Source organism: Vidua macroura, chromosome Z (assembly GCF_024509145.1).
Source record: "Vidua macroura isolate BioBank_ID:100142 chromosome Z, ASM2450914v1, whole genome shotgun sequence".
In the NCBI taxonomy this organism is placed as follows: Eukaryota; Metazoa; Chordata; class Aves; order Passeriformes; family Viduidae; genus Vidua; species Vidua macroura.
Window position 1 is genome coordinate 216,017 of NC_071611.1, and position 141,563 is coordinate 357,579.

Consider the following 141,563-nt stretch of genomic DNA (forward strand, 5'->3'; position numbering starts at 1 on the left):
ATTTCTTTTTCTTCTACGTTTCTTTTCTTCCGTATTTCTTTTATTCTATACCTCTCTTTTCTACCCTCCCTTCCTCCTCTCCCCGGAGGAGGGGCGCCGGAGAATAAAGCCCAGAGGGCCGGAGCCCGGCGCCCCCCGCCCTCGCTGGGGTCCCCACACGGGGCCGGGCCCGCTCTGCGGGTCCCCCCATTCCGGTCCAACACACCGCCCGACACTGCCGGGGCTCCGGCTTTCCCAACATCACACTGGGGGGGTCGGGGGCTGGGGCTGGGGGTCGGGGAGGGCCCCCTCCTCCGGAGGGGGAGGTCCTTGAGAGGGGGTCGGTGTGGGACTTTCGTCCTACCCACGCTCGGCTATTATGGGCTCCTCGGCTAAACTCTGCTACGGTCGGCTGCACTCGGCTATTGTCGGCTCCTCGGCTAAACTCGGCTATAATAGGCCATTATAATTAATGTAGTAATTTTCAATTATTTAGTACTTAATAATTAATTTTATAATTGAGGAATAATTAGTTATTCATTAGATAATGAAATATAATTACTCATTGATTATAAAATAATTGTATAGTAGTAAATAATTAAGAATTAATGTTGACCTCATGAAAAAAGAATTATATTATTATTCGTGAAGTAGTAAATCAATAATAATAATGGCCTCAATAATAATTAATTATAAAAATAATTTTTGCGTAGTAAATAACTGAGCGAGCCGAACCGAGCTGCGCCGAACGCAGCGAGCGGCACCGAGTTCGGCCGAACTGAGGCGCGCCGCGCCTAAGTCCCGAATTCAGACGACTGTAGCCGAGTTTAGCCGAGGAGCCGATTGTAGCCGAGTGTGGCCGACAGTAGCCGAGTTTAGCCGAAGGACCGATTATAGCCAAGTGTAGCCGACAGTAGCCGAGCTTAGCCGAGCAGCCGATAATAGACGAGTGTAACCGATAATAGCTGAGTGCCGCCGATAATAACCGAATGTAGCCGATAGTAGCCGAGTTTAGCCGAGCAGCCGATTATAGCCGAGTGCAGCCGATAGTAGCCGAGTTTAGCCGATTATAGCCGAGTGCAGCCGATAGTAGCCGAGTTTAGCCGATTATAGCCGAGTGCAGCCGATAGTAGCCGAGTGCAGCCGAACCAAGCCGAGTTTAGCCGAAAAGCCGAAACCCTATGAGGCGGGGCCTGGAGGCGGCCGGGGGCGGGGACGGGCGGTACCGGGGGCGCGGCTTCAGGGGCGGGTCCCGGGGCCAGCCCAGGTGTGCGGGGCGGGTCCCGGGGCCAGCCCAGGTGTGCGGGGCGGGTCCCGGGGCCAGCCCAGGTGCGCAGAGCCCCAGGGCGGCTGCGCGGGGCGGGGCCGAGGTTATTTAACTCCCGGAAATCGGCTCGCCCGCCATTTGCGCACTCTGAGCGCGTGGCGGACGGGGGTCTCCTGTCCGGGCTCCGCAGCCCGAGACGGGAGGTCCTTCGGCCTCCCCTCACCCCCTCTCTACTCTTCCTTCTTCCTCCTCGTATTCCCCTTCTTTCTTTGCCTTTCCCCCCTTTTCCTCTCCTCCCCAAAGTCCGCTCCTTTCTCTCCGCTTTCGGCCTCCCCCCCCCCCCCCCACCTTTTCTTCGTACTCCCCATATTCTCTTTCTTTCTCTTCCCGCCCTTTCCCTCTCCTCCCCTGTCGGCCTCCTGTCCCCCCCTCCCTTTACCCTTCCTTCCTCCTCCCCTTATTCCCGTTCTTTTTCTACTAAACACCCCTCCCCCCCCCACTCCTTCCTGCCCTGTCCCTATCCCGCTCCTCCGTTCTATTCCTCTTCTCTCCCTCCTCTGTGCACCGTCCCTCTTCCCCGCTCCCGGCCTTTCCCTTGCCCTCCCGCTTTCCTCCACAGCCCGACCTCCCTCCCTCCATACGCTGTCTCACGCCCTGCTAGCCCTCCTCTCTTGCCGTCGCCCCGTTCCTTCTTTGCCCGCAGCCGCGGGGCCGGGGGCGCCGGAGAATAAAGCCCAGAGGGCCGGAGCCCGGCGCCCCCGGGCCCTTGCGGGAGTCCCTTGGCGGTGTCCCCGCGCTGTTCACGAGCGGGTGGCCACACGGGACAGCGCCGGGGCTCCGGCTTTCGCCGCACCTCCCTTAGGAGGGGGTCTCGGGTTAGCCGGGGGGGATCCCCTCCTTAGGAGGGGGTCCCGGGGTGGGTGCGAGTTTGGTAGAATGCGGATTGAGGGGGGGGTCCCCTCCTTAGGAGGGGGTCTCGGGATGGGGGGCTGGGGGTTAGAGGGGGGCTTGCGGTTTAAGGGGGGGGGGTCTCCTCGTTAGGAGGGGTCCCGGGGTGGGGTGTTGGGGGGGGGGTAGGGAGGGCCCCCTCCGAAGGGGGGGGGTCCGGGGAGGGGGGCGGGGCGGAGGGGGCGATCCCCCTCCAGGCTCCGCCCCTTCCCCGGACCCCCTCCTCCGGGGTGGGGTGTTGGGGGGGGGGGTTAGGGAGGGCCCCCTCCGAAGGGGGGGGTCGGGGGGGCGGGGCGGAGGGGGCCATCCCCCTCCAGGCTCCGCCCCTCCCCCGGACCCCCTCCTTCGGGGGGGGGGGGGGGGGGGTAGCAGGGGACTACACGTCACTCTGCGGCGTGAACAGACGTAAAATCACCAAACACACGAACGGCCGGCCCCCGGCTGTCGTTCCCCCCCCCCCCCGGAGGCGGGGGTCCGGGGGAGGGGCGGAGCCTGGAGGGGGATGGCCCCCTCCGCCCCGCCCCCCTCCCCGGACCCCCCCCACCGGAGGGGGCCCACCCCGACCCCCCCCCCGGGACCCCCTCCTCCGGAGGGGGTCCGCCCTAACCTACCCACACCCCCGACCCCCAGCTCCCGACCCCCCCAGTGTGATGTTGGGAAAGCCGGAGCCCCGGCAGTGTCGGGCGGTGTGTTGGACCGGAATGGGGGGACCCGCAGAGCGGGCCCGGCCCCGTGTGGGGACCCCAGCGAGGGCGGGGGGCGCCGGGCTCCGGCCCTCTGGGCTTTATTCTCCGGCGCCCCCAGCCCCGCGGCTGCGGGGAAAAGAAGGAGAGCGGAGGATGGAGAACGGGAATAGGGGAGCAGAGGGCGTGGTGGGGCGGAGGGTGACAAGGACAGGGGGCAGGTGGGGAGAGGTCGGGCTGTGCAGGGCGGTCGGGGAGGGGGCTGGGGGGAAGGCAGGGTGGAGCAAGGAAAGGAAAGTTGAAGGCAGGTTTGGGGAAGGAGGTGGAAGGTGTGGGGGGAAGGTATCATGGAAAGGGGGCAGGAGGAGCCGGGGTGTGGAGGGGGAAAGGAAGAGTGGAGGAAGGAGAAGGAGGATTCAAGGCAGGTGGGGAAGGACTGGGGGGGGAAAGGGGAGCAGGGAGAAGGGGCAGGAGGGAGCACGGCTGGGGAGGGACAGAAGGGTGGAAGCACGAGGGAGCGGATGGAGGGGCAGGGTAGGGTTGGGGGGAGTGGGGGCAATAGAGGGGGGGGCGGGTAGGGGGGGGCGCCCGGGGGGGAGGGAGGGGAGGGCTAGAGGGGAGAGGGAGGGAGCGGGAGTGGGGGAGAGGAGGAAGGGAGGGTAGAAAAGAGAGGTATAGAATAAAAGAAATACGGAAGAAAAGAAACGTAGAAGAAAAAGAAATAGAGATATAGCGCCCGGGCCGGCCGCAGCCTCCCGCACCGAGCGCCGAGGAGCAAATGGCTCCGCCGGGCCCTCCCCGCGGCTTAAATCCCCCACGGCCCCGCCCCGCGCAGCCGCTCTGGGGCCCCGCGCACCTGCGCACACACCTGTGCCGGCCCCGCCCGCCACACCTGTACCGGCCCCGCCCCCGCGGCCCCGCCCCGCCCCGCCCCGCCCGCGAGTGCCGGCGGATCCGCGCCCGCTCCGCTTTCTGCGGGGGATGCTCCTCTCGGGATGTGGCGGGACCGTCGCTCGCCGCTGTGCGGAAACTGGGATCGGGGGCTGCTCCCGGCGCTGCGCGGAGCCCGAGGCACTCGGGTGGGGCCGGGACCGGGATCTGGGCCCGGGGATTCGGGTCCCCGGTCCTGCCGGCATTTGCTGCTGACGCTGGGCAGAGCCGCTTCTTCCTCGGAGGGCGGTGTGCGAGTCCCGGGGCCGAAGGATCGGGACCGGCATCGCCGCGGGCGGGAGGAGCCGCTCCGGGACGGGCGCTGGACCCGAGCCCGGCGCTGCCCCTCCTGCTCCGGCCGCCGCGGGGCTGGGGGGCCCGCCGGGGCTCCGGGCACGCTCCCGCTGCGGCCGCGGGGAGCCGGGGCCGTGCCGCTGCCGGGCCCGCCAGGAGGACGGCGCTTTCCCCGAGCAGACGCTGGATCGCGGCTGGAAGCGGGCGGGGCACGGGGACCGCCCGTGCCGGCCCCGGGACCCCGCCGGCAGCGCCGCGCCCTCAGCGCCGCCGCCCGCCCCGCGGGGCGCCGCCTGGCGGACACGGAGCCGCCCCGCAGCCCCCGGGGATGCCGAGCCCTCCGCGGCCCCCGAGGCCACCGCGCATCCGACACCTGCCGCGTGAGACCTGATGCTCTCCTTCCTCTCCCCCGCTTTCTATGTGGCTCGCTCTCCCCAGGTTTCGGGGGAGGAAGGGGTAGAAAGAGGAGGAATATGGGGAGAAGGACGGAGGGTAGACGGGAAGAGAGGAGGGGTGGTTTTTGAGGGGGCGGGGGGGGGGAAATGGGGAGGTGGAAGGAGGGCTAGGTGGGAGGGGGGGGCAAAGGCGGGGAGGTTTTCGGGGGCAGATGGAAGGGGGAGAAAGAAGAGGAATTCAGGGAGAAGAAAGGAGACGGAGCGGTGGGGAAGCCGAAGCCCCACGACTCACCTGGGAAGCCCGGAGCAGGAGCTCCTACTCTCACCGCGCTCATAGTGAGCAAATGATCGAGGGGCGGTTTCCGGGGATTAAATCACCTCGGCCCCGCCCCGCGCACCTGAGCCGGGCCCGGGCCCCCCCTTGAAGCCGTCTGGCCCTGCCCCCGATGTCACCCGGACCCTGCCTCCTGGGACTTTCCGGGGTTCCCCGTTAGAATCAGCTGTGCTTAATGTACAGGTCAGTGGGAATACCTAGATTTGTCTCTTCTATCCCCAGAGCCAAGCAATCGGTCCAGCATTCCTGTCTACTCTGATGCCAACCACTGTCTTGTGTTCCAACCGCTCCTCCGATGGAAAAGGTCAGGCGGGAATGTCAGGAAGCATATTTAATGGAGAAGGAATCTTGAACTGCATTCAAGTACTGCCCTAATCTTCCTCAGGACTGGGACCATAACTGCTGAATGCTACTGGCAGTGAGGCTTCCTCCCAGCTGGGTGACCCTGTATCCAAGGCTCCGCAGGGTGGCTGGATGCAGGCTGGACACACAGGTAAGGCCAGGGCTCAAAAACTGTTGGCGATGAGGTGGAAGTTTGTTTTGGCAAGTGATGTCATCTTTCTTGGATGCTGGGGAACAGGTGGGGCAGAGCTGCAGGTCAGTGGAACCAGCTCCAGCAGTGCTGTCACCATGTCACTGCACTGGGGCAAACACAAATCTGTCACCTTTAATCTGCCAGAAAACAGATGCAACTCAGACATTATAGATTAAGCATGCAACATGTCATAGGTAACAAAATGGATTAGATAGCAGTGTATATTAAATAAATCTTTGTAAGTAAAAAAGAAATCACAGAAACAATTACTGAGGAACATGTCTGCAGGCTCAGGTCTAGAGCTGGTGGGGTTTTCTCTTATACAGCAGCAGCCAAATTCACCACAGAAGGACATGTGCAGTAGGAAGGAGTAAAATCCCATTAGTGTTTATGCTCATACCAGGTCTGCCTTCCCGGTGGTACAGAAAGTGCCTTCAGAGTCTGTGCCGTTAGAAATTAACAACCCCAGTGTTAATTAGGTTCATTAGCAAGTGCACACAAACAGGAGCCAGAACAGAGCTGTGTTCCAGAGTGCCAGATTTCATTTGGAATGCCTCCATTGCAAACAGGAATGCGGAAAGGATGGAAAACCAATCACTGTACAGAGAGAATGACGGGGTTCAGCACGTTCTCCTAGAAGGCTAAATGCCAGCCCCAGCCCAGATGCTTTGTTGCACATGTACAGCTTGGCAGTAATGAGGCAGCTTCAGTAGAGCAGAGATCTGGACATGCTGTGTCAGGGCTCTGCTGTGCCTTGACACTCTTCTAGTACTTACACAAAAATGCAACATCCAGCCCATACTTCTGGATACAGACAACAGTGATGTGCTTAATGAAGAGAGTTGCTTTCAAGAGACAGCCTGTGGAGAGAAAGCTTCCAACAGAGCTTTCTCCTACTCTCCTAATAGTTCAGGAACACAAGGCTCAATGTGCTTTGAAAAAAAAGTCTGGTATGAAATTAAGAAAAATGCTCATTTTTCCAAGTATATGATATTTAATTGTAATGAAATAAAATCTGAAAATGTCTAAATCAATTAAGAAGTAAACATGAGTTGTAATACTATACCTGTAAAATGATTAATTCCATTCATTGTCATTAGAAATTGTGTAAAATATTTATTAAGGGCTTTGCCTACAGAGGCACAACATAAATAGAGTAAGTCCTGCTGAAATGTGATCAGTTCGCAACTGGTGCGGGAACATCAGCAAGGCCACCCCAGGTGACAGTCCCAGCCTCGGGGCTCGGCCCCCGCTCTGCCGGGCTTTGCTCCAGAGCCCAGCGCCGGGCGGCTGCTATGCCACAAGCCCTCGGAGTCCCTCGGGCAGGTGCCAAAGCCAGCAGAACGTGCTTGGAGAGGGAACGGGTGCTGCAAAGTTAATCCACCCCTTCAAACCCTTGGGCATTCTCCACAGCCATGAGGAGCTTCTCCCGCAGGTCCTCGAAAGATTCATACAGAGGTAAGTCTAGGCGGTTAAAGCTGGAAGGGACAAGGAAAGAGTCACTCAAATAATCCATGGAAAAACAGAGTTTTTAAGAACTAGAAAAGATTAAATAATTAGGGATCTTGATTAAGAATGCAGCTTGTGGTCCACAGTGTTCCCTGCACACCTCACACCTGCCTGAATGAGCTCTCCAGTAACTGTGTGCTGCCTTCCTTTGGGAAGCTGGAAGCAGGAATTTGGTAAGAATCACTTCGGAGAGGAAAAAAGCCAACAGAAAGCCCTTCACTGCATTTAGAGGATGGAAAACAATCTTTGTTAAAGGACCAATTTCTTGAAGCTCAGCAAAGATATTCTGGATTTAGAGGACAGATCCTTTCCTCTCTGGAAGGAAAAAAGATTAAACATCCAAGAGAAAATCTTCCGAAGGTAAAAGCTAGCAGAAAATTGGAACCCACAGAGGATGGGTTGATTTTGGAGCATGTTCAGGGTAGTATTGTTTGTGTTTGATAGATTTTGTGCTTTTGTTTTCAGGTTTGTTTCTTTTTTTTTTTTTTTAATAAAAACTCATTATTCTATAGAATTATTTGTTTCACAGAAAGATCCCTAGTCTGTACTGATACTCTATAAAATAGTTTTCCAATTCAGCACCATTTTTCTTTAAAAAGACACATTCCTGAAATGTAACAGAGCAAGAGAAATTTGTACTGGATGCTTTCAATGTTTGCAAAATCTATAAACCAGGGTTAAATTATCTTATAATCTTACTTTTGTTTTGAATTCACCAATGATTTATGGGCTTTTTATGGTTGTTTGGTGATGTCTGACTTGCTGTAGTTCATTACATCCACTTACTAGGATGTGGGAAATAAAATAATATGCTTCAGTTTCTCAGTTTGCAAAGGCACTGGGGACCCACAGGATCAAATGCTGTTTGATGCAGAGCTGAGTATGGTCAGCAGCGTGGCCCTTCTGGCAGGAGCAGCTCTGGAATTTATGCTTTGGTGACTTACCAGGTGTGAGCTCGGGGCAGCTTGTCAGGACTTCCCCACTGCTCTATTGTAAACAGCTGAGGACCATTTGAACCTGGGTGAAAATGAAAACCGTATGAAACAGAAATTGCTGGACACTACCGAGACTGCCTCAATATTATTTTTAACGTGAAATGTTGGCATCAGTTGTGGGCTGGATTCTTCACCTGAAACAGGTACATTAAAGCAACATGACTGTGGTTCTTTCTTTCCAAGCCCAGTGAGTTGGTTTCAGAACTTGCATAACGCCAAGGAAGTCAGCTCAGAGATCAGCATTTACAACTCAGTGCTACGTGGGGGTCAGAGGCTGGCTGGATTCCCATCGCGCCGCGAGCAGCTCACCATAAAGTTCAGCAAATCCGTTCATAGGCACGCGTGACGTCCCGGTCACAAACTGCAGCAGCCGGATCCGTTTCTCAGCATCCATCAGCAGAACAGCCTGTTGGCAAATGGATACCATCAGCCTCAGCCTCCTACCCTGGCCTGGATGGGCCCTGAGAGCAGCCCGAAGCCAGCGTGAATCACCTTTTGTATGAGCCAACTCTCAGAACACAATGGACTGTCTCGGCTCCAGGTCCCATCTGTGGGCTGCTCTGGCAAGAGCGACCCCTGTCCTCACCCGAGTGAGGTGGGAGCAGGTCCTGCCCCCAGCACAAGACTGCCCTATTCTTAGCAGTTTTCATGAAGAAAAAAGATGGCAAAAAAGGGCAGTAACTTTCGCTTACAGGACCAGTCAGAGGTGGTGCCAGTCTTACCTTCCAGAACCACTGGATAACTGGATGATTTGGGCAGTAACCATTTTTGTAGATGGTGTGTTGTCTCCAGTCATTGACATCGACGTCACCAAGGCCACACATCAGTAACTGCAGGGAAACAGAGCGGTGGGATGTGAGTGAGTGTGTGTTTCCCTGCACTCATGGGGTAACAAGGTGTCACTGCCCCTCAGGGCTCTGACCTTCAGTCATTTATGCACACACAGGGGAGAGTCAGAGCTTCTTCCCAGAGTATTCCAGTTACTGGAGAATAGCTGCACACTGCCATACTGTAACAGCAACTTCCACGTGTTTGGCTCAAATGTGACTGGCAGAGGCATGATGGCACTTACCCACTAAGCTACTTCCAGGCTTTCAGATGCACACCCCCAACCACCTCCCTGAGTGCAGTTCTTTGCATGTCATAAATAGATTTATTAATTAGGAAGAAACAAAAAATTTCCAACTCTGAGCAAGGCAGCTGTGTCTGCACATTCCCTTAGGGAGAGGGATGGATGACTGAAGAGCCCAGAACATGGTGCATCTGTCAGAACTGTCAGCTTGGGGCACCAAATTGACTCACCTCCAGTTCATTTTCATCAAAAATTTTAATCAGATCAATAGGAAGCAGTTCTGTGAATCCCTAAAAAGAAAAAACAGCGAAGTTAAAACTCTCATCCCACATAAATCCTAATTTAAAACATCAGTGACCAAATTACTTCAAGCTCAAATAATTAAACTTGAAAGAGAATGACCTGATTCTCATAAGGGAAAGATGATATAGTCTTACACAAGATAAAACTGAAAAATCATAAACATAAGTATTCTATTTGCATTCCCTGCCAAGCTCCCCACTCCCTTTACACAGACACCAGTGGGTAAGAAATGTGTATGCCTACTTTTGTGAAAGAAAGGAGCTGTTAAAGAGCCTCACCTCCAGAAAGGCATTCATTTGTTTCTGCACTCTGTTGACAAACCGCCACTGGATGACCAGGCTGCAGAAAGAAACAAAACCCCATCAGAAAAACAAACTCATTAGCAGGTCTCAGCCAAGTGTTCAGAGGTTTCAGCAACCCCAAGTGCTTTCAGTCTGTCATTTACAACTTCAGGTAACTAAGCAGCTTTCACCAGTTGTTCCAATTTATTGGCTGGTGACTGATGGAATTTTGAAGAAACAATCAAAAAATCTCAGTGACTATGACCAAATCACAGTGGGAATATTTTTGCTCCTGTAGGTACCTATGTGAGCCGACATTTTATTCTTCCAGAGCACTGAGTAATTAAAAATTCCCAGCAAAGTCTGCAAGCTCTGAGGAGAGCTGTCAGGACAGCATCTCACCTATAAAGAAATAAACTGCAGCATCAAAGGGACACCTTGCTTTCAGTACCAGTCACCCACAGCACAAACACCTCACAGGTGCAGGCATAAAAAATCAGTTCCAGGCATGGAATTGGTCTAGGTCCAGGCACTGGAAATCAATTCCAATTTGCATGAATGTATCAATTTTAATGTCTTTCACCTTGGAAAAGGCCCTAATTTAAAATGCCAGCAGGTATAAGTGAATTTAGCATTTTACATCCTGGTAGGTGAAAGAACTGAGAAAGCTGAAAATAAAACCTAATTTCAGATTTGGCTGATTTTTGGTAGGAACGCTGGCACTGGAATCCTGGCTCTGGTCTGTGACTGGCAGAGGAGGACAGTGGGATGAGGGTCAGGCTGGAGAGCACCTTCTGGCTCATCTGAACTTGAGCCAGATGTTCGAGGTGCACGTTTCCATGGTGAGGGGGGGAATTTCAGGAGAACAAAGCACGTAATTTATTTTACTCTTTGTTCTTATGTCTGACTGGATATAACCAATGTTAACTGTAAGATTCTTTTTCCCAATGCTTTTGTGCAGTACAAACAACAGGAATTGCAGCAGGGTCAATTGTTAAGTACAACTGCTCTTTCTTACCACCAGGCATATTCCATAATGATACTTACTCAATGTATTCCCGCTTGTTTTCATTTGTTACCATGATTTCAGACCCATTGGGCTTCAGGTCCACTTGATATGTCTATATTTCAGAAGACCAAAAAACCCCCCATTATTTGAGGACATCTTTCTCCCAGAACCCACTCTCCCTGAGCAGCGTTTTACAAGCAGTATCAGGAAATCATTAGTAAATTGATTTACACTTTTGAACAATCTTGCGTTGCCAGCAGAGAGGCTGGCTATTTACTAATAATTTTATTATCATTATTATTTATAATAATGAAATTATACATTTATATAAAATATAACCACAAAGGATGTACTTTATATATACAAAATTATAAAAAGTTATTATTTATAAGAGAAGAAGCTAAATCACATATTGAAACTGCCGAAAGCCAACCACTGTATTACAAAACCTCTCTATTCTGTGGCTTCAATACTCTCCCTAGTTCTCCACGTAATCCAGAACCGTATGTTGCTTCAGGAAAAAGGCAGTACCCACTGGAAAGTGGATCAGAATGTTTTTGACAGGACAATGAGTGCATAGTTTGAAATGTTGAAGTAAGTTTTTATAAAAGACCCTATAGTCCCCAGGTCCAGTTGTACCTGGAGCCAGGATCTAGGTCTCAGAAGTAAACAAAGGGAAGACACTAAAAAAGGTCATAAAAACCTCTAAGCAGATTAATTTAATTTATTGTCTACAACATTTTCATTTGTAATGGCAAAAGTTACCCATTGACTGTGACCCTTTTAAACCTGGCAGCATGCCCCCGTTGTACCAGCTGCCGCTGTGACAGGCACAACAGAGAGGACCTCCCTGGCGTCATTCTACCGCCCTCCTCTGAGAACACCTTTGACCTCAGAAACCCAAGCAGTCCCCTGGGCTTGGACCATGTCCCAGCTGGACTGTGGGCCACCTTTATTCCTTCTCATTGCGAGTATTTTACTCAGCTGCATACCCGGCTTGTCCCAGAGATGTTGTGGCTCCCTGACAGGAATGTGGCACCCCCAGTCCCCGTTGGGAACGTAGCGAGGTGAAGGCTGATCAGTGCCTTCACCACCATGAGACTCTGCTCAGTAGTGAGGTACTTGCTGGCAATAACCAATTCTAAGATGTAAATAACCTTTACATACCTGTCCAAAGTTTTCCTCGTCTATGCAAAACATGAGATCCAGCTCCGTAGGGTCATTTTCCAGGATCCACTTCAGAGAGTTGTAGTATTCACTATCCTAGGGCAGATCACAATTCGGCAGTTTGAAAATGGGCAATTAGTGCAGAGTTGTAGAAACCCATGGGCCTGTGAGCCCTGGCACGGTTTAAATGGGGTCTTACCACTGATTCCATGTCCTTCAGCGTTATGGGCTTCCCCAGCATCATCTTGTAGAAAGGTCTGATGAAGAAGCCTGCAAGAGAGAGGAGAGCATTCCGTGCCCTGCTCTGCACCTGCACATTCCATAAAGGTACGACTGCTTGAGGGCACCACCCCTGGCATTTCCTGTTACCTCCTGACTGTAACAGTCCTGCAATTGCAACAGCATCATGGCAGCTCAGGTTTATTGAGGCACAGAAAGTCCAATTTTTCAGTTTCTACAATTATCCACTAACTACCATACTGCACTGACCATGCTAACATTAATGGCAGAGAGATCTAAAAGCTGGGGAATTGAGCTCAGGGCACACGCACAGTATCCCAATTAAAATCACTGCTCCTCTCTCCAAGGAGTTGCCTGAAAACCAGGCTGCTGAGCTTCCTCTGCTGCACCAGGGCTCAGGAAAATCTGGCCAGTAATGTCTGCCTGGTGTGAGATTTCAAAATGCAGCAGAAATTGTAATTAATTATCAGCAATAATTTTACATATCAAAATATGCTGCAGTTGGCCCCCCTAGTTTGGCTGCAGGTTTGCATGGAAATGACTGATACAAATTCCATGCTTCTCCTCTAGGGACAGTGCTCATGCTGGTTCTGGAGTTTTAACGTGAGTGGAGAAAGGAGGAAAACTTTGTATGAAACCCACTTGTTAAGTAAGACACTGTAATTTTGTGAATCACCATTCAAGTCTCTAGAGTGCCAGTCCCAGACTGTCCCCAGAACCTGGGGCTCTCAGGCAGGTGCATTTCCTTCCCCAAAGCCCAGTGGCAGCAGCAGAGCAGGAGCAGGACTCACCGTCCAGCAGCTTCCCATGGTACACAGCCAGGCCGGCCACCCGGCCAATGAAGGTGAAGTATGATAGATGGTCTTCGTTACAGAGACCTGAATTAGGATTAATCTGAAGTGTATAGTTGTCCCTTTTTTGGGGAAAGAAAAAAAACAGCTGAAGAACCAAGTCTTTAAATAAGCACATACTCAGAAATGTTAATAAATAACTTGTGCTTAGGGGCATGTCCCTTCAACAGCGCTGTGGGGCTGTGCCCAAGTCCTTTCCAGTCTGTCCCACCACGGAGCCACTGAGGGCTGAAGGGCTGACACAGCAGCAAACCAAACCCACTGTGAGCAGGAGCCCTCTCTCCTGTGCACTAGTGGATTGCTCCAAGATTTTAAAGCTGGGTAGCCCCCACTTTACATTCTGGGAGGCCAGTGCTGGGGAACTCCTGCCGTGTGAATGAGCAGCTGTGTTCCCAGCTTGCTCTACAGCAGCGCTGGAACTCTGGGCAGCAGAAGAAAGAGGCTTTTCTGTGACATTGGTCCCTTCATCATTACTGGCCTCAAAAACTGCAGTTTTGCTGCCCTGGATATTGTCTGAGCAATGGAAATGTTTTCTGGGTTCTCAAGGAGAATTCCAGAGGCTGCCCAGGGCACCCTGGGAAGGAGGAGCTACTTCTGCCCAAAGCAACTTTGCCTCTTATGCAAAATGTAATGTATATCCCTTGAGAATACAAATATTTAACGGACACTTACGTTGCTGAGTATTCAAAGAGACCATAGTAAGGGTTAAACATCTCCTTGGACAAGAGAAAAAACCATTCTCTGGCCACACCTCCATAGTCAAGTCCTTTTTCTGACTCAAATTCAATCCAGAGCCTGGCTTTTAGTACATCAGGTCTCTTCACAGACATGATTCTTCTGTAGGACTCCTCAAAGATGTTATTTCTGTGTAATTTCATCTCAAATCTGTTGGGTATGTCAGCCTGTATGAAAGAAGATTAGATTATCCTTGTTAGTCTCAAGAAATAAGTCTTTGGGCAAATTACTGGCTGAGAACAGCTCAGTGACAGACCAGACACCTGGTGTTCCAGTTCCCCATGTTTTTATTTCCCAGTGCTCTCTCAGTCCACAGGCTGACAGCATGGGGGGAACTGGGCTAGTTCCAGAACAGTGCTGCAGACTTCTATGGTAAATATTTGATGAAAATGTCAAGAAAAGTATCAAACAAACAAAACAAAAAAGGAGAAAGATCGACTGTGCTCTATTTTAAGGGCATTTGCATTTATCTAGAAAAATGTGAGTCTTAAAGACTTAGAAAAGCTTTTTGTTGAGAAACCCATCAAATTCAAACTTTGCTTCATGTTTTTGGTTCCTACTTGAGCCCTTCATGAGCAGCACAATGGAGTAACCTGGCAGGTGTGTCCTGCAGCCCCCGAGCTGGTTCTACTCACAGGTTTCTTTAACTTCTTGCGGAAGTAGTCGTATTTCTGCTTGAACTCCCTGGAGTACGGCACTGCCTGTTGGGAGCAGCGGGAGGACACGTCATTCCTGCTACTCAGCAGTTTGATACCCCACAGCACTTAAAAGGGATGGACAGCCCTGCTACCCACACATTGTGCTATGGGCTCCCCTGAACCCACCCATGAGGGACAGCAGCCAGGAGAGATTTTAAAATCCCACAAAATGACATCACTTTACTCTGATCATTTTACTGATGATAGTATGACTTTTCTACAGCCATTAAGGAATCTTTCTACATGTTTCCTTTATTTAAACACTACCTGAAATGCAATTTAAGTAATTCTGTTTGTCACGGCACCAGAAATATTATTGAAAGCATTCAGATGAATCCTTAGTGCTTCTGTGAAATGGATTAGCTCCAGCTTCCCTTAAAACCAACAAACAAACCACTGTCAGTTGCTCAAGGAGACCATGGTAATTTCATTTCCTTCAAACAAACTTTCTCAAATAGTCTCTCTCATTTATGCTCACCATTTCTGGGGGAAGGCCTATTAGTAATTTGCACAGTACTGTGTGTGAGGATCTCCAGTGTTAAATGCCTGATAAATGAGTAAATCCCTCCAAAAGCAACTATGGTCAAAAAGTGACTATTATTGATATCATTACTAAGCAGTTGGAATTTAACCGTGCAGCAGGCTCATCTGCTGTGTCCTGAAACTCCTAAAGGTCCCAAGGACTTATGCAGAATAAAAAGGTACTCTTGGCACCAGGAAACATCTTGGGAATGGAAGTCTGATTACTCAGAATGCCATAAAATAGCATAAACTGGCATAACCCAGCAGAAAAACTCAGAATCACTCTGATGTTTTTAAAATTTGATACTGAAGTAAAATGCTGTGTTTATTTTTTTTCTAAGGTTGATATTCTGAAACCTCTGTTTATCTGCTGGAAGCTTTATATCTCTTAAACTGACAGACCCATTTTTTTGTCTTTCTTTTTCACACTTTGAATCTACATAGGCCCACCTCTCTCCTCCCAAGTGTAAAGAGCTTTTCATTGTCTAGAGATCCCAAAATAAACAGAACGGTGTGTCAGCTCAGTAAAATCCTACTGTCAGTGATGACCCAGGTAATGGGTAAATAGGAGCACTTCTCCAATAACCATCCCCAAACCCTGGGAGACTGCCCAGAACTTGCTGTGACATACCCAGTTTTTTCTGACTTAGGATGTAGACCAGCAGAGCTCCTGCTTCCCTGGCTGCCCACCCCTGATCTGGGGAGCAGGCAGGGCCTGCTGCTGTTCCAGCTGTACCCGAGTCAGGGCATTTCATGGAAGATCCCGCAGCAGTACTTACTGGGCCCGTGATGGCAGGGTTCTGCAGCCTGGGGTCTTCCCACTGGGTAATTTTATTATCTGCAAATAACAAAAGAGATGATCCCATGACTTCTCTGGTACCACACTGTGAACTTCTGTTGTATTTTTTCTCCCTAGCACTGCTCAGGTCCGTCAGGGTTAGTAAAGGCTTGTGTCTCCCTACCCTCCCCAGCTCCAACACACTGTTTAGTTGAAAACATTCACTCAAAAACACAGAACTACCCCAGAACCCAGGGAATTTGCACTGCTTTGATGGCAACATCTGCAGGAGTGAGTGAACATGTTCATTTGAACATGGGCTGGGAGTGGAGATACATGGCCCGACAGGTAAAGGAACCCAGAACTTTTGGCAATGACACCCTAGGTTACTGTTTGGAAATTTTGCATAGATGGCTGAAGTATCATACTTCTAAATTTGGAGGGAATAACATTTTTCCTAGACCTTAATGAGAAGGTAAAGGAAGGCAGAACTGTCCTGTTTTGGTGCAAGAAAATCACCCAGTTACGACCAATGGAGATGCTGGCAGTGGCACAACACAGCCCAGTTCTTTCCATCTACAGCTTTGAAGAGCACCGGGAGGATGACAGCAAAGGTTCTACAGGACCATGGTGGGACTCCCCTTCCCTGCCTCCAGACAGCTGCTCCTCCCAAGATTCTGAACACAACAGAATCACAACAAAACAATGGTGTTGCAACAATAAGACAATGCTCCAAACCCCGTCCCAGTTGCCACCTGCAATGGCAAGGTGTTGTTCACCCTTGGCCTGCCATCCCTCTGTTTTGTTACAGACACTGCTCTGGGTTAGGAACTGGGTATCAGGAATCAAGATTGCATTTTCCATGTTTCTAGAACTGGAAAAGCCCTATAAGTTTGCATCCCAAGCTGGTTTAAGAAGGACTGGGATCTGAAAGGTGTCATTCAGCAAATGTTAACTGGAGAAAATTCTAAATGATTGCAAGCACATTTCAAGACATTTGATCTATTAGTTAATTTAATAGAAAAAGACTATTGTTTTCCCTTCACAAAATACTATTGTCTTCCCTTCAAGCTATTTATCACTTACAGGAATGCTGGAGGGCTGCCAGCCTGAGCTCCAGAGACCCCAGAGATGCATGGAGCAGAGCTGCTGCCAAGGTGGAAACCCAGCCCAACCCTTTCAGTTTTCAACCCCTACACTGGAGTTCCCTTCTACAGAGCTCTCTGGTCACCTTCTTGACACCAGCGGCCACAAATCACAGTGCCAGTTTTCTGTGGAATCAGAGGTAACATAAATGACTGATAGTGTGTCAGCTCTTTGCTCTCTGTACTTCAGAGTGTGCGATGACACCAATGAATCTCAGTCTAACCTTCTTTTCAGAGTCTTACAGGGACTACATATTATAAATGGTGTTCCAGGGCTACAGGGGTCTGGCATGAGCCACTTCACCTAGAACCGTAGCTCAGGATTTTCTGTCTTATCCCAAGTGGACATGGATAACAAACTCATTTCTTTTGAAGAACATTTTCAAAAGTCTCAACATTTTCAAAAATGTCAAAAATTTGAGTCTTCCCACCAATACAATTCTGTCATAAACCAGGCTCTCAGGCCTTTGAGGATTCCCTCTTCCCCCTGCCTTTCCAAGGGGGCCACTATTTCCCTGAAGTTTGGGACCCCCTGCCAGATACAGAACTCTCTCAGCCAGACATTCCCAGTGCTGATGGCATCGGAAGGGTTACTCCAGGTTGGATTTAGGCACTCCTGTCAATACATTACAGGGTGAGATAGCTCATGACCAGGTGATAGTATTTTTCATGCCCTTTTCAACCCAAATTCTGCTAATTGCTCCCATTCTGAGTAACACTGCAATTCTCTTTACACAGTCTCTTCCTGCACACTGCAGTGGCCTTTTGCCAGACTCACTCTGACTTCCCATCCCATTCCAGTGAGCCTCTCTCCCCTCTCCTGCCCTGCTGCTTCCTGCTGAACTAAGGAGTGCTTCCTCCAAATTCCTTGTGTAAATCACTGATGCATGTTGTGAATATCACCACGTGCAGGTGGAGGGGAACCCATTCAATGTATCCTTCCCCCCGGTCCGTGAATCACTGGTTCAGAAAATGGTTGCAGAATGGTTGTTTTTCCCTTCTGATCCCTTCCAACAGGTAGATAGAGCACATGCCTGGGAGGCTCTCAGGAATGGCAGCAGTGTGCAGGGAACAGGGAACACCAGTGTGTCCATGGAAGGTAAGGTGCCTGGGGCAGCTGAGGGCCCAGAGAGCCAGGCAAATGGGTTCCCTGTCACACACAGCCTCTGGTACCAGTAACACTGCTGTGTGCATCAGTACTCAGTGCTCCTGGTCCCTGTGTACAGCACAGGGGCTGTGCCGGCTGCAGGGGACTTTGGCAGTTTCTCCCAGGGATGAGAAAAACATTTCAAAAATAGGACAAACAGCGCTGGAGAACTATGCAGCAGAGTTACAAAACGTGGCAGGGAAGCAGGACACGACCAGCAGCTGACTCTGTCAGACTTGTCCTGCTGGTTTTGTGTCCTGGCAGTGGCACAGCCCCTGGCCCTCCAGGCCCCCCAGCCCAGCCACGGGAGCAGTGCTCAGGCACCAGGCTGGGACCAAAGGGACATCTGCTGGAAACAGGCAGCATTACCAAAAGCTTCCCTAAACTTTTGTGAAAAATGCTATGTAAGAAGCTAAATCCACTCAGATCAAAAGAGACTAGAGGGAGAATTCAGATGCACATAAATTTTGCTTCCCAACAGTTACAAATTCTTTGAGGAAATCTAATTAATGTATGACTTTTAACATTCCATTTTAGAGACTAACACATGCTCAAATAGCTTTAGGAGACTGAAAAATTAAAGAGTTTTAAGAGAGATTGGGAGGCTCAGCAGATACACAGGTGTTTTAAATGGGACAGCTTTATCCTGTGACTCCTTAGTGGCAGCAGTTTAGAATCATTTGCCATAGTTATATTTCCAGATCTCTGTTGGGAAAAATAAGTACAGAAGGGATAAAGGATAATAACTCTGTACCAAAGTTTGGAAGAGGTTCATCAGGTGCTTGACGAGTGTATTATTTCTAATGTTTAGTTAAAAGGATTTATACCATTTCAGAATTGGTATTACTTTAAAGGCAGTATTTTAATAATGACGTAATATTGTCATCTCTATGGATGAGCGTGGGAGTCAGTGATACTGAGGGACAAACCTAATTCTGTCAAACATGGGTAAATTTAGGTTTTAACTCTCTGTGCACCCTCCTCTGATGGTTATGAGAGTTAGCTATGGCTGTGAAGAAATGTCTTATTATAAGAAGACCCAGCCCAGCCTTTGTGGGCTGCTTTGTTTCCAAACACCAACAAAACTCACACAGCAGTTCTGAGATGCTCTAGGAAGACAAATCTACAATGAAACATCACTTACACTAAAACTCCACTAACAGAACTGGAGAATATTAATGGGCTGGTGCAGTTTCACATGCTCTAAATAGGAAATAAGATCAGAATCAGCACTGCCACAGACCTGAAAGCAGAGGAAAGTACTTCTCAGTGCTAATTGCTCCACTGCCTATATGTGGAGCTGTGGCTACAGGATCTTTTCTCATCTTATTTTCTATTCCTAGTGTATATTTTAATTTATTAAGTGCAAATAAGCCATGGGATCATCAACAACAACAACAACAACTCCAAAATATCAACAAGAACAAAATAAACCACAGAGAGGAAATGTTAATGCTTCACAAGTCAGAGAGGGACAAAGCTTGATGAGCCAATTAAAGCAAGCTTCCAGTGAATGTACAGTACCGTAGGAGGGCACTAAGTCTCTGGTATCAATGTCTCCACATATCAACACCTGGCTTCCTAAATGAAGAGTAAAATCACAAAGCTTTCACTTCAATACTTAGTACCTCCCTTCGTCTATTTGCTCTAGTACCTGAGTGCTTACTTACTATGGTCTATATAAAATGTTCTTCCATCCAGGTGTATTCTTTCCTCCCAGCCAGGCTGGAAATAGGAAATAAAAACAAAGAAAAGAGAGAGTAAGTGAAATATTACCAGTCTCACACAGCCTGAAGCAGTGCATTGCTCATACCTACTGGACTTGTCTCAAAGGTGCTTATGAGGTAGGAAACCCCAAGTGACTGGAGATGCATAATGGCAAGGCCACAAATCCAGGCAGACTCAGACCTAAAACTTATATAGGTGACTGCATGCTGTGCAGGGAATATTTTTTATAGTGGAAACCTCTTGCCTCAGGATTCCCACCCATTTCCTGCTGTGAGCAAACAATCACAGAGAACAGATAATCCATCGTGCTTAGTTTGAAAGTTTCTGCTCCTACTTCTGAAAGCCATGTGGGTTATTTACTGGAAATGTGTAACCCAGGCTCCCTGTACAGTGGGACAAGAATGTCCTAACCTAGTCCTCAGTGCTTCCCTTTTCATCCGTTCCCTTTTCTCATGTCCCAGGCGCCTGCAGTGCAGAAAGGAGAGCGGACGGCAGGATGCAGGGACAGGCAATGCTGGCCAGCCTGGGCTGCCAGAAATTACAGAGGAGAAATTATTTCACTTCAGTCCAGTTGGAGAAACTCCTGTTAAATTCTGTAGTCATCCCAACCTCGCTCCAAACCAGGAGGTTTAACTGAGGTGAAATCCTGTTACTAACAATCTGTTGCTAGTGACAGGTCAGGCTGCCCTGGTTTCACTGCATGTTTTGCCCCTTGCAGTTAACAGAACAAACTGTAATTGGGCCTTCAGTGCCTCCACGGTTAACACACGCCCCATGTACCTGGACAACTGTTTCCTAAAGCCAAAGAGCATTCCTGCTGCTGTGACCAGGAACCTGTCAGCTTCCACACATTACTCTCCATCTTTAAGGGCTGGGAGTATTTTAAAAACAAAGCAAAACTCTGCATTTGACATGTCTGTAAATCCCCATTGTACTTTGACTACAAGTATGACAAAACTTCTGACATTAAATTGATGATTTGCTCTGCAAAATATGGAGGTTTCATTGAAAAATCAAAATTTATTCCAATTTCTAAATGCTAGAATATGCTGGTGCACTGATAGAGCTTGCTTGGCACAACCTGCTCTGTTTTTCCTAAGCAGTGATTATGATTATCTAAAAGCACAGTCAGACACAGCCCAGGTAAGTGTGTGCAAAACACAACAGTTCAGTAGCAAAGGAAAAGGCCAAGAGTTAGAGACTCCTGGGCTGGCTCTGGAGGGCCTGAGCAAGCCCCAGGGCACAGCAGGGCTCCAGAGCCTCCAAGAAGGGCTGCAGCAGCCTGTGCCCAGAACAGAGCAGAGCCCTGGGGCAGGAGGTGTAGGTTAGAACACAGGCACAGCATCACTTACAGGAAGAGGGCCCAAGTCATTGGGGTTCAGAGATGCTTTGGATCTCAAATGCACTGGAAACTTCAGCCGTGGATCCTCCTGGAACACAGATATGCAACTGTAAATCCAACAGATCAAGGTAGATCTACAACGTCAAGCACAGACTTATCTGGAAGTCTGTTACAGACTTCAGTTACAGACTTCTGTTAGTTTACAGTTTTTTATTCTTTTATTTTTTGAGAATAAACAAAACATGCCTTATTAGGATTTCTACAGTGCAGTGAATTTTCCAGTGCTGAGTGAGTTAGGGTGATGTAAGACCTGACTCCATTAAATGTGTGCTATGTCCAGGGATATGCTTCAAAAACCACAGGCCTGTTCTTAGGATGCCTGCACTCCACAAGGGTTTTTACATCCACACGGACATTTTTGGCTCTTAAAAACACAAAGACAAGTGCCATGCTGACACGGGGGCATGCAGGCAGGAAGACAGAGGTGGGAGCGTGGCCCCCGGCGCCTCGGCTGGAGCGCCCTTACCCAGGTGGTGGTCTTGGTGTTGTGGTCGATGAAGAAGGGGCGGCCGTTCGGGGCGATGCGCATCTCCCAGCCCGGGGGCAGGAAGCTCTGGGCCCCCTTGTGCTGGGGCTTGGGGGAGTTGTAGGGGGATGGCTGTGGGGACTGAGGGTTGGACAGGGTGTCCTTCACCGCCCTGCGCACCGGAGAGTCCTTCATGCCCTGCGGAGCAGGAAACAGCACCGTTGCGCACACGGCACTCGGGGCTGCAAAACCAACCCAACCTGGCTTCACAGCAAATAGCTTTTCATTCCCGATCTAATTAATGCTAGAATTAAACGCTAGGACTGATTTACTAGAATTTAATTAGCTCTACCTGTGCCTTCTAACATGCCCAGTCTTTTGCTGTAAAGGACACGGTGTTCTGTGCCTTCCTCTGCACAATGACAATGTCCCCAGTATTTACACTTGATTGTACCTTCCCCTGCACCTGCCCTGGATGTGTCCATATTTCATTTTACCAAGGAAAGACAAAAGCAGTGTTTTGTGCTTCAGGGGCAATATATCTCATTTACAAGAAAGCCTTTAAGTGCAAGGCTGTGTGAGCCACAGCTCTTCAAACTCTTAAGCACGAAGAGGAAATCTGAAGAACTGGCTCTCTTCAGCACAGCCATGAGTAGAGTTTGAACCACACTGTCAGAAGTCAAACACGCGCAGGCTTTGATTGCGTAGGGAGCCGCTTCAGCTACTCTTTAGCCACGTCACAGTGAACATCAGTCCACAGCGTTTGGAATCACTTGGAAAGAGACTTAAAAGAAATGCAGCCCATCTGAAGGACAAGGAGTGAGGAGCAGTGGGAGGGGCTCACCTCGAGCGGCGCTGACAGGGTGACAGTGGGGGAGCTGAGGCTGCGGGGCCGCCGGATCTGCGGCTCGCTCAGGTGGTTGCTGCTGCTCGTGCCCGGCCCCACCATCCCGTCCTCGGCGAGCTGTGCCAGAGCAAAGCCAGGTCACAAATGTCACAAACACTGCCCACGCTTAGGACATGATAAAACCAATGACATTGTTATCATCATTACTGCTCTTCTTAACCAGACTTCCTTAAAGGCCATAAAGGGGATTTAATGTAATTCCACTGGAAGGGCCAAGAACCTACGGTTCTATTAATGGCTTGAGCCAACTTTCACATTTAATCCAAAGAACACATTTGCCTCCTTTTAAGAGCTCTTCTGCATCTCTGCATCTTCTGCATCCTCCTTCCCTTGCAGCGATCACCCTTAACCTGTGCCTTAATATAATTAAAAGAAGTAACCAAAACCATCCCAAATTATTGCAGCTTTTTATGATTCATCTGTATTGTCATGACAATGATTAGGGTATTTCCTTTAAATTTCAGATTTCTGGAGGCTGGAATGACCCTGAGCCAAGCCAAGTGCTGGCTGCCAGGATGCAGCACAGTACCTGCATGATGGGCCGTGTCCACGTTGTGGTCCGGTTGTTGTGGTTGACGTAGTAGGTGCGGCCCTTGGCGTCCTTGCGCTCCTCCCAGCCCGAAGGTAAGCCCGGCGTGGTGTGCACGTAAGCCACAGAAGGCTGCTCAGGCAAGAAATCATTGAATTCTTATTTTATAATAGCTTAAAAAACATTTTAAACTCTGTTGTTTGTAAAAAAAAGTCAACTTGTTAACTTAGACTCTTCTTAATTCTTAGTCACAACAACCACATGGGAAAACCCGGGTTCTGATTTGATTTAATTTAATTCAAGCTCTTTATCATGTGCCTTTGAATCAAATAATTTTTTTCTCCCAAGAGATCTTTTGGGTCAGTTTGACACTGATTCAGCAAACAGACAAGTTTATATGCCCTCAAACATTCTATTTTGTTACACATAATGAGAAAAATGAACTCTGTGTTTTAGTGAGTTTTCCTTAAAAGGCTGAGGTTTCTTCCTTTTATCAGCATGGATAAGTAAGAGTTAAATAACCATGCAGTCAAGATCTCTCAAGGCCTGCTCTCTTCTTTACCCCAGGGTATCTTGAATCAGTTGCCAGAAACTACTATGGGTTTATAAAGTTAATTTTAACCATTTTGCTCTGTCACAAATGCTGCACTCAGGGCTCCTGTGTCCCAACGACACCAGATAACCTCAAACTGGAGCCTCAACTTCAGCATGACAAAAACTTTTAGTAAAAGCTCCACAAGTCAGACCCTGTTCTAAGAGAAGGATACAGGTAAGGGAAGAGTCACATCCTGTTGCCCACAGGCACTGTGTCCCTGTGTGTGGCTGATGTTCTCTCTTGTCTTTCCTGTCCCCAAAATACCCAAGCACAAGTTCATACACATGAGCTACGAACTGGAACCAAGTGGGATGAAGGACCTGCCTAATTCAGAGGCTGATGCACTGCAAGCTCTGGGGTTTTGCCATGAAACAGTAAAGGCCTCTGAAGGCTCTTGCTGAAATCCAGGACACATTCTCTTCCCTCCTCTCTATATTCCTTACTTCAGCAAGATAATGAACTTAATTCTTGTTCTTGCCTTATCTCTGCCAGATCTTTCCCAGAGCAACTGCCATAGGCAGTGCAGGCACTGTTTAAGAGCAGAGCACAGTTGACACAAGGAACTGCAGAACTGCAGGGATAATCAAGAAAGGAAAGGAGAAAAGCTACCAGATGGGTCAGGAAGCTGACATACTCCAATAGGGAACAGAAAATAGAGGGAAACAGATGAGAATCCAAGTGCAAACTCTCAGACTCATTTCTTTCTCTCCTGAAGAGCCAAGGGCTATTTTCCCTATGTCGGTTCACAGAGCTGGCAGGCAGTGAGGAGAACACCTTGCCCAGGCTGTGCCAGTGGCTGTCAATCCATCAGTCTGGGGTCAGGGAGGCCACAGGAAGGGCTGCAAACACTCCACAGTGTTTCAGTTACAACTCAGAGATGGGGAGAAGGACACTGCTTCTGGGCCTGAGCCCGTGGGTCCTGCTCCAAGGAGGGGGCTTGTAGGGATTCTGAAGGCAAAACCAAGGTGACTAGAGACTTTTACTGCTGAAAGGTTGTTCGTCTGCAAGCCTCAGGTGCCCAAAGACCCAAGAGAATGCAGCCTTTGAAGACAAAGGATTTAGACCATGAATCTTGTGTAAGTCCCAATTCCTCCATAGTCCCAGTTCTTCTACAGATCTGGGACTCTGGGTGTAAATGCTGAACAAAGACAAGGGGGGATTAGCTACTGCAGCATGGTGAGGTAAAACATCTTGGTATGGCTACACTGAGTGTATATATACACCCATCATTACACAAAATACTCATTTTTTGCTCTAAAAAGTCTAATCAAGACGAGATGCTCTACCAAGGGAGTACCACTGCTGTGCAAGTTCACCTAGCACAATTAAGTAACTACTAATGAGTCAGGCATTTTATTTAGACTTTGCTATTTACAAATGTGCTCCTCTGGTTCTAAAATTAAAAACTAGTGAATACTGATAGTATTACAGAACGATGCATCAACACCAGAAGTAAGATTTATTTATTTCCCAGATGCAAGTAACAATTTATAGCAAGTATAAATTCAATTTCTTTCTCTGAAACAAATTCTCTAGGAGGGCATAAATTCATAAAAGCCATTTATGATAGTTACTGTAAATTATTTCTGTCAAATGATTCAGACTGGCAGTTAATTAGGTTAAAGGTTCAACATATATATTCAACATAATCTAACATAATTAGATTAAAGTTCAATATAGATTAAACCCACTTTCCTTGTATTACACTTTCAGCAAAGTATATCAAGAATTTTATGGGATGATCAAACTATAGTCTTGGACTGCTGAGGAACTGCTGGAAAATGAAACTGGCATTCAGTAAGACCATTAAGAGCTCTGTGCTATATCACTGTAGCCCCAAGGCTCTCAAATTAAGACCAACTTTAAGAATTAAAATTAATTAGTCTAATGGAGAGTAAGGGAAGACAAGAAGATACAAGATGCAAACACAGCTACATGTACAATGATTTGATGTCTCTAATCACTGCTGCTTCCTTTTAAAAGAATTAGCTGTTGTAGCTTTCATTTTTCAGGAGCCCGTGGCATTTCCTTAGTGCACAGCTTTGTCATAATTCAACGTAACATCCATGTCCCTAAACCATGCCAGTATTTGAGTACAATTACAGTGTTTTGAGAAATGTTGAGAAAATTTGGGACAAAAATATCTAAGTTTTCATTCAATAGCTGTATTTCATTCAACACATGGCTGCTTTTTTTTAAAAAAAAGTTGCTCATTGTACGAGACCTAAGTGTCCCCCCGTTTTATTTAGAGATAGTGCTTGATAAAGAGTTTTATTACCGTTGGCTCCTCTCCCCCTGTGACAGTTGAAGAACGAGCTCTCCTAGAGGGACCATTCTGCTGTTAAATGACAATTAATGTTACACATATTTACTGAAGAAGATCACAGGTTACTGTCACATCTTTAGGAGCAAGGCATCAGACACTTTCACCAAGAGAGAGCAGTTAGATGGGTAATAGCAAATCTGAAAGCCATCAGCCGCTGGTAACCAAGCCAGAATCCCAGAGGAGCGCTGGATTTAGAAGAACGTGTACTCAGTTGCCAGAAGAGAAATGACCATTAGCTCAGGAAGGATGAAATGTGGTTAAGATCAGGTGTGATGATGTTTAGAGCAATGCTCTCAGTGCTGCTGATTTGAACGTGTGCTCAGGAAATGAGTGTCCCTCAAGGAGCAGGAGAAAGGCCTCTCTCTTCCCAGCCCCAGCTGCCAGCCCACACCCGGCCCCTGGCTCCAGCAGTGCTAAACACAGCACGAAAGCAGCAGAGCAGCAGAGCCTTGTTCCCCCTGCAGTCAGGCACAGAGGCTGCACTGGGACCCACCCCCAGAGCCAGAAACATGCCTCAGCTACACTAAATAACTGCTACAGCACGGGGAAAATCCAGCCAAGAGAAAAGCTCTGTGGTTTCTGGAAATGTTCACCCAAGAGCAGCAGAGAGAACAAGCAACACAGAGACAGCAACTTTGGTAACAAACTTCTTGGTATGCACACGTTTTCTATTTGCAGATTCACATGGGACATATTTATAACTTTTAAAAAATTAAAAAAAATCTTGGAAGAAAAGTATAATCTATTGAAATATTCTTTTGCAATCTGACCAGTTTTATTCAAAAGCACACCTTACACACTCCTATTTTAAGTGGTCTCTGTACCTACTGCTGAGAGGTGACAGAGAGCACAAACCTGCCACTTCTGCAACCCTTGCACATGGGCTGTGGGAATGGCACCACTTTCTGTCAGCTGGAGCACAGTGTGCATGGTTCTGACAGGAGAAGCTTTGTTTACAAAACATCTTTGTATCTTTTCCTGTTTGAACAATTTCCTTATATAAACCTGCAGAAGTTGCCTCCTTTTCACTACAACCAGGCAAAACATCAGTCCTTTGGGATTTTAGACAGATTTGTATGTTGCAAGTAAAATCAACTTATGGGCCACAGAAATACATCTGCTATCAGAGTCCTGTGGCTACTCCAGTTCCAGGTAAAGCTGGCTCTCCTGCCCTCTCCTCCCCTAGCTGGGAACACCCCTTGGAGGAGTTTCTCCACTGACTGCACATAGGAGTGCAGTAACCTAAATTTCCATGGTAAATGACTGAGGAGAGGTTGCCTTGCTCTGTCTCCAAACATTTTCCTGTCTCAGGAATGTCCTCCGTTTTTAGCTCCCATGAATTTGGTTTGGGACAATCAGACGCCCACCTTGGGCAGTGATCCGTGCCTGACTAGAGCTGACCCAAGGCAAGGTGTTATTCAGAATGAGAGAATGTCCACCCAAAAAGGAAGGAGCTCTGGCTTACCAGGGATAACTGGGACTGTTCAGCGACTGTGTCTGTCACACTGCAGGACCTCAGTCGTGAAGAAGGTTCTCTTTGCTGCAAGGAAAAAAACCAGAAAGATGTCTCCAAGTTAGGGTGTCTTAAAACATTATGCTTATTCAGAAAATTCAGTAATTACAGGTAGCAAACAATTATCTACTTCTGTTTTACCACAGAGTGGTATATCCCATTTCTCTACTTCCTGTATACTAAAAAAAAGGGCCCATCCATTTTCCCAAAGGAGAAATGTCAACATGAAGAAACTTATGAATTATTGAAAAAAATAAGGCATTAAGAAATATATCCAAAATCAAATACTATGGATGAGAGCTCAAAGTCTTAAAAATTCATTTACTTAAAATTTTATGGTATTTCTGAAAAAAAAAAAAAAAATCTGTTTCAATCTTCCTCTCTGCTGCTAACGTTTGAATTAGTTGTGTCTTTTCCCGAGACACATCCTTCATGATTGTGAACTAGAAACAAAATCTCCTTAAAAAAGCAGACACACATCATGTCTGACACTACAATGTAATTCCTCCCCACCAGTCCAGCTGGGCACTCGAGGGCTGAGCAGTGTTTAGGAAAACACAGCACTGACACATCTGCAGTAAAGCCGGTGGGGGGCTACTAAAACTGCAGTTCTCAACACAAGCCCAGGTGCCTCTGCGTGCAGATCCACGAGAGCATCAGAGCTGTCACTGGCTGACCAACCTCCAGGTGACGTTCCCATCAGTCAGAGACCAACTGCACTGGCTCTTTGGGAAAAATGCACCTAATGGAGATTCTTTTTGATGAGAACAAGAGTATTTCTTATCTCTTGAACTGCAGAGGTACCTTGATAGCACCATACTAAGAATAAAAAATAAATAAGATCACGATGCTCTGTTTAATATTTACAATTATTTTTGTAATCAGAGACCTAAAACATTCCCCCACTTGTACATGCATTATCTTGATTTTTTAATGGTATCTGACTAATGGATAACATAAATACAGAAACCATTTTCTTTGTTTTTCCCTTTCCTTTGGAAATTCCTAGCTTGATACCCTCTGCTCTTATCTATTTTGTTTCAGTAAAGGTCTAACAAATAGCAGAGTCTGCAGTTAAACTCACACGGAACTCTTGAAATCTGAACAGAGGAATTCTGTTGTATTAGGCAGTTTGCTTGCTGGTGAAGCTGATACATTTTTTGGAAGGGAATTTTAACTGCATGCTCAGGTTTTCCTGAGCCCAGCAGTCGCTCCCCATGCATGAAGTGATTCAGGTAATGCCAAAGAATAGCACATTTCTGCACTAGAGCTTAGCAGATTACACATTACATACAATCAAAGAGCTGAGTTGTTCCCCATTGGAATCAGGAGTGACCTGGAGTCTTCTGCTCAGCTCCTCAGACAGCTCCTGAGGACTGGTCCGGGACACTGGAGATGCAGGAGGAGGTGGCAGTGACAAGCTTAAGGAATCCCCACTGGCACTTGCCTCCTCTGAAATGGTTTCCCAAGGCTAATGAAAGAGAAGAAACTAAGTTCAGGTTTTATACAGACTGAGTCTTTTTTCCCTTTGCCTTCTGTGTGATCATCTCACTGTGTCCAACACACAAAAAACACTAAAACAAGGCACTACAGAAACCTGAAGCACAGGGCAGTTACAGCCAGTCCACTTCCCTTTTATTTATCATTTATTCCACTGTTGTTTAGAGCAGAATATGAAAGAAAGTGTTTCTATCAACGTATATAAGACAAGCAATTTGGAATGATAAATGTTTCTCCCAGCATTTTCATGGGACTCAGTGCTGTCCACAGGCCACCAGGCAGCTGCAGCTGCACAGGACCCTGGCAGTGTGCTTCTGGCTGCACTGTCATTGTGCTCCTGGCATCTTCCCAAGGTAATTTCCACAAACGCCGTGTAAAACCACGACTCTCTGTGCTGTGTGGTAATTGGTTCACATGTGAGAAGCATGGCAGCTCGAAGTTTAGTCAGTTCCTTAAGCCCAAGGCTTGGGCATACCTCAGGAATGTCTCCACTCTCCACAGGCTCTGGCTCCAAATCCTCACTGATGTGGCGCCGAGAGCGGAACCGCCTGTGAGCTGCCTCTTGGTTTATCTGTCTGATATTGTTATCTGACTCGGATCCCACGTCGCTGCAGGGGGGGAACCCAGCATGGGAAGGAGAAAAGAACAAGAAAATAACCCAAGTTAAACTAAGCCCCCCATTTTGACCATTGTCTTCAAAATCTTGGTAATGCTTTCGATTATAAAAATCATTATTCATGCATGTATCAAGCTTCATAATTAGGAGACTGTTTAATCCCTCATTTGAAAGAAAATAAAACTGGAAGCACTTCACAAATATCACAGAACACCAGGTTGGGAAGGACCTCAGGGGTCATCTGGTTCAACTTCTGCTGGCAGGAAAACCATGGCCTAGACAAGATGGCCCAGCGCTCTGTGGAGCCCAGCCTCGAACACGTCCAGTGCAGGGGATCCAGCACTTCCTTGGACATGGTTTAGCAGTGGCCTTGGCAGTGCAGGGTTAAACACATGATCTCACTGTAACTCAACACTGCCAGTTATTCACACACTGTAAAACGTAAGCTCGCCACAGCTTTCTAAATCTAATCTTGAGACGATATCGCTACAGACCTCTCTGACAGCACATCCTGGGAATGAAGTGTATTCACAGAATAATAACCAGGATCTCCTCAAAGCTAATCTGTTCAACTTCATTAGAACTTAGTAGAGTTGACTTTTTTCCTTACCTCTTCAACAGTCTCTATAAACAAAGTAATTTATTCCTGTTAAATTACTTACTGAAAAATTCCTAATATTCTAAGGTGTGTTGTTAATGCACTGCCTTCCCTGCCATCCCAGGGTTCCTGGAATTTCCCAGAGCACTCTGTGTCTCTGTGATCTGCTGGGGGCAAGCAAGTCTCTTCCGGGCACAAACAAAGTGCATCTTCTTTTCTGCCTCGAGCCTCAGCCTGGCTCTCCATCCCACACAGCCCCCAGCCCACGGCTGCTTACACGAGGCTGGGCCGGTGCCACTGGGTGCTCCTGTTGTTGTGGTTCACGTAGTAAGTCCGCCCCAGGTTGTCCACCTTCTCTTCCCACCCAGGAGGCAGCGGAGGAGGCGGCAGCTCCTCCTGACGCTGAGATGCGGCATCGCTGGAATCCACCACGTCCCAGCCATGCTTAGGAATGAAGGAAAAAGACCTCTGTGGTTACAGTGTGCACCTCATTTCAATGAGGAAAGAGCTAAACCCCCATCAGTCTATTAAAGAGGGATTTCCAAAGGTGGCTGGGTGGTGGCTTGGTGCCAAAAAGAACCAACTGCCAACTCTGTTTCCAGGGCCTCATCCTTCAAGTGCAGCTGACTCTACAATTTTTCTTGAATCCTTCCTTGAGATTTCAGCCTTACCTCAGAGTCATCCCTCTGATCACTATTTTCTTCCTCTTGGCCACCATTTTTGGGCATATACGCCATCTTCAGTCTCAAGAAACCCTTCACACGAGATTTGTGGCTACAAGACAAGGAGGTACATTGCATTTAAGAACTCTTAAATAATTGCAAATAGAAAAATCATGAAGTAAAGAAATGCTTTAAAGTCCTCAAATGTTTTAAAGGTCCTTCCTCTCACCTTCTTGGTCTGAGGAGGAAATCCTTAAATGTGTATGGCCTCTCCATGGTTGGGTCTTCAGTCTGAAAGCAGTGGAGAAAATGGCAAATTAAAGGGCTTGCCCACAAGTCCAGCCACATAAAGAACACTCACATATCAGGCTGACAGATTACATCTCTGACTTCCACTGAATCCTAAGTTACCTAAAGCCTGTAATCTTGAAAACTTTCTATTCCTTGAGAATTTCAGCTTTCTTACCAAGTAAGTCACATCCTTCGCGTGTGCAAACACACAGCTGCTCTGGGCACAGAACTAGGAATTTCAGATGCCAAGGGAAAAGGATGATGAATCCATACACACACTTCTGATGCTGAATGTCTGGGGAACTTTATTCTAACCTTGAAGCATGAACCGTGTTATGCTTAGCAGCCAAATCCCACGCAGCCTCTCCTTTCACTGCCTGACCCAGAGTCCACTTTCTGTGGGAGAGACACGTTGCCCCTTTTGCTCAGAGATGGCAGATTTGAACAAGCTCACCAGGACACCAAGGCATGCACGATTCACACTGCTGTTTAGTGCTCAGCTGGAAGGGACGTGCTCCCAGTGAGGAGCTGTATTATTTACCCAAATTCTGTCCATAGTAATTAGCTGGTATTGGAGAAACAAGGACTTTGACAAACAAATCAGCTGGATGAGAAAGCTGATTATTAATTTGTTAATAAATACATCCCAACGGCTCCTACCAAGGTAGTGGAAGGATGACTGTAGATGTACAGTGTGCACCCACACCTTCTCAACAGGTAACTCACTCCCTGGAACGGGGCAGGAGCAGGCAGGGAGATCCCGCAAGGTCACAGTTACTGAAGGAAGGGCTGCCCTGAGACACGGAAGCTTTGCCATGGAAAATGTCTGAGGGGGAAAGGACTCTTCCCACTGTCCCACCAGGGCTGTTTAGATCATGTCTGTGCATAAGGATATTCACACAAGCCCAGACCAAGCAATCCTGCACAGCACAGCTGGGATGACAAGAGCTCCCATGAAAAGGGAACCACACATTTGTCACCACAAGGTGTTCCTGACCCTTCCCTTGTAGCTTTCCAGTGTTACAGTTTATAACCTAACACACTGTGTGCAGACTCCTGATCAACCATAAAAGATACATCTAAACAAGCATCACAGTGCAAGTCATTACAAAGCATTTTTCTCCTACAATAACATCCATCAATAGCAAGAAGTCAAAATCAGACACAAAAAGCCAGTTATGCTCAACTGATACCTCATTTTGATGTAAACACTGTAACAACTTCACCCATAAAAAGCCCTGAGAGGTCACAGATATTAAGATTAACATGCACAACATTTAAAAAATATTAACGACATTCAGCCAATGTCAGCCATCCAAAACAATACATAATATCAGAAATGTTCGTACCAAGGCTAATGCAATCATTGTATATACATACACATATATTTGTTCCTATTTTAAAAAATCTATAAATAGAAATTGCACTTAATTTAGCGTCTAATTTTGCAGCCCATGCAGAATCCTGGCTGCTGGGGGGAAACCAGACCACTGGAGCTTTACAGCATTACAGAACCAGCTTTACACTGAATTCCTCCATTAATTAAGAAACAGAAACAAACATTACCACCTTCAAACCAAACACCTCAAGTGTCTATTGACAATAAAATGATTCAAACCCTGTGTCAATTGCTTTCAATTGATTGCTATTGAACTCTTACTGTTGGCAAAGAATTCAATTTCAGCTAAAATAATGAACAGATGACATAGTTCTGGCAGCCTTTTGGTTTTTCATGCATTTGCTGAAGCAAACCTGCTCTCATGAAGCTTTTTTTGCACAGAAAGTGCATCCCTTCCCTGCACAGCCGATGCATCTGCCTGTTCCTGTGCAGGTGAGGCTTGGTTGTTCTTTTAAGCTCTGCTGGCTGCACTTGCTTTGAGAGAATGTGCAATCAACTGTACAGAGCCCCAGGGGTTCCAGGGGTCGGGTGCTTACCGGGAGGTGACTGAGCGGCACATCCACCTGGCCCAGGAAGTCGTCTCTGGTCTGTCACACAGAAAGTAAATTAACATCAGAAAAGCAAAAAATCGTCAATATCAATCTAGTCACAATGAGACACAAATAAAGATGATTGAATACCATTACTTTAGGAATCACTGGTTTCTACCCCCTTATTGTTGCCCATTATTTGTTGTTCTAATTCATTTACCTTAGCACAGTATTTCTCGTGACACTCCAAACAGGTTTCTGAGCCCACAGCACATGTGGTGCTGCTGACACATTCTGCCTGGGGGAAACCACCAAAACCAACCCAGAGCCCCCCCAAACACTGAGAAGGCCCAGGTGGTTTCCTGTTGAAGGGGTACAGGTCCAAGCCTTCCTTCATGGACTGACATTTTCCCATCGTGGGAGCAGCTCACCCAGCAGGGTGAATTCCAGCATTGGGTCTAGACTGGGAATGTTCCCCACAACAGGCAAAGCATGGAAATGTTGGCAGCAGCTGAGGCCAAAGGACACCAGTGGCAGACGGGTGTTTGCTGTGGGACCCGGGCCCTGTGCTCCAGGGACACCTGGGATTCACTTGGACAGGAATTTTCACCATCAAACAGTTGTGTTCTTCCAAACCCAACTGTCTACCAGGGAAGGCAGTTTCTGTTCAGATACTGTTTGTGACACCAGATATCAGCCCCAGTGATTCCCAAATAACCTGCTGCCTATTTATAACCACGCTATGCACGGAATTCCAGGAAGTGCATGCTGCTGCTGCACAGCCAAGTTTACATATTTCTCATAGCAGAGCATTAAGTTTAATATTAAAATTCATATTTTATATGATAACCTCATAAGAATTCTGTTTCTACTACAAAGATAGGATGATGTTTCACGATCCCCACAGAATGGACACATCCTGCTGTGCTGGATGCTATGGAACAACACAGAAAGCACTGAGGAGACCATGGGTTTTCCAATTTTAAGTAAAAAACAGGGAGTAGATTTTTCATTACAGAATTTTGACTATTAATCTTCTTCCTAGCAAATACTAGAAAAACCTGGTAGCATGCCCTGTTTTTAGGGAATTAACATGCTTTCCCCGTAATACTGGCAAATTCCAAGTACTCGCCACCTCCTGCTTCAGTACAGTCACTCCAATAACAACTGCTCTGAAGAAAATATACACCTATTGCTACATCGCTTCTTGCAGCTTTTAGCTCAAGAAAAATACAACTCATGGATACAGAAAATGTTCACGTAGATTAGAAACAGCCTTAAAGAACCTGAACCAACAAAATGTTTGTAGCTTACAGTGGGACTGGAAACCCCTCAGTCCCAGCCAGCTCTGTAAGTGGAATTACTTCCTCATCTAATTCTGCATGCCTATGGTCACCTTTGCCAGAACTAGGGCTCTTGTAAAACTCAGTCTTTATGTAATACTTGACTGTACACATACATCTGTAAGAAAAGGGGGGGAGGCTGGTATATTAATATCACTATTTAGTATTTTTTTCTGTGAAAATAATTTTCTCTTGCAAGCCTCCACAGCTCTAAAATTTAGGCATTCTCACTTTGGGGCTTCCTGCTTCCAGCAAAGGCACCTCATAAGCCACAGGAACCTTTTCCACTGCCTTCTTTTTCCCTTTTCTCATTATAATGATGCTGTTTGGGGTTTGCCCCTTTTTTTCCTATGTTCTCTGTATTCTTCACACATATATTTTTAACTCTGTCACCTATCGTATTAGTAGCTAGATTTCCCAGTGCTTTTCCATGGCGTTTCCCTAAGCAGAAAGACAAAATAAATTCCAAAGCTCCAAGCCCTAGGAGGTACAAGGCTCCAGTACTATCTTGGTTCTTCCTGGGAATCAAGGCTGAGAACAACCCTGCAAGATACATTTATTTTCATGGACAAGTGTTACGACTAGTGCTGAAGGGGGGGCTCCAGAGGAGGGGCTTGACTGGGGGAGAATTGCATCACCACTTGTCCTCCTAATTGGTGCTTTTTATCAATTATGCTAATTTCCTAAAACCTATAAAAATGTACTCACCCCTGAGGGATGGTAGGCCTTTGTGGACATCTTTCCATAACTGCTCCTGGAGGCCTTCAAATAAAGATCCCCTTTTATATTACCTCCTTACTAAAATTATCTCGAGTTTCATTTCCAGGTTGGGAAAAAGGCAACAATAACAATGTCTGTTTCGAGAAACTCTCTGTCACTAAAATCCACAGAGCCACCCAAGGCACCAGCCTGTTCAGCTGTGTATCACAGTATCACACTGCTAACTCCTGCTCCAGTCTGATCCCCCCAGACAGTGAGTAATCCCTTCTCCACAACAAAGGCACAGGATGCAGATGCTCACCAAGCCAGAGCTTGAGTAGGACTTTCCCCACCAGAAGGAGCAACCCCTCAAATGCCACTGCTCCCGTCCCACGTGGAACGTGGGCGGCCTCTGTGTGGGCAGCAGGACAAGCACATGCAGGCAGGGGTGGGGCAGGGCTCAAATGCTTTGTTAGAGTTTTACTGCAAAACCCAAGTATAACAAAAGCTATCCCAAAATTTCCTAATTAGCCTTTAACACTCCAGAGCAATTTTACCAAGTTTCAGCACCCCCTGGTCCACCTGTTGGGTTGGTTTAGCACATTAATTGTGGAAGAGGAGAAAGTCAGACACTATCCTATTTTCCAAGGAGCTCTCTTGAAATGAAAGGTAATCACTTCAGTGTTTTGGCAGACATAAATACCCCATCTGTTCAGGAAACCCAACCAACCACCTCGCTCATTCATGCACTGATCCTGTGGGAAAGCAGCACAAGGCTCACAAACACCAGGCATGGCAGGTGTTCTGTGCACTGAATTTTCCTGAGTGTGTGAGGGACCCCTCACACCTGCACAGACACTGCAACGAAACCTGGTCATCACTGCATCCCAAGAACATCCAAGACCTCAGCTGTCCAGTGAAATACAATGGAAAAAAACAAGGAAACACTTCATTAAGTGTAATCAGTAGTCAGTGACTGAAAAAGCTTCAAAAACCAACAGAACTACTTGGAAATTCTAACTTGTGCCAAACACCTCAGAATATGAAACAACTCACTCTTCATCGTAGGAGATTGCAGTGACAAGGTGACGCTCCCAAGCCAAATGTATGTAAAGATTAGGCTGCAATTTGGTGCCTATCCAAGCTGCAAGCCAGGAAGAAAAGCCTGGGATAAAGTCGCAGTGCCCTAAACACCCTTAGTCTCCAAAGCAGCAGAGAAAGGAAAAGCATCCATTGACACTTCGGTGCAAATCAGAACGTTTAGCTGAGGCTCAGGATTGTATACATCAACTTTACTCGGAACCACACAAAAGTATGAATAAACTGTTGCATTGATGCTCATTTCAATCACTGAAGCTTGTTGTTTTACAGAAGGGAAAGTGTCGATAGTTAACAGTTCAGCTGTTAGAGACTTGCTTATTTCAGCTCTGGAATAAAAGGTAAGTATTACCTCAGACATGCACCCGTAAGGTAGAACAGACATTACAGCTGGGCAATAGCTGAGCACATGAGCAACTACAACAGGCAACTCAACTCCACTTAGCTTTATTCCAGTCTGAACAGAAATCAGAAGTTAGAAAACAGCAGAGGTACAACAGGCTAGTCAGGACTTTGACTAAAAGATCACACAAACAACATGAAGGATCTGCAGGAGGGGGCAGGTCTCACAGAGACTAAGACATTTAGCCATATGCAAAATACTATTAAGCCCCCACAAACGTGTACACAAGCTGACACCCCCAACACATGCAGTTCTCCCAAGGAAAGGCTCTACTGCTGCCATGCAGTACCAGGCCAAGCTGCAATCCTTTGCTTATCTGTTGCTTCCTTAGACCAACATCATCAGGACAGCTCTCCCAGCAGCCCTGCTCCTGGACTTTTCCTGCCTGTTTCCTAACCTGAACCAACACACCACGCTCTTAAAAATGATCACCAGTAATGCAGAACAAATGCCTGAAAGTGCCTGAAAATTTCCTAAGGTTGGGAATGATCCCAAAGGGGTTCCTATGGAATGCCCCTGTATGAAAACATGATCACCATGGACTGGGAACCAGCAAGACCCACAAAGCACAGAGCCACGGCTCATCCAAACTGAAGGACTGGACAGAGACAGTGACAAGCTGTGAAAAGAAGAACAGGCCCCCAGAAGCCGTACTGCTGCCAGCTGCCAGCTGGGGCTGAGGCCGGAGCACTGTGGGTACAGAGCTCTCGGAGGTGCTTTGGTTCCCTGGCCAGACACCAGGCTGGGAAATAACACTCCACCCACCTACAGTTCCCTTGGCATTTTGAGATGATCAGGATGTTCCCAGCTTTCTGACCTGAAAACTGTTGTGTACTATTTCTGGGCACTGTTTAAAGAGATGCTGCATTCCAATCCAGATATTGCTTCGTTTCAGAGCAGGCAGACATGATACCTATGGTAAATTTAACTGGTTTTTAGTGGCCTTAAAGTAAACCAGAGTTCACACCTTTCTCAGACCACAACCATGCTGTGCCGTGCTTCAGCACACAGCTATTGGCCTAAATTATTATCCAGGTGGAAACCCTGCTGAAGTTCAGAGCCCATCTTCTCTTGACATTTATTCTAAATATATTACAGCCATGTTATTTCCAAACTTTTCAAATCACTGCAGCCCTGGTGGGTAACACGGAATGTGATGAGAGTGGCTGTGAAGGGTGCTCCTGGCAACACCATGTGGAATATGTGCCTGCAGTGGTTTGGTGGGAAAGAGGAGAGAGGGACAGGGAACCCAGCCCTTGGGGACATGGCAGCTGGCTTAAACCTGCTGATCCTGACAGCTAAAGGCCAAAGGCATCGTGCAAGATGGGATAAACCCACTTGGCAAAGCCAAATCCCAGGCTCTCAAGAGGGCATTCTCACCTCCACTGAGCACTCAGCAGCCACTCTAGTAGAAAAAACGTGAAAAATTAAGCACCAATTAAGCCACTACATTTCCTGATGTAGTACTTAAACCCAGCACTTGAGATGTGATGTGCCATTGCTGCCAAGTCCTGGAAAACTGCTCCAGGAGTGGTCCAGACTGTCCAGCTCACACAGCACCACATTTCCCAGCACAAATACAAAAGCTGCACACACCAACAGGAAAAATACAAGAGCAGAAAACACTGCTGCCTTCCCAGAGAGCTACAGGAAATCACCTGGAGAGAAAACTATTCTGAACTGCACTTTTACCAAAGGCTTTAAAAATGAAAAGGACCCCAAAAAACAAAGAGGATTTGTGTTCATGAAAGTATTGTTAATTATTAAAAAACCACCAAAAACCTAGCAGCAAACCACAGTTTTATTAATTGAAACAAAGCACATTTAACTGCTCTTGACTAAAACCTTACAGTATTAATTAGCCATCACAGATGTCTCTCTACACCTAAGGCTTATCAACTCCCTGATCTCATTCTCATGAATAAAGCCACAATGATACTTTTAAGATATTCCTTTATCATTTGATGATATGATTATTAAATTTCTTAGCTGGCAAGTTTCAGCAATCTTTCTTTCTTTCTGAACTGCAATAGAACTCTCTTCATTTATATAAACTTTCAGAAATTTTGCCACTTGCCACTGTCACCACTTCTTTCTTAAGCAAAATATTTTCAGCAGCACTTCCCAAGCATAACTAAAATTCCATTTTTCATTTGTTCATAATGGCAACTGACTATATTTTTGCAGTGGGTCTCTGCAATCTGGCTCTGATATTTTCACTGATATTTTCTTAATCAAGAATACTGCAGTGTAACCACAGAAAAAAAGCCCTAAGTGATGTGTGTGGGGGGGGGTAGTTTTCCTATTCCAAATCTGTAAGTACAGGTAGAACAAGCTACACAGGTGGGTTATTTCCTTAAAAATGATCTCCTGTTATTCCTTCCCACCAGAGTAAACAAACGCTGACTTTTCCTCCAGGCAGCTCAATACAACAGTGTCAGATTACACTTTCCCTGGTGCCTTCCCTCTCAACTTTCATTTTATGACCCAATTACTGCCCGCTGGGGTGTCAGTGCCACGCACTGAGCACAGGGAAGGACAAGGCGCTACACGAGGCTCCCAGTGTCACACACATCCCTCGCTCTCCAGCCTGGGACACCACAGAACCAGGGAGCATGCAGGCTGGTCCTGGAAGCCAAACCAGAACTGAGATGAAGGAATTATGTTCTGAGCTGCAGTTTCCCAGATGAGGCAGTGGTGCTCCAGAATCAGCACAGCTGAGACAGGAATGTCTCCTTCCTGGCACACATGGTCAACCACAACTGGATCAGTTCTTAAACGGATTAAGCAAATCGCAAGACACAAGCACCAATTATTTAAATCCTGAATTATTTGTCTTGCACTGCCACTGCTTACTTAAACATAACAAAAACCACCGGGCACCTCTGCCAAGATCTGCTATACTCCTGAAACCCAGTAACAGCCAAGAAAACTCTGGATAATGTCAGGGAAAAAACAGAACCAGTTAAGCCTTATTCTGTTCATGACAGGAAAATGGCTTTCTACTGAGCTGCCCATTGTAACGAAAGGCATGGCACACAGGAGGCTGCAGACAGGAGGCTGCTCCTCGCTCTCACTTACCTGTGATGGACAGAGCGAATGCCTGCTGGTATTACCACTGCTACGTTACCAAGAGCCTCTGGAAAGATGGGAGTCCATTCCTCCTTAGACACTGAACAAATCAAATGTGGACAAAGTATAGGAGTAGCAGTGGCAGGAAGAAGGAGCTGATGCCCAAGACACTTAAAACAGGCCTGAGCTGTGAGGGGATGTGGAAAACAGGAACAGAATCGATGTACAGAAGTGAAAGAACAGGTAGAAAGTGTAGAACTAAATACAATGTGTTAGGACAGCTTCTGTCCTATGTTCTGTAAGAAATGAAGGAGTTATTGAAAAAAAACCTCTCAGAACAAAAATTAAACAATCTTCTTATGAAGCTTCATCTTAACTCCCCAGAAAGAACAGTGAGGCACAATGGAATGGGCTCAAATTCCCAGTGCAATAGTCAGTAAGCACCACTAAGTTCTAAACATTCTCACAATAATCTGCTCTGCACAGTAACAGCAAAACCTGCCCTCTGCAATCCATGTAACTGCAGCCTGTGATACCCAAACAGCACTCCCACAGCACTCCCCTGGAGACGCAGCATGGGCAGGAGCACAGAGCCTGGGACCCTGCTGACGTGGCCAGAGCCGTTCGTGTCTCTGAAGCCACAAGTGAGCAGGTGCCACCTCAGCAGTTGATGCACAGAGCTCTGCCCAGTGGAAGCCAACCTTCCCCTGCCCACTCCTTCCACATTCTGCCATAGCAGGAGAAGGGCACTGCGCCAAGAACAGCTTTCCAAAGAACTCTGGCTGAAACTCTTTGCTCAGAGCCCTCAAGCCACGTTCCTTACCAGAGTTACAGAGCCAGAAAATCATGGAAGAGAGTAATTCTCATACCAAGTTTCGGAAAAGCTGCTCTTCAAAAGAGCAAAGAAATGTGTTTTATGAAGCAGCAGCAAAGTACATCAAGTACGTGCAGAGCTGTGGCACACCGTGTGTAACACGAACACCTGCATACCTTTGATAGCTGAGGATTCAAAAGGTACAGAATTTCAAAAACAATGGCATTTGAGAAACTGTAGATGTGAGGCCAGCCTGGTAAAGCCAGCAAGTGAAACAAAGGCAAGTTTACAGCAGAAGGATTGTTCCAAGGACGGAGGGCTGTGGCTCTCCAAAGCACGAACAGCTGCCTTTTACTACTTGGAACTTGCACAGAGGCCCCCCAGATTCTCTAGTTGCTCATCCTTGGCACTGCTGCTGCCCGGGGAGGGTGCCCAGAGCATGCTGCAGCACCCCCTGCTTCAGCAGCACGAAGGTGGCTGCCCCATATGCCCCTGACACCCAGGGACTCCCAGCAGGAGCATTCCCAGAGGAAGGGGCACCTGGAGCTGGGACTTGCTCCTGCAGATCCTGGCAAGCAGGCGAGGGAGGTTGGGGAAGCTCTGCTATGCTGTACAGTGCTGAGCAGAACAAAAAGAGTATAATTAGCTGGCAAACAGTTCATTAATGCTGTCTTGCTGCAGACACCAGGAACCATGCAAACAAAAAGACCTCTCACCGTCTCCACTACCATTTCTTCTCTTCTCCTCTGCATTAATCTACTTATCCACTCATCCTACCTTTTCCTTCTGCTCAGAGAAATGTCCTACTTTCTCTGTTTCTTTTTCTCATCAACAGCAGTTCAGATTTTTGGATATATTCAGACTTTTGGATTCCACTATATATCTGTCATGACCAATTTTTCTGTGTAAGTGCTTTCTTGGCAGAAAGCAGTTAAGAAATACAACGCTCAGAAAAGCCAAGTACTGTTAGAGTAGAAATGCTCTCCTTGTGCTAGGGGGATTTATATTCCCCCTAAAGCTATTCCAGTGCTTCTAATATGTCCTGGAGAACTTCAGCAACTGAGCTCTGAAGGGCTTGAGATGCAGAATGTATCCAGCTCCTGCAAGCACGCTGGAAGATGAGCAGCAGGATAGCTGGTTTTAACAGGAAGGTTAAAATGGTCATTACCTTTTAAAACACTTTCACCTCCTCCTGCAACTTGAAGAAGGCAGCTGAGAAAGAAAAAAAATGGTCAGGCTGTGACTTCTGTGGGAATTGAACAGAGACAAAACTGAAGAAATCCACAGATTCTCTCTCAAAATCTGTCAAAAAATGGAACTGCTGTTTTAATAAACAGCTTGAAAAATAGAGGGATTAGGGGTGCGTCACTTCCAGAGGCATAACAAGACCTGCTGAGTAAGCAAAACCGTGCACTTTGGAAATTTTCTAACTAATGATTCTTCTCCCTGCAGCTCTTCCAAGATTCTGGTCAAATTTACTGGCATTCTTCATGCAAATTAGAATAATTCTCAACTCAAGAACTCTGCAGCAAAGAACTGGTCTTGAAGAACAATGAAATTTTAGTCATCCATCACACCCATCACACTGACGTAACATCCTTCATTACTGAGCACTATTCCCGAATTTGCTCTCCTTCACATGCACACTGCCCATTAGAAAGCAGCACTAAAATAATATAAAATGACTCATGGCGAAGCAGAAGTCCCCAGCACAGACACTCATTTCTACCATTCCACCCTCTCCTTATCCAAACCATGCACTGGGACATCAGCCACTCCCAACAGCTCAGAGCAGCCTCAAATGCCTGCAGCAATCCCCACTGTAACCTGAGCATGACAACCCAAGCTCACGGGACCAGGGACAGTTTGGAACCAAATCAGATACTGTAGGTTTATCTGAGCCCTCCAGAACCCCCAGTAAACCCTTGTGGGCACACCAGCTCACATTTAAACAAGCTGGGATTCCCATGCCAGCTCACCAAGTTACAGCTCCCTGTGTGCCGAGCTGAACTCCCTCTCTCTGGGGAAGCTGAGGTGCACATCTTTATTAGCAACAGTCCAGAAAACTGCAGTTTAAGTTCACCTCAGTAATAATGTAGGATCAGGCCTCTGTTTAAAGGTGACATCCTAAGACTGCAGCAGTGCTGTGAAAACTCTGCTCCCCCCAACACCTTTGTGCAGCTCTGTTACATCAGGAGCATCACCAGGCTTTTCTGGATCATGATGCAGTGCTTTAGCTATGTGGGCTGAGGTTAAACAACAGAGATGCGGTGGCAGGGAAATCAAAGTCGTGGAAAGGCTCTGCAGGCAGGGAAACGAGATTGCTGGAATGGAATCAGGGAAGGCACGCTGACATTTATTCAGCCTGAATTTTCCAAAGGTACTAAGTACATTCTTTCAACTGGCTGATCCCAGCAGCACTTACACTCAAGAAGGCTTTAGGCCTGGCAATACGTGACATCATATTTTTGCTTCAATGATTTTCCTAATGTTATGGAAAAAAGTAAGATCCGCTGTAAGAGTTCTAAAAGCCACTTTTCTGTGACACGAGACTTTGTTCTACTGGGTAATGATCTGAATCCTGAGGGGAAACATGGCTGTGCACTGACCAGAGGGAACAGTAAGGTGCTTCATGCTTAGGCCACTGACATGCTAATTAGTGGACATTAACTACTCCTAACTTCTGTAAATTAATCATCATTTACACCTACACATGTCCAAGCACTTTTCCCTTGCTGAGACCAAGAACCTTCACACCTGCTCAATTTTCAAGCAACACATTTGTTTGTAACAGAAAGGAGAGCCAAGATTATATTGACTAGTTCATGGGGATCAGTCACTAATATTTACTGCCAGATTTTTTAATGTGGGTAATTTAAACTGCAGTCAGTTGAAAATCCAGTGGGTAGTTGGTAGTATGAACTCTCTGGGTGAAATTTCAAGAACACAGAAAAAAGCTTGAAAAGTTTGTTACACGCTTTGTTTTTTTAATTTATTTTGTTTGTATTCTGGAATTCTGCACAATGATTTGATTAGAGCAAAAACCAGAAAAGCCAGAACTCCAGCACTATTGGCTGCAAATGTCTGGTCAGAACTGCCAATCCCCATTAAATTTAGGAGCAGGACAAAAGGTAAGGAAGCCTTCTGGCCAGCTCCAAGCTCCCAGGAACCCTCTGCAGGAGCCTGCCTGTGCTGGGAAGGGAACACACGGTGCCAACTCCCACATCAGCTCCGTGGAGAATGGAGCTGGCGCTGCCAACCGGCGGCTCCGCATTCTTCCCTCCCTCCTCTTCCCGCATCTGTTTTGGCTGCACCTGGCACAGGGAGCCCAAGTGATGTCACCTGCCCAATCAGGCCCTCTGGAACTCACTGCTGGCACACAAACACTGCCCAGCACAGCCAGCTCGGCACCTGGGGGCATGAGGAACTGTCCCACCTGCTCTGGCTGCTGTCCCCTCCCGAGCCTTCCCAAGCAGTGCCAGGCAACACGACTGAGACACTTCAGAGAGATCAGGTCCTACAGTGGGATAAAGATGCAGCTATTCAATGGGAAAGGAAAGAATTTCACATTCTTACCTACACACTGGCCAAAGATGGGCAGCTGGTTAATTATACTGAATTCACAGGATTTACAAGCTTAGACAGGGACAGCAACCAAAGCTCCTATAGAAACCCTTTCTCCCCTCCTCTTTTTAACTGAGCCTTTGTGAAGGGACAACAGAAGACCCAAACCCCAGCACAATGCAATGTTAATTCCTTAAGGAAAAAACACTGTGAGGCTTACTGGGGGGATGGCAAGAGCAAGAGTAGATTGATTTCAGTTCCCTCACTAAATATAAAGCAGGTAAGGTTTGCTTTCCTCTAAGACATTTGCAGTGGGGTGCTGCTGCAAGGCCAAAAATATATTAAAAAATGGTGACATCAGACCAAAACAAATCTGTTAAGACCAGTTCCCACAGTGAAATGTTTCCTGGAAGGTTTTCCCTACTCAGCCAGTGTGCCATTCCCCACATTTGCAAACAACAAAACAAAATAGTATTTCACTTGCTCAGTTAAGATCAGGTACTTTTATACAGTAAATTAAAAACATGAAATAGACCTCAAATAATGTCACCACAAATTAACTGATAACTGAAAACCTCTTTTTCATACTTCATGTGTTACTAAACCCTTTCAGAAATTGCTGGTATCCAGCCTCACATCAGAGACAAGGCAACTGCTCAAAATTGGAAACAGAATTTATTTCATTATGCAATTTTTATGCACAGAGCTGACTCACAAAAGTATACTTAGGCCCTGGATAACATCCAAGTTAATAATTAATTATGTTTTAAACTACTTTCAGTGTAATCCCTAATATTTCTCATTCTACCTGTTCTTTTTTAATGCTGTAGGTGTGACTGCACATGAATGACTGGTGAGCAAAAAGGGCAGAAACAAGGAGAGACTGACTATTCGACGCACGCATGCTAAGAGATAGACGCAATCACAGAGTCAGCAGCAGATTTATTTTCTAAAATTAATGATCAAAAGATTAGTCTTAAAATAAAGCATCTTTGAGGTGCTTGCTGAACAATAATCCTACAGTACTGTTCATCCTGGAATCAGGAGAAAATCCTCAGCATACTTCCAAATGCAATTCAATAGAGCAAGCAGATACTCAGTACCTAAGCATCTCACTGCCCCAGAACCAGCAAAGCCTGCCTTTGCAAAGGGGTACCAGCCCCAGGAACAGCAGGAAAACGCAGATGATCTGCAGGTCTTCCTTCCCTAATGGCTGCCATGCACGTAGAGGCAACCTTTGGGGAGCACAGAGTGTCCTTCCAGGCGCACAGCTGTGCTGAGCACGGCCCCTGCCTTCGGCAGCACAGCTCTTTCCCACACAGGCATGGTCAGACAAAGCTCCGTTTGCAGCTCAGAGCCCTTTGGGTCTTCCTTTCCCCTTTTTCCACAGGATGAGTGACAGCACTTGAGACAAAGCTGACAATCCTGGCAGGTCATGGAGCTCAATCTCTCTCTCACTGAAGATAAAACTCCCACCTTACAACAAAGCTGTAAAAATTATTTTCTATAATCCATAAAATACATCCTGGAAGTTTTTATTTCCAACCCAGGTTGAAAGGGAAGCTGCAGCTTTCCACCAAAGCACTGACAGCTCTGGACTCACACCACAGCACAAAGTGCAATTTCCATTTTATTTGAACAACTCATATCATTCCTTTGCCTTCAGCTCTGGAAGCTTCTCCCACACACCCTTTTAATTTTTTCATTCCTTTCAGAGACAAAAACTTGGCTGGTCATAATGCCAGGTTAATTAATGCTTAATTAATTTATTTTTCTGTACTAACTGCTAACTCTTGGAAGATCCCAATGCCATCCTGGTATTCATCCTGGACTTCAGATGAAGAGATACAGTAATGTATTTTACAGTGAGATTTAATCTGGAAAGTAACTAAACAGGATAGATTTGGCTTTGGAATAGCTGCTGAACTAAAAACTTCAGTTCATGTGCAGAACTTCTGTTTATGTGTACAAAACATGCACATTCTGAAACTCATCATTACTTGACAGCTTTTCTCAAATAGAAAACCAGCTGAACAGCACAAAAAGCAATCAACACTCTCTGCTTTCTTATCTGTAATTTTCTGTGGCTAGATCTGCACCAAGGCAGCTCTGGCTGGCACCTGCAGCGTTAAACCCGTGTCAGCATTTCCATTATAAATGCTCCACTTTAGAGATTGCTGTGTACCCAAACTCACATACAGATTTTCCATGCAGGAGCAAAGAGTTTATTAGTGCTATTTTAAAAAGTGAAACTATTTCCATCTCTGCTGCTCCAAGTTTTATTCTGGTTTCTTCACAGAAAAGTAGCAACTGTCCAGATACAGTTTTCAAGGAGAAAAAGAAAAATGCCTGACACAAAATTCAGAATCCCAGGGAGCTCTGGGAATGTGGAGGGATGAGGTAAAAAGACAGCACTGCTGATTCTTGACTCTGAAAACCTGACTAATAGTTACAGGTGGGTTTCTTAATTCTGCAAGCTAATTTACAGTACTTACCATGAATTATTTGTCCCCCACCCACAGGGGGAGAAGAAAAAAATCAAAATTTATTCAGGTCCTCGGTACTTCCTGCCTTGAAAACCAGCTCCCGCTCTGCTCAGGTTTGAGTGTGCCCACCTGCCCCCTCCCCAACAGCCAGAGAGCTTCAGAGCAGGCATGCAAGCTGATGGACACCAGAGTTAAGAAGGGGGGCAAGTGATTTATTGTTGAGAAGAGCTGATTTTGTCCTTAACAGAAAAGCTAGAGACCCAAGGAATGGAATTCATCATCTCTACCTGCAGCTGTCAACAAAGTCCTTATCTGCAGAGAGCTGAGGCTTTCCAGATGGCCATCTGCACTCCTTGCAGAGCAAGTGGAGAGCCAGGAAATTCACAGCACTATTCATTTGAACCATTTAAACCTCCAGCTAAGGCCACATGACTTACTTCCTAGAAATGCCTGTTAGGAGTCCAGGTAGCAATCCCTGAAGTAGGAGCAATATTTATTCTAAAACGATTTCTAAGAAAGGAGAGGAAGAGCTGAGCTGTGGGAAATGCAGGCTTGCCGAACCCAGAGGTGCTGCTTCTGTTTGTTTACTAAATGCAATTCAGTCCTACTCCTGCAACACTTTGTCAGGGCACGCTGTTTTTTGCGCACAAAGATGCCTTTGTCAGCTCTGTCCAGCAGTTGTCCAATACATTTTTGAAGTGTTTCCCACAAATCCAGCTCTGCAGTCACAGCCCTCAATGATAAACAACAGCAGTATGTGGAATATGCACAGTGCACAGACATTCTATTGCACGGCATATAAAATATCAGAGCAGGCGAAAGAATTTGCAACAAGGCTTCCAAACAAAATTTTTCACAGCTTGACATGAGCTCAGCCTTTACTTAATATTTTACTCTGTCTGGTAATGAAAGACATCCTGCCTGCCCCAAAGCACTTGTCTGAAAGAGCAGATATTTGAAAGGTCACAACCACTCAGAGCAGCAGGACTGCAGACGCCCGCTCGGATGTTTGCTCTGAGATAAATCAGGCTGCAGCAGCTGCTGCTCCCAGCCCCGGCCCAGGCCCTATATCAATCACATACACATAAACTTCTTGCACTGGGACACACCACAATTATTTTTCTTTCACACTATCAGCTATAAACCATGGCAACCTCTCCCCTCAGCTCTAGAGATCAGATATTTCAGGCACTGCCTTACTCACATCACAGATCTTCCAAACAAACTTCTGTGGGACAGATTAAAAATGGCACCTTAACAAGTAATGTTCTGTGGTCAAAAAATGCAACAAAACTCGCACCAAGACGCTTCCATCCCCCACACTTCCCATGGCATCCTGCCCAGTCCATCACCCCTACCCACAGTATGTCGGGATTTACTACAAAGATGAGAAACACCACAAAAAAGGCTTAAGTTAGTTCTTTTCCTTTGAGAGTTTCTGCCCTGCAGGATTCAGTGCCATGTGAGCTGGGCACCTCTGTGCCTGCCACACTGCACAGCTGCCTCAATCCATTCCTCACGGTAACTCAAACCAAGAGCACAGAGGAACAGATTTCCTCATTCTCCTCTGGGAATACTGAAGCATGTCTTTGGGATGGGAATTGTTACTACAGGGGAGATGAAAACAGGGACTTTGAGGGGAGATCCTTTAGGGAAATGAGAACTGTTGCACAGACCCCAGGGCACATCTCTGCAAACCTCTGCTGCCTCTGTGCAGGTCTGACACCCCACACCTACTTATAGAACTGGCTGTAGTGGGTCTCCATGAACAGCTGATCTTGGAAAGGAGCAAGGGATAATAAAGAGGAAGGGAAAATCAGACATACTTTTTTCTGCTCCCTTACGTGTCCTGGAACCAAACCTGTACCAGGAAGGGATTTCTTTCTGTTTTACACTTTCAAGAGCTCCAAAGAAAGTTGGAAAAACACGGAGTCCATAAGCCTTTCTATAGGAAAGCTGCAGAGTCACCCTGGCCTTGCTGCAGGGAGCAGCTGTCCCTGTGCTGCATTTCAGTGCCTGAGAGCACAGGAGCCATGGAGCCTGAAATCTCCTCAGCAGCCGTGCCACAGCTGGAGCCAGAGCTCGCTATGCTAAATACAGCATCCCTGAGCTGGGAACTCGAGTGGGCCGTGTTGGATTGCACGGCAAAGCAATTTAAGCAAATGACTAATCTAAACCCTTCAGTTTCCTTCCTACTTTAGGCTTTGAAAAAGTGGCTGAAAAACATCAACCATCAATCCTCGCCTGCTGTAACAATGCAAATCCAGAAGATTAATTTTGCCATCCTAACACCAAATCAAGGCAAATCCAAACAGACTGTTTACTGAGCTGTGTCAAGCCACTTGCACTTGGAGCTGGATCAGGACTTGTGGCATACAAAAGGCATGACATGTTTTTCACTTCCAGAAGGAAGAAAGAAAAATTACTATAAGATTACTACAAGAAATTACTAATAAATATTATTTTTTTCCCTGGACTTCTTGGTACCTTAACTAAGCCAGTACTTTGATTGAAGTTACCCTAAGATTCCCAGTCTTAACAACTATTTCATTACAATACACATTTTAGAAGTGTGTAGAGGTATACGTGCATCCATTACACTTAGAAAGTGCCAAAGTATTTGTTTTTAAAACCAGAGTGCATGAAGAGTTCTCTATGCAGCAAGATCTCAGCCAACTAAACTAACAGGAACATTTAATTTGCTATTTGAATGCTCTGATTTTAAAAAATCTTTCCAGCTGACGTAACGGTGAATTAAGAAACATGTGACAGTAAGATCTGAAAACATTACAGTGGATGTAATCATAACTGAGAGCAAAGTTACATTAGCTTAGAAATAAAGATGATTTGTGGCTTGCTCCACAGAAAGGCAGAACATTCCAGCGCTAACAATGGAAGTGCTGCAGTTGGCTCCAGTCTGGCAGCCTTTGTAAGGCAATCGGTGTTTCACCAGCACACGCACTTCACCAGCACAGCACGCTCAGCATCATACTTACTGCGGTGCCGGCTGCCGTAGGACCAGGCGTGCCACGACCCTCCTTACCAACACCCTGACTTTGTTCTTCCGGCCCACGCGTGACAAGAATCCTGAAGTGCTGCTGCCTCATGTTTTGATCTGGTCTGATTTTAAACAAGCATCCCTGCCCTTGAGGCATCCGCTCTACTGAATTGCTTCTAGGTATTTCTGCCCTGTTCCTGCTGTTTCCAGGCAGCTCCGAATTCAGCCCATCACCTGTGGGGCTAATTCCTTCTGCTGGTGGCTGGACAGGATAGGAAGTACTCCTTTCCAGCCGTATCCGAGGGTACCTGACCAATCTGTCCCCTTTTGTTCCAGTAAAGCCAAAGTTACCTCCACCTCCTGCGCCTGTACTGCTTGTCTGTGGCTGCTGTAACTGGAGAACAAAGAACTTTTTCCCTGAATTTGTTGACTGATCTGGCACATGCTGCAAGGACCAGCGCCGGGGTTCAGAGGTGGGAGCACTATTTGGAGCCTCAGGACCAAAGGGAAGTAGAGTAACTTGAGGCACCTCTGCACTTGAGGCCCGATGCTGAATTCTCACACCACTTATGTTTACACCTGAAGCCGCTTCACTTGCTTCTTCTCGTTGGGCAGTCAGCAGAGCCTCCTCACTCTGTGGATTAGTACTACAAAACATTCTACGATTACAGCAAACAGTTCCATCTGTCTGCTGCCCCAGCTCTTCCGTCAGCCTGGGCGAAGAACTTTCAGGAGTCACCTGTGGAGCGCTCGGAGAAGAGCGCTTTTCAACAGGGGATGCATAACGCTCCCTGAAGTCTGAGAATTTCCGGGGAAGCGTCTCCTCCGGAGACTCCAGGGCCGCGCACTCGTCGGCGCAGCCGTCGGCAGCTTTGCGCTGCAGCGAGATCTGCATGGACGAGCTCCTGGTGGGGCGTGCGTCGACGCCGTTCAGCAGCTGCGGGATAAACATGGATGTGCTCCTTTTCAAGGAGCCCACTTCGTGCAAATCTCCATCGCCGCCATAATCCGCTCCGTGCCGCGAGAACGCGTGAGGGCTGCTTCTTCTTGGCAAGGTGTGGAATGCCATGAAAAAGTCATCTTCTCTCTCCCGGGCAAGGATCTCCGATTCGGGGGCTGTGTTGCTTCTCCCAGAGCCAAAATGAAACCGCAGCCGATGGGCCATGGTTTTACAGAGAGGAGAAAAGGAGAGGGAGAACAGCAACAATTCAGGCACTGCCAGAAGTTAAAAACCAAAGACATAAACTCCGAGAAAGTGTCCCATCTGCCAAACGGTTAGCACTGCAGCCCTGGGAGCGACAGATAGCAGAAATAGCCCAAGTGGCAAGCAGCATTCCAGGCATGATTGGGCAGGAGCAGTCAGCGCTCCTACACTCACAGTGACATAGGGTAGGATGGTGGGAGTCACGTGGCCTGGTTCCCCCTCTCCAATGTAAGTGTGTGAGGAGTTTGTTTTTTCCTTTTTTTTTTTTTTTTTTTTTTTAATGCCAGCAAGAGCCTGAAACAGCACCTTCCCAGCTGCTCCTTTTCCATCAGGGAGGAGCGGCCCCAGCGGGAGAGCTCTCGCAGCTGACTGAGGCAGCGAATACACTCAGCACTGCTATAAATCTAAACCACATCAGATTCACAGGGCACACTTGGAGAAAGCACTTGCAGAAAAATCTAACTACAACAAAACACTTCCATTTTGTGTTAAAAGTTTAAGTCAACACCACATGCAAATGAGGAAAATTCTTTCAAGCATAACATTTTGGTGTGTTACAGCTCTGGGCTGTCATGGCAGACCAGGAATAAATACAACATGGTTATGCTTTCAATTTTAACCATGCCCATAACACAATTAAGCAACAAACTTTTGCCTTTAAAAAGCCCCAAAAGCAATATAACCTGCAGTTCCCTTTGAGCAACTACAAATTACAAATGAAGCAATCATACATATGGCAAAGATCTCTCACACAGTAAAACCAGTAGAAACATGCAGGACAGCAAGACAGAAAGCTCCTTTTCCAGATTTACCAGGCAGTACAGGTGAGGGAAAAGTGGAGCTGGGTGTTGCGTGTCTGTTTGTACTGATTTGTCCCAGCCCCTGCACAGAACTGCCTGCTCCTGGCTGGCCTCCAGCGAGGGAGTCAGCAATGCCACCACGCGTGGCGCTGCCAGCAGAGTACAGTTACACTCTGAGAGCCAGAAGAGCTCAGGAGAAGGACAGGCAGACAGGATACACCAGAACATGAAACAACCACCTTAAATCAGCTCTGCTACAACAGAGATACTCAGTGCCCTGAGGGCACTCACGCTTCTTAGCATATACCAGAAAAGAAACTCTGGTTAAGCAGAAGGCAGCTCCATCTCGGGGCCTGGACAGCTGTTCCCTGCGAAAACTGGAAAGCCTAAATCTTGTCAACAGTTCTGAAAACATGTATGTGGTGGGTCAGTTCTCTGCTGAGACATCTGAACTCTGCTTACAAGCAGCTTGCTTTCAAAAGCCAAAAAATTACCAATCCCAAGAGAAATGGCAGCTCAAACTGATCAAACTGCCAGCAGCCAGCACAATCCCACAATTTTTATGTGGATTATGAGACGCAACAAAAATGCGAACAGCTTCCACACAGCAATGGTCCTGGAGATTGCCTCGTAGAAGCACAGGTGTTGGTATTATTTTATCTTATTTTTCAGCTAAAACATGTTACTCAATAACACGGTCTCTGCATCCAAAATGAGCATGCATCACATTTACTCTGTTGAGATTGGGGAATAGAAAGGCAAAAACACCTCCAGAGACAGAGTGTGCTTTGGTAATTTGGGAACAAGAAGAAGAAACTAAGTCCTTCCAACAAAAGCCATTTAAGTATTGACAATAAGTATGTGAGAGTAAAGCCAAAATAATCAGTTCAGTGTCTCCTCATTCTATAAACACAACCTGATGGAAACCTGCTATTCTCCAAACCCCCCAAAGGAGTCACCTTGCTGTAGATCTCCTGCAAGGAAAGCCATGGCTCCTAACCCCAGGTGCTGCCTTGGCCAGGAGGTTCCAAGCCCAAGGACAGACTGACTTTGGAGGCAGAACAGAAGGAGAATACACACAAATTGGTTCAACAATAAAAGGTGCTGAAACTGCCAGGGTAAGGCCAGTACTGCACACCCAGACTCGAAAATCCAAAGCAAAATGTCTGAAATAAGTATCCCAAACCTGTCATTACCCAGCTGTCACTGCATACAAGCTTTTTCTCTAACCCACCTTCCTGCTCCTGTGGCACCTTTGCATTCCAATGGCACATGGCAGTTTGAATAGTGCAAGTGGTCATTATGATCATTATCTACAAATAAATATGCTCCTGGTCAGCCACTGTAGAGGCACAGTGCCACTGGTTCACCAATTTACTTCCTCCTGAGGAAAGATCCAGTCATTCAGCTGCCAAGTCCTCTTTCTCCCCAGATTACAGCTTGTGTGGGTTCCTTTGCTCTTTATTTATTAGGAAGATAGAAGGAAAGAACCTATTTGTTCAAGAGAGATGCTTTTATGTTGTTTTAATGAAAGTATCTTCGCAACTCTGATCCTAATCTTCAGAAAGCAAACAAGTTTCTCCAGCCCAGAAAATGTTAATTCCTGATCTCATGAACAGAGATTGTATTACAATGCTCAAAAGGCAAACCCCCAAGAGCCATCCGCCAGTGTGCCACCGCACTGGCACATTTAGCCCTGGATGTACAGAGGGACACTGACACTTTTCCCATGGATCAGAACTATACCAGAAGCTAGCAGCAGTCAGATGGTGAAAGCCTCCTCCAGAAAAGCTACTGCATCAGCCAGATGCAGGGAAAGACTAAACCCACTAACAACGTGAGCGTTGTGAGGCAGAGATGAAACCCAAGGGAGCTCCGTTCTGCCGCGACCTCAAACCTTCACGCATGCATTGTGCGTACAAGGTGCAGCTCTGGTAACCACCTCCCCAGGCAAGAGGTAGAAGCATTAAAGGACTGGAAGGGGACACTAAAATGATAAAGCAGCTACTTTATCAGCAACTAAAAAGGTCAGGACTTCATTGGTTTGAAGTGGAGAGGCCTGCAGAAGGACAGAGTGAGGGTTTTGCTGTCAGAGGGCTGGGTGAGGAGGACCGTTTTGGTCTGATCCAGAAGGGCACTACTTCAGTGCCCTTTTAGTCCCAGACTCAAATGTTTTTTACGCCTCTATTTGTATTTCTTGGCACACTCACTGAAACAACCATCTGAAGACACCTTTAAGCTGTGCTGTATTTCTATCAGCTGTGGCACACAGAACCTTGTGATTAGTGTAACATAACCAAGAAAACACTCACCAGTCTGTTTTCATCAAACACCTCGAACAGCAGCCGATGGTTGGTTGGGTTTACCTGTGAGAAAACCCAAATGTCACTGCAAGTTCAGTAACTGGATAATAACAATCTGGGTACTAGCTCAGGCAGCAATCAAACCAAGGTAAACAGGACAGGACTAACAGGTCTGATGTAAATCTTTACTTGAACTGGAGCACCAGAACCTTACTGCAACTGAGAAGAGCATGGGAGTTGACATGAAAGCTTGTATCTGCTGTGCTCAGTTACTGCATTTCCCTGGCAGAGGACCCCAGTCCCAGGCTGGACAGAATATCAGGGCTCCCTGACTGACTGATTGATTTATGAGGAGCAAGAGTTTTGCTGCATTTCTTTCAGAATTTCACATTCAGATATGTTTCTGACTGTCCATTGCTCATCATCTCTAGCCCATTTAGCACTCACACCCTTAAAACACCCAGCAGAAATCTCCCCAACACCTGAAACCAGCAAATATACCTCCAGAAAATTATTAAACTGAAGCAGAAAGACTGCCAACATTTAAAAGGACAAAATCAAACATAAAAAGAACTCTGTCAGAAAGACAAAACAGCTGCTATTAAACAAGTTTTACGGCATTTGATCCAGTTTATATATTTTTTCAGAAAAGCTTTGCAAGCTGGGTTACTATGACCAGCATGTTTAATTAAGAAAATTTAGAAATAATATACCACAATTCTGCGGGCTGGAAATGGACTTCCCAGTTTTGAGAAAATCAGAGAACTGTGACACACAAAATAGGGTCTAAGTTACTTTATTGCTGAGGGCATTCAAGATGTTTTAACAGAGCATCTGTGAACTATACCAGAGGTTTTGCAGCAGGGTTGTGCATTCCCTTTTCCTAAGATTTTAGATCTGTATTACTCAGCTGCAAACCCCAGAAAAGCTGTTTGGTGCATGTGTCCCAATAAGCATTCCCCATGACAGTGAGACCTGTGCATGGAACATTCCACTGGTGGCACTGCTGTCCCAGAGCTCCCCATCCCGGTGGCAGCTCCCGGCACAACTCCCGGCCAGAACAATCTGCCACATCAGCCCTCAGGCACTGCTCGAGGTTCATGTTTGAAACCCCCTGAAATTCTACCTGACCTGCTTTTGTGAAAACTACAGCTGCACTAAAAGTCAGAAGTCGACTGTTCTTTGGAAGAATATTGTGTGCAACCGAGTAGCAAAGTTACTGCCCTTCACAATTATATAATTGCAGGGTGGGAAACAGTTTCTAAGGAACATGGAGCCAATTCCTGCTGAGCATTCCATCCCCTCAGAAACACAACAGCAAGTACATCAGGGCAAGCAGGTCTTTGGAGTAAACATATAAACAAATAGAAAATAAGATTAGCTGTACAATCTATTTGATAAACAAATAGAAAATAACATTAGCTGTACATGTTCTAATAATGACCGCAACTAAAGAGAAACTTACTCTGAAGTAAAACTCTTCATTCCATTTAGGGTTCAGTGTCTGTAGAAGAAATAACAATATTTACATCTAATGTTTAATTTTTCTGGCGTGCAATTATAACAACATACATGCAAGTGACAGTTTTCTATGGAAATAAAGAGAAAGAAAAGCATGTAATAAAAGAAATTGAAAAATATATTGCCATCTAGAAATTCTCTATTGAGTAAACCAAATGTAGGAGGATATTTGAGTCAGATGATCCTAAAATAGACATTAAATATAAATAGAATTTGATGATTAAAAGACAAATCATTGAGGACCTATAGAAATAAAACTGAAGACATTTCATTCTCAAGATTCATTTAAACCCTGACAAGAAAAAAAGTAATTTTTAATCACAAAAGCAACTTTAGGGTTACAAGAATATGCTCCGATTTATACTGTGAAATAATCAGAAAAATTAAAAAAAAACCAAAAAAAACCCCAAAAAACCCAAAAGTAAAACCAAAAGAAAAGGTTATTCCTTGGAATAGGTAAGATAGTCTTCCAATGTCCTCCCAGCCCAAGGATTTTAATCTTAACAACCCGACTAAAATGCACAGATTAAACGTGCATATATATTGCCAGCTGAAGTAAGCTCAAACATGACATAATTAATTGATAAAAAAGAGATGAGAACTACAAACAGTAATTTGGGCAATTCAAGCTTGAGTAAGTATAAAAACAATTGGACAATATGCCCAGTGTTTTTGTGCTCATGCCAAATCATTCCCTCATGCTCTCACACAGCAGAGGTTTACGGGCAGAGCTGACAGGAAAAATTGGCTTTACACCCACAACAATTCTGTTCTAGTAGAGAAGGGGAATCTTGGCTGTTTATCTTACTCCTTGCTATAGAGCCAATAGATCCTCATTGCAGGACATGGGGGCTGGCTATACTGCATCTCACTACAAAACGGGAATATGGGACCTCACGGCAGAGCAGGAAGTACTTCTTGAAAGAAAAGACCACTGTAAAGGGCAGGTGAAGCAATGACGGGAAGAGTAGGGATGGGCTTGTGGGCGCAGAGAAACTTTCAGCTTTTTTCCCTGAAGGAGCACAATGTATTCAGTAAAAAAATAAATTAAAATGAAGCAGTAAGGAAAAAATGTTACATTTTAAACACTTGTATTCATCAAATGCTACTGCTGTTGCCAGGAGAGGGTACCTAAAATTTACCAAACAAAGCACTGCCTTAACAAGGGTTTTGAGGGCACTACTGCCCATTGATAATCCATCAATTCTGAATGCTGCTTAACCACACAATTCAGGGAAATCTGATGGATGAGGCAGCAGAGTCTTTGGTAAATGCCTGGTAACTCACAAAAACCTGTTCCACCTTTACAAGTCCCACTCTTAGTGGGCCGAGTCAGAGAGTGCAAACTTATCTGAGTGCCAGCAAAGAAGAAGGAATTGCAGGAATAGCTCCATAAAGGACATGAGCAGGGAACCAATAACAAAAACTCAACCTCAAGAAGAGTTACATCCTAAAAAGGGCAAGTGCTGCACACATAAAGGACTGCCAGGAGTCAAGCTGAGCTAGACCTTCCCGGGGTATTCAAAAAAGGGTTTTCATTCAACCCGACACAGAAAAGGAAGACATGGAGAGAAGTGATGCTCCTGAACACTGGAGCTCACTGGGGAGACTGGGCGTTCTCAGAGATGGAAAACTATTTTTAATATTCCATATGGGAAAGGTAGAAGTCTTTGGAGCTCAGTGCAGTCAAGGTGAAGAAATTGAAGAAACTGGATAATCTTCATTTGAACTTTTAAATTCCAGCAGGTATTTAAAGAACACACTGACCACATTACAGGATCAAAGCCAGCAAACAGCAAATCCAGCTTTCCCTACCTCAGCAGGGCATTTCAAATAACAGCTCCAAAACAAAGTATAAAACATTAATCAAACCTTACAGCTGGATTAACTATGGAGGGAGACAAATTGAAACAAAAAGCCTCAGAAATTTAACCCAGGTAGGTCATGCCACATGAAGCTGACATTCTTCTGGTAACTTTATTTTTTCAGAGTAAGAAAACAATGTGCATTTAACCCCTTTGGCTGTAATGAAGCACTTCCAGAAGCACAGTCCAGCTGTGCAGTAGGATACAGATCAGACAATGCACAGGACATGGAAAGGGGACACTGCAGTTCCTTCTGTTGTCCCAGAAGCACTCCTGCAAGGCAGTGCTGCACAAAGTTACCCATTCAACTGAGGAACACAAAAATGAGGAGAAAAATGAGAAACTTGTGAAAGGTGAGACACAGATACAGAGCTGAAGGAGGTAACTGCCAGTCAGTCATTCCTCAGATCAACTGTACTCGGTATTTTTTTAATGACTTTAACTCAAAATTGAGATAAGGTAATGATGTTTGCTATTTACAAAAGAGAGAGAGGACTGCAACTTGCACAGGGAGAATCCTGCCTTGAGATGAAATTTAACAATTCAAAGCAGAAATCACCAACTAGAACTTTCCAACATCTGAGTTAATACCACTATTACAGAAATGACTGAGAATGTCTGGGCTTTTTAATTGACAGTGAGAAGAAACAGTGAAAAAAGGCAGGTGCAGTCCTGGGAATGAAACAAGCACTAATGGCTAACCAGGAAGTCTTTGAAAAATCCCTTTTCCACATCAAACATGCCCTGGTTCTGGGACAAGTTCTGCTTGGATCTTCCACACCACTAGGATTCCACACTGGCTTTCTCATATCACCCAATGTCTTGATTTTAGAACCGCATCATTCCAGTTCGTGTTTTCAATAACAAAATTCTCCCCACTATTCTGTTTTGCAGCCATGATTTCAACTGAATCCCTGTTGATTCTAAATATCTCCATTAAAAAATGACAAGTCATTATTTTCCCTTACTTTTCATACAGCTTATGACTACTTTCCTCTCTGCCACCAGTACCAGTAAAAAAAAAAAAAAAAAATCCTTACAAAATCTTAGGGTCCTGATAATGACAAATATCCCCTGGTGGAATTTTGTTTGTGTGAACTAAAATTGAGAAATTAAATAAAACTCAAATTTGGTTCTAATTAAAAATGTAAGAAATCCCAAGCTTTTCTTACAGCATATCTTCTGTCATCCAGTTGTTTTAAATTCCCACATTAGGAACATATTTTGAAAATGGAAATTTTGAACAGAATGATCATTTTTGCTAAAAGTCAGATAAATGATAATTAAAGCAGAATTTCTCAGTCCTTTATTTCAGCCATGTCTTCCACTGAAATATGAAATTGAAAAAAGAATCTGTGAATGGTGCAGCCAAACTTTAGCGAACAATGTGCAACATTAGGTGCTGTCTCTAGGCCAGACACACTGAGGTGCAGGCACTTGTTCTCAGACTTTGGTTAGGAGACAACCACATCATCCAGTTGCTAGACACATATGTAATGATTTTAATTAGTGCTGCATTATGTTATACAATTGTGTTCCAGTGTTCTTAATCCTTCCAAAGCTATGGAATTAGAAAGAGTATGTACGTACCTTTTTGATAGTTTTTGTCTGCACAAGAGCAAGTTCTCTGTTCTCATCTGCTACATACAAGGAAAGTTTCACATACGGGTCACTGTAAAAGAAGACATCAGATTTAATGGCCTACAGTTGTACAGCCAAAGAGCACTGCAGAAGGAATTTTTCATTTAACTGGCTAACAACAGCACTTCCAAACACTCCTAGTGGAATTATCTTCAGTGAAAGCTCAGAAGTCTAGTAAGCTACTGACACATTGAAAATGAATGTTTGAATGTGCTCAGTTAAACATTGTTTTGTTATGTGCCATATGCCCATAACAGCAGAGATCATTCCCTGCAGCTCTGTCCCCGCTGGGGGCAAGAACTGCCTGCTCCCACACAGCTCCTTGCCCACAAGCATGCCCGTGGCACTCCATTAAAACCAGGCAGGGAAAAATGGAAGCCGAGGGGTTTGGAAGAGACTGGCTGCAGCTAACCCCTGGAGGCAGACAGGAAGTGCAACAGGAATAACTTTGAAGCAGTGGTTATAATTGTTTTGAACCATAAAACCAAGCCGCACAGTATCAGCAGTGATTCAGACAGACAGGGCAGAGAGCAACCTGCTCTAGTAGAAGCTGCTCCTGCCCATGGCAGAGGGTGGAACTGGATGGTCTTTAAGGCCTCTTCCAACACAATCCATTCCATGGTTCTGTGCTCTAAACTGGGAGAAAGAGCATCCTGCAGGAACAGATGAACTTCACACAGGTACTGTGTCAGGAGGTGGAACCGGAGCAGAGCCTCTTCACGGGGGGGGGGGGGGAATGGGTGCCTGAGTAAAACCAGGACTCTGACCTGCTCTGGTGCTTCCCTCTCAAGGCTGCAGCACACTCTGCTGGATGATGACCCAAGGTTTCTTGAAAGCATCAACAAGACACGCACAATACCACCAGACACTCAGATTTACCAACCAAGTCATTCAAATGCCGATACTTTTTGAATTTAAAGGAACTATTTTGTGACGCTATCACTACAGACCAATCAGCGCTTGAGTGTTCATTATACTGGATGTTCCATGTATCGAAAATAAAATGCCACAAAGGTGGAAACAAGAATAAACAAGACCTCTTGCTGGGTTCCTATCAGTAGATGCACATAAATGTATCTACTCAATCTGCAATTAAATTCAGCATTAAGCACCAAGGTTTAGAAGAAAGCAAAGCATCATTGTGATTATAAAGAAACGCTGGTGCTGCTTTGAATTGCCTGATGTACCGTGCTAATATTTACAGGTATCCTCCCAGATCTGGGTTATCAATCCATACTTGGGCAATGCTCTTTTCAGGAACCCTTAGACATACTGCAATTTTTCAGTGCTAAAATACTCTGGATGAATCTTCTGCCTAGAGAAAATGAAAACTGTGGCACAGTGGCAAAGATTATTTTTTAATCTATTTCTATTTTTAAAAAACTAGAGAATAAGCAAGTTTATTACAAATTTCAGTAAGGAAATTTTACCTTTACTGAACAGACTACTGGCATCTCTGCCTCCTCTAAAAGCAGGACAGAGTAAGTCAGACTGAGCTGTGCAGCCAAGCTCTTGGTCCTGAAGGTGAAGCTGGAGTTTACCCAAACGACTGGATACCTGAGACCGTTTACTTACGTGCATCTGTTTACTTAAAACAAACACGTAGCTGGAGGGAGACTGGAGACCAAGGAAAGCTGGCACTGCCCCAGGTGGAACTGTCTCACACAGCCCTGCACTGCGGCCACTGGCTCTGTGCCCCGGGCTGCCCACCCCAGTGGCAGACCAGCTCTGCACAGAGCTTGCACGGGAACACACCACAGAAGGGGTTCCAGTTGAAGGCAATGGGCCATGAGGAATACAGAGGTCCCCTCCCAGCCCCAACAGGCCAAGGGGAACACAGAGGTCATCCACAGAGTCAGACAGTTCTTCACACTGCAGTTACAGGAGCTCTTAGTGACCAGAATGCACCTGATTAATATTAAAATTCTTACGTTTGGAAGTCAATAAATAAAAAGCATTGTAATGCTTTTAAGAAACTTATGACTTAGAATCAGGTAAACAGATTCCAACAACCAAATAAACAGTCTAATTTGCAAGTGCCATTAACTGAGCAGCTCCAGATGAAATGCAGGGGTCTGTACAGCCCCAGTTGTCTCAATCCTGCTCTGTGGCTTTCCCGAAGGTAACACAACCGGCGCTCCTGGGATCCATACAGCTACCAGGGAAATGAAACAAGTACAGAGGAAAATAACACACACCAGCTGAGACTTCCTGGGGAGCAGACATTGTAATTGAACAAACTGGTGAAGGAATCAGAGAATGGGCAAAGAATGGAAGAAGGCAGAACCCCAATTAAGAACATAACTACAGCAGCAAAACAAAGTAACTGGGATCCCAGAGAACAGACACTACATGTCAAAGCAGCAGTAGAAACACTGAGGGAACTTTACAGTGGTTAACTGCACCCCGAAAACCCAGCTAACAGCAAGTATTCCAGATAAATGTGGCATCTTTGCAAGGGAAAATCAGTACCAACAACTTAGTACAAAGAGAGTTTGGCAGAACAACAGCCATCAAAACAATCTGAGGTTTCAAGAAATCCTTTTCCTGACCTCAGGAATCCCTCAGACATCCAGAATTACCTATTTTCCATGGTTTTGCCAACTTGCAGTATTTGGCACTTTCTTGAAGTTCAAGCAATTGTAGATATATAATTATCATCTTTCATTTGAATCTCAGCATGAAAAGGCAAGCCTCCAGCTCTTCTTCTAGAGGACAACAAAAGCACTGATGACTTAAAAACTCCAGTGAAAAATCTCAAGGAAGATCAGCCTCCTTTAAAAATCACATTACTTTAGAGCAGTGTGAAACTGGGGCCCATGAACAGTGTTCCTTTTGTTCACTTGAGTCATGAATCGCATTTGCTCTATACTTTTGAAACAGTTTTGAAAGCAAGTTTCAAAGTAGCTTCTGCCAGTGACATGATGTATTATTTACTTATTTTAAGCTCTAAAACAAGGGGGTGGAGAGCACAGGCACATGCGAAAGAACAATGGAACTACTAAGGCCTACATGGCTCTATTTTTATTTTAAAAGCTGAAACCGCCTCCCCACATATAAAATTTAGTAACACTTGTTATGCAAGTGCGTGAATGCCAGGCTTGTCACATGCAGGCAAACTTTGCATTTCAAAATAGCCCGACTAGTTTCCTTTTGAACAGTCTTGCACAACATAATTTTGCTTCTGTAAGAAATACAGAAGCATTCCCTTTGTGCTGCCCCTTTTCTGCCTCACATATCTGAAAGAACTGATCAACAGCTCCTGCAATTCCGGCTGCAGAAATACCAGCACACTCCAGCATGAAGGCAGAGAAGCCTCTTCCTCAAAGCCACATCCCAATCTGATTCTTTCCCTGGTCTTGAGGGGACCACTATTTGGCTATCGGTTAATCTTCATCCATCCCCTTTTCCCAGCCCCCCGGCCCATCCAACCTACCTGCACGCTCCTCAGCACAGGTATACGTGGAACAACATCCTTATGGAGCCCTTAAGGCACGTGCCTCCTCGTACTCCTAAGTCAGACAAGCTGAATGTTTCAACAACCCCAAAATGACCACCTTCAGATTTCTGTCAAGAATAGCAGAAGCCCTGGGGCCACCTCCTCCCCACGGGACTGGGATGGCTGAGGGCTCTGGGTTTGCCCGCTTTGGGGATCCTTCCACCTGTGGGCAGGTACGGAGGCAGACGTGCCCAGTACTCAGCGCTGCGGGAACCGACCTGCTCCGCATGGACACTGGTAAATCTGCACACTGCGGGCTCTACTAGGGGAAATGTGCTTTTACACATGACAAGCCTTCAAGAACACCACTTACAAATTCAGATCAGTAACATACACCGTCTTCAAAAACATTCATCTCAACGAGTCTCCACAAAATTATGGGAGCTGCTTGGACAGCAGTTAACCTCAGGGCTGAAAAGCAGGTTATGCTTGGCAAGAGGCAATTCCGTGAACCTGGAAATGTTTTTCAGAATCATTTAAACACACTTAGAGAAACTCTGTCTGTGCATGCACTTAGTGGAGCTTAAAAAATTCCAACATTTTTTTAAAATTCCGATGTTTTGCTTAGTCACTTTTAGATCCAAAGAAATGGGGGAAACAAATTCCCAAAACATGCATCATCGAAGAAGATTAGAATTGTAATGAGATACTTCTAACCAAGTTTTATGGAGAGCAGTAAAAACAATGTTCTAAGGCAGAACCCCTTACAGTCGCTGTCATTTTATCCCAATAACATTCCCCCGGTGACTTTCCCCACTCCTGCACAGTAAGGAGAAGCACAATAAGATACACAGCAATTAACTCCAGAGCACACTGGCTGTGTTTGCTCCCTGCTTTTATTTTAGCACAAGCCTTCTGGGTTTCATCTTTCTGCCTGTACTGAGTAACATCCATTAAGAGTTTTTCTCAAAGAGAAGGAAGATTTTGACCTCACTGTCATGCAAGTCTCATGTCCTGTGACACAAAGTGTCCAATCACACAAGGATAAAGGAACATCAGCTTCTGAAAAGAAAACACAACCTTACCTTACCCTTCACCGCAAAGCCAAACTTGCAATCCATTGTGCCTAAGCATCCCAAAATCTCAATCCTCCATACCAAATCCCAGAGTCATTTTACAAACCTCTGATTTCCCTTCCAGTGTTTTATTTTGCAAAGAAAGGCTCACACCTCTGATTCTAAAAGAAGTACAGCAAGGCTTTACCGAAGAGCTGCTAGAGATAATGACTCACATCATAGACAGCTGCGAAGAAGTGCCTGTGGGTGAAAAAAGGAGTTAAAAATTATACCTCAAACCCCACCTCCAGTGTCTCCACCTTCACTTACCATGTTGTGTTCTAATAAAGGGTAACCAGATAGATTCCTTTTGTATTCTTGCTCTCTTGGAAGTCTCCCAGAGCATAAAGAATATTTTAATCTTCCGAAACAGATGGAAGTGTAAATATGGGGTTTTTTTCCTCCCTGAGGCCATTTTTTTTTTTTTCAAAGGTTAAATGAATACTCTAACAGAATATGCATACATCAGCCCTTGGAGCTGAGGGGCTGATGTATGCATAGATCTTCCTATGCCATTTCACACTCCCAAAATATCTTAACAAGCTCCAAAATCCAGCGGGGGTGGAGGAGAGAGAGAACTCCATGACACCTGGCTTTTGCAAGAGAAAAGCTCAGCACAGTAGTTCTGCCTTAAATATCTAAAACCAAAATATTTTCCTTAGATGATTTCATTGACATGCCCCTTTTTTCTTTTAAAGGTACCAGATTCAGGTAAACTCACAGATCACAGTAGGTAGCAGGCAGGGAAAGCTGAGGAGCTGAATACAGAAGCTTCCTTTCTTCAAGTAACAAGAAACATTTTATGTTTCTGTATTGGTACAAAGAATTTTTTTCCATTAAGCAATTATCTGATAAGGATTATTTTTCACTATGACATTTTAACTGTCAGGAATTATTACCAAGTCCTCTTATTAAGTAGCAAGACCACATCCTCGTGAAAGCAGCATTTCTCCATGTAAAGCTCCTGAAATATATACCCAGTGCATCCTAAAGACCATAACATGTAGAAATGGGTAAAAACCTGCTGATTCTGGTGAAAAACCTGACCGCCTCATTTGGTCGGAAGCCATCGGGTCTCGGTTCGCGGCGGAAGCTGCGGAAACTCTCTGGTGCCCTCTGCTGCCAGGCACAGCCCCGGGCTCGCCGGCACCGGGCGAGACCGAACACCTGCACCGAGGTACAGGATACACTGATACCCTGTGCCCACACCCGGCTGCCCAATATTCATTTCACACACCCGTACGAGCATCACCATTACCGTTTCACAAAGAAAACTATCCATTATCCAGCTCATTTCTGCTGAGCAGCCTTTCATCTCTCCCTGTGCCAGCACCTCTCCTACACAGGCCACACCTGCAGACAAGGCCTCCTTCCCAGGTAGGCACACACAGCTGGCTCTGCAGCCAGCAGTGGCTGCGTTCCTCTCAGCACCTGCCCACGGCTGCTCCCTGCACCCCACGGCTTTTATGGGAGCACACTTCATTCCACAGGGAAAGCACAAGCCACGTGTGCTTGCTGGTTTCTTTCCCTTCCCACACTGTTAATAACATTTCATTTCCACTACACTGGAAAAACTTCCACTGCAAATCAGCTAGAAAAAAGAAAAAGCAACAACAGAGTATGAACTCTCCCCTACTTGAGCAACTGCCCTCTGGTCAAGTGGTTCAGGGAATTCAGTCGCAGGTCTGTTCCACCTCCGGGGCCTCCCTCGGCCAGGACGCACACAGCACTCTCCCTCTGGCACACATGCAAGTGCTGAAGAGGCATTCAGGAGCCAGAGTACTTTTTTTAATTGTTTGATTAATTTATGAAAGCAACTCCCTTCAATGGATTTGTCCCTGCTCATCGGGGGAGCCATCGGTGGGAGAAGGGGAACAGGCTGTTAGCCAATCCAATTCCAAGGCAGTACACGTGCTGGGGAGATAGCTCCAGGGGTACAGCTATCACCACAGTTTTTCCAATAGTTACAAATAGATATACCATAACTCAAAGTGGACTAGAAAAGTGATAGCAGACTTAAAAGAACAGGTACAGGGCAAACATCTGTCATCTTTGCCACCTGCAAAGCACAGCCACATGTGCTCTCCTCCCATCACAAACCACAGTGACAGGACACATGAATAAAGAAATCAGCCACATTTCAAGCCACCTTGCTCACAAAAGGAGTACACAGCATGACTTACAATCCTACCAACAGCCTGGAGCCTGCCTTCCCCAGCTCCATCATGGATCCTGGACACATGAAATCAAACCAGAAAAAGGGCTTTTCAGGAAAGAGCAGGTAAAAGCAATAAACCCAGAGGCAACCCATAACTAACTCCTATGCCATTAGAAGCACAGCTCCCTGACAATGAAAACATCTGCAATTTTAACTGAAAAGCACCTTACATTTTCAACTTCCAGACAGCCACAATTTTCACTTACTTCATGATTTAGAAGGCAAAATACAGTAGCTAATGCACCCCATCAGCTGTATCTTTATGGGATACACACAATCTGAGTTCAGCCAGTACTTGGATTCTTGTATGAAATTTATTACGACACTTCAATTAAGAATTTGGAAGGAAATAAATGTCAAACATTCACACATGCAAGTGGACACTAAATTCACGAAATCCCAATCTGCAGTATCTACAGCTCACCATCGGTACGTATCACAGACTTGTAATTTTACAAGGCAAAATATAAAGCAGGTTACAGACCCTCACTTACATCTACACTAACCAGCCTCTTGTGCCCACCTCCACTGCACCTAAGTGGATGAAATGCCCCACATTTAACCATCACCTTGGGGTGCTCACACTTACTAATCCACTCTGCATTCTAATTGCTTTGTGTCATTGCAACTGTAATTCCATTTTTTTTTTTAACTATTAGGAGAATCATAGGAAGCTATGAGGTTGGAAAAACCCTCTAAGATCACTCAGTCCAGCACAAATCCATGTCCCCAAGTGCTACATCTAAATGGCTTTTAAATCCCTCCAGGGATGGGGATTCCACCGCTGCTCTGGGCAGCTGTGCCAGGGCTGGGCAGCCCTTTTGGGAAAGACATTTTCCCTAATACCCAACCTAAACCTGCCCTGGCACAGTTTGAGGTCCTTTCCTCTTGTCCTGCCCCTTGTTCCCTGGAAGCAGAGCCCGACCCCCACCTGGCAGCACTTTCCTGTCAGGGTGTTGTGGAGAGCAAGGTAGTTCCTCTCAGTGTCCTAAGATGTCCTTGCTATTAAAATTATTTCCTAAGTCAAAAAGAAACCCAAAAAAGCAAACTCAAAAGCACTGAGATTTCTTTACTGTTAAAATCCTCAGAAGTACAAGTTTCTCCAGTGCTCTACACTGTAAGAGACTTTCCTTAGATTTAATCAAGAAGGAAATGGCTTTTGGACTCTGCAAGCCCACAGGCAGTGTTTTATAATAGTAGAGTTGATTAAAAAAGGACAGGACAACCCACTGAGATGCAAAACACAATGTGCACCTTGTAGCTAATCCTTCACAGTCAGGCAGGAGCACGGAAACTGCTCTGCCCCAGAGTCTGCAGCCCTGCACAGTTCCACCGTGCAGAGACACAGCAGCTGCTGGGGCCGCAGCTCTGCAATACCAACGTGTTTCAAATGACTGTACCTTAACTCATTTGAAAGATTAAAACGAATTTAAAAACACATGTAGGGAAGATGTTTTTAACTCTGTTTATATGGAAATCCTACTGACTTGAGACCAATTTCCTTAAAATATGTTAACGGCCACATCAATAGGATTCAGTACTAACTACACTTGGATTTAACTTCATGCATTTTGAAAGATAAAAGTTATGCTGCTTATGGTCAGCATCAAAAACTGCTCTTCAAAAGAAAGAAAATAAAAAAGCTTTGGCATACCATATTCTGCACACAGCTACCAAAGGAACGCTTGTTACAAATTTCACCCAAAATACTAAAGTTGATTAAACTTTTAATTGCTGCTTTCATGTAGTTTTAAGCTAGATACACAAGCTAATGAACAACTTGTAAGCATCATTAAATAAATACAGGAAAACCCACAGGGAGGCTCATTCATACATTCAGAAATTAGTCATTTCAATAAAAGCTAAAATTGGATACTACCAATTTCAAACACATAAAACCCTTCTAAGTAGATTGGAACATTTGCAGTAGAGCATTTTGTCATGCTTAGGCTTAAGAGAGCAGGAATGTCAAGCCTGAATTAACCTTCAGAAAAAGGAAATTACTGGGTTTGGGTTCATTTTAGCTTCAGAACCAGCTTCTCCCCCCCTGCTATGACCTGGTTGGGTTCTGCAAGCCTGGGCTTTGAGCTGCTTCCTGTGCTCGCAGAGCGGAGGGAAGGAGCCGGCAGGAGCAGCCAGAGCTGCATTAACAGCTGTGCCAATGCACACCCAGCACCTGCAGGGACTGCAGCCCTCGCAGGGCCCTTGCCCTGCCGAGCTGATCATGTTCCAAGGATCACAGGCACTGCACAACACCCACCTGGCTCCAAAGATGTCTTTCTTCGCCAGATCAATGCCAGAAACCACCTTCACCCTGAGGATGCGAGACTCCTCCTGCGACAGAAAAGAAAGTGGGTTTAATGTTTACTCTGTAGGCCATTTTGAAGATCAGCAGCTGGCAAGAGGTTAGCAAATAGCTAACCTAGGAGTCTCTCCTAGGGAGGATTTGGAAAAGAACCGCCTCTTGGAAGGCTTATCTGAATCCAGCCATGAGGAGTATTCGACTCCAGTCAGAGCTGTTAAGAGTTCAATAAAGGCAGAGTAAGAGTAGATAACAGTAATAACATCATAGCAATAATACTGTAACAATAATAGCAATAAAAGTGGAAGAGAATTTGCTGAACAGGGCCATTTCACATCCTGAGTGATCCATATGCCACAAATTCATTCGGCATTGACACTGAAGCTCTTCAAACACAAGGGAAATTATTCATAACATTTTCGTAATGAGAGATGTCTGTAGTGCAAAAATCGAGGATGCACAGTTTAAAAATAAATACTTAAAAATAATTTTTTAGGCCTGTCTCACCACCTTGGTGTACGTGGAGAGTTCAAAATCAGCGTTCACTGACAGATGGCAAGTCCTGCAGATGCACATCACTGGAGCATCAGCCTGTTTATCACTTCACTGCATGAAGCGCCTGAGGAACATCAGTAAAAATGGCCTTTTTTCACTTGGTTTTTTTCACCCTGTTTGAGCAACACAAAGAGGCCACCAAAATAAAACCTGGAAAGTCTTCTACAGAAACAGGTTCTGCAGTCCCCCGTATCAGTGATACCTTCTCTCCTCTGATAAGCCTCCCAGAGCTGCAAGATACTGGATTCAATTACAGTAACTTGAGACTCTGTTCCTTGAAGCCTGTTCAGAAAACAATTACACTTTCCCACAGGTTTCTCCTGGTCTGTTTGTTTTAGGCAGCTGACAGCCAGACACAGCTTTGTGTCAGCTGTCTTGGCACAGATTTTTCCAACTGTGAGGAAGGTCAGGACCAGCCCCAAAGTAAAGCCATACCTGGGCAGCCCAACTCACCCCTATTGAAAGAGGCACAGACAGGGATCAGAAAACAACAGCACCATTGAATCTGTCTGCAGGGAGAGTTCCACGCTGGCACATGTCCTGACCGAGGAACCGGGCTGCAGCAAAACAACACTTGAGACACAAATCCTTCCTGTAAACCTGGCGTTTGGTATTCTCCCCAGCAGCACTTAACACCGCAAGGTACTTTCTAATTAGGGAACACGATTTTTTTCCCCAAAAGGGCACAAAGCTTACCTGAGAAGTGAACAAAACAGCATGTGAAAAAGAACAATTCAATGGACTCACATTAGTGGATATTAAAGGTTTTTCCTATGTACCATGTGCCTGGTTTTCTAGAGCAGTTTTAATATACAAAAGGCAATGAACTTGCAAACTGTGATCAAGATAATTCCTCAGTAAGAGAAGACAGCATAGAAAAAGCCAAGCAAGAACTCAGACTGTTCAGACCTCACTGAAGTAGGAGGAAAACAACAACTAGACAACTAAAGGAGAAGTTGCAATAGTTGTTTCTATATTAACAGTATTACTCAAATTCCCTCTAGCAAAGTCCAACATCAACTTTGCTAGAGTGACATCTTCCTCCTGCACTGAGGGCACCTCTGCATATTAACTGATTCAAAAGAAACCAAAGAAAAACACAAACAAACAAGTAATCCCCCCACCATCTTTAAAAGAGAAAAAAAATGCAAGAGGAGGTCCCACTACTGGAGGATCTCTAATTGAGTTTTGCAAGATACAAAAGATGATGCTCCAGACAATCTAAACAGATTCTCAAAAACCTGAAGGGTCATATCCATTTTAAGACCCCAGAAGCTATGACCCTGTTCCCTCCTGCAATGAGCTTCTCAGCCTCTCCTCAATATTCCAATTTAACAAGCAGAACAAATGTTTGTTCCAATTTTCATATGCATGAAATATGTATACATATACATGCAATGTTTAAAAAAAAAAAATTAAACCACCTCCTCAGTTAGTGATGAGGTCTACCACATGTACCATATGTACTAACTTTTCCTGACTCCTTGTATCACAATTTCATCCTTTATTTCCAAGTGTCCTGTGCCTAGGTAAAAAAGGAGTTAAATTATTACAGCAACAGTGAAGTGATCTCACCTCACTGTCCACCAAAAAATCAGATAAATGATTGCTTGGCTGGGCACAGCCTGAGACTCACAGAGTACCAATTACCTGATGCAGGTTGCCACCCAGCCCTCTCTGAAAAGACTCTGCAAGAAAATTAGGATTTTGGTTGTTTTTTGTTATAAACCAAGGGCACAATGACAGAGATCACTAACCACAGAAAAATTCTGCGTGAGAAGACCCAGGATCCAAACCCCAAATAATAAAGGGATCCCAGCACAAGCAGAGAATGGGATAAGGAGACAGACTGGGAGGATTAAGACAAAGTGGGGATCTGACATGGCAGACAGCGAGGCTGAAGGATAATAAGCATGCAGCTGGAGTCCTAATTTTCAAGTAAACAAACAAGAGCGAGCAAAGCAGGGTAACAAGACTGATCAGAGACACAGCACAGCTCTGAGGGACTCGAGTCAGGGAACCAGGTAGACGCACGGCAGGAGCAAAGCTCCCTGGGGAGGAGCCACACAGAGGGAACAGGAACAAGGGCCTCCTGCAGCACCCGTGGCTGACCGACCACGGACACCCTGCTGGACTCCAAAAAAGCACTTGCTTAATTAGCCCGGCCGTATCTTAAGAAGGAAAGAGATGCCAGAAGCAATGGTGCAAGCAATGGTGAGTTCTCTCAGCTGAACAGCTTCAGGTCCCACATGAACTGACACTACTGAGCACACACTCACTGTCCAGACCACAACCTGATCCACACAAAAGCTGCAGAGCACAACTTACTGGCAGTTAAGTATCCTGACTGAAAGACTTTCATCAGTGATCAATCACCTAATAAATTCTTAAAGAGCAATTTCCCAACACAGACTCCCATCTTCTGGCAAGACTATCCCATACCCTTTAATTCAGCAAGCAGTGGAGGCAACTGCACACCACAGGATAAAATCTTGGGATACTCCTTCCCTCCTCCTGCATCCAAGAGTCCAGCACCCACCCTCACCTGCTTATCATCCCACCCCATCCTTCCATGAGCAGCCAAATTCTTCTCCTTGCAACATCACAGAGGCAGGAGGCAGGAAATGGCAACCTGGGAACAGTTAAGTGGAGACAAGGCTTCAGAAGTCACTTGCCACTTGAGTTGCCATTTGCCGAGGTAGAATCTTCGGTTCTGCCCAGAGCTGAAATTACATAGCAGAAAGAAATACTTGTCTGCTGATAAGATTAAACTATATTCACCTTTTGTGCAGGAAGTGAACACCTGCCTGCAATTTTTGTGTTCCACTGAATTCCCTGCGTTTTGTAAAGCACATATCCTAAGCTGCTTTTTGAAGCATAGTTGGAAAGAGAAGTTCAGATCACCCTACAGAGCCATTTTCCTATTCTATTTGAGCCTTGTCTGGAGCATGCTGAGCCTGGAAGGGGCTCCAGATGCTGCCATTCCCTACCCTGGGTGGCTTCTGCTTCCAGAGGCCAGGCTGTGCTCAGTGCAGCCCCAGAGCTGATGCTGCAGTTCCATTCCCGCCTCGCTCGGGTTTGGCACCTAGAGTGCAGAGCACAAGTGGGAATTCCAAGCAGTGCCATCCTGAGCAACGTGACTCAATCCATTGGCAGGCTGCTGGGAATGTGAGGCTGTGTGTGCAGGTGGGGATGGCGGTGGGGCTGGGAGCACTTTGGCAGCTCCCTGTGGACATTCTGGCAGCTGTCCCTGCCCCCAAACACGGCCTCCGCAGCTGCTGCAGCAGCCTGCCCTGAAGGGCCTGGTTACCTATTAGTGCTGAGCTCCACTGCGCCTCACGTCCACACCGACTTCTGCTTTGTCCAATCATTAACATGAAGTTTACATACTCCTGCCTTCCCAAAACATGCCAAAGGTTACGGAGTTCTTCTCTTTGCTGAAGGGTAACCTCTACACAGGCTCTGTTCTCTTAGCCGCAGTTCACAGTGCCATTTCAGAGGATTCAGCTTATTTAGGTGGAACTGGAAGCCTATTATAGATCAAAACCCAGGCTTCATCAACAGTGAACAAACCTCAATTCACCTCAGAAAAGATGAAGGAAAACAGATGTATTTCCAGATTTAAGAGACTCTTGTATGTATATTTATCTGTATTATTCACATTTTGTTCTTTGTTAAACACACACCATATTCACTTTCTCCAATTGCTCTGGAAAGCCAAGTAATTTCTAAGACCCATTAAAGCACTCACATAAAGAAAACATTAAGTTCTCCCCTTTGGATGAGTAAAATACCCTGGAGCTGGGGAGTTTAGAGAAGAGCTGTGACAGCAGAAGAGAAAGAATGAGGGCCAAACACAGTGTCCTGAGCTGATTTCTCCCCCACAGGCAGGGTGAAATGCTGCCCATTCAAAGGGTGATCCAGATGACACAGCTCAGCCAGCTACACTGACATAGAAGTGCTGTAAAACCAACCTGAACAAGCTTTGCAATACACATCTGTATGTTCTGAATGCATAGAAAAGAAAGCCACAGCAATCCAGCCTGGTGTAAGAAGGAAAGCTGCAGATGTCAGCTTCACACAGGACAGGCAATCCCATGACACATGTAGCATACGCATTAAGAGAACAGCCTGAAATAACAATCGATGAGGGTATAAAATTAGAAGGTTGACTCATTTAAATGAACAGACAAGTGTGAAAGGCACAACGGCCGGATCAATGCAAACCAATATTTGAACAGCTGTCACGCAGACCAGGAAGATCAAACATTTAACGTGTTTTTCCAAAGGTATATAAAGCCGTCCCCAAGTCAACCACCCCGAGGTGGGCAAGTTTATGCCCCTATTTTCTGAGCCCACGCAGCCCGTGTGGGATGCCAGGTGTCCCCCTGCAGTCACACTGTGCACAGCCTTCGCGCCGGCACCGAGAGCTGCACTTACCGCGGACCCCCGCGCCAAGAGCTCCGCCAGGCACCGCTGCTCGCCCGCCGCCTCCGCCCACACACGCGGAAGTTCAGCGGCGGCGGCAATAAATGACCGTCGCCAAGGCAACGAGGGGAAAGGCCAGCGAGCTTGGGTTTCACCTGGACAGAGCCTCACCTGAGTCACGGTGGGGGAGTGTCGGTTGGGTTCAGTTTGGCTACTTTTTTCTCTTCTCTCTGTGTAGAGACATTTTTGATTCCAACCCACAATAGGCGCCAGCGAGGTAAATTTCCACTAACTACGAGGAGAGAAACCAGATCCCACTGGAATGTTACCTGCACGTAGAGACTCTGTGAATCTGGTTTCACCCACCTGAGCACCTCATCTCTAGTTTCATTATACCCGAAAGTTTGCAAAACATAACATACTAAAAGATAACAGATCTTTAAGTCAGTGTTCTGATGGCAAAACAAATCCAAATGGAAAAGACAACAAACTTTCAATTCAATGTTTTAACTGGGCCACTTCTGGCTTCCTGAATGAAAACTCACACACAGAGTCCTGTGTGAGCTACACACACACAATCAGCAAAACACACACTGCTCTTAAATCTCCCCATTTGCGGGGGTGGGGGGGGGTGTGGAATCAACCAGGATCTGCAGTTCCAAAGCCAAATCAAGTATGTGTCACCTACTTCAGGGCCAGTGCTGGCCACAGCAAGCCTAGTAACCATGTTAGCATCTCCTAAATCTCCCAGCAACTGAAACCAAGTTCAGTGGCAGAAGAGTTGAGCTGATTCTTACTTTGGTTTGGTGGATTAAACCAATCCACATATGGCTGAGTGGAAAAAAAAGTGCTTTAGGAAGCAATTCCACATCACCCTCTTGCAGAGAGTATTCCCAAATTGGCTTATCCTGTTCTGACTGGCACCTCCCTAACATCAAACAATGCTGGGCAGCCCAAGAAGGAGAATCCAAGTGGGGTGCCCTGTCTGGCAGGCTGTCACCACTACCCTCAGGAAAGGCAGCTGAGAGCACCCCAAGGAAACAGCTCGATCTCTAAGGACATCACAGTGACTTTCTGAAGGCCATAGCAACAGAACGTGGAAAGCCTCCCTATAATTCCTGCAATATCTTACAAATCTTGAAATTGTCAGTGGCAATTTTGCCAACAGTGTTTGATAAAATCTCAGTTGTGCAATGCAAACAAAACCATGCACCAGGGCTATGACCCAAATCTCCACTCTCCTCCGCAAGTTCAGCACAGAAAACAAACTTAAAAGGTCACTTGGTTACAACTCATCTGGCTCAAGCAGGGACATTAAAATCGCATTTCAGCTTCATCACAAGCAGCCTAGGAACCCAGCCCAGAACTTTGTCCTTGCATGTGTTCATCACACTCCTCCAAGAGTAAATCAAGCTGTGCCTTTTCTTACCCACAGCGTTCTCAACCCTCACTGCAGAATGCAATGTATTTGTAAAAACCCCATTATTTTCTCCACAGATTGCAAAATTACAGCAAGTAAACCTAAAGGCTTTTGGAGAAAAGAAGGCTATACAGTTTGGATCATAAAGACCCTCCCGACTGAAATGCATTGGTCAGTTCATGGAGCATACCTGGTCTTCCAGAGCACTCCTGGCCAAGCAAGGATTCTCATACGGAAGGAATCATAAAATGAAGCAAACAGCAGTAAGCATTTAAAGAACTGCAGAGTTTGGAGAACTGTGGTATTCATAAGCTCATACAACAGAAAAATAGTAAATGTTTTACAATAGCGATTTAGGTCCTATTTCAGACCTCTAAAGGAAAGGGATTATATTCATGTTTTCCTTGTCTGGAATGGCACACTCAGCAGACAAAACACCATGTAGATTTTAATCAAGGCACAAGTTTGTCTTAGAGGGACACTGTAATGATGCCACTCTTCCATGGGGACAAACCAGCAGAGAAGGGCACACAAAGCTGGAATGAGCAAGCTAGAACACAGACACCAGGAGTGGTGCATGGGGATCAAAGGTACCTGCACATCACTGACAGTGCATAGGACCAGGAGTCCAGACATCCAGCCCAATGCTGGAAGCACACCATTAACAAACAGGCTCAAACCACAGTGCTGCCCTCCTGAAAATCTGCTTACAAGGTATTTTTACTACATGTTTTAAAAAACTAAGTGTTCCAAGTGAATTGTGATCTATTTTTATAGAAACTCACTGAACTCCATGCAGTTAGATATACTCGAGCAATTTTAGCAAGCATGTTGAACCAGGTCACCAGTGAGCTTTGGAAATACCTAAGAGGATGTAAAAGAACTTCCATTTAATGGACCTGCTGCACAAGACTTTTTTCTCCTTATTTACCTTTCAGACCTGTTTATACCATTAAAAGAATTCATGTAAGCGAAACATTGTTTTCTGCACAACCTCATTGACACTCATCCAGTGTCTCATGCAGCAATCACAGAATCATTACAGTTGGGTGAGACCTCCAAGATCACCAAGTCCAGCCTTCAACCCGATACCACAATGCCCACTAACACCCTAAGGCCAGGAGGGTATATTTGCTCAGTCATCTGTACATGCCATGCATTTACAGTCTAGGAAATTCTCTTTCCAAAGGAAACTTTGATCTGCTTTTCTCTGGATAAGAAGAGGGAGCAGAGAAAAAGAAAAGCATTTGGTACACGTTGCTATTAAAAACCTGAACAAAGCCATTTGCATCAGTCTGTGACCTGACAGTGACTCTCCTATATGGACTTAGCTTTAAAATGAAAGAAAAGAAAAAGAAAAAAAAAAAGAAAAAACAAACAAACAAACAAACAAAACCACCTCACACCCACTCTTGATATTGCATGATAGACCAGCACCAAGACCATCTACATCCCAACTGAACATCTACTGTGAATTTCAACAGAAAATTCCTAAAGAAAAGTCTGACAGAACTTCTTTTCCTTCCCTCTGGGGAAACAAAAACCAAACTGATTAATTAAAACATCAAGGTTTTATTTAAACAAGTACCCCACTTTGTGACACACACAAACTACCATAAAACAAAGGAATGATGATTCTCTGTGTAGGATTTTGCCAGTGTCAGGACACTGGCCCTGACACTGACAAAAGAACAAGGCAGGTTGGTTTAATTTCAAATCCTCATTATCCTCAGGTCAGGGCCCACACGGATCCATTACTTTCCAGAAGTACTTCAAAACTTACTAGGCAAAAGAGAACCACTAAAAGCCATGTCCCCAGTGGATGTCTGACAACCCTGTCCAGTAACAAGAAAGGGTCTGAATTCCCAATTAGCAGCCTGCAGCAAGGAATCACAGAAAGACCCGACAGGAGGACTCGCTTTCAAAGCAGCTGCTCCAGAACAACACAAAGGTTTTTACCTTTCACTAAATGAACCTCTGATACATTTATAACTTAATTATTAAAAAGAAATAAAAATTAAACATCTCAAACTGGTGTTTTTTTGATCTCATGAAATGCACTTAACAGTCAAACTTTTTAAAAGTGAAAAATTATGCCTTACACTTAATACAATAATCTTCATTTTTCCTATGTGAAATGGCACACAAATCCAGCGTAACGCTGTATTTTAGACAATCGGTTCCCACAAAAATCCACCGACATATCCAGAAGCCTCCATCAGCACGCAGCAGACACACCCACTCCCCCTCCCCGCCCGAATTCAGCAGCGATGTTACTCTGGTTAATGCTATTGCCAACTCAGGGCCAGGCTGGGCAGGGCTCGGAGCAACCAGATCTAGTGGAAGGTGTGGCAGAGCACGCAAAGCTCCCGTATCAAACAGGGGAAGCTGAGCTGCATTCACTCCAGTAGCCCAGCTAGTTGCCAACGGATCACACAAACATGTTTATGTAACCACAATCTATATTCTTGTTAGATATTTAATGATTCCAGACCATAAACCATCAGCGGCTGCACTATTTAATGACAAAACACACATTCAATAAAACCGTAATCCTACAATAAACTCTGATTGGAGGCTCATTTCCAACCCAGATAACTCCAGGGATCGAATCCACGGCACACACACACAGCCCAGAGCTGCACCACTGGCTGTTTCACCTAGAGAAAAATGAGACAGGGAGCTGCTTAAACAGGCTTTGCTGGAAAAACCTTGAGAGCATGAAAACGATGCCAACTGACAAGAAAATGCCAGTGTCACTCTTAAAACTTGAAATACCTCTGAACTTCTTCAGCCTCAGAAAGACAAAAGGCTCAGGAACCCTGTGTGACAGACACAGCCAGCAGGGACACGCCAGGCTGGGAGAAGTGTTTGCCAGAGGGAAGAGCTGGTTACATTGCAATTACTTTGGGACACCAGAACCCACAAATCACCTCTCTTAAACAGTGTCTGATGTGAGGCAGTGCTCTTGTTACTGTTCCACAGAGGCTGGAAAATGGATTTACTTGTGCCTCAATGGGCAAAGGGTGCTGGGGGCAGAAGCAGAGAGGCTGAAGGAGGTGGGTTTGCTCAGACTGGAGAAAGCAGTAACTCCTAATTCCTGTGGATCACAACCTGACATCTGCAGGGAATTCAGCCTGTTCTTTTCACTTTTTAGCTGTTGTAATAGCTTACCTGCAGTAGCTTTAGCTCAGAGCAGAAGTTGGGAACGTCAGTTTCCAGAGACACTTCATTTTCTGACACAGTTTGTTTTGTTGCATGCATCATCCTATTACCCAACCAGAAATTAAATTAGATCTTCCAGCTCATGGCTGCAGTTAATAATTAATGTTACTGTATGAGTTTCCAACCTCCCCTGGTGAAAAATTTCTTCCAAGCACATTAACATTTCAATGAGTGGTGTTGTCAGTAACTCCAGCAGTTCACTCCTTCGGCTTCTCTTCTTCATCTTGATCAAGTTTCTTTTTTTAAAAGAATAACAAGTCATAGCCTCTAGCAGTACCTCTTGTCCATTAAGGCTTTGCTCCCCAGGAATTTCACATTTGGAGGAAGAATCACTGCATTACATCCTCTGCCCAGATTAGGGGAGAAAAACCAGCCACTCAAAGCAGTGAAAAGGCCAAGTCAATGGGGAAGGGATCTGCTCCCACCAGAAACACCTAGTGTCAGGCCTTTGGATCCTACCTGTAGTCCTGGTGTTTCCAACCTACTTGCACACCATGTTCTACCTCCTTCTCCCCCTTCCCTTCCTGCTCACTTTACAAACACAGCAGCCCTTGACAAAGCTTTGACTCTTTTTGCTCATTATGAGTACTTATTTGTCATATAAATTGATAGCCTAGGGCTAGTAGGTTCTTCCACCCGAGAACTGGTGCCTCACAAAGAACGAGAAAACTTTTCAGTAACTAATCCAGGCTTAAGGCTGACTAGATTTTGGCAATTGAGCAGGAGCAAGCACAGCCCCTCCTGGCTGGAAAGACAAATCCCACAGTAGAAGTCTTCTTTGCTTCTTCTCCAGTGCATCCACTGACATACAAGGATATGTTATGAACAGCCAAAGATGAGAACAGAATTTAAGGTTGTGTGAAAAATAATTGGAGTGAAAAAAAAAAAATTAACAAGAATATGCCCAATGCAGGAGACTGAGTAATTCAGCTGCAGAAGCTCTCTCCTATGCATACATGCATTGAAGGTGCCTTTGAAGAGGAAGAAAAGTAGGTAGTATCTTAATTTAAAGGCATTTTCTTCTTTTAATGGAATATGCTTGTTTTTACACACTGTAAAAGAACAGACTAAAGAAAAACAAATACAGTGATAGTGATACTGAGCACTTTTTTGGTTTGTATCAGTAATTTCTGCATATATATTGATGGTGGAAGGCTTGGAAGGATTTCAGGGAGGGTTGGAGTGTTGCTTGCATTGGTTGTTAGATTTGGAGTGGCCGTTTGTTTTGGTTTTTTGGTTGTATTAATTGTTTATGGGAAATTCCTTCAAAATTTTTGAATTTCTATCGATAAATGGATTGCTGCCGGACCAAGTGCAGAGATTAGCTCAGTCACTTGTTCCCAAAATGGTACTTGACACTGACTAGACTAAGAAACACTCATTAAAATATTCACCACTCATTATCTAAAACAAAGGCTGCACTTTGTGTCCTGCCAGGCATTCTGGATGCAAACTGGGGCTCGATGCCCCAAACAAAAGGCACATTCAGAATCCATGTTTTGCAGAAGCTGCAATAGGGTCAGTCATTCAGCATCCCAGAGCAGGACCTTGTCCCGGGGAAGCACAGATGCACGTTCCTCAAAGAGGCAGAACAGGAAGGGAGCAGAGGGCACAGCAATGCCGAATTCCTCAGGCAAGTTACAGGCAGTGGATCGGCTTCCACAGCAACCAGCTGTATAAAGAAACTATTGCTTCTACCTGCTTATTCCTGACCCTGTATCACATTGCTACCTGCAGAGATGATGAGGTACACACGGGGCTGGTTGCTCCTGACACCACAAGGACTTTTAGAGAGCTCAGTCAACAACCTTGGGAATAAAGAACAGGATTTTTCTTCCAAGAACACAAATGCATATTACAGTGACTGAAGTACAGCAGTGAAAAGCTCTTGGGATCACACAAATTAACACAAGTCTGAAGAACGAACAAACTCAGTTTCCTCCAGGCAGGTTTAAATGAAGTCACATCCCCTTCCAGAAATAACAAGATGATCTACACAAAGTCCAAATCCGCTGCTGAATGGCAACCATGCTGTACAAAGCAAAGGGAGAAAACCAGCTTGGAGCTGCAGAGCCCAAACTGCAATGGCACAGAACCGCTTCCTTTAACAGGCTCTCCCATTGGAGACAGGCTGGGGCTCCACAACAACATACAACCTAACACATTCCATGTGATTGTATTTGTCCTGCATGCAAGCCCATACTGCAGCTGCTTATACTGAACACAGCAAAATTTGCTCCAAAGATCAGAAAACACAAATGCTGGTAAGGAACTTGTGACACTAAGAAAAGTGCTGAAGTGATCAGCAAAAAACCTGAAGTTGCCAGGCACAGCAATGCCCTGAGGGCAACTAAATCAAACCAAACCACCACACCGGAGTCAGCAGTTTGGTTTGTGAAGACTTAGTCTGTGTTAAAGCACAAGACCCAAAATATGAATGAGGGAGGCTGTGTTGAGATTTATTCAGCAAGCAGAAAGTTTGGTGCAAAAAAAGAAAAAAAAAAAAAAAACAAAAAAAAACAAAAAAAAACAAAAAACCAAAAAAAACAAAACCAAAAAAAAAAAACAAACAAAAAAAAAAACAAAAAAACAAAACAAAAAAAAAAAACCACCACAACAAACCTCTTGGAATTGCTGTGGCATCTGGGTAACTGCACACAATTGCTATAGCATACAGGTAACTTCCCATTCCCTGCTGAATGCCACCCAGACAACAAAGAGCAGCATTCTCCCAGCTCAGAGCGTGTGTCAAGAGAGAGAACCAGCCCTGCACACACAGCACCACTGAGGCAAAGTCTGTGTTCCAAGTGTACTAAGCTCTCCCCTCATCCCAGGCTCTGCAAGGAACATGAGTGAGCACGGAGCATGCTCTTGCAGAGCCTTGGCAGTGCCTCCTAACCCAAGGAATCAGCCTGGCACACAGGACTAGCTAATATCTGCTGAATCCCAGCTTGCTTTCCAACACAGGCCGCAGAGACAACAGGAGCAGCTCCAGCCCTGGGCAAGGAAAAGGCAGCAACTCGCGTGGCACAAATCACAGCCTGCTTTGTCAGAAGGAAGCCTGAAAGTCACTGGCCTTTGAAGAAGGAGAAGGAGCCTGCCAAGGAACAACGCTATGGAACAGGTGTCCTGCAGAGGGATATATCCTCTCTTCCCAAGCACTTTTATAACAGCAAAAAAAAAAAAAAAAAAAAAGCACAAAAATCCAATACCCAGAGAAACAAAGGAACTCAGAGGGATGCTAGAGGAAAAGTACCAGTTCCTCCATGTAACCAATAACCAACAAGAGATGGGAACACCTCTAAACCAGAAAGAGGTCCCAACACAACATGTAACCTGCCAAAGATGCAGGGCAGCAATGAGAAAGAAATGAATATTATTTACTGTCCCTTCAACTCTTTGCAACAACTTTATCACGTTTTGCTTTGACAATCTCAGAGGCAGCATTTCAGCTCAGTCACTTCCCAACTTGCCCACAGTCCATCCCCACAGTAGCCAGGCCAGAGCTACCACTAAACTGGAATAAGCTGGAATAATGAAAGATTCTCACAATTAGTCTTTACCAAGTCATTGCTTGAATGCAAAAGGGTAATTTTTATTTAATAATGAGAGTGCTGGCCAGCCCAGCAGACACCTTCACTGGCACACAAAGCCTACTATGTAATTTGGTACTATCTTCTGATAGGAATATCCAATACTTCTGTATCCAGAGCAGCAAAGTGCTCTTTCTTCCAACACTCCCACCTCTCAAACAGTGATCTGGACATCTTCTTTCCTTGTTCAGCCTTCCTTAAAAACTACAAGTGAGGCCAGAAAACTGTAAAAAACAGTAAATCAACGTACTGTGCCCTATGCTGTCATGTACCTCCTGAAATGAAAGCATTTATGGAATATTAGGAAGGAGAGGGGGAAGGAGAGTTTCTCCATGAAAAAGCTTTTCAGAGGTGATTATACAGTGCAGGTTGTCCTCTGTCTCAATTACCTGCAATCCTGCCTTTCCATCTGACTGCAAGACTCGAGATTTCTCAGAAAGAAAAATCTCCTTAGTGGCATTGAAACAGCAAGGATGTTCCAGTCTGAGTGGCATGACTCCAAGGACTGACACAACATTAAAAAGTCCCCTGAAAACTGCAGGGAATACCATCTCTATCTGAGAGCACAGACTGCAACTAGAGTTCAGAGATTAAATCCAAAGGTCAAGAATTGCCCCCGTTGCTGGGCACAAGCCACTCACAGCAAAGACCTCCACACTGGCCCTTCAGCCTCTACTTGCTCTTGAGTTTAGCACTGAGCCCCAGGGACACAAGTGAGAGGACAATGGGCAGCAGAACCAAGACCACCAACCATACCCACAGAAAACACAAGACCCAGGTAAATGCCAGAGCAAGAGGAATTCAGGAAGCCTAAATAAGAGCTGTAAACAGCTTTTATCACACAGAGGTCCTGGATTTTCAGACATAGCACACTCACAGGGAGCACAAACACACACACCATGTGCACCTCCTGACCAGCTGTCTTCCCCATACAACCTGTCTGGACTAAAGGCTAGCTATGGGAGGCAGAGTTCTGCCAGCTCTGGCCTCCAGGACAGGGACAGTGCCCCAGCCTTGGGGTCAGCATATCCCCATGGCAGCCCCAGTGCCCAACACCCCAGAGACAAGCCAGCAGGACATGCCTTGGAGAGCCACACCAGCCCCAGGACACCAGTAGAGCCTGTTTGACCTCCTGATGGCAGCTACCCCAGGTCACACATCCAGCAACACCTGTGTGACAACCCTGGTGTCCACCAGCCCTGGTGTGCGATTCCAGGCTGGGGGATCAGCTACATTACTGCCTCACCTTCCCAATGAAGATCAGGAGATGCTAAACCACCAAAACCAGCCAGTTTCCACAGCAACAGTTAGCACTGACACACAGAGCTCCTGTAGCACATTCCAGCCTTATCAAAGGCTATCTATACGTGTGCTCCAGCCTGCAGTGACGCCAGGCTGGGGACCCCAACTTCACTTCCCAAATGCTATAGTTCTGGTGTCCCACACACAGAGGTGACCAGAAGGGGTGAGTAATAAGTGATTTCCCTCACCAGGTACTGGCTGCAGCAGCCATTTCGGCACTCACCTCTGACATCCCTGTCCCACAGGATCTACCTCCTGTCCAAGTTTTGGGAATTTGAAACAACAACAACTTCACTCCCTGTAGGGCACAGACACTTGAGAGCTGCTGGGAGCCTGTGGCATGCACTGGCCCAGGGTACGGATGCCTGCACCAAATTACAGATGATCATCTCTCACTGGAGTGAAATGAAGAAACACAAATGCAGGTACAAGTAGCTCAAAACTGAACTGACCAGACCCAAAATAAAATGACAGCAGCACAAGGGATTAAAGGTAAATTCTCATGATGTCAGCAGCCTGAAGAAACCGCTCAGGGTTTTGCTAAATCAATTCAAGCAGTGTTAAGAGGCATTTCTTTAATAACAATGTCAATCAAAATAGTGACTAAAGCTGTGACTGAAACGTTCTAAAGTATGCACTCGTTCCAAACCAAATTTTGGACAACATTCTAAGCAAAAAAGTGACACAGGTAGGAACATGATATGAGAAGGTCACCATAGGACTTGAAAACACATTAGCTACAAACTCCAGCATCTTAACTCTGCAGACTTTGAGGCCAGTCACTAACAGTTGTGAAGGGCCCACGGTTTCAACAGCTTCCAAAAGGGCTCTGTCAAGATCTTGCATTAGGAGCATGCAGGAACATGGTGACAAATGACCTGGCAGGTAATCCACACCCAGCCTGTAACCATTTAGCACAGTCTGCTTTACAATGTTTGACTTTCAAACTACAACAGAAACTAGTTAAGACAAAACCAAAACCTGACTGCAACTTGATTTGGCACAACCTCTAGTACAGCTGCAGGATATCCCTGGAAAAAACAACTCTGACCTTGCTCCAGCCTGGTCAGGCATGCCCAGCACAGCACCTGCAGGACAAGGGGGTCTGCAACCACCTGTCCCATTCTGGGGTTCCAGAGTGGCACAGCCACCACCCTTGGGATGCAGCTGGCCCTAAAACAGGGATACATAAAATCTCAGCCTCAACACCGGGGAGGAAAATGCAACATGTTTTTTACCATGCTAATAAGAACACAGAACGAGAAGGCAGCTTCCGGATAAGAGAGGCAACAGAAGCATCAGGATAATCCACATTGTACAAAAAATAAAATTTGGAAAAAATATCTGTAGTGCTACCTTAAAAAGAGAACAAACCATTCAGGTTCACTGTCCGTTATCTCTCCTAAAGGCCCACATCCAGCTCTGGTTTCCAGACCCTCAGCCAGCCTCCCTGGTGGCCAGGGGAAGCCTGTCCCTGTTCCTGCCCAGCTCTCAGGTCACTGTATTTCCAGTGAGCACCCAGCAGCACTGCTGGAGTCCTCATGTCATGCCCATAACCAGAGAGCGGCTTCTGAGGAAGGAAAACACACCTCTGGCACTCTTAGGCTACCAGCGCCCTGGCAATAGCTAGTTTTTAACGAGAATGCTCTCATCTCCCACAGGCCTCTTAGCAAGCATGACTGGTAGGAGAGGATCAGCCTCCGAACTGTGGGCGAGAACCAGCACTGGAGCCAGCTGAGACGAGGACCACACAGGAGAAGCCAGCCCTCCTGCTGGGCTGTAGATGCCAGGAGGCACTGCCGACAGAGAAGGCAGGAAATAAGATTCATCCCACTCACTGCGCTCCCAACCGGCGAGTCATCAGCATCCAGGTGTCAGGATCCAGGTGTGTCACCACATTGTTGGGACCAGCCTACCCTGCCAGGGAAAACCACACTGCAAGGCTTTCTCCCACAGGGAACAGAAAGGAGAAGTGCCTCCTCGGGCCACAGTAGCAGGAGTGGTGTTATTCACACATAGTCCAGGCCAGGCATGCACAGGAATTTACCTGATCCTGAGGACTGAATGTTTTTCTATGGACACTGGAAATAAGGAATAAAATAGTAAATGACCAAACTCGACCAGATAGGACTGAAACAAACCAAACAGCCAGTAAGGATAAAGCAGAGGTCTTTCTGGCACCCACCCAAACACGTGCCTCCACCCCTTATCCTAATGAAATAAGTGCAGGCTATGCAATGAACATGCCCCTCACTGTGGCACACAGCACCTAAGGTGCCCAACTCACCACTCCTTGGATCGGGCAGTTCTCCACCTCCAGTGTCCACCCACCCAGTGGGATGGGTGTAAACTTTAGCACTAAGACTGCATTTTCACAAAGGGGTGGGGGGGGGGGAAGCCACATATGAAGAGATGAAGTGAGGCAGGGAGGTGATCCTGCAACCTTTAACTCTAAACAGTGACACCATTCCCTCACCTATAAAATGGAGCTGCATCTACACCACTACTGTATGCTCTCAGTTCACTAAAGCAAGACCCATCCAAGACAGAGCATTTTCAAGTTCTTTCAGCTCAACTGTTACAAACAATAGCCAAGCCAATATTTTATAATACCTTGAACATCATTGTACCAAGAGCAGAGGTTAAAGAAGCACATCCATTGCTCATCGCTGTACAGCAAAGCTGTTGCTTTGTTAATGAGGCTGAATCAGCACAAGCACAAAGCCCAAACTCAGTTTTGTCCACTCACCACTTCTCCCTCCTACCACTCCCTTCACCACAAACAACAGGAACGGTCAACTTAAGAATTCTTTAAAGAAAGGTTAAAAACTCCACTTGTTTGTTAGGGAATTCATCCGTGTAATGCTCTGCTTTTAGACAAACTTGCCAGACTTCATCAGGGTCAGGATTCTAGCCAAAGCTCTGGATTCATGAGACCCACACAGCCAGTGTCACAGCTCATGGCCACCAAAGAGCAGGTGCCCTACCCTCCCTGCACACACACCCTCCACCACCACCCCAGCAGCTTGTGCCACATACCTCTGACTTCCATCACCTTTCCAGAAGTTACTGAAATGCAACAGCCCTGCAAAGACATGGGATGCTGTCCACGTCCACAGGTAGTCCCAGAGTGTAAGAGAGAAAGCAGCGTCTCTCTTTCAGCAGTGCAAATCCACTGGAGTTGCGTGGGCTGCTCCAGAAGCCATCAGCTTCGACTTCCTCTGCTCAAGTAGCGGGTGGAGGTGCAATTGAACTGTCCTGGGGTCAACCACTGAGACCAGCACCAGCTGAAGGTGCTCAGCACCAATCAAACATCAGCACCAGCTGAAGGTCCTCAGCATAAATGAAACACAGCACCAGCTGAAGGTCCTTAGCACATATCAAGCACCAAGGTGCTCAGCACATATCTAACACAGCACCAGCTGAAGGTCCTTAGCACATATCAAGCACCAGCTGAAGGTCCTTAGCACATTGATCAAACACCAGCTGAAGGTGCTCAGCACATTGATCAAACACCAGCACCAGCTGAAGGTCTTCAGCACACCACACACACCCAACTGTGCCACAAGGGTCCAGTGCTAAGGAGGCATTACAACAGGCAGCCCTGTAGTACACCCAATCCATAAATCCACATTTAGTTCATTTGAATAAATCAGGCTAAAGTACCTCTGATGGGAGCAACCAGTACAGCCTCATTTCCAGGCACCTGGGCTTCCTGCATCGCCCACAGTCTCAGCTTGGCCTCCTCTTTCCCACTCCAAAACCCAACCCTTCTGTGGGGACTTCGTTTTTGTCCACATGGCTTCCAGAGCAGCACGCTCCAAACCTTACATCCAGTGCCACCAGGAAGAGGCCAAAAGCAGATGTTCCTCACCACAGCAATTTCCAAACAGACCATCCATGAGGGAGTCATCTCAGGACATCTTCTCCTGCACACTATTCATCACCCTCATCTCTACAAAATCCCACCATGAATTCGGTGTCATCATCTACACAACATAAAGATGCTTAAGGAGAGTCAGACTTTGAACTGCTTTCAATTAAAACCAACACAGATTACAGGAATGTACTTCCACCCTCAAGCCAGGATTATTCAACACTAGGATCTGCCAAAGGAGAGCGGACAGCACTGTTGTGCTCCCTGTTCCAAATTGTTCTGCTTCTGTCCAACAGATAAACTACATGGAAACAGGAAAACCTGACTTGAGCTGGCAGGACACCAATACAGCCAAACTGATCCATGCAGTGAGGCACAAAAATAAGGTGCTATGGCTTAATGGCAAAGCCCAACTCATTCATGAAGCGGTTCCTCAGAATAGCCAGTGTTCTCACAACTGGAAATGTTTATTTGATTACAGACAAGGTTCCTAAATCCTAGAAATCAGGATTCTGACTAACACCTATAGTCTGCCAGCATGCAGGAATTATGGCCAAATAGAGGGAGGAAAAAAATGAACAATTACAAATATACATACCAAGGCTGTTGCCCAGTCAAGACATCACCCAGCAGACATAATACATCTCAATGCATTCCATAATCCATCTCAGAAATCAAATTTCTAGATTTGTTTTGTTGGGGCTTTGAGTTGTTTTCTGTAGGTTGGCCTATTTTTAACTATTTTAACTGCAATTAGCTTCCAGGCCTGTGCAATTTAGCCACATCTCTTATTTTAAAATTAATTACTAGCTCTCTACAGAAAACAATCCCTTTCTTAAGGATTTGGTTTTCTTCTTTCTGGCAGGGGAGAGAAAAAGACAGTGGGAGCAGGGGAAGGGAACACTCCAGCACTAGAAACTGGGCAGTTTAAGAACCCCGTGCTGGAAAAAGTTGGCATGACAGTGTGTTGGATATGTCTGAGAGGCACAGTTCCAGTCCCAGGTAAACCCTGTCAGGTGTTAGTACTGACCTGGCAGCAGCTCCAGTCCTGAGCTGAACACGCCGGCAGTAAAACCACATTCCTTCCTCCCAGTGCTCGAGCTAGGAGTCACCCAACCCGCGCCACATTCCTACCCAGCTTACCCAAAATAACAGTGTACACAAGATTACACGGCACTTCTTTTCGCAAGGGACAGAGCTGCCCAGCAGCACTTCTGCTGCTACAGTGAAACCCTCCTATTCAACACAGTGAAACATTTAAGAGGAAGTAGCAGTGTAAGCAAAAGATGGAGAAATTTGTGGAAGTTTATGAGATTTGTCTGTTCACCAACACCAAAATTTAACTGTAATTAAATCAAGCTACTTCTGCACATTGTTATCCCATCTACAACTTTCTGTTGACTGAAGCTGTTGGACAATCCAGCCCTCACTGCTATTACAGGGCCTGGAAGTTTCCAGCTTGCTCAGAAAGTCCCAGTTTATATTGCAGAGTTTAATTAAGCAAAGGTCTTGGCCCCCTCCAGTGTTCTGGGACTGAGAGGTTGTCAATTCGGCCCAATCCAGCAGAAATCAGTGAGCTGCCAACAGGCTGCACCCATAGCACCAGCTCCGATGCGGCCTCTGGATCCTAAAGCATCTGTGCAGGCAGCCCACCTCGCAGCAGGAGCTGTGTTTGGTTCAGAAAGGATAAGTATTATATAACACAGAACCTTTCACTGGCTGGAGACACAACTCCAGCCTAGAAGCTGCAGGGGTGAATTCTTCCCACAACATCCTAAGATGTAACACCAATTCCCTTCTGACAGATAAGCTCATTTGGCACTCATACCATGCCTGGTGATATTTTCAAAACAAAACACAAAAAATCCCGTCAGAGATCTGTTAACCGTAACTCCCAGTGCAAGCTGTGCCCCGGGGGTGAGGTGCCTGCTCATCAACAGGTGTGGGGCTCACAGTCTGTATTTGTTTCCCAGGAAAATGGCCTCTGTGCAGGATAGAAAAACCTCGAGTTCCCATTTCCCATTTCACAGTGCCCTCCAACGGCCAGCCCTTCACATGACACCCAAGGAATGCTTCCATGGGTTGCACTACCTGCATACCACCCTCAGAGGCCACGACAGCAGCCAGGGGAGACAGAGCCATCTCTGAATGGGGTTATAGCTAAAACTAACATTCCTTGTCTACCTCAGACACTCACGTTAACACAAGCCTCCTTCGATGTCTTTATATTAATTTTATAATAAAGCTAGAATTTACTTAGTGTCAGCACTAGTGACCAAAACATGCCGATAACTCATCAAAAGCTGGTTTAAAATGCAGGTTGTTATAAAAATCTATTGACCTCCTGAGAACCACAGCCTATTTTGATATTCTGCCACACAAGTAGATATGCAAGCCCTGTCATTTATGAAATGCTTCCCTACCTGGACTTTTAAATCATCATTTAAGGTTTACATGCTATCCCTGAAGCCAGTGCACTTCGAGTCTATAAAAACAATTCAGGGTCAATAAAAACGTCACTATTCTGAATTGCTTATTGCTAAGACACTGTCAGTGCTGTGACCAAGGGAGGCCCTGCTCATACTCAGATGGCAGAGTGAGGCTTTTATGTAACTGGAATATTCAGAGCAGAAACAACAGAGCTCTCATTTAAAGGGTCTGTGTTCAGTGGTAGTGACAAAGGGTGCATCTTCTCAAGGAACTCAAAAAGGTTTTTTTCACATAAAGCCTCCAGGTTTCAAGAACGCAGTGGGTTGGGCGGGAGCGCATAGGGCCGGGGTGCATCCCTGGGCAGACTGGCCCCCCACACTGGCCCTTTCAACCTTGCAGCTGAGGAGCCAACAGCAGCCCACAAGCTGCTTCTCCAGCACATCAGTGCCCTGGTCCTTCGTGCAGCACTCTTCCAGTGCCACGGCGCCCGGTGCTGCTCCGGGAGCTGTGCTGGGAACCAGCGCGATGAAGGGACACGGCTCTGGAACCTCTCCCCAGCACCAGTCCTGGCAGGGGCTCCGTGGGGACAGCCCGGGCTCAGGAAACATCTCTGGCCATGCCAGCACAGTGTGGAAGCCAGCTGAGCTGCAAGGTACAGCCTCACCACTGAGACCACACAGCAGGAAACATCACCTGAAATCTAGCTGCAACCATCTACAACACTGACACTGCCCCAACAACTCAGCATTGGCATTACTTCCCAAGTTTATGGTTTGCTTCAAATGCAAAGTAGAGAAATCTGGCCCTGAACTCCCACATGTCACTGCTGTCACCAAGTCCAGGGAGGGAGGGAAAATCACAGCCCTTTTCCTCCCCAGTAAATCCTGCTGATTATGAGCAATAACACCTTCTTGAGGCCTTTGCAGTCCCATCTCACGGATCCGTTAACATGACACAAGAGTATCCGGAAGGAGACACCCTCAAGGGAGATCATTCCAGAGCAACAAACCCATCAGGAACATGTAAATACGAGGCACAAAAGCCAACCTCCCATATGCCTCAGTCTGAAACAGTTTGCACAGACAGTTTATCCATCACAGCACAAGCTGCATTTCACCACAGCACCACTGTGGCAGATCTTGGCTTATTCCTTACCTTGATGTCAGATCCAGTACAGGTGAGCCTGTGCTTTACAGGAATCCATCCTGTCCATAGGAACCATTTCCATCATACTCAGAGCTGGGCTGTTTCTCTTTCCCCTAAGTGTGTCTCAGTAAAGCAAAGCACCACGCAGGCTTCTGAGGTCCTGAGAAATCCTTCAGGATTCACTCTTCAGGCACAAGGCTTTGCCCAGCACAGCACACCAGAACTAAGATGAAAGGTTAGGCTACAGTGATTACACACAGAATTATTTATCTTGAGGCATATGGGATTGTATCTCACACATCAAGATATTTTCAGGAACATAAGATCCTTTTGACAATTTCTAAGGCATGACAAAATGTCATCTCAGTAGGAAGCTTCTAATTCCAATTGACTCAATCACAAGTCACAGAAGTTGAACAGAACTTGAAAAGAGAAGAATGCTGGAACTGCAGAGAGCAGTTTCACATGTGAACCTCTTTTCCCCCTAATATTTTAAAGTATAAAAAGACACTCTTCAAGGATCTTTTTTCTAAAGTTCCATTTTTTTATTAAAGCAAACAAGTTCTGAGGAGCTGCAAGTTTTGCTTCCATCCAAGGACACTAAGAAAGCAAAATATTTGTGGATTTGTCTGGGCAACATCTGACTCTCAAGAAACCCAAACTGAAACAAACAAGAGGTGCACTTCATTCACAAATATTTTTCACTACAAAGGGCTGTAAGTTTTTATATACACTGATAATTAGAGATCGCATGAAAGCACCTAAGCCTCCAGGAGCCTGTATAAATATTATTTCACAGAATTGAAAAGAGGCTGAGGCACGAGCCTCTGAAGGTCACCTGGCCCACCCCCTGCTTAATCCAGAGCTGGCTGCTCAGGCCTGTGTCCCAATGGTCCCAAACAGCCCCAAGGATGGAGCTCCAACGCCCTCTGGGCAACCTGGCCCAGTGCTGAGGTCATCCCGACAGTGAAAAACTGGCAGGGTATGAATCTGATTTACAACTCATTTTAACTAATTAATATAGAACACTTTACAGTTCAGGTTTACAAGGAGGCTGATCTATGAGCACAAGATCTGCCATGAAAAACTGCAATGCAATGGTTGGCTCATCCCCAGTGACTCAGTGGTCCCCAAATCCCCAAAAGGCCTATCAGAGTCCTTGGGCAAACCGGAACAGTATTCACATGGAAGGCAGCCCCGTGAACCACAGCTACCCACAGGGATGAGTGCAGGCCCACAGTCCGCAGACGCCGGCACACGCGCAGCCCGGGCCTGCTCCACGCCCACCACACACATCAGCCGTGCAAGCAGGAGGGAAGCCTGTGCCTCTGGTCTGCAGGAGAGATTGCTGGTTCTCTCTCTCTGGAGAGCCACTCAGCAAGTCCAGCTTGCATGTAAATCACTGCATTTTCCAATCAGCAAATGTGCCAGGAGTGGAAGCACTGCACAAGGCCAACTCAAAGCCCTCCAAAACCCATTTACAGCAGATCTGCAAACTGCATTTCAAACCTAGGCTGGAACAAAGGAAATGAATAGGCTGAATATGTCCACATAAGTAACTCAGTCTCTCACAGCTCTCTCACAGCTAACAGAGCTCTGCTTTCCAAAAAATGATGAGCCAAGTCCAGGCCAATGCTAGAGGGAAGTCATTACCCACACAGGCCAGCATGCAGAGAACTGTCAGCACACCTTCCTCAGCCCGCCTGAGCTTTACCTTTACCAGAGCTTTCTTACAGCCACCCTTCTGAGAGAGACTATCCTCCCCTCCTCCATTACTAGAGACTCAACAGCAGGTCAGGCTCTCAGGGTCACGAAACTACAGCCCAACAGGCTGTAAGTATCACCTGCACCCTTCTCCATGCCACCCCTCCCTCAGTCCCTTTTCCCTCTTTCTTCCATCCTATTTCCATTTGTGTAGTTTTAAATGGTCACTGCTCTTCCTGAGAAGTGTCCAGCATCAGCAGATGCACAGCAAAGCAGGAAACAAAGCACAGTCTGCTGTCCCTCAGGCAGTGTGGCTGTGGTCATCACTGCGGCTGTGACATCGGTCACTGCTGAGAGACCAGAGCCTTTCTTTTCCCAGCAGCTCCTTTTCTAACAGCTTGGTTTTACCTCGGGAGATGACTGAAAAACACATCTCCTTGCCCACTGCTCCACAGGCCAAGTCCCCAGCACCTGCTGGGGCTGAGCATCATGGCAGGAACAGCCCCTGCTGTCCCAAGATCCCCTCCACCTCCAAGCCAAGGTGAGAGCAGCCAGCAGATTTCTCCCTGTATCCATTTCTCTTTAGCATTCTGTGCAAGTACCAGCATATGTCGAGGCAGGAGGCAGGGACAAAAGACACAGCCAAGCACACGCACAACAGAAAAGGCAGCAGCCAAGCTCTGGCGTGATGTTCTCAGCCACCTCCCTGGGACCTGGCAGGGTGGCTCCAGGTTTCCCTTTTCCTCACAGATCACACTTGCTAATATAAGCACAAAAGCACCTCCAATCAAATGTCTTGGAATGCCCATGTTGGGACAGCAAACCCCACTGCCTTTAGCTGTTCCCTAAGCCTGTGCAAACCCCCCAGCAGGCCAGGAGCAGGCAAGATGACCACAGGCCCTCTGGAGCCCAGGACCGGGCAGGATTACCTCAGGCCCTCCGGCAGCCCCGGAGCAAGTAAGGCTCTGCAGATGGCCCAGCAGTGGGCCCAGCTACCTGCAGGGTGAGGCAATGCACCGGAGCTGGCCCAAAGCTGCTCGGGGACTGGTGCCAGCCACTGCTGTGCTCACACGAAGGCTTATGGAAACAGCCCAGGGAGAAGGTTCTCCTCTGCTGTTTTGCTCGCTGTCTACATCACCCAATGCTCCTGCAACACCCTCTCTTCTCCCCTCCCCTACCTTCACACAATACAGAGCATTTGCAATCACTCTGCTCTCAGCTTTATAATTTAACAACAACAGAATGACACCCCCCCTTACCAAAACACCCACTCCTGCCCAGGAATCTCCTTCCCAATGAGAATTAAACATTACAGTCATCCAGACTCGGTGCCGCTGAAATACCAGGTAAGAAACACTGTCTGTCAGCTTCCCAAGGCAGATGTTGTTAATGTTTCTTCTACACCACAGACTGACACATCACCCGTTGTGTTCAACCCCACAAAACCGGAAGCAATGCTATTGCAATTACTATTCAATCCTGTAAAAATAAAAAATATACGTGCGCTCCTAACAGCCGATACCCTGAAACCACAGCCCAGTAATGCAGCCTTGCCCATTGCTGATGCTCTATGACACTGGCTCCTAAGAAAAGGAACACCTGACCAAGGCAATGAAACAAAAAGGGCATTAAGTAAGATTTTTAACATTCACCTAAAGTAAACTGGACTGTTCTCTTAATGTTTGTAGGATTTGTTTGATTCTGCAGAAGACATCGGCTGATAAAGCCGGCACGCGGTGATTAGTTATCGCGGGTCCTACCCCGCTTATCAGCTCCATCTGCATTGGGGCCAGGCTGTGTATGACACGGTACCCGGCGCACCGGCCCGGCAGCTGCTCCGCTCGGGCCCCTCGGCCGCTCCCTGGGGACACCGGCAGCGCTGCGGGGAGGAGGCGGAGAGGGGCGGCCGCCCCCGCCCGCAGCACCGCCGGCCGTGGCTCTTTGTTCGCCGCCGTCCCGGCCGAGGCACCCGCGGGCTCTGGGCGGCCGCACCTGCCTGTGGTGCGGGCAGCGCTCCCCGGGCCGGGCCACCCCCGGGCAAGTGGCCGCTGCGGGAGGGGCGCGGAGCCCTGCGGAGCGGGCAACGCTTGCCCTCCCGGACCGACCGTCGACCTTCGCCCAGCTCCCGAACCTCAGCCGCGGTTCCCGCCGACGGGGCCCCGGCACAACCCGAACCCAGCCCGTCCGCGCCGACCCACCTCGTCCTCCGAGAGCCCGTACACCGGTTCCGCCGCCGCGGTCGCCATGGAGCCGCTCCCGGGCCCGCCGAGCCGCCCGCCGCCGCCTTCTTCTCCTCCTCCTCCTCCTCCTTCTGCTGCTGCCGCCGCCGCTGGCCCGCGGGCGGCGGAAGGCGCCGGGAGCCGAGCCCGGCGGAAAGGGGCCGGGGGCGGGGCCGCCGGGGGCCGCCCGCGCTGCCGCCGCCGCCGCGGGCCGGGGCTGAGCGCGGCCGCAGGGACGGGGAGCGCCGGCGGGGCGGGGAGAGCGCCGGGCCGGCCCAGCGGCGGCGGGCGGGGCGCGGCACAGAGCGCGGGAGGGGCCCCGCTCCGCGCCCGCGCCGCCCTGAGGGACGGGCGTGAGGGGGCGCGAGGAGCGGGCGCGCGGGGGGGGGGGCAGAAAAGGGCGCGAAGAAGTGGGCGCGTGAGGGGGCGCGTGAGGGGGCGCGAGGGGCGCGCGCGCTCGTGAGGGGGCGCGAGGAGCAGGCGCGCGCGGAGTCGGGGGAGAAAGGGGCGCGAGGGATGCGCGCGGGGATGGCGCGCGGAGCAGCGGGCGCGTGTGACTGGCGCCCCCCAGTGGGCGGGAGCGGCACCGCAGGGCCTGGACTGGAGAGCGCTCCCCGTGCGGGACCGGGCTGTGTCCCGGGACGTGTCCCCGTGCCGGACCGGGCCGTGTCCCGGGACGTGTCCCCGTGCCGGACCGGGCTGTGTCCCCGTGCCGGACCGGGCCGTGTCCCGGGACGTGTCCCCGTGCCGGACCGGGCTGTGTCCCCGTGCCGGACCGGGCCGCGTCCCGGGATATGTCCCTGCACGGGCAGCAGTCCCTGTCCCGGGATATGTCCCTGCACGGGCAGCAGTCCCTGTCCCGGGATGTGTCCCGGGCCGTGTCGTGGTGCGGGAGCCCGCTGCTCGCGGCTCTCCAGAGCAGTCGGAGGTGGTCGCTCACTGTGACATTTCTTCCCTCCCCATCACGAGAACACTGTGGGCACTTGGAGTGAGGGCACTTCTGGGCAAAATCAAGTCCCGCTTTAGCTCTAAATGAGCTTTTGATTTGTTTTGTGCCCCTGAGCTGGCTCTGCCCCCAGCCGTGCCGCTCCCTGCGCTAATCTCCCGTTTATGATCTCTGGCAGCACGGTGGTGCTTAAGTGGAGGCTGTTGAGGGAGTTCGATGGCAGCGCTGCCCAGACACGTTTATGCCCTGCTACGTTTACCTTAACGTGCACAATGTGTTCCCAAAGGCACGTGGGGCCACTGGCACGGGACAGATCTGTCACCGCAGCCCAACACAAGGCTGTTCTGGGCACTTCAGACAAGTGCCACTGGCTCTGGCTTCAGCAGCCCGCCTCTGTGTGCTCAGGTAGTTTGTACCTCTTTCTGTTTCATGGAGCCAAGCAGAACGTGAAAAAGGAGACCCCTTTTTCTGGAGAGATTCCACAGCAGTCTGTAGGCCAGAAAGTTTTTCCAGCCTTTCCAAAGCCCTTTCTGGGAAAGGAAGGAGGTGACCTCTGCCCACACAGCTGAGCGCGAGCTGTTAAAGTCCAGCCTGGGCAGACATCAGCCTTTGCACTGCCACGGGTCCCTCCTGGCCATAAACCACACGTGGTGCAGGCAGGGCCGGGCAGGGGCTTCCCCAGCAGCACGGCCAAACTGCTCCTGTTTGCCTGGCCAAGGCCAGCCCTCGGATGGCCGAGTCCACAGGAGCACCTGGCACCGGGCTCATTCCACAGGCCTCTTGCCAAGATAGATTCAGTTTGATTCCTCTTTGTTCCAAGCTCAGCAGATCATTCCCAACTCTGGATGTAGCTTTGCCCCCCTGCTTTACACTTACCTACTTGGTTGCCTTAACAGAAGCATCTTTGCCACCTCTCATCCCCTGGATACCACGGAAAACCAGGATTTCGGGAGTCTTTTCATTCAGTCCATAAACACATCTCAGTTCTTTGCCTCCTGTAGCTTTCTGCGCTGACACCAGGAGTTGGAAACCATCAGGAACCTGCATGTTTCTGTCCAAGACTGTTTGTTTCTGAAGGGCAGAATGAAAAAGAAACAGTTGGTGTAATTCAACAGCTCTAAGTGGACTGTAATCCCAGCACAGTCGAGATGGTGATACATGGAAATCTCAGAATCCAGATCTTTTCTGCAGCACACACTCATGTCCCTCTTAAAATCACATCTGTGGCTTTTTCCTTGCACCTCACAGCACCTGGGCTGCTGGTGGTGTACAGTCAGCCAGCATTCCCACCAACAAGTGCTCCTCAGGGAAAAATACACCTGTACAGGAGCAGAATGAAAGGATGTCTGAGGCCAGAGCAGAAAATTAGTGCCACTAACAACTCACTTGGATTGCAAAGCTTTAGTATCAAACCCAGGCTGAGGATTACTTGTTTGTTTGCCTTGCATGTTACATGCATAATTCCTCTTTGGAATTGTGTTTACAGTAATAGATGGCCCTGGAGAGATGTAATTCATGTGATAATGCTGACATCAGAAATCGCCAGGTGCAGCTCGGATGATTTATAACTGGCCTCTTTATAGAACCAAGCCCCATGAATTATTTACAGTTTTCTGAGAAAAACAGATTTAGTATGTCTTAGGGCTGGCAATTCTCCATGGGAGCTGGCGCTCCATCCACCTGTGCAGGACGGGGAGCAGTGGGGCAGGAGGATGCAGCAGCCCCTGTGAGTGGTGCAGGAGCAGCTGCTGCCCCGCATGCAGCAGGGGCTGGATGGCACCCGGGCATGGGGACATGGGGACAACGTGAAGCAATGGCTCGCTGGGCCAGATCTCCAGTGACTGCTTCACCACTTCCCAGGGAATTCCAGGCACCCGTGACACAAAACTGTTACCTGAACATTGCCATGTGTTTCACAAGGAGCCTTCAGAAACTGCCAGTAAAACACCTGGTGACACACTGAAAGCTCAGCCAGCCCCACTCCTTGCAGCCGTTCTACCCTGCCAAAGCTCAGCCATTTCCAGTATTTGTGGCTGTTCTTTGTTTCGCTGCTGGACTTAACTGTACCAGCTGTTACCCAAATATGGGGAGATGCTACTTAAAAGGTTACTGTAACATGCCAGTAGAGAGACTTTACACTGTAAATCCCTCGTACTTTTAATCATCTACTGACAGCAGACAGAAAGAGAATCCAAATAAACCATGATCTTCCCAAATACAGATGGTTTGGATTTTAGAGAATTGGCTTGAAGAGATTAATAGAGCCCCGAACTAAGCAGAAAATGCTCTTTAGGAAATGAGCTGGATGCTTCCAGCTCACCAAACAGCATTATGAGAGCAAACTGCTGCCAGAGGCTGCCCAGAATGACTTGCTTTTTGCTGTTCAATTTATTATTTATTTATTCTCAACAGCTCTGGTGAAACACAAAATGGGAGTGCAGAGGTGAAAATCACCCAGACAAGGCTCCCTTTGGTTTGATGTGGCACCAGCTGCACATGGAGTTTGGTAATTCCCATGTCTTTTAAGTGATTATTGTACTTCATTATTGACGTACATTATTGTACATTATTATTGACTGCCAAGGGGTATTTAAAATGTTCTATTCACGCTGTATTACTCATTCCAGTGAACTTAACAAATCATAAAAGTATAGTGGCAAGGTACAGATTTTATCTGATTGGCTCTTCCATCGTGGTTTAAAACAGGATTTTGTGATTTCTGCAGAGGAGGAAATAAAATCAGCATCACACTGGGCTGAAATGAGGCTGTGTACAGACACACCTCAGCATCATTTAATATTTAATGGTGTTACTTAACAATTTTTTGCTGAAAAAAGGCTTTTCCCACTGCAAAGCTTCTCGCTAGTGATGATTTTTCTCCTTCCTTCTGGAAAAATTTCATAAGAAATGTTAATATTTTATCAGGTTGCTGTTGGACTAACATAATTGCCTCTGTGTTCTCAGTATATACCTTCCTTGAAGCGTTATTGAAATGGCTGGGGGCTGAGCATGGTTCAGAACACAGAAAACTAGTAAAAGATTAACTATTTAAAAATTTGTCAGCATTTTATAATGTATTATTGAGAATGTCATAGAAAACTCATCAAAGCTGTAAGCCAAGTTGAATCAAGCTCCCACAAAACATAAATTGTTAATTGTTGCTCAGTTCCCAGTGACGATATAACACTGCAGGCATGAGCAAGAAAAAAAGATCAACCCTGGAGAAGTCGAGAGAAGCTCTCTGTTTCTGTCAGTAATTGGTAGCTTACAGCTTACAGGAAAGGAAAACCCCAACATTTTGGGGCTATTTAAAGAGTAATAATAGAATTGCACGAGGTGTGGTATCACAACGCTTTGGACAGGGGCTGCTAATTGTTCTGGAAGGCCTTTGATATAGGCAGTGGCCTGTTTTCCAGACAATTCCTTCCAGCTCACGGTCTCCCGCAGCATGGAAGTGTTCTGGATAGTGTGGGAGTGGAGGGGCCAGGTCCCCAGGGAGCAGTGCCGCTGGCAGAGGCCAGCTGGGCAGTGCTGTCACAGGGCAGGGGCTTTTCTTCCAGCTCAGTACTTAACCTGAGCATGTTCTACCTTGCTTAGCCCATGAGCAATCCAAACACCATGAGATTTGTTCTGTGGACTCTTCCTTTCACTTGGATTTCATGTTCCATCTGTGTTAATACACCTTGGGTTTGTTGGGATGTGTGTGGTACTGAGAATCACAGGCAGGCGTCCCCGGGGAGGACAGCAAAAGAGAAAAAGAGGGAAAATGAAATGAGGCCTGAAGCATTTATGGAAGTAAAGTTGCTCAGATTTACCCTGTGTCAGGCTCACTGAGCAGTGTGTGAGTCCCAGCTGTGTGCGACACTCACCTGCCTGGGTGGGTGGCAGAGACAGAGAGCATCCAACAGACCTGGGGCTGAGAGCTGGGGATAGAGTCAGCCACGGGAGCTTTCCGCAGCTTCCAGGGGAATACGGTGCTCGGGTGAGTCACGTGGGCCTGAGTCAGGCCCCGAGCCTCTAATCTTTGGGGCATCTCCCAAGCAATGCTGTCCCTCCTGTTCCACCACACCACAAACCACTGCAGGGACAGGAGCTCTCCCTAGTGCTCCCGAGGCTGCTCACCCCTTGAGGAAGGAAAAAACCCCAGACCTCAAAGAGTGGTGTAATTAACATTCAGGCTCATCACACTTGGTCCCTTGTCTCTGGAACTGGCCAGAGTGGAAAATTACCTCTTTCTGTTGGCCTCTCTGTAATTCTGTCATTTGATTTTCCCTGGTTCTTATATTATGGTACATAGGGAGTATCAGCTGTCCATCTTCTCCAGGGATTTGTGCTTTTACAGATCCATTACCCTCGCCTTCAGTCTCTTTCTGCTGCGAATCTGTAGCACATCCAGTCCCTCCAAGATCTCCAGCCTTCCTTAACCTGTGAGAGCTTTCAAACAATCCATTTCAGCTCTAAGCAGTGCCTTTGCAATCCTCATCCTCTTTTCCTCCCCTCCCAGCCCGATACAGGGTGGCTCTTTGGGTGTAAGAGACATGACAAACACAACCCAGAGACAGCAGACCTGCACCTTCCTGTAAAGCACTTTTTGGCTGCGGGTTTTGCAGCATTGGGCTACCCCACCAAACATGGTTTTTCTTAGCTCACGTCCTGCAAAAGCTGGTGTGCCACCTGAAGAGCTGTCACCACTCCACCCCAACACTCAGCCACGATTGCCTGTATTGCTCATTCTGTGCAGGGTTATCAATAGGGAATTTGCACTAAAATCTCTCTGCAGACCTTTAAGCAGACATTGCCCTGTTCAAACTGGAGAGCTCTGGGAAAGAGCCCAGCTTCTGTAAATCCTCTATCATTCCTGCCCCAAACAGTAATCAGCACACCCACCCCACCCATCCATTGGAATTCCAAATCAGCATGCATATCTCCTTTCAGGGTGGAGATTTCTCCTGCACTTTGGGTTTTGTAACCCCAGTGTTCAGGCTGCAGCTGACAATCATTTCTCCTGTGTCTGCAGGGCATGGAATGGCTTCTCCCATTCCAAATGCCAAGTGCAGCACAGTAGATTTGTGGAGCTTTATCCAAGTTAGGACAAGTCCTCCTCCTCCAGGGAGGTTTTGGAAGCTGGAAGACAGATTTTCTCACAATGGGCTACCCCTACTTTTAATGTCATCTTTTTACAGGAGAATTCGTTCACTGATCTCAAATTCAGACAGCCTCAGGATTTTTGCTTCTTGTAGAATTGAAGGCAGGTCAAACTCACAGTCCCACCTGACCATGTCTGAAGGAGAAATCAGAGTGATCCCCAAGTCATGACCTTTAGACCCTTTAAAGTGTGACAAGCATACAATTAATTAACAGCCAAACTACTTCAGTGGGGTTTGGCAAGAGATCTCAGCCCCCCATCTTTGTTCCTGTCCAAAAGAGAGAGGTTTGATATCCCTCTCTCAAAAGCAGTGATGAGCTTTACCATTTCTGTGCCTTCATTTCAGTTGTGTGAATTTACACAAAACTGACAGGTGTCCCTGAAAACTGGTGTAAGAGGCTTTCAACCATTTCCATACAGGGCTATAAAGATTTGGGAGAAAAGTGCTTTTTTTGTGGTTTCCTTCAGGTGATGAACCCAAATCAAAACAAATCCTTTAGGAAATACCTGCTCTTTAATTAAACATGCTCATTAGAAGAAGGATAATAATAACATGGAAACCCTGGAAGATCCTTGGGCACAGAAAGCAGCAGCATCCCTCTTAATGGAGTGGAGGATTCGGCTCCAATCCATGAAGTGCTTGCCAGGATGTGGCACCCATCCCACCAACTCACACTGAGGCATTTGGATATTCCTGTTCAATGAGCTGCTTGGTTCCATTTGGGTTTGTGTTGCTTTTTAAACTTTCTGTGCGTTCAACCCAAGCAAACTGTCATGGCACAAGTTATTGACTGAACTTCCCAAGGAGCTTTAACCCACAGGATACTGCAGCAGCGGGTACTGTGGCAATGAAATTGCAAAATGTTAATGTGTAAGTGTTTCACTAGGATTTCTGTGAGTGTGACTGCAGTAGGGAAATGAATCAGTTGTCTGTGCTTAGTGGAATTATCTTTATAAACAGTTCACTTGCAGGCTGAGGGGCATACTATGAAAGCAGCTGTGTGCAAAACAGCCAGAATATTTTTCCCTATTCTTTTATGCTGTTTGTCTAACTTCAACTCAAGCTGCCCAACATTTCCCCAGAGACCTGGGATGGTTTGGGGAATGCAGGGTCTCTCTCCAAAAACACAGATGCTGAACAGCCTAATAATTAATTGCTTAGGATTATCAGTACAAGACAGTTCTGGTGTAGGATAAGGAATGCCAGTTAAGAAAATCCCTATTCCAAAATACTCCTGGAAGGACTCAGTGTCAGTCTGTCCAGGAGCCCAGCAAGGCACTTCCCCCTTGGCTGTAAGGCCCACATGGCAGCCCTGGCCCAGCTGGACAGGCTGAGCACCACAGAGCAGGGAAGAAGAAGAGGGAACAAACAAAACAGAGCAGAGGGAAACAAGAGGGATTAGTTAGAGGAGAACTGGGAGGAGAGCAGTGAGCAAAAGGGTGAGTAGGAGGAAAATCAATCTGAGCTGTAGGCGGGTAAGAGGTACATAAAGCCATGAAGATGGCACCAGATTAGAGTCGTGAGTCAAACACTAAAGCATGAAACAAGTCTACAAAGGGTTTTCCAGGTTCTTCTAATTCACACAAAACTTGAGGAAATAATCCCTCTGCCAGAGACCTGTTACACAAACCCAATATTCGTCATGTGCAGTAAGTAATGCTCAAAGGTGAGTCATGGAGCTGATGCACATATCTGGGGTCAAGTGGTGGCACAGGTTCCAAATGTGTCCAAAATACAAGGAAAAAATAGAATGGGATTAAGAATTGTGCAAAAATGTAAAAACTGAGATTACTTTGAAAGTAATTACTTACCCTGAAAAAGGAGGAATTTGTATGGTTTATACTTACAGAGCCAGCTTAGGCTCTGAAGAGGAATCAGTTCAATCCACCCAGCCACTGAATTACACTCATGGACATTTTTCCTCAATCAACCATGCCAACAGTAGAGACCCTTACCCTGGCAAACCAAAAACGGCCAGTGCCAGATTACACAAAACCTGAGATGTTTTCTCTTGCTGTAAAACCTTATCTGCCTTACTATTTATTTCTGTAAGGTTACACTTCTTCATAGCATCCTCTAAACTTCTAGTGGCCACGGATGAAACTCAGTGCTGAACTGGCTGAACATCATGTGGAGACTGTTCTCCTGGTACTTTCATGTTCATCTCCATTTGGTACGCTGGGAAGAAGAGCAGAAGGATGCAGTGAGTGACACCTCCTCTTGCCAGAAGACCCTCCAGGTAGCAGCTCATGCCAGTGGCAGAACATGCTCTCCAGGGACGGGATCACACACCTCATGTACTCAAACCACCCTCAAAAGAGCAAACTCCTCTGACACAGAAAGATCCAGAGATGAATCTTCATCAGCAAGGAGGATGGACAGATCTGTCAAAAACGCCATGTGAGGCTACCTGAGGTTCAGAAGGGTGGCATTTCTGTAGCAGACGAACATGTTTTGCATTTCTGTTCACAAATTCTGAGCACAGTCGTTTCTGCTGACGCTCACGGGGATGGAAACACATGGCAGAGGGAAGCTGGGGACAGCACAGCTCCATCCACTCGAGTGAGGCTCCTTGGAGCTTCTCTGGCAAGACAACAATTTGCAGGAATTCTGAGAGCAAGAATAGGAAACAGTAATCAAGCAGAACCTAAATGTGTTGTTTATCCGAGGGTACAGGTTGAACACTGCGGGGAACCCGATTCCCAGCCTCCCTAAACAAGAGTCAGGAACAGTTCTCCAGGGATGTGTTAAATTATTCTAGAGTAAGGCTGATAGTGTGGCATCTGTGTGAGCCTGTGCAGCTACTTTTCTTGCTGAGTGGGAGGAGGATTAGTGGAGAGAGAAAAAAGACATCAGGGAAGGTATTCTGTGTTGTCAAAAGCTCCAGCGCGTGTAACTCCGTGGGTGACTGCACATCCTTACGGAGTCCCCACGGACTGTGCTGGGGCTCTGCCTCTTTTCTCATCAGCCAGAGCTGGGTGCATCCTCCTGTGGGCACACACCTATAACAGGAATATATTGTGGATTTGTTTTGGTCCAAATAGCAGCACTTTTGAAGAAGCTGCACAAATTTAATGCAGATGTGCCTACATCAAGATTGCTGACATTTTTATAGACCGACACACACAAAGCATAAATCACATTTACCAGCAATCCAGTGCTTAGGCATTTCCACTCTGCTTACTTTGAGAGTTTAATCAAATGAAGCTATCACCATCTAACATCATTAATCAGCCATTTTAAGCAGTAATGGGGGCTTAAAGTAGGATGAGTGAGTGAATTTCTAGTTAGCACATGCTTCTCTGCATATTAATTTTAAGTCTAGAATAGAATCATAAAAATATCCTGAGGTGGAAGGGATCCACAGGGATCAGCAAAGTCCAGCTCCCAAAGTCGCAGGAGAGGGCAACCTCTCCTTGCCCTCGTTCTGTTTCAAATCAATCTTTGCCACAGCTCCACATGAGTTCTGCACCATGATTCCTTTTCTGCAATATTTTCCTCTTAATTTCAAGGCTTCAAGCCACACCTATAGGGAACAGTATTTCAACTTCCATAAGGCACCTTCCTTAGAGTAAAGACCAAAGGAATTTCCTTTTCCTGTGTATATGGAGACTGCAAAAGAACCATGGGAGCTCTAAGCCAGGAAAAGAAAAAAAGGATAAAAGGATGCTGTGACAAGTTATATATATGTATGTGGCCACTTTATTGCAATGCCTCTAATATATATATATATATATATATATATATATATATGTGCATGTATATCTATATATACATCCATGGCTATTGGTACAGGCCCAGTCATAAACACGTTACATAAAATGACATTGTGAGGTGGCTAAAAGCAGCAACTTCCCTCAAAAACAAACAAACTGACTCACTTTCACATGTCTCTGGTAAAGCAGAGGGATGCTGGCTGCTACATGATGGATAAACCCTGTGGATCCTGGCGACAGCTGCCTTCCAGTCCCAGCAGAATTGTGGGGTCCCATGGCAGGACCTGGCTGCTCACAAGTGGCTCCTCACCTGTTCCTGTGTGCAGGGAACCATTGCTGGAAATCTGTGCACAGAGCTGGGTGTCCTCCTTGCAAACTGCTCCTGCAATAGAGTAAAAATAACAATCCACGTAACCTGTCGTTCCTTTTATGTCTCTAACCGCTGCTTCCCTGCCCAGACATGCTGCCCATGTGGTGAGAGAGCAATTGTAGGGCAGAATAATCCATTAGGAGCATCTGGATGCATACCCTGCAGCCACAATTTGTCTTTGGTGTTCTTACTTTCTTCTCCTTAATTGTATTCCTTGCCTGCTGCTGTGTGAGCAGCATTTCAGTGGAATCACTTCACTAGGACATATCACTTGGACGTGCTTCAGAGATGATTTAATCTTTGTACAATGCTTTGAATTTGTAAGTAATATTATTGCTATGTACCTTGCTCTCTCCTGGAGGATTCCCCTACTGCTGAGAATTTTCATGGAATTACAGCTAGAATTGCCTGGCAGACTGGTTTCTCCCATCTTTTTTTGCATGCCAGTCAGTCAGGAGAACAGCAATGTGCACTATCTGGGATAACATCCCAAAGTAAACGCCCGCACAAAGGGCTCTGAGTAATGTTGTAGTAATTCCTGATCACAGAAATGCCTCCAGGGAAACATGAGATGGATTCCCTCTTTAAACCACATAAAATAATAGCAGGGTTTTGTTGCTGCTCTAGTCAAGCCAACACACATTCCCTTCCCTCAGAAAGTATGAAAGCAGCAAATTGCCCCAAATGGGTCTAGTTTTGTGCAGACAACAATGCAAGTCATAAAATCAATAATATCCCAAAACAATTGCCCAGAGCTGAACAATGCGATACACTGGGTGAAAGCTAAGCAAAAATAATGCTCCCTTAAGGAAAGACTCATCATAAATCACAGAAGACAGGATGCAGCAAAGAAGAGTGACAGCCAGAAAAGCCAGAATTTTGATTTGTGGCAACACAGACTCATGGGAAGAAAAAAAAAAAAAGAAAAATAAGAAGAAAAGAAACTTTTTACTGTAAAAAAAAAAAAAAAAACTAAACAAAACACCTAAAAAGCAAAACTAAACTAAACTAAACAAAACCAAAACCCACCATCACAAAAAAAAAAAAAATTAAAAAAAAATCCCAAACAAACAAAAAACCAAGGAAACAAGAAAAAGAGGACTTCCTAAGAGTACTCTGATGGGAACATTTCCATGTTCAAAAGAATCCAGAGACCAATTTGTGAGCAAAAGTCACCTTCCCACTGAAATTCCAAGTGAGAACCTGAGAAGGAATGAAGTGTTTGAGCACTGCAAGGCTTCAGGACTAAATCAGTTCAGCTCTTCTGGGGAAAGGAAATTCAGGAAGGAAATACAATGGAAAGAGGCACAGAACTTGGGTCAGTGACTTTTAGTTCCTCCGTGATATCCCTCATTTCCAAATAGCCCTGCAAGACCACGTGTATATTCTGCTACTCTGAACGTATCACTGTACCGGCAGCATTTGTCATTTCCCAGTTCCCAGGAACTCCATTCCCTCCTGCTTCCTAAACTAATCCTGAGTGACAGTATGTAGATGTAACGCTTTTAAAGCATTATTGCAAAGCCAAATGTGCTCCTTCAGGAACCGCAGCAAAGCGGGAAGCAGCAGCTCAGTCCATGCTGTTCCGCAGCGCTCACGCCGGGAATTCAGCGGTGTGGTTCCCCATCTGTTGGCAGAGGCAAGGAGTAACACTGGAGCTCCTCAGGAAAACAGATTTGGATCCAGGTGGAGTCAAGGGCCCCATTCTGTGTCAGCCCCCGAATTCACAACTTGGGGAAAAGAGCTGTTCTCCACATGGGAAACATCCCTGCCATGCCTGGAAGAGAGGTTTTCCAGAAACATGGACTTGTATAAAATCCGTGGATTTGATGGAGCACAGCCAGAAAGAGGAATGCACAGGAAATATTTTTTTAATAGCTGGAGTAGGAAAAATCTCCATGCCTCCATATCCTTGCCATGAAATTTGCGTTAGGATTTCTGTATGTCTGTAAGCACTAGAGGATCCCTTATCCAGGGAATAATGAGGCACTGTTCTCTCTTTGTGGAATTCTCTGCTGGGCTGCGCTAACTCCAGCTGTGGTAATTAACAATTCAGTTGGAACAGAGCCTGATTTAAAGCTGAGCTCTCTCCAGCAAGTGCCAAACGTGAGGCAGGAAAGTACCTGGGCAGAGAAAAGCTCCCTGTACAGGAGAAAACCTGTACACAAACACACGAGTCTCCTGGTAATGTTCCTGTTCTTAGAAGAACTTCAAAGGTTCTGGCACAACATGCACCCACCCCTTTAATTGATTCAATGACCAGTATTCCATCTGAAATCACATTGCTGCGTGAGGAGGCACGAAGGCACAGGCATCCCTCTGCCAAGGGTTATCTCTGGAGCTGTGGCTGCTATTGATTTGTTGGTTCCTTCTCTCTTAGATACCGATGTTAGGAAACTGAAACTTCCAAAAGATCTGGGCTCAGCCTTCTTGACACTGAAACAGGTCTTTAGCCTAGGAAGACCTCTAATCTATCAATTTAGTCTGAAAATTTTTAATTTAAATGGGGGAGGAAAAAAGGAAAAAGAAGAAACCCTCCACATTTTAACATAGAAAGGCACGATTATTTCAGCATGCAGAATTGCCACCATTTACTTTCTGCCTACAAACTATATGAGTTGCAGCATCTGCCCTTTCCTCAAATTAATAATTTTCAAAATTACCACCTAAATTACTTTTGATTCCAAACTAGCTGAAAGATACAGAGAATTAAACTCTTTCCCCCCCCCCACCCCCGTTTGGATTAATTGATAGGGAAAGCAATGGAAAGATGAACAGGGAGAGCATTGATTAGAAAGACAATCTGCATTATCCCCTGGTCTCTTCATATTAGAAAAAGAGTCAAATAAGAATGTGAATAAATAGGTGTGTTCAGAACTGCTTAAATACAGAGTTATTGATATGTATAACCCTTTCTACACAGTTGTGTCCCAAACCCTGACAAAATGAGACAAACAGGAATAGAGGTTGGGAAGGAGAGAAGGAGCAGTGGGACAGAAAGGAATGTATTTTTTACTAGGACATCTTGCTATTTTGGAGTGAAGGGGCACGAGTGAAAGATGAGACTGAGAAATAAAGGAGAGGATGGAGGAGAAAAGTCCTGAAGCAGAACTGGAAATACCTGCTGGAAGTGACCAAGAGCACGGTCTGAGAGGGGCAGCGGCGGATGCTCCTCCTCACGGCCCCAGTGCAGGGAACAGCTGCTGTTTCCCTCAGACACGGATCTCTACTACGTAAGTGTAAAACTAATATTTGGGCTGGGCCATTAGTCACTGTTAAGGGGCCCTTTTATCTCCAGTAATCTCCTTCCTACAGTGTGTCCCACAAACCAGGCTTTGCATGCAGCAACCTTGTGAATACCGAAGTCGAAGCCAAATGTTCAGCCCTGGACAGGAATTAATGTCCTGCCCAGAGCGGGAATTGTCAAAAGCACAAGTAACCTCTGCTGCTTTGTTCGGCCAAAATGTTCCTGATTTTAATTAACTTTGGTCTTATTCTGGTGTGAGGAATTTGAGGCAGGCAGAAAAAGAGAAAAGTGCTGAAAGACACAGCTCTGGAACTCAGCATCACATTTTTGGTCTAGGAAAACCAAGTCTGTTTGAACAAGACTTTTCTGGCACAGGGAAATTGAGTATTGTTGCTGTTGAAAAAGAAACCAAGTGATCTCTGCAATACCTGCCAGTCCAAAACAAAGATCACTTTTAGTACAGAGCAGCAGCCCATTATCACTTTAAGAGACAGAATTTTGCAGATTTTTATACTTAATCAGATCAGTAACCGTATCTGCATTCCACTTGCCCTAAATTGCATTATTTGTGAACAAATGTGCATATGGCAGAACAGCACTACTGTCATCCCTAAACATGACTGCTTTATCTGTTAATGAATCTGCTTATTAATGAGCAAAACCATCAGTTAAGAATATCACTCTTGTGCATCCCCCAAGTCGCCAGTCTTTCCTCAAAAGGATTTGGGAACGAGGAGTCCATTCGGAGCTTTTAAAAGGCCAAAAGGTTAAAATCCTGTAGCCCTTCCAAAGCTCTCTAGTGCTGTGCAGCCCGGTGAAAAAGGAGCGATAAAGCAATCCTGTCATTTAGAACAACACCAGGCGGGAGACCCAGCTATCACCAGAGCTTCACCAGAGCAGGGACCTCCGGAGCGCCCTGGACCCGCACCTCGGCACCTCCCGCGGGTGCCGGAACCCCCGGTCCCGCACGGCAGCATCTCCCGCGGGTGCCAACAGGGCCGGAGGGTCCCGCCGCCCCCGAGCCTCAGCGGGGAGGCGGCGGCGGGAGCGGCGGCGGGGTCGGGCCGGGGCCGGGCACGGGGCGGGCCCTGGCAGCCCCTCCCTGCTCCTTTACTCCCCGCCCGGAGAACCGGGGGAACCCGTCCGGCCGGTCTGGCGGCGGCTCCCAGGGAGCCGGGGCGGGCGCGGGGCCGGCGGGGCTCGGGAGGCGCTGAGCGAGCGAGCGGGAGCCCGCGGGCACAGGTGAGGCCGGGGCCGGGGGCTCCTGCCCAGCGGCGGCTGCGGGGCAGGGGCTGCCGGAGCGGGGTTCGGAGTTCGGGGCTGCGGGGCCGCGGGGCGGTGGCGCGGGGCACGATGTATCCATCACCCCAGGGCCGTCCAGTGCCACCTCCGCAGGTGCCGCGCTCGGTGCGGCCCGGGGGTCGGGGCAGGCTCTGTCCCGCCCCGCCCCGCCGCACAGGTGGGGCCGGAGCTGACCTCGGGCGCACCCGGAACGCCTTCCCTTCTTTTCTCTTTCCTTCCTAGAATATCACCTGCTCGGAGCGGGGACCCCGACGTGTTGTTTTGGAGGGTTTAAAGCCCGGCGGGACTCCGCGGGAACCAGCGTCCCCCTCGCTGCCACCCGCGGGATGTGCGGCCGGTGATGGTCGAACTTAGCGCAGTCTCTCCGGTCTGAAGTTTAAAGAAAGTGTAGGAGGTTGCTGGAAGGTGAGGTAAGGCAGCTCGTCTGTCTCCGGTCTCCCCGAGCCCCCCGGGCACTGACTCCGGCTCGTGGCCCTGGGCTGGTTGCCCGACTGCCGGCTTTTTCCCCCCCATACCTATGTATGATGAGAACAGCCTTCAGGGCTGTGGCGTGATTACTCATTGGTCAATGTTTATACAGTCATCAGAGCAGCAATAGGTTTCTGCATTAAGGAACAGTAATTCTGCAGTAGAAAATACTGGGCCAGTTACTTGTGTGGTCAGTGACTTGCCTGGAAAACAAAACAAAACAAAATTGGTGTCTCGGTCCTGTTACCTCGTGCTTCGTGGCAGTAGCTTAAATAGCATCCCTTCCTTGGAGTCGGGATGGAGCTGTGCTGAATGGAGCAGCTAATGGAGCATTTCACCGCTGGCTCGGGTGTCAGCAGGAGCGGTTTGAAACCGAAGAGGCCAAACAGCACAGGCAGCTCTGGCAGGGACCGGTGCTGGTAATGAGTAACAGCCGGGGTGTTTCGCTGTGGAGAGCCGGGGCCGCTGGGACTTGGGGTGGCAGCCTGGCCCTTGAGCAGTCCCCACCTGCGTGGCTGCTGCTGGAATGAGTCCCTGCATTAACACCCTGTAAGTGTCTGTGCTGGATCAGGCTTGCTCAGGTTTCTGTTTGGTTGTGCGTTTTGATTTGTCTTTGTCCTCAAAGCCTGGTTTAGAAGATGTGTAGTATCTGGCTATTTTTGAAGTTTTCCTTGTCAGCTTCTGCACTGGTGGTCACCTTAGAGTCTGTTTGCTTTCGTACCTGTCCCAGGCCTCTGTTTGTCTCTGTGTTAACGTGTAGCTATCGTAGAGATTATTTTCAGTAACTTCTAAACTGTTCTCACTTAATTCTGCCATATAAGACAGCGTGTAAATGTTCTGGACCTTTGCTTTGGAGTTTGGGATGGTGAATTCCAAAAGGCACTTGCAGTGAAGCTATTTTAAAATGAGCTGGGATTTATTTCTCTGCTCTCTTGTTGGTGTGGCTGTTGTTTGAGGGCCGAGAGCATGAAGTGCTGCCTGCTTTTAAATGTGGAAAGGGGTTTGGTTGTTGTTGTTTCAGATTCGAGGAGTTTTGATGTTCTTCCTGCCGTGGGCTTTTTCAGGCCTCTTTTTAAATGAGATGCTTTGTGCAGCTGTAATTGAATGCAGGACGTTGGCCAAGAGCTTCTGAAACCCAACCCTGGCTCTGTCAGTGACTTACCCGATGGCCTTGGGCAAATCACTTAACCTCTGTCTCTGCTTGCCGGGTGAAGGGCACGATATCCAGACCGATTCTCTGAGCCCTCCTTGGCAGGTGCCAGGCTCTGCTTTTTGGCAAGCTTACAGAATCCCTCTGGAACGTGCGCTGGGTTTTCCCCATGTCTTCTGATATAAACTTGAAATAAGTTTTTCATTTGACAATTGATGATGATAGGAAGATGCACGAATGACTGTACAAACAGGGTGTGGCTGTTAATATCTTTGAGAGGTCTCTACCAGCCTCAAGCCACAAGTTTATCACAGAGCCCAGACACCTTAGGGTAACAGAACAAACGGCTCCACACGAAGCCTAAGAAATTTTGCAAGGTAAATTAATGTTATGATTTTTCTAAAGAACAGGTTTTTGTTATTGTGTGCACACAAGGTGGAATCAGCCAATAAACCATTTTCTACATTGTTTCATTGCAGATGGAGCCTGATTTGAAGCTGGACGCAGGGGATTCTCTGTGAGTGGCCAGTGCCAGCATCTGTAATGCAGTCTGGGCTTCAGTCACACACTCCATTGGATAAAGGTCAGTTTAAGAAAATGGCTTCAGTGTCTATTGTAGATGCTGCCAGAAGAGGCGTATTAATGGAATCTCCAATCTTGGTAGCAGGAAGTAACCTTTATTTAGTCCAGTTAAAAATACCTGCTGGTTTTGATGGTGATGGTGATTGCTAGGGAAAAAACTCTGTGAAGTTCCAAAAATCTTCTACTCCAAATAATGCAGTTTAAGCGTGCACAAGAATTCTTTTTTCCTCTATTAATCTCAATATGGGCTGTTGTATAATGTGAACCTCGAGACCAAGGTAACACCCTCTAAAAGGCAGGCTGAAACCCCTTCAGAGTGTGCTGGAACCTGCAGCTTGAGCAAAGGTTACCAACCCTCTTATCTTCTGCAAAGATAGCTTGCCTTGCCTTGGACTTTAAATGATGGAACTCTGCAGATCTGTTAATGAGAAATCCTAGAGCAGATAATGGGGAAAATGATGATTTTTGTTTCTGCAATGGCCCATCTTCAACCATTTTTGTGTAACCTCAGGCAGCTGGCCTGTACGCTGTGGGTCTCTTTCTTGGAGTGATTTTCTGTTAAATTCTTGGTGTCCAGTTAGTCTCTTCCTTGTGTCAAATCCTGTAGGTTCGTCAGGATAAATTAGTTATATTGGAAAGTCCTTCATACTTATTTTCACACAAGTTTTAATATGTAGCTACACTGGGGAGTACGCAAGAGCCTCTGCTTTATATTTTAATTTTTTTCCCCAAGATGGGACTTGAACATTTGTCAGCAGCACAGAACTGTACCCTCTCTCCTCCCTCTGGAGGGTTTCAGGGTCTTGGTGTCTCAGCTTGCTTGAACAGGTCTGCAGTGTGTTCAGGGGAGGAACTGTCACCTCCCTGCAGCCAGGGTTAGCACGAGCAGCTTTTTAAAGTGAGATTTTCAGAGCTTGGCGGTGCCAGAGTGTTACAGTTTTACCGTGGTGTTTGCCTCCTGGTGGTGCAGGTAATCGGGGTTATTAGGGCATTGGAGGAGGGACTGGGTTGGTTCCTTGCAAAGGAAAGATCTGTGGGCATTGCAAGGTTGACTGCATACAATAGCAATTCAAAAGTCTCTTGGAGCTGGAATTAGTCCTTAATTCTCCGAGTTTGTACAGCCTCCAGAGCAGTAGTAGATGCCTGTGTTAAGGTACTATTGTGAGTCAAATAGATGCACTTTGTATTTAAAAATGGTGTGTGTAAAACATGTGTAAAATGAGGGGCTGGGTGCACAGCAGCACTCCATGGTGCAGCCAGGCTGACTCCTCTGGGACCTGTCACTTGCAGAACAGGATCCCCAGTGATTTCTCACCTTGCAGAGAGAGCTGGAGTCCTTGGTGGTTCTGTTGTGTGGGGATCTCAGGTATCACGTGTGTTGTCTCGGATATGACATGTGCTGTCCTGAGTTGTGAGGGTGCATCACTTCCCCATGAGCGTTTTATCTGCAGCCATACTGGAGTCCCTCTGATTTTAACCTTTTGGGGGTGATTCTGTCACCACATGTTAGGCAGTGGGAACTGCTCCCAGGGTCATGGTGCAGAGAAGGTGTGTAGGGTCAGGAGTTGGGTTTCATTACTTACACTCTCGAGCCTCAGCTGGCTCAAAGTACATACCTGAACTCCTGAGCTCACCTTTCTCCGGGGCATCCCAGGAGCTGGGCTTTACCTTTCTTAGGGTGCATGTGACAGCCAGTGTGTTTGAGAACAAATGACTAAGGGAAATCATTTCCTTCAAGATATAATTTTTGGGTGTTCAATTACTGTAAAGCAGTCATTCAGGGAAGTAACTGGAGCTGTTGTGTGTGAAATAGATCTATAAATTGATCAGCTTTAAGCATGTAATTTACATGGCAATCTACCTGAAGCTTAGTAGTGTTTGGAGTGAAGCTTATTTCCTTGGCCCATTTGTGCTGATTCATGCCATTTTAGCTGCTCTTTTCTTTCCCCTCAAAATGTCATAAAGATTACCTGGAAGGTTTTAGCTGTTCAGAAGACCCTTCTATCTGCCTGTCCAAGCACTTGTTACCAGTAACATTTCACATCTGCTGTGAGTAATCAGTGATCCATCTCATCTACTGGAAGCAAATCCAGTTTATGATTTGCCTGTTTCCCTGTAGCAGCTCTGGTTCCAGGGAGATTAGTTGCTGAACATATTTTTAATGAAGGCCCATACTCTGCCAAAGGCTTAGGCTGGGATCCCCGAGGGGAGAGCAGAAATGCAATATCCTGCTGTCAGAGGCCTTGTCTTCTGACAGTGCTTTGGGGCTGTTAAAAATAACTCTAGGAGCATTAACTGGTACCAGTTGGGTCATTATTGGGCTGGAGGGTGGATCATGACCTGAGAGTGGACGCTGGGCTCTCTTTGCAATTCCAAATTTCAGGTCTCAAGCGCTGTTACAGCCGTCCCTTAATCCTGTGCCCACGGATGAAAGATCGGTCTGAAACCTCTCAGGGTGTAAGCTGGGATATGGACTTGAGCCCCTCGAATACGGGTGTCTGCGCTGGTGGAGCCATGCAAGTGCTCCGTGGGCTCTGATTGCTCCTGTGGGTGCTCTCCAGGGTGGCAGCCCTGAGAGTTCCTCTTGGTTGCTGTTCCCTACCAGGCTGTCTTTGTCCATGTTCCCACTTTGGCTCCGACTCTCCGCTACTGGCGAGGTGAGCAGTGTGGGACAGCTGAAGATGGCAGAATAATTACTGCTGTCTCTTAGGGAAAATGTAATTGGAGTGATCATGCATCTGCCAGCAGGTCCTTGTGGGAACCCCACCCCAGAGGCTGATGTCAGACATGGCTTCTACTGCAGTTTTGGGAGTTTGTATTTGGCCCTCCTGTAAGCAGGTTTTGTTTTGCAATGCTGGATGCTCCATTAACACCTAGTAAAGAAATAAATCTTGCATGTCTGAGGATCAGGCTTTGCATTTAAGTACTTTTTTAAATGCCTAGTTAAATCAGTGAAACATCTTGCTATAGCTTTTTTGTCCTATTTGAACTCCAGAGGCCTGAAGCAGTTCAGAAGGGTCTCCGAGTTACTTTTTGTACTATTTGAGTTTGCTTTATGATTCTTGCTTAGAATACTGATCTTGTTGTGTTCTGGAAAAACAGTGCATGGCCAGGTTTGAACAGCTGTTGAGCTTGGCACTGCCACAGTGTATGAGATAGTGCAGAATATGGTGCCAAGGAAGGAACATGCAGGATGTGGGCTGTGGTGGCCAGCAGGTGGGTAATGGTGAGGCTTGTAGGTCTTTATATCCATAATAAACACAAAACAACTGCTTTAGTGGCATTTTAATCCTTTTGCTATTCATGTCCTTTGTTCTAGATGGATTCATTAACTTTCAGGGCACTTTGAGTGATGACCTGATTTGCAAGAAGTCACCCCAGGTTCTTGCAGCAGTGTCATGTGCAGTGACTCTCCAGATAAGAATTTAGAGTAAGTTTGGTTTAGGTTGTTGTTTACTGCCTTGAAACAAATGCAGTAAGTGGAGTTTTTACAAGGTTTACTTTATTCCAAATTATCTGGTGCTTGCCCTGAGGCAGAAGTAGACACAAAACCTGAGTTACTGAAGCACTGTGAAATTTGCCCTTTTAGTAAATAAACTGGATCAGGTGTACTTAAACCTGTACCTAATACTGTTTTGATCTCCTTTATCTCCCCATATATCCATCCTGCTGTTAGATCAGTGGGATTTTCCAGGCTAGAAGGCAGAACTGGGAGCTGGGCACTGCTCCCCACCTGCCCAGGCAGTATGAGCTGACGCTTCCTCTAGACTGGAGTGGTTAATGTAAGGTTTTCTGATCTGAAACAGTGTGAAAGCCCCTGATGTCAAGTCAGGAACTAGAAAATGAGGGCCATGCAGCCAAGACCCAGCTTTTTAAAGTGTTCTCTGAGTATTTTATCAAGCAGTATTTAACAACCGTGTTGTTCCATCTCAGGCCCCCCATGAACTGTTTCCACAGTCCTCAGAATAGTGACCAAAATCAGTAGTGACACCCTCTCTTGTCTTGCCATGTTTGCTCCCCTTGAGTTTCTGCTGGGTGCATCCTGCATCCAGGTTCTGCTGGGTGTGTGCTCCCCTCTCTTACCTGCTGCCTCGGGATTAGTTGGCATCTCCGCTGCCTCATGCTGTCGCTTCCTCCCATCTCCCCTTTCACATCGTGATCCCTCCCCACCTTCCTCTGAACTTCCGACACGGCTCTGCCCTCCCAGCCAGCCCTTTTCTTCCAGACCAGGTGTCAAGAAACTTAACTCTAAACCAATTTGTCGGCCTGTCAGGGGAGGAGGACTCCTTTGCCCTGGGTCCCACAGCAGCTCTCATCTCTCTCCCAACTGTGGGAGCTTTTCCGCGGGCTCCCGGCCAGCCCCGGGCACAATTCCATTGCTTCCTGCAGCATGCTAATGGTGTGCTCGCAGCACAGAGCACTTGTGCTGCCTGCAGGGTAACACTTAATGAGATCTCCTCTCTTAACGAGGTTTTTCCAGTGGCAGTTTAGTTCTCTGAGGAGGGAAAGTGACTACAGTTAATTTAACCTTACCTCAGATCACTTGGCCTGTTCCCAGTGAGCATCGCCGGCTACTGCTGGTGGCATTGTAGGAATTGCCGTGCAGGCACACATCTGTAAAGGAGAACAAAAGCAGCATCTTTTTGACATCTCATCTACCCCTTTGCATGACTAATTAGTTCATTAATCATTAAGCAGTTAATCAGTAAAGTTTAATGGACTAACAGCTAAATCTCTGTGTGCCAGGGATATGAGCTTGTTTCAGTTGTTGTAGAGTGAGAGCCAGTCAAAGATCTGGTGGCATTTTGTGTTCTAGGGACTGTGTGTGGGAGGAACTTGTTCCTCCCAGCAGTCCTCATGAGAGGTGTTAGCGGGACAGAAAGAATTAAAGCACAGAAAAGGGGAGAAATAAACCAAAATATCACAGTGAGGTATTCAGGGGTCTGAATTGGAGCTTGAGGTGTATTTCCTAACTCCAAGGCTATTTAGGAAAACGTGATCTGTCACAGAAGTCTCAGGTTCTACACCTGTGTTAGTGACCCGCTGTCATACTCCTGGGTAATTCCACCAGGGAGAAGCATCCAACAGCTTGTGTGGGTCTTGGAAGAAGTTGTGTGCATTCCTGTACACTCAGCCTGGTGGATTTGTTGTATTTTGTGGGCTGTCAGTCTGTGCTGGGCGGGCCCTGCGGTGCTGCGGATAAGGAGCGTGGCCTGCCTTGGGCTCCCTGCCAGCAGCCTGCCACTCGAGGAGCACAGTCTGTGCTCATGGAATATTTATTTCGCTCTTATAGGAGATATTAGGGAGGGGAGACAATTCAGCTTTGCAAAACCAGAAGCTGAGGGGGATGTCAGCATGTTTGGTGCCGGCCCTGCTGGTTGCTGAGTTTGTTAGCAAACGCAATGCCATGGTGGTGAGGCAGGTCAAGGGGCAAGCTGGGAATTGATGTGTAGTTCAGGATTAGGATCACACCCAGCGATGCCTGGAGACATCCAGAGCTGAAGGGCACATGGGCATGGCCATAGCTCAGCTCATCCCTCCTCTGACACAGCTCAGGACTGAGCCAAAATGCATCCCCTGGTGTCCTCGGGTGTTTGGACAGCGAGGTGTGGGATCTTGCAGTGACAAACACTGATGTGCAGCCCATGGGAAGAGAGAGGAAGCGAGGCTGGTTCGGGTGAGGCTGTGCAGGCCGGGATGGAGGATCAGCTGTGTGACCCAAACCCTGGATGTCTGACCTGCCGCTCCATGCCCGGTTCTGTGTCCCACTGTGGCCAAGCAGAGCTCCAGCTCCTGTGGCTCCTTAGGGCATGATGTAATGCCACTGGAGATGTGTTTGTGTGCTCCCAGTTCCTACATCCTGCGGCGGGAGCACACGGTGTTCCTGGGGCTGCAGTGTGTAATTACACATAGCAGAACAGTAATGGAGGGCTGGCTGGGACAAGAGCTGCCTCCTGATTCTGCTCAGTGCTGGAAAACCAAGCCCGTGGCTTGGTTCTGGGGAAGCTGGTGAGCAGCACCAGCAGAGTAAAACCAGAGATGTGGTTTCCAGCACCTGCTACATGAGCTCTTTTCCCTAACTTGTCCAAAACGCTGGCAGGGTGCTAGCAGCATGATCTCGGAACGGGATTCAGAGACCACCTTCGAGGAGGATTCCCAGCCCAACGATGAGGTGGTGCCGTACAGTGACGACGAAACAGAGGACGAGTTGGACGGTCGGCAGCCTGGGCCTGAACCGGGACCCAACCAGACCAGCAGGGATGCCGAGGAGAGCCGAGATCCTGGGAGAAAAGGTAACAACACCATGAGCCTGATTTGGGGAGTGCACCATGCTGGATGCAGAGGCTGAGCCGCTGCACCGATTGGACTTCTGTGTTTATTTGTCAGGTAAGGTTTGGAATGGCTTATCTGACTCTGGAGGAGTAAATTGGTGGCAGTTCAGTTTAACAAATGTCAGAATGAAACTCCGCTTCATTCCAACCTGCAGCCCAGTTCTGTGCCACTGCTCCTTGCGCAAAGATAATGAGCTGCATGGTGACCTCCTGTTAATTAAGGCAGGCCCTGGATGTACATGGCCTGTGCTCTGGGAGCCGTTGAGACAGACCTTCAGGTACTTGGTTTCCCAGTTCTCTGGAAATGGGCTCCAGCATAAACATTTTGTTGTGCTCAGTAAGTGTTTTCCCTGGATTTCTGCTTGTGCAGAGCAGATTTCCACCGCAATGCTCATTTTATAGCCTCATGAGTTTCCTGAAAGGTAAAAGGTGAGTAGGAGGAGTTCAAAGGAACCGGCAGGTACAGCTTGTGGCTGCTGCCAGCGTAAGAACCTCAGTGGGAGGAGTCCTTCTGGCATCCCTGCTCTGAACCTCTACCCAGAAATATCAGTAGCTCCCCTAAATTCCCTTTTCTAATGCTGCAACACAAGTATTTTCAATGTAACCAGAGCCCAAGTAATTTATACAGATTTTTTTCCTGTTTGTGTGGGAACAGTTGATCAGCTCTCATTTCATAACCACCTGTTACATGTTGTCATTTTACAAGCACCCGTCAGATGTTTAGTTTAAGATTTTTTTTATGATGACATCCATAAAGTTGATGAATTACCAAAGCAGCTTGCCAAATATTAGATGTTAGTACCACACTTTAAAGTAATTTTGAGGAGCTTCCTTCCTGCAGGTTTTACCTCAGACCTAATTTGTCAGTTTTCCATCAGTTTTATCAACACTGCAATGTTTTTGGAATGTGTTAAAGAAATGTTTATGTAGACGTTACGTTTTTCTTTATGCCCGGTCTTTTTGACAAACTTAGTAACTTTCTACATTCATGCATATAATATTTAATTCAAAACATGGTTCTTCGAGATAAATATTTCTCTATTATCTTCTGGGTTTGTAACCAGGGTGCTGGAAATGACAGTTGTGTAGTCACAGGAAAGGTCCAGATATGTCAGTGTGGAATTTGCTCTATGGTGGGTGGGGAAAAAAAAAAAAAACCGCCTTTGCACTTGGATTTGGGTTCTGAAGTGTTAGTCATAGCCCTGCCCACGCCTCTGCCGCCGGGAGTTTCACCCCGTCCGTCCACGGGTGAAGAGGATCTCATGAAACCAGGAAGAGCACCCATTAGGACAGTCACTGTGGGCTGGAGGACAGGGGGAGATGCTTGGCCGGTGAGTCAGGAAAGCTGCATTTCAAAATCCTGCCTGCGTCATCCTTCCCAGGCAGGCAGAGCTGTCGGGAGCCGGCTTCCAAACCTGGGGAAGGAGTTCCCAGGATGTGGGCAGGGCCCGAGTGTGTGGCTGTGGGCAGCAGGGTGTCTGTGCTGCAGGCTGAGGGAATGGGAGCTGAAGGGCCTGGGAGGGAAAGTGGTGGCCCGAGAAAGAGCTGGCACAGAAAATTACTTGATGGATGCAATTCCTGTTCCTGAGTTTTCTCACAATCGAACAAAACTGGTGGCTGAAGAAATAAAATGAGCGCTTCAGATTTGTATTTTTTAAATGGGTGTGAATGAAAACCATGGCACAGTGTGGTTAAATCAAATAATTGCCTTCAAAAGGTGAAGTGACCTCTTCATTTCCAGCAAGACAGATACCCGGGTTGGAGTGCTTAGCACTTCACGGGTGTCACAGAGGCAAACCAAAAGAGGGGAGAGAAGGGAATTTAGCATGAATAAATATTACTCTGCAGGTGTTCCACAGAGCTTTGAAATGTTAAGCAACTCTTCTCCCTACCTCTGAATGTACTTGAATTGCTAATAAAGACTAACAGCCTGGAAATGTCTTGAAAAGGTTTTTTTTAAAGGATATGTATTATAAAGCAGGTACCTTGTTTCAGTCGAAAGTACCTTTAAAATATGGATTTTAGAGAAAACCCGAAAGGGACAGATTTGTTCCCTCGTGTTTACAACACTTTTCGACCCCTTTTGTCCCTTCCAGACTGCAGCTGGCAAGTTAAAGCAAACGACCAGCGCTTCTATGACCAGCCGGGCTTCAAGAGAACAATCTTCCTGTGCTTCAAGAAAAGCAAATATGCGGTAAGTGGTTTTATCCCAGTGAGGTGCTAATTGTCGGGTGAATGCTTCCTTAATCCGGGTAAGGTCTTTGGAATGGCTGGCGAGTGGTGTAAAAGCCACCGTTCACAATTCCTCAGTGTTTCCAGCAGAGTGGGGGAAGAATAACTGGGTTGGGGTTTTGGAATGGAAAATCAAGCGTCTATCAAGAGATGTGGTTAAGGTGAGATAGAGAATTAGGAACTTAAAAATATGCGCTGTACATTTGTGTTGGAAGGAGAAGCTCTGCTGTGCGACTGATGTTTGGCTTTCTCCCACAGGGAAATGCAATTAAGACATACAAGTACAACCCCATCACTTTTTTACCTCTGAATCTGTTTGAACAGTTCAAGAGAGCAGCCAACTTCTATTTCCTTGTTCTTCTCATATTGCAGGTAAGCCAGATGGAGAGTACTCACTGTGAAGGGAATCTGAGCTCAGTAATATTTATGACCCAATTCAATGCTGTCCTGTCAGGGAACTGGGGGGCATTATCTGAACTACTGCAGAGACCAAACCCATCATAACAGACACCTGCAACAAATCCGGATGAGCTAGTTGCACAGAATTAGAATGAACTCATTGCAGAGCTCATGAATTTCATGAAGAAAAGATGATAAATCAGAAGCACCATCAGACTGTAGGAGCCAGTGCAATTGTTAAAGGGAAGCTGATTCCTAAGTAGTATAACAGCCAAATTCTTCCCACAGAGTTTTGTTCATTTTCACAACCTGACTTAAAATTCTCTCTGATGTGTTGTTTTTTTCTCTAGTCAGGTAACTGTGAAAGATCTCTGATTTAAATTTGATTGATGATCCCGTACTGACCTGATTTTATTGGTCTTTTGTAGTCGATTCCTCAAATAACTACCCTGTCATGGTACACAACACTGGTGCCCTTGCTCTTGGTGCTGGGAATAACTGCAGTCAAAGACCTGGTGGATGACATTGTAAGAACCATGTTCTGTTAATACAAAAAGCAAAACCCTCCCAGTGTAGCTCATTTCTCCTGCTGTGGCACAGAGCAGGGAGTGCATTCTTTGCTCCGTTTTCAGGCTCGTCACAGGATGGACAACGAGGTCAATAACAGGACATGTGATGTCATCAAGGATGGAAGGTTTGTATGTTCCTCTCTGAGCTCTGTAAGTGATGATCCTTGCCCTGTTGCTAAGCTTTGCCACAGATCTGAAGCTGTGGATGATAGGAAGGGCTCAGCTCTGTTCTCTACTGCTTGTCTGAAAACCTAATTGAAGCTGGAAGAGAATTGCTTAAAGGAGTGATTTAAAATTAATTCTCTGGGACTAAATCTGTGCTAAGAGCAATTTCTTTGGAGAGAAGGACAGGCATTCATAACTAGGTGAAGAGGGAAGAGAAGAGGTAGGTTGACTTCTGAGCTGTAGACCCTCAACTAAATTGCAGTTTCTGAGAAGCAAACCCACAGCACACCAAGAGGTCTTTTTTTCCTTAGGAAAGTTCAGTATTATCAAATTTATAGAGTGCATCATGTTCTAGATTAAAGAGTAATAATTATTAAACTATCTTTGGTATTAGGTTCAAAGCCACTAAATGGAAAGATATTAAAGTTGGTGATATCATTCGTCTGAAGAAAAATACTTTTGTTCCTGTAAGTGCTTCAGATACATTTATTTCATGTTTCAAGAGAGCTCCATAGGAATCTTTACCTGGCTTTATTAGATGTCTATTTATTTGTTTTCTAGGCTGATATTTTGCTGCTGTCCAGCTCAGAACCAAACAGTCTGTGCTATGTGGAGACAGCTGAACTGGATGGGTAAGGTTCTACTTAAGGATGTCTTGGAGTTAATTTGGGCTGAGTAGGAAAAGAGCAAGGATTGTGTACATTAGAGTCTGCTTGTTAAGCCACACCTGGGGAACTGTATCCAGCTGCTGATTCCCACAATTCAGGAATCATTAAAAACTGTGCACTGGAGTGCTACAGACACATCAAAAGTGTTGGAGAATGTGGCATAGGAAGAAAGGGAGAAGGACATGGATTTATTTTTTACTTTAGTATAGGTTGCCCAGAGAAGTAGTGGTACCTTAATTTAATTATGTTAAATTTCTCTCCTGTATCCATGGTTTCAATAAAATCACCTTTTTATCCTTTCTTCTTAGGGAGACCAACTTAAAATTCAAAATGGCCCTAGAGGCGACACACAGACACCTTCAGGAAGAAAGTGCCCTGGCAGACTTTGATGGTTGGTACAGTTCCACACCTAACTCTATCTGAATGTAGCTCAAATCGTTTGCAAGTCAATAAAAGTAAAGTAAAGCTACTTCCATGGTGGGTACAAGTCAATGCATTTGGATTTAACTTGTACATTAAACACATTCTCCTCCACATTTTCTAGGTCTGGTTGAATGTGAAGAACCCAATAATCGACTGGATAAGTTTACAGGAAGCTTATCCTGGAGAAACTCAAATTATTCCCTGGATGCTGATAAGATTTTGTTGCGTGGCTGTAAGATCAGGAATACAGACTTCTGCCATGGAATGGTCATATTTGCAGGTGTGGAATATTTCCCCACTAAAAGCACACCTGTGGAATGAAAAAGAATCTTCATCCTATAGACACCAACTGTATTTCATGTCCCAGTTTGGTAAAACTGTAATACTGACATGTGTTTGCTTATCCTATCTTTCCCTTTTTCTTTCTTTTTTTTTTTTTTTATTTTTCACTCTTTATTTTTAGGTGCTGACACAAAAATAATGAAAAATAGTGGAAAGACAAGATTTAAAAGGACAAAAATTGACTCCCTTATGAACTACATGGTTTATACTGTAAGCCTTTTTGTTTAAAATTCAGATTTTAAGTGAATAGTGAATGCAAAGATAGGCAGCTTCTTCCTGTATGTAATAAATATGTATGTGTATGTAATAAATATGTTTTGACTTTTTTCTGGCCTGCTGAGCTGGGATGGAGTAGGAGGAAATCTGAAATGTGCCTTTGTGGGAAATGTCTGCTCCATTTCTCCTCACAAATAACTGTCATATTCTGTTTGGAACATGGAACAAATACCAAACATATTCTGTTTGGAACATGGGGATTTGGGATTTAAGTTGAGCTAATGTTTCTGAAGTGTGAGAGGCCTCTCTGTGTCCTGCAGATCATCGTGGTCCTTATCCTGCTGTCAGCTGGACTGGCCATCGGACACACCTACTGGGAGCAGCAGATTGGCAACTCCTCCTGGTACCTCTACGATGCACAGGACTCAAGCCCTGCCTACCGGGGCTTCCTCAACTTCTGGGGATACATCATTGTCCTCAACACCATGGTGCCCATTTCCCTCTACGTGAGGTAGGGCAACACCTGAGGAGGTGTCATTTTGTGGAAATGTGAGCTGCAGCTGGGAGTGAGAACATTCCTTCTCTTTCATTTAGTGTGGAAGTGATTCGCTTTGGCCAAAGCTATTTCATCAACTGGGACCTGCAGATGTACTACCCCGAGAAGGACACGGCTGCCAAGGCCAGGACCACCACACTGAATGAGCAGCTGGGGCAAATCCAGTACATCTTCTCTGACAAGACTGGAACCCTTACACAGAACATCATGACCTTTAAAAAGTGTTGCATAAATGGGCAGAGATACGGTAAGTTGTGCAAAGCCTGGGCAAAGAAGGAATTTTAATACCTGTTGGAGATCAGGTACATACAAGTTCTCTTAGTTCCAAGCGAACTTCCACAGTTTAGACCTGGCACTGGGTAAAGCATAGGGTTGAATTGTTGGGGTTTTCCCACATACAAATTGCAAATTAAGGAACTATAGTGGGAACTTCTCAGCTTTCAGAAAAACTGAAAATTGGTCATTTGCACATTTTTTGGTACAAATTTACTTTCATTATAAATGCTTTGGGGACAAAGTCAAGAAACAGACAAGGACATTTTAGTGTGAGCAGCAGTTTGCCCTCTTCCTTTCCTTCCAGTCCCAGGGCAGTACATGTCGTAGATGTGTTTTCCCTTGTGGTGGGCTGTAAAAGCTTTGTTGCGCCTGGTCCCCCTGAGTGCGGGTGCTTGCCTTGCAGGAGACTGCCGGGATGCAGCGGGGCAGCTCCAGAGCCACCCCGAGGTAGGTTCATCCCAGCCACCGCGATGTCCTGGGCCGTGGGATGGAGCGCTCCCTCGGCAGAGCACGGAGATGTGGGCGGGCACAAAGCAACGGCACCTGTGGTAACTTGGACTCTCTTCCCCTTTTTCTAAGCAGCAAGTTGATTTCAGCTGGAATGTGTACGCAGATGGAAAGTTCTTATTCTATGATCACTATCTGATAGAGCAAATAAAGTCTGGAAAGGAGCCAGAAATCCAGAGGTTCTTTTTTCTGCTTGCTATTTGTCACACAGTCATGGCTGACACTTCTGACGGTGAGTATGGCTTTTGCTTATTTTGTTTTCCTTGTGTAGCAGAAAACAATATTTCAAATCCAGTTCCACAAGGAAGAGATCTGCAACTAATGCTGATATCATAAGGGAGGAGGGTTAGGTTGCCCTTTTAAATTAAGCAAAGCTAAATGTAGCAGTGATCAGCTATTGAATTCATGAATTCATGGGTTGGAAGATTCAATTAAAACATGGAATATGAATATTGCTTTACTCCCATCTTTATGAAGTCTCCATGAAACCAACAATGTCCTGTCCTTTCTTGTTCCTAATATTTTTGGGGTTGTTTCCACTCACTGTATTGGTGTCTCTGGCCAAGGATGTGTCTTTGGGAGCTTCTTTTGAAAATGTTTCAATGACTGGATTTAGAAATTAGGATATTGAGGTAGAAAATCTGGAGTTTTGCTTTAATATGTGGAGGGAAGCAGGCTGAGGACTGATCCTGTTTGGGAAGTACGTGTAACAGACTGGGGGGTCATGGTCCCTGTTGTCTGTGTGTCCCTGGGTGCTGCAGCAGTGTCCAGCTGGAGCCTCAGCTGTATCCTGGCTGCAATCCTACAGGTCAGCTCAACTACCAGGCAGCTTCCCCGGACGAGGGGGCCCTGGTGACGGCCGCCCGGAACTTCGGGTACGTGTTCCTCTCCCGAACACAGAGCACCATCACCATAAGTGAGATGGGGGTCGAGAGGACCTACGATGTCCTGGCCATCCTGGATTTCAACAGCGACAGGAAGCGGATGTCTGTCATTGGTAAGCTGATTGCCACCAGCCTGCGTGGAGAAGGTCACTTGTTTAGGGGTGAAAAGGGATGTGCAAAGGAAGCTGGGGTCAAGAATTAACAGCTGTGTGACACTCCTGGGGCACGTTTGAGCCCACTGAAGAAGAAACGCCATCTTGTACTTTGGTACTTGGCAGTAGGCTGAAAAATCCAATCCGAAATGATTCCTTTATGTAAGGGTGCCAACTATGCTGTTTCTCTCCACAGTAAGAGAGTCTGGTGGCAATATCAGGCTGTATTGCAAAGGGGCTGATACAGTGATTTACGAGCGGCTGCACCCCAGGAATGTAATGAGAGAAGCCACAGAAGAGGCGCTTGATGTATGTTTGTATTTTGTATGCCTTTTTGAAAACAAAAATTGTTTCCTTCTGACAACAGTGTTAATAGCTTGGGAAAAGGAGATTATTTAGATAAATGGAAACCTGCAATTAGTTCTGAAAATTGGACTTGTTCTGTCAAATTTGTCAAATGCTCATGTTCTTACCCTCATGTTTGGATTGCAAATGAAGAGTTTTCTTTTGCAGAATTGTGTGCTTTTAATTATTTTTCAGGTCTTTGCAAATGAAACTCTCAGGACACTCTGCCTGTGCTATAGAGACATAAGCCAGGATGAATTTGAAGTGTGGAATAAAAAGTTTGTGGAGGCCAGTTTAGCTACAAGTCACCGGGATGAAGCTCTGGACAAAGTGTATGAGGAAATAGAAAAAAACTTGATTGTAAGGAGCTGTACATTTTAAATACATTTAAATTCTTATATTAAAAGAAACATGTTTCAATGCTACTAACCACCTGTATTTCAAATGCCTTCCAGCTGCTTGGTGCAACGGCTATTGAAGACAAACTGCAGGATGGAGTTCCAGAAACTATCTCCAGACTCTCCAAAGCAGACATTAAAATCTGGGTGCTTACTGGTGACAAAAAAGGTGGGGTTGCTTACAGCCAAACAGCTAAAAGCAGGAGGATGTTTTCCTGTTCATCTACACTGTGACATTGAAATGGAATTCTCATACTGAAACATAAATCAGAAATGACTTAAGAGCACTTGAGGTGCTTCTGGCTGCTCCTAACAATTACTTGTGGCAGAACGTTGAGAAATACTTTTCTCTCTTAATTTTTTTTTTTTTATTATTTTTTTTTTTTATTTTTTTTTTTTTTTTGTAGAAACTGCTGAAAATATTGGATTTTCTTGTGAACTCTTAACAGAAGAAACGGCCATCTGCTATGGAGAAGATACCAGGCAAGTGAAAACACTTGGAGGAGTTAGTTTTCAGGATTTTCAGTCTGGGACTGACCTAGCTTAAAGTTTATCCTTGACTTTTCGGTAACAGTTTCTAACTCTCTTTCCAGTGCTCTCCTTCAAACGAGGCTGGAAAACCAGAGGAACAGGGCTGGATCCAGTCCACATTCCTCTCTCAGAATGAACGAGCCATTCTTCCAGGGTAGCAGAGATCGGGCTCTAATCATCACTGGCTCCTGGCTGGTATGTACAAATCCCAAACTGTTGTTCTTCCGAGTGTTTGGGATTCTGGGGCACCACCAGGCAACAGTGTCTCTCATTGAGGACTCTGTTCCTTTGTCTGCACGAGCAGTTCATTAAAATGCCAGAAATGGATGCTGGGAGCATAATGACCTCAGGTGTGTTGTTAGGCAGTGCCCGGAGTAGGACTGGAAATGGTGCAGAAGGGAACATAGTAAGTTTTATATTTTTCACAGAATGAAATCCTGCTGGAGAAGAAAAAGAAGAAAAAGAAACTTAAACTGAAATTCCCCAGAACAGCAGAAGAGAAGAAGAAGCAAACTGAGAAAAGGAGAAGGGCAGAGGCCTACAAGGAGCAGCAGCAGAAGAACTTTGTTGACCTGGCCTGCGAGTGCAGGGCTGTGATCTGCTGCCGTGTGACACCCAAGCAGAAGGCCATGGTGGTGGAGCTGGTGAAGAAGTACAAGAAGGCCATCACCCTGGCCATCGGGGACGGGGCCAATGATGTGAACATGATCAAAAGTAAGGCGGCTGTCAAGCTCTCCTGCTAGGACAGATCTCCTCTGGCCTGCTCCTGGTCTCTCCACTGTCCCTCTCTGTCAGAAGACTCTTCCATCTGCTTTGCTGCCGTGGGGCTTTTAGCTTCTGTGCCTGTTTCCCTTTCTGAGGAAGCACTTTAGGAAATGGTTAGTGGCTTTTCCTGATCTATTTTTTTTTTCTGTAGACATTCCCTGAGCAGGAATCTGTTCCTCATGCTGTGTGTTACAGAAATGTAATATAAAGACCAAAGCAGTAGATTGGCTGCCCCTTGCCTGGTGGCATTACCATCCCAGATTGTACCTGCTCTGCTTCCCAAGAGATGCAAGTGAGGAAAAAACATCTAGGATAGGGTTTATGTCCCAGGGGTGTTTGTAATCTGCCTGGTCAGTTTGTTCGGGACTTTACTCACCCTGTCTCATCGCTTGGTTCACCTTTGGTCAAATTTCCCAGGTGTGTTCTGACAGAACAAGCCCTGAGAGAGTCCAGGTGACAGTAGAAATGGCCCCGATCACGTTCCTGTCCCTTTGTCCAACCTAGTGTGTGGTGTTTGTCTCCTTCACCCAGCTGCCCACATTGGAGTTGGGATCAGTGGCCAGGAGGGGATGCAGGCTGTCATGTCGAGTGACTACTCCTTCGGACAGTTCCGCTACCTCCAGCGGCTGCTGCTGGTCCACGGGCGCTGGTCGTACATCAGGATGTGCAAGTTTCTGAGATACTTCTTCTACAAAAACTTCGCTTTCACACTGGTCCACATCTGGTACTCGTTCTTCAACGGCTTCTCTGCCCAGGTAGGAAGGTGTGCTCATGTGGGATAACAACAAGCAGATGCTTCTGTCAGTGTGGAACAGCAAAAGCTTAACCTGGGAAGTGCCAGGAATGTGAAGTTGTCACCAGTGATTTCTGCAAGAGGATGTGATGAGTACTGAGTGAGTTAGTTACAAGCAGTTAGGTATGATTCCAGAGCACTAAAGTCAGGGTCATTGTTGTACAGAGAGGAAGAATTGGAAGGAGTGGGGCAACTTAACACAGACTAAAGAACTTCAGCAGAGTCTTGAGCCAAGGTGCTGCTGCCTTTGGGTGAACACCGAGACAGGGAATTTAAAGCTGTAGCTTTAACTCACAGCACATGTGAGTTTTCTCAGGAACTGGAGGGGAAGGATGTAATAAAATGAAATCACTAAGTCCTGCAATTCCCCCTCTGCTGCAGACAGCCTACGAGGACTGGTTCATCACGCTGTACAACGTGCTGTATTCCAGCCTCCCGGTCCTGCTCGTTGGCTTGCTCGATCAGGTATCTCCATGTTCTTACAACAGATGAATCCAAAGGCACCTACCACCAGGTCTTTAAGTTACACTGGTTGTCCATGAAAAAAGAGGGGTTTGGTTTTGTGGCTTTTAAGAATGTCTTCCTTTTGCTTTACTCTGTGTAAATCCCTGCTATTGGAAAGAGAAAGGGATCTGCCATTCCCTTTGGGACACTGTATAGTTCAGCTTGTCACTTTCCAAAGCTCAGGCTGAGAACAACAATTCACAACTTTATATTTCTTTTTCCTCTTTATTAAGGATGTGAGCGACAAACTGAGCCTTCGGTTCCCCAGACTTTATGTTTTGGGTCAGAGAGATTTACTTTTCAACTACAAGAAGTTCTTTATAAGTTTGCTCCATGGAGCTGTAACTTCACTGATCATCTTCTTCATCCCGTATGGAGCCTACCTGAAATCTATGGGACAAGACGGAGAAGCCCCTGCAGATTATCAGTCCTTTGCTGTCACAGCAGCATCCTCTCTGATATTTGTTGTCAATTTTCAGGCAAGTAAGCTTGGTTCCCTGAGCTCTGGTGTTCTGAGAACACTCTCTGCTCACTGTTCAAATTTCTCCACTAGCAACATGCAAAAAGTAGTTGACATTATTTGGAATTAAGAAACTAATTTGGCACTTTTGTTTGCTTTTAGATTGGCCTGGATACATCTTACTGGACTTTTGTTAATGCTTTTTCAGTATTTGGGAGTATTGCACTTTACTTTGGAATCACATTTGACTTTCACAGTGCTGGAATCCATGTTCTCTTCCCTTCTGGCTTTCAGTTCACAGGTTAGTCCTCGTCCTGTGGTTCTCAGTCCTGTCTCATATAGCTTTGTCATAAATTAACTTTTGCTCCTTTTATTCCCAGGAACTGCTCCGAATGCTCTGCGGCAGCCATACCTTTGGCTTACCATGATTTTATCCATTGCTATTTGCCTACTGCCTGTAGTGGCACAGCGCTTCTTATTCATGACAATCTGGCCTTCAGAGAGTGATAAAGTGAGTGCAATCTGTTATTTGGGTGAATATGGCAGGTGTTTATTTACAGGGGCTGGTGTCAGTGCTAAGGTGTGGGCTAGTGGAAGGTGTCCTTGCCCATGGCAGGGCGTGGGACAAGATGGGCATTAAGGTCCCTTCCAACCCAGGCCATTCTGGGATTTTATGATAATAGTAGAGCCAAGTAAGTGATGGTGCCCTTGGGAGAGCAACATAAGCCAGGCTTGGGTCCCGTGGGCAGAGGAATGGCCGCAAGGCTGGCCAGAGGCAGCAGCTCAGTGGGGGCTATTTCCTCGTGTGCCTGGCTGAGATCTGGTATTATCACTGGTACTGAAACCTCATGAGGCTGTTTAGGGGCCCCAGTTTGGGTTTAATTTAGGCTGGGCTGGAGTGCCAAGAGTGTAGGAGATAGATTTGGCTACTTCTGCTCTGCCTCGAGCCAGCACACAGCACAGAGCTATGAAAACAGATCGGCTGTGGTGATGTTGTCCTGATGCACGACCCGCCGTGTGTTTGCGTGCGTGCAGATCCAGAGGAACCGTCGGAAGTACCTGCTGGAGGAGCAGCAGTGGAAGCGGCGGCAGAGCGCCTTCCGCCGCGGTGTGTCCGCCCGCCGCTCCGCCTACGCCTTCTCCCACCAGCGCGGCTACGCCGACCTGATCGCCTCGGGGCGCAGCATCCGCAAGCGGCGCGCCCCGCTGGACGCCGTGCTGGCCGGCGGCGGCCCGGGCTCCGCGGACACGCGGGAGGCAAGCTGATGGACTGCCTGCTGGCGAGGAGCCGTTTGTCACAGCGACTGCACAAAACTGTTCCGAACAAACTCGGGATCTTTTTAACCGCCTGGCATAAGGATGTGAAGATTTTTATGTCTTATCACAGAAGTTTCTGGGTTTGGACTCCTGGGAGCACAGAAGGGCCAAGAGGTCTCCGTGGAGCTACTGATCCTTGTGTGAGAGCTCTCTATGACAGTGAAGGATACACGTGCTGGGAATGGAAACCCAGCAGTGTCCATTTTTAGTGATGCCTGGAATGCAGACTTTTCACTTTTTAATACTATGTTGGTATAAAACTGTATCTACATTTCATACTTGTCATTGAAAGCGACTTCACTTGTGTGCTCCATTTCATGAACTGCTCAGACATGATGGCACATGGGGTGCTCAGCCCTGGAGAGGGCCCTGGATGCTCCCATCAGAGCTGTCACAGCTGAGCTGGGATGTCATTGGTGATAAACTCCAGCCAGTGTCAGACTGGATTAGGAATCAGGATAGATCTCAGCTCTGGAAGCTGCCCCTGGAGCTGGCACAAGCTATTCATTTCAGTTCTGGACACAGTCAGTGATGGATAACTAGAAATCAATCACTTGGAATGTATTTCAGTTGCTGGTGCCTCAGTTCTTACAGTGTAAAAAGTGGTTTTATGAGTCTCTTTACATTTGCACATTCTTTACTCGAGGTGTTTGAATGTTTCACTTTTATCTACTTCCCCCTCCCGAACTAAAGCTAATTATTGAAATGGTTTTATAGTAAAAATTATGACCTACAGCTCTCATTCAATGGAATGTACATTTCAAAAGCGTAATGCAAATAAATATCCGAAAGTCTACTCCCTTGCAGAGTCCGGCGGTAAGAGCGGACCGTGCCGACGTGTCAGTACGTCTCGGGGAGGAGCGGCCCGAGCGGCCCCGCCCGTGTGCGCAGCAGGGAAGGGAACGGAAGGGCCGGGCAGGGCGGGCTGGCTGACGCAAGGCGGCGGCGGGTTGGCTCAGCCCGCCCGTGATGCGCTTCCTGCGCCGCGGCCATGGCGGGGGACGTGCTGGGCAGGACGGCGGCGCTGGCCCTCGGTGAGAGCCCGGGGGTCCGGCCCCCGCACCCCGGCCCCCCATCCCCTCATCCTCGCACCCCCCGCCCGTGCCGGTGCCCCGGGGACCCGGCGGTGCTGCGGCTGGGGGGGCGCACCGGGAGCGGCCGCAGCGCCGGGCCCGCCGGGCCCTCCCCGAGCACGGGGGGGATCGCTGCGCTTCTCATTGCGGTTCCGGCCATGGCCGAGCGAGCGCTGCTCTGGCTGCTCCCCAGGCCCCGTCTCCCTCTTACCTGCTCAAAGCTGTTCCCGGGAGGGCTGCTCCTTCTGGTTCCCGATGTGCAGCCGGTGGCTCCCGAGGGTTCGGTACCTCGGGAGCCCTTGAGATTTTAGCGAACACACTGCATGGATTGATTTTGGATTTTTTTAAGTGAAATATATGAAATAATTCTTATCCTGAATGACCAGCTGGTGCCTTCGAAGGGTTATCACTGCTGATAACCATCAAGATTTGGTATAATAGAAAGGGTTGGGTTGGAAGAGGTCTTTAAAGATCACCCTGTCCAGCCCCCTGCAGTGAGCAGGGACATATCCGTGCGTGTCCAGTTTCCTTCTCATAATGTTTTTTTTTTTGAGTAATTGCCCGTGTTTGTCATGTATCCCAGAAGAGCTGTATGTGTCTGAACGAGAGGGCAATGACTCCACTGGTGATGGGACGCAAAAGAAACCATTCAAGACTGTGTTGAAGGTAGGTGTGGAAAACACATGCTTTGTTTGGCAGTGTGGAATGTGTTCTGGGGGAAGTGATGGCCCTTGTATTTTTAAATGTGAGTTTCATACCTGTTTTTGCAACCTGAGCAGGAGCAAGGTGCCTGCTCAGGCTCTATAAGGATGATTTTGGTTCATTTTGGCTATTTCCCCCCCTCCTTTTTAGGCGTTGATGACAGCAGGAAAAGAGCCATTTCCTACAATTTATGTGGATTCCCAGAAAGAAAATGAGGTGCTGTGGCATTGAAGGGTTTTCTAGTGGGAATTATTTACTGCTTCTTGGTGTGAAGGGACACAATGTAATCTGCTCTCTTTTGCTCTCTCCTTGAATTCTTTAGAGATGGGCCATCATTTCCAAATCACAGATGAAGAATGTCAAAAAGCTATGGCACAGGGAGCAGATGAAAAATGAAGCTAAGGAGAAGAAGGAGGTAGGTTGCAGAAGGAGCAGAGCACTCTTGTTTTCCAAAAACATTACAGTATCATCATCATTCCTGCCCCTCTGAAAGAGCTGCAGGTTGTTCCTCACTGGTGCTGTTGTTTCACATGTTATTTACAACTGGCCTGCTTACAGCTATTTAATAAGTTATTTTTTTTCAAACCAGGCAGAAGATCTCTTGAGAAGAGAGAAGAACTTGGAGGAAGCCAAGAAGGTTGTTATCAAGAATGATCCCAGTCTTCCAGAGCCCACGTGTGTGAGTATGATCCTGTGCCTTGGCACATGGTCTGTGCTAGGGCATCTGGTCAGCACAGAGATTGTGCTGCTCTGGGGTGGGGTCTGGATGAACTCTAAGAGGTGGTGAACCATGTAATGAACCTATTTAATGGCTTTTATTCCCTGCCTCACAGGTGAAGATCAATGCTCTGGAAGCTTACAGAGGGCAGAGAGTGAAGATTTTTGGCTGGATCCACAGGCTACGGAGGCAAGGTAGAGCACAAGCATTGTTGAGCCTGTGCAGGGAGATAGAACAAGTACAGTGGCCTTCAAAATTTGGACACAGAATGGGTCTGACAGCACCTGGTCTCAAATTTTTAAACCAGTTAGGAGCCTTCTTTGGTTGATCTCAATGATCACTGCAACACTGACAGTTCCCCCTAATGTGTGGACATACAGACATTTCTTTGTTCAAATCCTATGGGATTTTCAGTTTGAAGGCTAGTCCTGCAGAATTTCCTCAACTTCTGTGTTTTAAGCTAGTCCTGCCAAATGAGGAGCTAACCAGCACCTGCTCATAGTGAAACCAATTTCCTTTTCTTTTTAACTAGGGAAAAATCTGATGTTTATTGTCTTGAGAGATGGCACAGGGTTTCTTCAGTGTGTCCTTTCTGATGAGCTGGTAAGTTGTGATGATTGTGTTCTGTTGTGAATTGAAGAGTTCATACCTTATCTGGTGTTCTCCTATTTAGATGTTGTTAAGTTCTCCTCAGCCTACTGTCTCAGCCTACTCCTCAGCCTACTGTTCCTGTTAAATTGTGTGTCCTGCCACTGCAGTTTGCCAGTGCGAGAGCTGTTTAGCAGTGACTGTGTGCTAATCTGTGACTCCAGTGGATGCCAGGAAAGATAGGAATGGAAACTCGCTCACCTGTGCCTTTGTCTGTCTCGCTGCAGTGCCAGTGCTACAACGGGCTGGTGCTGTCCACGGAGAGCAGCGTGGTGGTGTATGGCACGCTGAACCTCCTGCCCCAGGGCAAGCAGGTACAGGAGCTCCTCTGGCTTCTCCTCCTCCCTCGTGGGTCATTTGTGTCCTGAGGGAGGCACAAGCACAGGTGGGAGGAATCATTGGATTATTTTGGAGGGAATTAGGGCTAGAGAAAGAACAAAACTGTGCTGTCCAGTGTGAGACAGGTGTACTGTGTGACTGTTCTTCTTCTGCCTGAAGCCATTTTCCACTGATAGACAACTCCTAGACTATAACATGGAGGGCTGTATTAAATAAATGGCGTGGCTTCATTTTCCTTAACAGGTTTATTCAGTTTTTATATTTTGTGAGGCTAAGAATTTTTTCACATCTCTTTTACTGTGGTGTGTTTGTAGGATCGACCCAAGGTTAGGTAATGTGAGCCTCCACTATAACATTTTGGTAAAAATCTGTGGGTTAGCCTTTTAAAATCTGCATTTGTACGCAGAAAATGACAGTGAACTGAAATGGTTTTAGTTCAGCCTGCCGGTTGAACTACAAATGCCATTTGTCGGGGTGGAGGGCGGCTGTGACCCACACGGGGGAGCTAGTGAGAGCAGAACTCAGTCACAGACTGGGTTGGAAGGGCCTTGCAGCTCATCCAGTGCCCCCCCTGCCACGGGCAAGGACACCTCCCACTATCCCAGATTGCTCCAGGGCCCATCCAGCCTGGCCTTGGACACTTCCAGGAGTGAGACAGCCACAGCTTCTTGGGGCAACCTGTGCCAGGGCCTCACCACCCTCACAGGGAAGAATTCCTAATATCCCATCTCCCGTGCCCTCAGTCCATGGGAAGCCAGTCCCCCTTGTTCCATCACTCCAAGCCCTTGTGAAAAGACATCTAAGGGGCAAGCAGTGGACTTTTTCCCCAGTGTTTGTTTCTCTCCCATTGGCAGGCTCCAGGAGGCCACGAGCTGAGCTGTGATTACTGGGAGCTCATCGGCCTGGCCCCGGCAGGAGGGGCTGACAATCTGCTCAACGAGGACTCAGAGGTGGATGTGCAGCTCAACAACAGGCACATGATGATTCGAGGTGAGAACATGTCCAAAATCTTCAAGGTGCGCTCCATGGTCGTGCAGGCCTTCAGGGATCACTTCTTTGCCAACGGATACTATGAAGTAAGTGTGTGTTCCCTGGTCAGCAGGTGACTGCTCTAGTGCCGACTCATCCATGTCCTCAGTTCTTCAGTCAAGCAGTGACAGCCCTGTTCTCTTACAGGTCACACCACCAACCTTAGTGCAGACGCAGGTGGAGGGAGGCTCCACCCTGTTCAAGCTGGATTACTTTGGTGAAGAGGCATACCTGACCCAATCATCCCAGCTCTACCTGGAGACCTGCCTGCCAGCTCTGGGAGATGTCTTCTGTATTGCTCAGTCCTACAGGGCTGAGCAGTCCAGGACCCGCCGGCACTTGGCAGAGTATGGGCCATTGTCCTTATTTCTTTTTAAACAGTTTGATTTCCTTTACAGTGTGGGAGTAAAAGGGGGTCAAATGTGTGTGTTTGGGTTGTGGGTTTTTTAGATGAGTTTGTTTCATAGCCAAAAACCTGTTGCTTGTGTTCAATGGTGTGGCTTTGTTTCAGGTACACTCACATTGAAGCTGAATGTCCTTTTATAAGCTTTGAGGATTTGTTGGACCGTCTGGAGAACTTGGTGTGTGATGTTGTAGACAGAGTCTTGAAATCACCTGCAGCGAGCTTACTGTACGACCTCAACCCGGTAGGCAGCAATGGGAATAGCCAAGAAAATAGGATCTTAAGCCTTGCCTACTCAGCACGTTCCTTTGGGACATGCAGGGCATGGCAGTGAGCTTACTAACTATTTGTAATGGCAAGAAGAATATTAAACATAATAAGAATGAAAAAACTGCAAGGCTGGTAAAGACCAAAGCAGGGAACTGTGGGGAAGATATTCCCTGCTAGTGTGCTCCAGAAGCCAACAGTGTGCCAGGATTTATGGAAGTGTGTGCTGTGCCAGTGGAATAAAACCCTCCATCCCAGAGATCGGATATCGACCGGCTGGTGCTTGCTGGTGGAGCATGAGGGAGTGATGAAACAAGTGGTGTTTCAGTTCCTCCCCTGGGACATGGAGCCCTAAAGTTCTGGAAATACTTCCTTATCTTTCCTCCCAGGTGATCTGTGAGATTTACTGGGCTTGAGATGGTTATGTTTGGGTCCAGCTTAGTAGTACTGAGCTTAATTTGTTCATTTAAGTGATAATTTGATGATATGTGAGCTGGGAAAGGTCATGGACGTGCTGATCAGCTAGAAAAGTACCCCTTTTAAAATGGTGCTCCTCCACCTGTCTTTGCATTTATCCACAGGATTTCCAGCCCCCCAAACGTCCCTTCCGACGCATGAACTATGCTGAAGCCATCGAGTGGCTGAAGGAGCATGATGTGAAGAAGGAAGATGGCACTTACTATGAGTTTGGGGAGGTGTGTCCCGCTGGGAGCTGGAGTAATGTCATGTAGGAATGCAGCTGTGGGTTGTGATTTGACCTGATGTCCTTTAACATTGGGATAAATACCTGTGTTGTCACCTGTCATCAATTCCCTGACCACACTTCTCCAGCATGTGAGACACTTGTTTAAAGGAGCTCAGGAGAACTTGACAGCATAGCCAGGATTTTTTTTTCCCTCGGTTTTCTGTCTCATCTATTGGGGAGACTTAGATTTTAATGGAACGATTTTTTTTTCCCCCTGACATGTGGGTTTTTATTTCTTCTAAAATAAGTTTGTTTTAAGAATTTAGGTACATTAGGATGAAAGTGTGTACGTGTGCAGTGTGAAACTGTCCCATTTCATGCCCGCTTCACATGGGACTTGGGTATGGGCATAGTTTTGGCACTGAGTATGACTAAAGCCTGCTCTAACCGTAGGACATTCCCGAAGCTCCCGAGAGGCTGATGACAGACACCATTAACGAGCCCATCCTGCTGTGCCGGTTCCCTGCAGAGATCAAGTCTTTCTACATGCAGCGCTGCAGCGACGACTCGCGCCTCACCGAGTCTGTGAGTCATTTTACCCGCTGGGGTAGCTTGGAGCAGTGGGGACGTTGGGAGGGCGTGAGTGCTCCAGGAAACTCCCTGGAGAATCCTTGCCAGGCTTTGTCCCGGGTGCCTTGGCACGGCTGTCTCGGGCCGTGCCCGCTCCCCTCTGCGGCGGCGTTGCTGTAAGTGGGCCGTGCTGTGGTGCACTGCAGGTGGACGTGCTGATGCCCAACGTGGGCGAGATCGTCGGCGGTTCCATGCGCACTTGGGACAGCGAGGAGCTGCTCGAGGGCTACAAGAGAGAGGGCATCGATCCCACGCCCTACTACTGGTACACGGATCAGGTCAGTACAGCACCCGTGCTGCTGGGCTCAGACGGGAGTTGGGGCTTCTCCCCTCGTAGAGGGCTCGGCTGCTTTTGTTTCTGGTGGTATTACTGCAACTACAAATTACTAGAAAATGTGTAATATCTCCTCCCTGGGTTTCACAGAGAAAATATGGTACGTGCCCTCATGGAGGATATGGTTTGGGATTGGAGCGGTTCCTGACCTGGATTCTGAACAGACACCACATCCGAGATGTCTGTCTCTATCCACGCTTTGTCCAGCGCTGCAAACCTTAGCCGTCCTTGGGAAAAATTCCTGGAAAACTGAGCAGCTGATGCTTGGGAAAGAATGATACACGCTGCTGTACTACAGCCTGTCTGACAACAAGACTTCCTGCAACCTGTTGCTGATTCAAATACCACTTTAGGATGTGAAAAGGAAACAAACCAAAACTTCTTTTTTAAAACAAAATACTAGTAATTAACTGGAAAAAGCCTTAGAAAAATTGTTTAGGTGCATTTATGCTCTTGAGTCATCACAAAACAAAGATCCTGATAAGTTGGCATTTCGAAAACAAGATACACTACTGCTTTTAATTTCTGTGACTTAAAATATGCTGGGCATTTGATCATTTTATTTTAAAATTTGCTTTAATTTTAATCTCTTTTCTCTTGGGGTTTCTTGTTGGGGAAGTCAGGAGTTCAAGCTCATGAAATTCCCTAAGAGTGCCCTGTGAGAATGTTACGGAGAGGCATGAACAAAGGGTAAAAATGGGAATAAGTATCTTGAGCACTGCACGTTTTTAGTTCCTGCTGACTTTAATGGGGGTTCTCTGAGTTGATTCAGTAGCAGGGTGTGTAGTACGGTGCACAGAACTCCACTGTGAGAGAGGCGGGTTGGGTCTGGGGCTTTGGGGTTTTTTGCAGATTATTTATTGCTCAGCAGTGCTGAGGCTGAGGCTGGCGAGGCAGGCTTTGCTCCCTTTCCCAAGAGCTGTGGATGGAGCACTGCCGTGGGTCCATGCACACCCAGCTGGACGTGTCTGATGGCTCCTGGGCACGGGGGGTTGTGGTGCCTTTTGCTCCCTGTTTGCAACCAGAAATGAGCGCCTGAGACCCGGAGGAACAGTGACTGAAACACATTGGGTTTTCAGACTGTAGTCCCAGCAGTGCTTTCCCGTGTCACGCTGAGGTGTGTTCATAGAGCAGCTCCCTGTCCCTTGTGCTACTGCAGCTGAGCAGCTTCCCTGGCTGTAATGAACTTACCAAATAGGAATAATGAAATACTTCATGTGTTGAGTCATTGGTATCGTTTCTAGTCATAAAGCAATTCCTTTAACAGAGAGAAAAGTAAAGGTAGGTGCATCATTTGCCACCTGCACTGAGACTTGAGCTGGATTTGCCATTCACTCCTGGAATTGTTGAGCTGTGGATACCCACGTTTTTGTAATAAGTGATTGGTTTTCTTCATCTTGCATGTTATATAAACTGGTCTAAATCAGCAACCAATAAATTACGGCAGCAGAAGCTGGTGTGCAAGACAATACTTGACATTAATGTCTGTTCCTTTTACTGAGTCTGTGGAGCTTGCTGTTTGATATAGTGTGGACAAAAACCCAGGAAAAGGGAAATTTCAAGTGCAGTAAACGTATCCCAAGAACTGGCATGAGTTTTTTTTTCCCTTTCTAAACAAAATCCTCACTAATTAACTTAAAAGCATGAATTTTTCTAATTTGGAGGGACCACCTTAGCTGCCCAGTGAAATGTGCTGGAGAGAATCAATGTGGTGCTGACTGAGGTTGCCGAAGCAGCAGTGCTGGGGGGAGCAGCCTGGACTTCTGGCACCAGGTAAAGACTTTCCAAAATACTTTCCTTTTAGTGCCTGAAGTGATGGGGAGGGAGAAGTGTCAGGAAAAGATGCTTCTAGAAAAACACCCCTTGTGTGGGATGAGTTCTCAGTCCTTAAACCTGACAGGGCTGAGCTGCTTTGTAAAGGTTAAGGGCCTCCTTATCAGGGGAGCTGCTAGAGGGAGGGCTGGGGACTTAAGAAGTGCTCATGGAAGAGGCAGATCAGATAAGGAGCTTAAAAGGTGAGGGATGAAAGATGCTGTGGAACTTACCAGAGACTGCTGTGCAGTTCCCTCGGCAGCTGGTGCAGAGAGGTGGGGTGGGATCTGGGAAAGATGCTGCAGCTGCTTGGAACACAAGAGAACCTGCATTTATTTTTATTGGAAAGGGAAAACAAGCCTGCAGAAGAGAAGAAAATGTATAATCAGAACTTGGGTCTCCTCATCCTCACTTTCATTTTCTTTCACAGTGTTTTCAGACAGTCAGATTGGTAATTGGATTAGGAACTGGTAAACTGGGCTGCCAGCTCTGGTTTCAGGACCTTTCAGCCATGTCCCTGGCAGCTTTGGGATGACTATCCTTTAGCTTTGATTAAATTACCACTCCTTACATACACTATTTTATATTTATCTGTGTTAAATTATGCCTGGCCCCACTTTGTAAGGCACTTTTGAGGAGAACACGGTGCTGCCAGCCTTTGGCACCGAGAGCTGGCTCTGCCCTTGGCCTGCTGAGACGTGGGATGCAAGCCACCCACAAGTACAGGGTAAGTGCTGTGGTGTTTGTTCCTTTGTATTTAAATTGCAGTATCATTATCATAGAATCATCAAGTGCAACCACCAACGTAGCACTACCTCTGGAATTCCTAAACCACTAAACCGCATCACCCAGTGCCAGATCCAGATGTCTTTGAAACACCTCCAGGGATGGTGACTCCGCCACCTCCCTGAACAACCGTCTCCAATGCCTGAATTCCAGAGCCTGAATTTCTACCGGGAATGGAGGTTACCAGGTGAGTTCCGTGCTCCTGCACCAGCATTTTTTACAATAACATTTTAAATCTCTTTCTAGAAGATTTTGCAGTTTTAAAACGTTTTGCAATTTAGAGCGTCACTTCGTACCGGGGATCACTCGCCTTCATTCCGTAGGAATGTTCATTCCACAGGGGCTACGGAGGGGAGCCAGGGCAGCGCCACTTGCGGGACACCCGGCCCCGGCCCGCCGCCTGCTCTCCCCGGCCCGCCCCCTCTGCCGAGCGGGTACCGGGGCGGTGCCGGGGCGGTGCCGGGGGCGGTGTAAGGCGGGGGGCGGCGGCAGGGCTGTCTGAGGGAATGCGGGCGGCCAAGATGGCTGCTGCCGCCGTCGCCGCCGGGCGTCACCGTGAGTGTGAGGGCGCCGCCGCGATGGCGGGAACGGGGCCGGGGGGCGGCGGGGGGCCCGAGGGCTGACCGGACACCGCGGGGACCGCGCGGGCGTGAGCGCGGCGGCGGCGCCGCCGGCACCGCGTTACACAACGCCCGAGAGGCGCCTTTCATAACGCTGACGGCGCCGGGGCCGTGGGGCCGAGCGGCCGACGGGCTTACCGGGGCTGCGCACGGTGATGGCGGCTTCCCGCCGCTGCGCTGAGGGGGGCTGCGGGCGCGGGGTCTCCGCGCCCACCCGCAGGGCTCTGTCCGGCCGGGGCGAGCGCGCCCTTTGCTGCTGCCGGCCCAGCCCGGCCGCTGCTTCGCTGTGCGGCTGTGTCCGGACCCTGCTGCAGCTCCTGCCAGCCCGGCCGCTGCTTCTCTGTGCGGCTGTGTCCGTACCCTGCTGCAGCTCTGCTTCTCTGTGCGGCTGTGTCCGTACCCTGCTGCAGCTCCTGCTGCTTCTCTGTGCGGCTGTGTCCGGACCCTGCTGCAGCTCCTGCTGCTTCTCTGTGCGGCTGTGTCCGGACCCTGCGTGCTCGTTTGAAAGGAGCCGCTCTCCTGTTTGAAGGTGTTTGTGTAGAGATGCTGCCGGTGTCGCGGTTCGCTGCAGGTGCGGCGGGAGCTGTGGGCCCGGGCGCAGGGCAGGGTCACCGCTGCCCTCCCGCCGCTCAGCCCTGGCCGTGCAGCGCTCGCTCTGTCCCTGCCCAGAGGCACCTGTGAGCTTACCTACCCCAGTACTCGCTTTAGAGTTTGATACTGTAGTGACACTTCTAAAACATATGAGAGAACACTTTTACCAATGCTCCATCTAGCTGGGACCATCCTCGTTGCACGTCTCATTCTGCACTGTGTCCTTCATGATGCAGGTGGAAACGTGCATAAACCTCACCCTAAGTCAGACAGTTGCAGAATGTCCTGAGTTGGAAGGGACTCCTGGTCATTGATCAGCTCCTGGCCCTGCACAGGACACCCCAGCAATCCCACCCTGTGCCTGAGAGTGTTGTCCAAGTGCTCCAGGAGCTCTGGCAGCCTTGGGGCTGTGACCATTCCCTGGGCAGCCTGCTCAGTGCCCAGCCACTCTCTGGGCCAAGAACAAAAGTTCTCACAGTGCAGAAGTATCAGTGCATCCATTGAAACTTCCCTTTTTATTGTTCTCTGTAGTTGGCATATAGTGCCAGCACCTCAGAAAGTAATAACCCAAGAACTGGAAGTAAAAAGGGATTATTTGAAAAGGACCTTTCCAGTGTCAGCGATGCTTGAAGTTCTTTAGTTTGCAGCCTTTTGTATCAGTGCAGATGCAGGCATCCACAGCTGCGCACTCGTAATCCCGAGTAAGAGGCTGGATTTGCAGGATGCGTTTCGTTGCCATTGATTTCAGCAGGTTTTGAGGCTGTTCAGAATCTGTTCAGGTTATTAGAGAACTGTGAGCTGTAAGATGCTCTTCCCAGCGGGTGGGTTGGCTGCTGAGGAGCTCTGTGCTGTTGGGGCTCAATTGCTGCTGAGCTCCTGTGGTCTGACAGGGGAAATGTCACACTGAACAATTGCTGGAGAGACAGGGATGCAGAATTTAACCTTTTTTTTTTTCCACCATGAGAAATTCACACTATTTTTGCACTATAAGAATACCATGTAATGATGATGAACTCCTGAGGAGAATGAAGTGTGCCTTGGAAAAGGCAGGCTATAACCAGCATGGAATTGTATGGAATGGGTTGGAAGGAACCTTAGGGTAATCTAATTGTGTTCAGCTGCAGGGCCCCTGACATAAGGATGTGGAGATGCTGGAGTGAGTCCAGAGAAGGCCACGGAGATGCTCCAGGGCTGGAGCCCCTCTGCTCTGGAGCCAGCCTGGGAGAGCTGGGGGTGTTTAGCCTGGAGAAGTGAAGGATCCAGGGAGAGCTTAGAGCCCTTTCCAGTGGCTGAAGGGGCTTCAGGAGAGCTGCAGAGGGAAGTGGATGTGGCAGACTTGTAACATCCTGGGGTTTGTGTGATGCTGAAATCCAGATTAATAGCATCACTGGCTGGGTAGTGAGAAAGAAGGTGGCCCAGATCTCCAGGGAAATGGATTCTGGAGTTGCTGCTCGGTGTTCAAACAGGAGCAGATGTCTAACCTACATTGTAGACATGGTGT

At 46.8% G+C, this 141,563-nt stretch overlaps 4 protein-coding genes and 3 long non-coding RNA genes across 23 annotated transcripts in view; 4 read left to right on the forward strand and 3 right to left on the reverse strand.

Moving 5' to 3' along the window:
* Positions 1 to 5,146: 5,146 nt before the first annotated feature.
* Positions 5,147 to 93,786, reverse strand: NEDD4L (NEDD4 like E3 ubiquitin protein ligase). 13 transcript variants are annotated; one of them, XM_054004446.1, is made up of 33 exons: positions 93,643 to 93,786; positions 67,723 to 67,796; positions 58,640 to 58,721; positions 55,129 to 55,167; positions 53,673 to 53,726; positions 34,931 to 34,984; positions 32,886 to 32,936; positions 30,889 to 30,950; positions 30,669 to 30,771; positions 30,275 to 30,441; positions 29,259 to 29,391; positions 28,578 to 28,754; positions 27,236 to 27,310; positions 25,723 to 25,782; positions 22,850 to 22,981; positions 22,258 to 22,377; positions 21,414 to 21,611; positions 20,898 to 20,975; positions 19,488 to 19,542; positions 19,342 to 19,398; positions 15,527 to 15,585; positions 14,163 to 14,228; positions 13,465 to 13,694; positions 12,733 to 12,854; positions 11,901 to 11,971; positions 11,702 to 11,797; positions 10,573 to 10,646; positions 9,523 to 9,583; positions 9,172 to 9,231; positions 8,592 to 8,699; positions 8,179 to 8,275; positions 7,819 to 7,891; positions 6,456 to 6,843 (listed from the first exon to the last, which is right to left on the reverse strand). In XM_054004446.1, the coding sequence occupies exons 1-33, from the start codon at positions 93,688 to 93,690 to the stop codon at positions 6,741 to 6,743; spliced, it is 3,039 nt and encodes a 1,012-aa protein (XP_053860421.1). In that variant the 5' UTR covers positions 93,691 to 93,786; the 3' UTR covers positions 6,456 to 6,740. The 13 variants fall into 13 exon arrangements, 12 of the variants coding, with proteins under 12 accessions (XP_053860421.1, XP_053860428.1, XP_053860420.1 ...); XM_054004453.1 differs by lacking the exon at positions 93,643 to 93,786 and adding an exon at positions 72,760 to 72,822; XM_054004445.1 differs by lacking the exon at positions 93,643 to 93,786 and adding an exon at positions 68,275 to 69,604.
* LOC128822666 (uncharacterized) lies at positions 72,893 to 76,061 on the forward strand. 2 transcript variants are annotated; one of them, XR_008441548.1, is made up of 3 exons: positions 72,893 to 73,024; positions 74,245 to 74,430; positions 75,901 to 76,061. It is a non-coding gene; the product is annotated as an uncharacterized LOC128822666 (long non-coding RNA). The 2 variants fall into 2 exon arrangements; XR_008441547.1 differs by lacking the exon at positions 75,901 to 76,061 and having other exon boundaries at positions 74,245 to 74,446.
* A 9,758-nt stretch (positions 93,787 to 103,544) lies between the features above and the next one.
* Positions 103,545 to 132,856, reverse strand: LOC128822571 (uncharacterized). The gene is made up of 3 exons (XR_008441494.1): positions 132,768 to 132,856; positions 115,125 to 115,205; positions 103,545 to 103,854 (listed from the first exon to the last, which is right to left on the reverse strand). It is a non-coding gene; the product is annotated as an uncharacterized LOC128822571 (long non-coding RNA).
* ATP8B1 (ATPase phospholipid transporting 8B1) lies at positions 108,683 to 130,211 on the forward strand. The gene is made up of 29 exons (XM_054004320.1): positions 108,683 to 108,796; positions 110,489 to 110,592; positions 116,692 to 116,884; positions 119,020 to 119,117; positions 119,414 to 119,527; positions 119,983 to 120,081; positions 120,187 to 120,248; positions 120,683 to 120,755; positions 120,850 to 120,920; positions 121,265 to 121,347; positions 121,501 to 121,659; positions 121,843 to 121,931; positions 122,258 to 122,448; positions 122,532 to 122,740; positions 123,173 to 123,216; positions 123,352 to 123,508; positions 124,085 to 124,273; positions 124,509 to 124,621; positions 124,853 to 125,017; positions 125,113 to 125,224; positions 125,463 to 125,538; positions 125,649 to 125,781; positions 126,015 to 126,300; positions 126,883 to 127,106; positions 127,526 to 127,609; positions 127,882 to 128,127; positions 128,271 to 128,409; positions 128,489 to 128,619; positions 129,144 to 130,211. The coding sequence occupies exons 3-29, from the start codon at positions 116,704 to 116,706 to the stop codon at positions 129,372 to 129,374; spliced, it is 3,759 nt and encodes a 1,252-aa protein (XP_053860295.1). The 5' UTR covers positions 108,683 to 108,796; positions 110,489 to 110,592; positions 116,692 to 116,703; the 3' UTR covers positions 129,375 to 130,211.
* NARS1 (asparaginyl-tRNA synthetase 1) lies at positions 130,346 to 137,722 on the forward strand. Of its 2 annotated transcripts, none has more exons than XM_054004315.1 (15): positions 130,346 to 130,459; positions 131,085 to 131,164; positions 131,351 to 131,416; positions 131,523 to 131,615; positions 131,790 to 131,879; positions 132,034 to 132,112; positions 132,451 to 132,521; positions 132,794 to 132,880; positions 133,760 to 133,981; positions 134,082 to 134,281; positions 134,446 to 134,581; positions 135,186 to 135,299; positions 135,743 to 135,874; positions 136,066 to 136,197; positions 136,344 to 137,722. In XM_054004315.1, exons 1-15 carry the CDS (start codon positions 130,417 to 130,419, stop codon positions 136,473 to 136,475), a joined length of 1,677 nt encoding a protein of 558 aa, XP_053860290.1. In that variant the 5' UTR covers positions 130,346 to 130,416; the 3' UTR covers positions 136,476 to 137,722. The 2 variants fall into 2 exon arrangements, with proteins under 2 accessions (XP_053860290.1, XP_053860289.1); XM_054004314.1 differs by having other exon boundaries at positions 130,347 to 130,459; positions 131,082 to 131,164.
* On the reverse strand, positions 132,845 to 139,674 carry LOC128822572 (uncharacterized). Of its 2 annotated transcripts, none has more exons than XR_008441496.1 (3): positions 139,610 to 139,674; positions 138,299 to 138,425; positions 132,845 to 132,930 (listed from the first exon to the last, which is right to left on the reverse strand). It is a non-coding gene; the product is annotated as an uncharacterized LOC128822572 (long non-coding RNA). The 2 variants fall into 2 exon arrangements; XR_008441495.1 differs by lacking the exon at positions 139,610 to 139,674 and adding an exon at positions 139,148 to 139,323.
* FECH (ferrochelatase) overlaps positions 139,339 to 141,563 on the forward strand; it is an 11,971-nt gene continuing 9,746 nt past the window's right edge. The window contains exon 1 of one of the 2 annotated variants that reach the window (XM_054004316.1): positions 139,339 to 139,406. In XM_054004316.1, coding sequence (XP_053860291.1) covers positions 139,358 to 139,406 — 49 coding nt within the window. In that variant the 5' untranslated portion in view covers positions 139,339 to 139,357. The remainder of the gene's footprint in view (positions 139,407 to 141,563) is intronic. The other variant, XM_054004318.1, reaches the window with a different exon arrangement.

Bases quoted from the DNA above. Each gene is read 5' to 3' on its own strand.
- NARS1 (XM_054004314.1), top strand. From the start codon at position 130,417: ATGGCGGGGGACGTGCTGGGCAGGACGGCGGCGCTGGCCCTCG. The intron at 132,881-133,759 runs GTACAGGAGCTC...TCCCATTGGCAG, and splicing joins TCCTGCCCCAGGGCAAGCAG to GCTCCAGGAGGCCACGAGCT. The intron at 135,875-136,065 runs GTGAGTCATTTT...GGTGCACTGCAG, and splicing joins ACTCGCGCCTCACCGAGTCT to GTGGACGTGCTGATGCCCAA.
- NEDD4L (XM_054004445.1), bottom strand. From the start codon at position 68,340: ATGTGCATCTGCAGGACTTGCCATCTGTCAGTGAACGCTGATTTTGAA. The intron at 32,937-34,930 runs GTGAGTACATTT...TCTGTGTGACAG, and splicing joins AGGCCTACCATCCCTCAGGG to ACCAGAGACGACTTCCTGGG. The intron at 10,647-11,701 runs GTATGTAAAGGT...TCTGAAATATAG, and splicing joins ACGAGGAAAACTTTGGACAG to ACATATCAAGTGGACCTGAA.
- ATP8B1 (XM_054004320.1), top strand. From the start codon at position 116,704: ATGATCTCGGAACGGGATTCAGAGACCACCTTCGAGGAGGATTCCCAG. The intron at 116,885-119,019 runs GTAACAACACCA...TGTCCCTTCCAG, and splicing joins CCGAGATCCTGGGAGAAAAG to ACTGCAGCTGGCAAGTTAAA. The intron at 125,018-125,112 runs GTAAGGAGCTGT...AATGCCTTCCAG, and splicing joins AAATAGAAAAAAACTTGATT to CTGCTTGGTGCAACGGCTAT.